Genomic DNA, 138,597 nt, shown 5'->3' with positions numbered 1-138,597 from the left:
AATATACCTATTTTATGCTAGGGGAAACAGCCTTTATTCAACTGTAAAAGTCAGGGGGGGAGGAGGAGGGGGGGGGGGGGCAAATCACTGTTTTGTAAATTTAAACCTATGTACTTATGAAACAAATTCACTTATTCAAATAAGTCTGTAATAGTTTGTATGGTTAGAGTATGGACTGATATTTATCACTTAGAATTAATTTGATTTTAAAGGCACATGGTCACTAGTATGGGAGTCACTAGGATTGATCCACATGCCAAATGTCATTGTGTAAGTCCAAAGTAATACAATAAAAGCCCCACATAAATATATACAATTATTATCTCTATATGATTGTAATAAATTAATCAGTTTTCATAGATTAGATACAAAAATTTAAAGTTTTCCTTTTGGTATTTTGTGAAAGCTTAATGGCACTTATTGCATGGTGTTACCAATACTTTGGTTAAATGCATACATGAAATATGAATCAAGTAACATGGCCAATATTTCTTGATAATTAAATAATTTCATTTACATATAGTCCAAGAGATGGCAGGGTTTTATTGCAATTTACCGTATCACCAAAAGAAACATCGCCATTATGAAGCATATTGTTTGTAGTTTCTAAAAACCCATTTCTTAAGCTACGCAGCCCGGGCAAAAGTACAAAAATCTAAGATGGCCGCCAATATGGCCGCCAGAAATTACAAAATACCATATAATTTTTGTTTCTTGATTTTTTACATACGGATTTTGTACAAAGTAGTTTCAATTGCACAATATCAGATAAAATATGGCTAATTTATGTTTCAATCATGCAAAAATGACAATTATATGGCAAACTTTTAAATTATCACTATCAATTTACCAAAAAAGTGGTAAAAAATGGCATTTTTTGACAATATGATGACTTTCGTTTTTCCGTATTTACACAATATAAACAAAAATGCATTTAAAGTGTGTGCACTTTATCAATTTAACATAGTTAGACAATTTAAGCATAAAAAATCATTTTCTGGGCATTTATGCCGTAAGAGTAGATCTTCAAAAGTGGGTGGGGTAAAATTATTGAAAAAAAATAAATCAAAATTACAATATTCCCAAAACATGCCTTTACATTATAATTTCAGTTTAATGATAGTAGATTGTGTTTTAATTGTATTTTATTTATCATTTGAACATTTCTTGATAAGTTAAGCTTAACAATTTATTACCTGATCATTTATTACAGATGAGTACAGCTTCAAAAGTGGGTGGGGTAAAATAACCGAGAGAGAAAGAGGAGAAAAAAGAAGAAAAAAGTTCAAATTATTAAGCTTCTAAAACTTGCCTTTACTTTTCAATTTTAGTGTATTTATCATGTAATTAGTCGTCGGTAGAAACCGGCGACTATATTTGTAATAGTTTAATATTATACCTATGGTAGGAGAAGGCATTAATTTCTGTAAATAAAAGCATAACAATTACTGAACAATTAAAGACTACAATTGTTTTCAGTAATCTCAAAAATTCAAACATACAATAATGTTGCTAAATGAAATGAAATATTCGAATACTGACATCGTAAAAAGCAACATTACAATATTTATAAAATGAATTAATGACGTATCCCTATGGACCAGTCATTGAATTTAGGGATGCTTTTATTTTTTTAAAGTGTCAAGCGTTGCTATTTTATGATAAATAAATCATGCATGATATTTGAAATGACACTTTTAAATTATCTGGTTGTTTGTATCTTATGAGACCTATTCTATTTTTTATCTTATTTATTATAAACAGTTTCTCCCAGAATCACGTGACTACATGTTGTATGTTAGTGTTATGAAATCTATTAATAGTAACAAATGACTGATAAGATAGACATACAGGTAACATGTGAATGGTTGGCAGCTGATAAAGTGCAAATCAAAGTAATTTTGTATGAAAAATCTCGGTATGACAGTAGGGGTCGGAATCGTATTGGATACACAGAGAAAACTAATAAACCATCTTTGTGTTGATAGTTTATCCCACTGAAAGGCAATTAAACATTAACTTTATCGTATGTAACGACAGGAATATTGATTTCAGCTGAATAATATATTTTTTCGATAGTGCATAAGAATAATTTGTTTATGCAGACACCACTTTTACAGTAGAATTGCATTGTTTTATGCAATAATTAAGCATACATATTTTCATAGTCAATTTGCAAATATTCGATGATCGGTAATAATTTGTTGGTAATTATCGGATGCTGAAGAAAACCATACGTACAACGCTATATGTATAAAGTAGAATTACAAATAGAATTATAGTCATATCACTTGCTTTACAAGCCTCGATGACAAGGTGTTAGATTTTAAGTTAGTTTCAAATTGAAGACTGTAGGTTCGATAAAGTGATTTTTTATGTTTTCTTTTATAATACTTTTTGTATTTTGCAAAACTTGACCGTTTATCAAAATTATGAAATAAAAAAAGTGCTAGAAATGAAACACACGATTTATCAACTTATGTTTCATAAAGTTAAAAGATATAATAAAAATCAATTTATGAAAACTACACACAGGATTTGTCCGAGATTCGAACTTGCGCCTACTACATGTAGGTTCCGACTTCGTCATACTTACCATTAGGCCATCGAGCAGTATTAATTTTTATAATTATACATGTAATTATACTTACAATAAAATCGTTAACATTAATCATAATAAGTTATGTAAGCAAACGAAACAGCTCCCGAAAATTATTGAGTCTCGGGTAAATATTGCCAAACAATACTTGCTTATTTAATAATGATAACAGTTTCTTGACAACATTGCTAAGCAAGTTTGATTCAAATATGATGTTTTATTATAACATAAGATAAATTTTTTTGGCATAAAACTCTCATCAAGGAAGATATAATTGTGGCAAGTAAATGAAAACGTGTTTATGAATAAACATTACTCAACTTATTGTTCCTCTTTTCTTTATACTCGAACCATTAAACTGATATTTTCTTTTATTTATGATAATGCAATCATATTTCTATCCGGCGACTTGATGCTTTAGCATCAAAATCTCTACTTGTTGAATTTTGTGATAAGAAATATAAAGATTGTATTACATTAAAAGAAGAAAGAAACATCAAGTCATCGCAATTTAAAATTATCACAAAAAATGAATGGTACCGAAACACATTTTTGAGATTTTTGTTGCCTTTAGATATATCGTAGAATAAAATAATTTCATAGTTGTCTGTCTTTTATCAGTTGATTATAGAGCTCTTGACAAGTCATTGAAAGTAGTTACCTTACCATATATCTTAGAGTTTTAAAACTCTATAGGGAAAAATAGCACCTAAACCATTAAATATAATGTTTCATCAACTTGCTTTTATTGTTCTATAATATATGTTTAAACAATTATATGATGGCATTTTTTTATGTTTTGAAAACAAAAATATTGTATGGCATAAATACTTTTTTTGAAAAAGATTTTTTGATAATGTTCTTCCAGCAAAAAGTTGTAATATGGATATTCGATTTCATTACATTTTAATATAAACTTTAATTTTGGTTGATTGGTATCATTTAAAACTTTGACTACTATAATATCTAACATGAAAGAAAAGAGAAATGGTTATTTCATTGATTGAAAGGAGCATTTATTAATGAATGTTGTTGCAAATAACATACTGAATAAAATCACAGTCATAGAAAATTGCAATAGTGGATAGCGAAAGGTTTTTAAGTCTTTATCATATCAATTAAACTTAAAACACAATTTAAATACATATATTCATATAAGTATAGATGCATTAATACATTCTGCACAAAAAAACATCAATTTCAAATATTTAAAATAAAAGCAGAAATTTTATCCCCTCCCCTACAAAAAATTGAGAAAAATTATTATTTGTACAGGTTTCCAATTTCCCTTATTTAAATTTGGGGCCCATCCCTTTTGCATTTTTTCCCAAAAATTTGGGGCACTGAGGGTCTTTAAAGTAAATTTAATTTTATTCTTTCCGGGGTTTTTTTAAAAATTTAAAAAAAAAATTTTTTTAAAACATTATTTTCCGAGTGTACTTTTCAAAAATCAAGTAAACCTTGAATTTCCCTTTTCAAATTGAAAAATAGATGGCGTTTTTTTTCCCAAACGACTTTTTCTTTCATGGATTTTTTTTTAAAAAAATTAAAATTTTTTTTTTTAAAACTTGATTTGATTTTTTTGTCACCCGTTTAAAAAAAAAATGTTTTGGCCCCAAAGTCCCCCTGTTTTTCTTTTTAATGCGGTTAAAATACTCTTTCGGGTAAACAAGGTTTGCATTTTTAAAGGTCGATTAAAATTGTGGGCCCAAATACCCCACTTTTAAAAATGTACTGGCGAAAAAAGTCACATTGAGTTTTCCATATAAACCTCATTTTAAACATCCGAAGGTTTAAAAAATTAAAATTTTCCCTATTTCTTTCAAAAGGGCAAAAAAGGAAGTTTTTTGGGGCGGGGAAAGGGAAAATTTTGAAACCTACCCAGCCCATCCATGAACGGGTTCAATCAACAAAGAAATCAACTTTTTAAATTTTTTACTGTTTTTTGGGAATTTTTCTTTGGGGATTGTTTTTTCCCCTAAAAACCACTGAATTTATGCCAACTAGCATTTTTTTAAAGAATACTACTCAAAAACGTAAAAAAGAAAAATAGAAAGATACAAATATAAACTTTTAAAAACTCGTTCTTTTTAAATCCTTTTTTTGGAAATGATTTTTTTGCAAGTTTCTAAAAAACGTCCCCCAAAAGAAAATTAAGTATTTTAAAAAAAAATGTAATAAAATTTAAAATAGTGAAATTTAAAAATTTTAAAGCATCCTGGGACAATTCATAAAAACCTAATAAAGGGTATCTTCTTTGAAACCCTTTGCGTCACCCCATAAAAAACATTTTGGGGACCCAAGAAAAATAAGCGTGAAAACCAAAATTTATAAAATTATGTTGAATTTAATAACTAATTTTTTTAAAATTTTTTATAGCCCAAAATATCAAAAATAAAACCCAACAAAGGAAACCTTAAGTCAGGCAACACATTCCTTAATGGTGATAATTCAGTATCACGAAGGAATACTAGAAACTACCCAACCGGAAACAAAGTCCAAAAAAGAAGAAACCTAAAACTATGCAACACAGCAATGTTATTGTGCTGAACGATTTTCAAGGATAAAAAATATAACATCCCAGATTGATCAAATCTGTCAGGAGCTGATGCACCATTTTTTTGCCATCTTCACAGTCAGTTCTCTCAGAGTGACTCCCAAAGTACTGACATTTAAAACCTTATTTTTTGCTACACATAACATAGCTAGTGGGATCTGAAGGAAACAGCGACTATGTACTTATAGATGTAAATTACAACTAAATGCTGGTCGGTTGCTTTATGTGAAAAATTGTTGCTTTTAAATCGACTTTTGTACAGAATGTATTAGTTGCATACTTTCAAGATGTATGTATTTCTGTCAACAAGTATTGAGGTTTAAACATTTTTTTTAAAATATTTAAATTTTTTGTGGGAAATTACTTTCAAAAATTTTTTTCCCAAAAAATTTATTATATATGTTGCTTATTTTTAAATAAACAATACTTGTTATTTTGCCCCAAATTTAAAAAATAAGATGTTTTTAATATCAAAATTTCAAAACTACACTCTCAAAAAAATGCATTAAAAAGAAAATTAGGGTTTTTAAATTAATATATAAGTTTTTTTTGTTTTTTTAAATCACTTTTTTTTGTTTTGTAATTATAATAAAAATTTTTCCCTTTAAAAAGGCACTTTATCCCTTAAAAAACAAATAAATTAAATAAGGTTTTAAAAAGAAAAAAAAATGTTTTTTCCTAAAATAAAACAGCGATAAATCAAAAAAATTTTTGTAAAATGTACCCAAAATGTAAAAAAGTAGTTTTTTAAAATTCCCATAAAAAAATAAATTCATTTTACTTATTGGCCAAAATGTAACAGATAAAAAAGTTCTGGTGATTGGCCAGTGAGTAACGATATGGATAACATAAACCTATACCAAAAATTTATAAAAAAAGGTTTAGAAAAAGGAAGATAAAAGCTTGTCTGAGGCATAATGGGCCCTTTAAGAAAAACATAACCAATTTGTACAGGGTTTGCAAACATGTATCAAAATTAATGAAATTACATTTTTTTGGTAGAAAGAACGTAATAAAACCTGTTTCTGCCCATAAGGGTATGTTGTATAAGCATCGTGATGTCTTCAGGTTTAAGTTAATTTTATCCCACACACTTTTTTAGTGCTACTTTCTGAAACACATCCTCGCGACAATTTAAATTAAAGAAACACTTACATCTATTTTATGTTACAAAGATGAAACAAAAAGTTTACAAAAATACTAGCATTTTGTTTTCCTACATTTTTTGTGTGAATTTTCATAATGATAAATAAAACATTTAAATGAAGTTTTCTTTTTTAGTTTATTAAAGAATTTATTATACTGAAATTTGAAAATACTTGTAATTGCAATACAGGCCTGTTTTTTTAAAACATAAAATAAACATCTTTTTGAGAACAAACCCATACAAGATTTGATACGTTTTTTCTCCATACACTATAGATAAACACAGTATAAATACATAACATTCATTATAACTGGCGTTTTTTTAGTGAGGACCATATTAACTTGACCAAAACAATAGGGAGTAAAGCTTTCCAAACTTTCTTATTAAAAAATATTCAGTAAGAATTTCGTAGATCTCACAAAAATATCTGCAATATGACTATACTAGGTTTCATCGTTAACAATAATTTATTTATAATTATTGTCAGAAAAAAATGGCAAAACATGACTTTAAAAACATTAAAAAAAGTAAAGCATGTTCAATTAGCACTTTAATTTTTAAAAGTGTGTTTGTTGGACCCATTTTTTTTTAAACTCAAACCCCTTTTGGTATACTTTCTTTTGAAATTTTTTTTTAAAGCCAAAACAAAATAAGCTAAAACTAAAAAAAAACGTACCAATTTTTCCTACTTTTTTTCAAAAATAATAAAAAGGCAACAAAATAAAAAAACTTTTTTTTTTTTTTTTACCTTTAAATTTTTGTTTAATTTGGGATTACAAAAAATTTGTATAACATGATTTTTTTTTCTTTTTAAAAATTAAAAAAAAATTTTAATTTTTAATTTAAAACCACAAATTTTAAATTTTAATATGTTATTTTTGCACAAAATTTTAAAAAAAAGGGAAAATTTAAAGGAGCTTTTTAAATTTTAAGGGGCTTTTTTTGGGGTTATTTTCCCCACCCATTTTTGAAGCTGACTTTTCGGGTTATAATTGCTCGGGTTATGTTTTTTAATGCTTAATTTAAAACCACAAAGGTTTAAAGAAAAAAAAACATAAAAATAAAAACAATTTCCTAATTAAAACTGAAATTAAAAAGTAAAGGCCAAGTTTTTGAGAACATTGTAATTTTAAATTTTTTTTTTCGGTGATATTACCCCAAACCCCATTTTGTGAAGAATCTACTCTTACGGCAATAAAATGGCCACAGAAAATGATTTTTTTATCGCCTTAACTTCGTCTAAACTAATGTATAAATTTGATAAAGTACACAACACTTTAAAATGCATTTTTGTTTAGGTAATTGGTGTAATACGGAAAAAAAAAGTCAATCCATATTGTCAATAAATTGCCATTTTTTTAAAAACCAACTTTTTTTGGTAAATTGATAGTAATCATTTTAAAAGTTTGCCATATAATTGTCATTTTTGCTTGATTGAACCATAAAATTAGCCATATTTTAAAATCTGAATATTGTGCAATTGAAAACTACTTTGTACAAAATTTCCGCTTGTAAAAAATCAAGAAAAAAAAAAATTATATGGTAATTTTGTAATTTCTGGCGGCCATATTGGCGGCCATCTTGGATTTTTTGTGACTTTTGCCCGGGGGCAAGTTGCGTAACTTAAAAATGGGTTTCTTGGAAAACTAACAAACAATAGCTTATAATGGCAATGAGTTTTTCTTTTGGTGGAATACGGTAAAATTGCAATAAAACCCCCGCCATCTCTTTGGAAAAATATGTAAGGTGTTATAGAGAGAAAATTTAGTACTTGGGTACAAACTTGATTTAAAAAAATAATTCTGAAATACTAATTTCTGGCATTGCATCAAAAGTTAATATATAATAACAACATGTGTTTTGTGAGTAAACAGTAAAAATAATCAAATTCCAAGGAAAATACTGTTACCCAAGGGCATTTGCAACCCCAGTGTTATTTATTTTACCCTTACCCAAACAAATACCGTAAATCGTTTGAAAAATTCAAATAAGTGTAACTGTAACAAAATTGAACCAAGAGTAACAATAACTCAGTTATTCTTACCTTGCATCAGTTGAGAAAAAACATAACACATGACCAGATTTTTATACTGTTAAAAAGTTACCCTTTAATAGTACAAATTTCTAAGTCATGTGGTACACTTGCTTTACAGTAAATATAACTCCCAGAAGCCTATGGGAAATTAACTTTACAAAACATAGTGAGGGGTAATAATATACATGTATTATGTGCACAATATCACTTAGCTTTTATTGATAGCTTTTATTGATTGTAATTAACAGTTCCATTGCTTTAAAGGATTATTTATCATTTTTATACACACAAAAAAATGAAAAGAATAATCATATTTTTTTATTTCCCTACCAGAATTCTAGGAGCCATAAAATTTTGCCCCCTTTTGTCTTTTCAAGGTTTCCCAAAAAGCCCTTTTTAATTTTTCCCTTTCATTTTTCGTTTTTGTACATTTTTTGGGGGGGGGGGGGGGGGGATTTTCCCATCCCCCAAATTTGGTTTGGCAGAAAGGGGCCCACGGGAAATAAAAGGTCACGGGGCCCAAAAAAAAAGTTTTTGGGCACTTGTTTAAAAAGGGCCTTTTTTTTTGGAAAAATTCTTAAAATTTTTGGACAATGGCAACCCTTTAGCAATAAGTTTTTTTTTTTATACAGGTGAATTTTCAAAATGAAGTAAAGGCCAAAAAAAACTGTCCACCCCCCCTTTTAAATGAGAAATTTTTATTTTTAATTTGGACAAATTTTGGAAAAAGAAAAAAACCGTTTACTGATTTTTGAATTTCCCGGGAAAATAGGGTAGAATTTCTAAAAAAAATTGAAAGGTAAAAAAAAAAATGTTTTATATTTTTTTCAAACCTTTTTAACTGTACAATTTTGAGTCAATTTATATGGACATATGTTTATTATTATTATAACTTTTCTTATAAAAATAGCTATAGATACAATATTGTTTACAGGTATACTCAAATTTGTTGACACGGTAATGTTTTTAGGGGCCGGAAATTCGGACATAAGCCCAGTAATATGCAGTTGTTTTTTGTTTATCTTCGTTAAAATTTTTAAGGCTAATTCACAATTTACCTGCAAACTTTCGGAATAAACTGTATTTTTATTCATGTTTATATATATAATTAATTATTATATATCTACCTATATATCTTACAATGACATTTTATCATTTTCAGCTACATGTGTGTATATTGTTTTATTTCTGATAACAAATAACTTTGATGAAATAAGATGTTAAGTGTTGCCAAGATATTTGATATAATGCCTCAGAAATGAATACATTTTTTTTCTCAATTTTTTAGAAAAGGTCAAAACATAAATTTAAACAAAAATACCCGGTGTAAACGAAAAAAACCAAAAAATAAGGGTTTGCACCCCGGGGTCTGATCAAAAATTCTGCTGTTTTTAACAACCCTTTTACAAGTAGAAAAAGAAAACCCGAACGCAGGGACCCTGATCAGACGGGCGCAGGATGCCATCTGGTCTGGACCAAAGCGGGTTAAAAACCACTATTTGGTTTTGCGTGACACACCCTCAAATAAGGTTTTTAAAAATTAATCTTATCCCCTTTAAAAAAGTAGGCTGAAGGGAAAAATTTTTAAAAAAATTAAAAATGAAAAAAAGAGTATTTTTTTCCATCCCAAAATAATTAAATTAAAAAACCCCGTTTTCATTTTTTAAAAAAATAACAGGGGCCCCAGATGAATCCCCAAAGGTTTTTTTTTGGAAACACATGTATAACGGGGCCCAAATAATAAAAAAGGTTTTTAAGAAATAAAAATAAACCCATTTCAGGGGCATAATGGGCCTATAATGGTATTTTTACAGTTATTTATTTTTGTGAAAATGCTCAAATTTGTTCTATAACAGGAGCTGTCAGACAGGGTGTGCAGTGATATACATGCATTATGTGGGGGTATTCCATTTTCTGTAAGAGTGGTTGGAGATTTGTTAAAAAATGGCTTCACGCCAGAAAAACTTCTCTCGGGACTTCAGCGCGAGCCACAGTCAGTCCCAATGGATATGTTCCTGCAAAAGTCTTTTCAGATGCTGGAATCAACGCCCTCAATGAATGAATTAAAAAACCTTCTTGTCAGATTTTCAGTTTTCCAAACTGCAAGGTTCAATATAAGTGCTGCAGTTGCAGTAGGCTTCAATACATCAAGAGACGAAGAATTTCGAAGACCTTTAAGTCTCTCGTCATTTAGTGGAATGACAATTAGAGATGAAACAGTGAAAAATGAAATGGAACTGAAGTTACAGCAGTTGAAGTGTCATTTTTTACTAGAAATTGATGATGCCCAATCTTCATTGGGAAGAAAAAGAACATCCGGTGAAAAGTTATTCTCCTTGCATCCATTGGTTGCTAACTACGTAATGTCACTTTGTAAAGAAGATGAAAACCTCAGGATGGAAAGAGAATCGGCAAGATCACAGTTTTTACAGTATTATGGTACTGTCGTAGAGACATTAGGTAAACGTTGCGATAGCGACCCTCTCATATCCAGAAACATGATAGAGGCAAGTATGATACATATTAAGCAATTTTTCACAATAATTCGTGACGAGAAAACTCTGTTAACCCAGTATTTACCACAGAAAGATCCAAACAAACATAAAAGATCTGCTAAAGTTGCTGTTCAGAGAAGGCACATTTGGAAAATTGCTGAATGGGCGATTTCATCATCTGAAAGGAAATTGTTTGCAAGAAGACAGGCTGAACTTGAGCATGACCGAAAAAATTTGTTCAGTTATATATACTGGAGGTCTCTGGAAGCAGAAAGTCTGTTAATACAGGATCGGATTCAACTGACTCTTGAACTGTTGGATAATGTAACCTCTGAGCTTGGAATCGTCACTGATGACACTGTGTGCTCAAAAGTGGATGGATGGATTAAAGTTCCAGATGAAGAAATGATTACATGGGCAACATTTTATACGGTAAAGGGAAGACTTTACTTTAAGAAAAGTAGAAACAATAACGAGAAAGTCTTGCAGGAACGAGCAATGAATATATTAACACTGGCAGAAAATCTTTTGGAAGGAAAGATAAATCATGCAAAGGCGAGGATCTCAAAAAATACTTTCAAATTGATCTTGCAGATGTCAAAAATTTGAAAGGTTGTGTATATTTCTTGATGAAGGAGTACAACAAATCACAAAATTGTCACGAAACTGCATACAATCTTGTATTGAAGTTAACTGGGAACCAGCTCCATAAGAACCTAACGGAGTACCGTAGCAATGTAGCTTCCTGTTTACATCAGTCAGCACTGGATGCTAACGACCCAATTCAGAGGGATGTACTGTTCCAGAAGGCTTTACAATATTATGATATGTCAGGTACATTATACTGTAAAATCATTTTTATTTGTGGAGCACGGATTTTCGTGGTTTTCTGGGTTAGGTCAATCCACTAATTTGAGATGGGACAAAATTTTATCAAAACTTACTTAATTCTATATATAACAAAGCTTTTTTAAATTATACCTAAAATATATGTTCACTATCAAAATGTGATGTCATCTCAAATATTAATTTTAAGCTGTGTCCCTTTATCCACTTAGCTTTTATTATCAAGCATTGAGAAAAATTGTGTGCTGTCCAGGGACAGGTCTTGTTAAATGTTTGCCATTACTTTTACATAGTTTTAAGATTTTACTTTCCTTTCGTCAGTATGGCATGTCGTTTGAATGAAAAAATAAATGTGCAATTTTGAACACCGTAGGTGGTAAATAAAAGAATGCTAATCTTTGTTTCTTAAATTAAAAGATATATATTTACATAACATAATTTTTGCAGTACGAAACAATAAGCAAATCAAATGTGAAATGATGCCAAGTCAGGCAGGAACTTTGCGGAACAGGGCTGAGATCTATTATAAACAGGACCGGCTAGAGAATGCTTTAGAAGATGGGAAACATGTACTGAAAATTGTCCGCAGTTTGTACGTAGCTCCACATATAGAGATAACTCTGGCCATTGAAAGACTAGCACACTACCACTTTAAACTAGGGAAGAAGAAACAGAAGGATTTGGATGGTAAATAATTTTGTTTCAAATTGTGCTTATTTCCTAAGCATTCTTCCTATCAAAATATAAACAATTTGCTTCATTTTTTGTCTGTTGATCAGATGTTTTTTTCCCCCTTATTATGTTATTGTGCATAATTGTTTAAATATCAAACTGTTTAAGTATTTGATGTTCAGAAATTCCCACACAACACTTTTCTAGAATAATAAGTTTGAAACTATTTTAGTGTAAAGACAGTTGGCTGTTTAAATGTCATTTTGATGTGAGCCTTGATTTTATTTAGAATTACATCTTTAATGGGTTTTTTTTTAAGTTATTTATATATATTTACACAAAAACATTTGTTTATAGAAGAAGGCCAGACTCATCTCGAGAAGGCTATGGAATTTTACGATGAGGTATTGATGCATATTACAAATGGTGGATTACCTTTAGAAAATAATGATGCCAGGACTTACAGACATGTCAGAGGTAAAAACTATAGTCCTTCTGTATGGCCACCTTGATTACTATGATGATCAGTGATTAAGTTTGCTAAATAAATGTAACGACTTCTATCTTGAATTTATCATATTGTCCATATCTTATAAGATGTTTTGGACAACACTATTTTGACATTGTTGGGCTCTTTTGACATCATAGGCTTATTTTGTCATCATAGGATTATTTTGACATTGTTGGATTATTTTGACATTGTTTGGCTTTTTTGACATCGTAGGAGAATTTTACATTGTAGGGCTCTGAAATTAAATAAGTATTTTGACATTGTGAGTTTACTTTGACATTGGTGGGCTTTTTGACCTGACATATTTTATGGACTTGTAGGATTATTTTGCCATCTCAGAATTGTTTTGAAGTGTTGAATTATTTTGACATAGTAGAAATCTTTTGACATTGTAGGGCCAATTTGACAATTTTGGGCTCTTTTGACATCATATAATTATTTTTACATTGTATGATTATTTTGACATTATAGGGTTATGTTGACAGTGTAGGGCTCTTTTGACTTTGTAGAATAATTTGATATTGTAAGATTATTTTGACACTTTTGGGTTCTTTTGACATCTTAGGGTTATTTTAGGGCTCTTTTGACATTATTTTGACAGCATTACATGTTATTTTCAGAAAATCACATGAAAGTGATGAGGTTACTGAGGTATGAAGGGCGATTAGTGGAAAATAGACTTCGGCAGTACCAGGTATTGATTTTGTAGATGCTTTTTAGATAACATGAATTTTCTCCCTTGGCTTCCATTATATGAGCCATTTCAAAATGAAGTATGTTTGAGATTAAATGTATTGTAACAAAAGCTCTTACATAATTACATATTTTAGATTACATTTTTGGAAATGGAGGCTATTTATTAATTTCTTTTTTTGTGAACTTATAAATATACTTGTTGATAATGATAGAAAGTTATTTTAAGACATACATGCCGTAATTTTTAGACTCATTTCCGGGACACTTTTCTTTTGGAAGTGGGGCATTGATCAGCAAACGTATTTTTTTAAAATTTACATAGTGGCATGCAACCTATATTACCCGTATTTACAACTTGCAAATTTAGTGACACCATAAACAAAAGATAGAGTGTCAATAAATATTAACAGTTTTTCTATCTTTTTTAAGAATTTAGGCATCATTGTTCAATCAGTCACAGAATGGAATAAAGCTCTGTTAAGTAATGGCAATTAGCCATGTCGTTTACCTGAAACATTCGCTGAATCTTGTAGATTTCATCACCTCATATTAAGCGGTAATTTTCACGTTCGTTTGACCACTAATAACTGCCTCCAGGCGGATTAAATTTATACTGGCCAGTTGTTAATTACAGTGTATGACACCTTCGCTCAGGAAGCCACAGGGGGTAACAATTAATCTTTTAATTGATCAAAATGTAAAATTTCTTGCTTCAAAGTAGATTATTTTAGATTTTTTTTTTACCGGGACATAAATCATATCCGGGACAGACACCTTATTTCCGGGACTGTCCCGAACATCCGGGACGTTATGGCATGTATGTTTAAGAGCAATTATTTCTACTATATGTATAGTAATAATGATATTTGACAGGTTATATGATCCAATATAAAAAGTTTAGTTATATAGCCTGTCAGAGTCAATTCAGTGGTTATATAGTGAAACTCTAAACAACACAAAATATTTGTGGTTCTGATTTATTCATACATATGAAATTGAATTTTCTATTTTCAGGGTTTTGAAGAGGGAAAATACAATAAAAAAATTCACCATAATCTTCAGCATGATCTAGACTTTGACCCTGCAGAATTTCTCAAAAAAGCCATTGCAGAGGGTGCAAAATTTGTACCCCACAAAATGGACGATTCTGATGATGAATCAAGTGAATCAAGCTGCAGTGAAGCTAGCCATGTAAGTAGCAGTAGTAGCAGCAAGAGAAGTTCTGAACGTGCACAAAGTCCAAATAGAATGATGGACGTTGATCAAGTCATTGCACTAAAAAGACAAGATAGTGGTTTAGAGGAAGCTGAGATGAGTGATGAAGAGGTAGAAGACCCACAAAAAGAGCTAACTGATATGGAAGTGGATAAAAGAGGTGTGAAACCATCAAAAGTAGATAATGATCATGATGCTGCTAGTAAAAGGGAAAGTTTCGGTAAAAGATCCTCAGGGCATGTTAGTAGTGAATTACCAGGTGTTCCTGAAGTAGATGAAGGTACAGGAGAAATACAAATGATTGAATTACGAGAACCATCCTTGTCCAGATCTTTTGATTCGGGTAGGGAGTCCTGCACCAGTTCATTATCTGCATCAAGCTTTGATTCCCACAGAAAGTCTTCATTAAGTTATGAAGATTCACGGAGAGTGTCAAGGTTGTCATCAAGTTTTGAAATGCGAAAACGTCTTGATACATGGTCGAGCACAGGATCTGAGGATTGCGTGTTTTCTGGGGGGCCAAAAAAGCGGGAAAGATTTTCACACTCAGGGTCACAGGATAGTGTTACATTTCAAATAGACAGGATGCTTTGTCTTAGTGATGAAGAGAAAGATGATGGTAATATTGCTTGTACATATACAATTCTGTTATTCTATAAACTATAAACAATCAGTATTTCCTAAAATGTTATCAGAATTCATTGTTTAAAAAAAATTTAGGACAGGCATTGCTGCTAATAATAAAGATGAATACATTAATTTTTTTTACATGGATTTTTTATAACATGTAAAAACAAGAAAAAAAAACCATCAGATATTTTAAAGTTAAGTTCTTTTTGCTAAGAAACAAATGCAAATGCTGTGGCATGAAAACAGTTAAATATATGAAAACAGATGCTTTTATACAATCATTAGTTACAATTATTCTACAATTTCCAATAAGGACAATTATTGACACATTTAAACACATGCCATTGGTGATTATATTAATCCCAAACCTTTGAAAAAGGCCTGATTAAAAGTCTCATGACTGAAAAAAGAGAGCCACTTTGGGTCTTCTAGTCAGTTTAAACTTGAAAGATACTTTTTGACATAAACAGTGTGATTGTCAGTTAAACCAGTTGTCTGTCTGCAATAAAAACATAATTTCTACATTCATTTACGTAACGCCATACCCTCACCTCTACACAAATTTACATACCATCATACCCTTGCCTCTACACGAATTTACATACCATCATACTCTCACCTCTACACAAATTTACATACCATCATACTCTCACCTCTACACAAATTTACATATCATTATACTCTCACCTCTACACAAATTTACATACCATCATACTCTCACCTCTACACATATTTACATATCATCATACTCTCACCTCTACACAAATTTACATATCATTTTACTCTCGCCTCTACACAAATTTACATACCATCATACTCTCACCTCTACACAAATTTGCATACCATCATACTCTCACCTCTACACACATTTACATATCATCATTACTCTCGCCTCTACACTAATTTATATATCATTATACCCATCGCCTCTACACCAATTTACTTACCATCATACTCTCACCTCTACACAAATTTACATACAGTAAAGACTGTCTTAGTGACACCCTAATATAGGGACGTTCTGTCTTTAGTGACCATAGTTAGATGCGCCGAACAGTATTTACTATATAAATGGTCTGTATGTAGCGACTCCCTGTCTAGTCTGTACAACGACCATGATTAAGTCACCCGTTACGGTATTTGCGCTGTTAAAAGCGACTTTTTTCAAGGGAAGCAGGGCTTGAGCTAGAGGGCGACTCGGGGAAGAAGAAACGCTTTCGGGTCTCAGCGACTTCGCCCTAAAACACAAACTTCAAATAGATTTGAAGTCGCCCGATTTTTTTAATGATCTGTCATACTTATTTACGCCGCTAGGTCTGTTAACAATGTGTTTTACCTCTCATTACAACCAATTACCGTTAATCCGCTAGTTTAAGAACGCGTGTCAACATCAAACCAAAGTCTAATACACGCCGCAAGGGAAGAGTTCACTATGTATATCTTTTCTCATTATGTATTCATGCGATTGACGAATCAGAACGCGCATTGTATCTACGGCAGTTTTGCATTGAACCAATTGGCGAGAGGCTAATACACTGTGGCTGTTTTGTTGACAATTACACAAAATGGCGACAGATTCAATCAGTTTTTGCCGATTGAGTGATTAAAGACACCTGCATATATATAATTGCTGCGGTGTTTTGGGCGAGTAAAGATAAAACAATGCCCAACGTCTTAAAGGTGTGGCTATGTTCGAAACCTCAATTGTTTTAAAATTGTTTTCGGAGCACTTATCTGTAGAAATTATGTGAAGATTTGTATCTAATGTTTTATTAATACATTGAACTCAGTAAAAAGTAAACAGGCTGATTATACAAAATTAAATGTCTCTAACATCTCATTAGTAAAATTGAAATTAAACATTTTTTTACAAACAATTTAAATTCAATAATGTTAACTTTTAAATGCTTTTAATCTACATTATACTCTCGCCTTCTACAAAATTTACATACCATCATACCCTTGCCTCTACACTAATACATACCATCATTAGCTCATCTCTACAATATTTACATATCATCATGTAACTCTCACCTCTACACAAATTTACATACCATCATACTCTCACCACTTACAAAAATTTACTATCATTGTACCCATCGCCTCTACACAAATTTATATACCATCATACTCTCGCCTTTACATAAATTTACATACCATCATACTCTCACCTCTACACAAATTTACATACCATCATTCTCTCACCTCTACACATATTTACATATCATCATTACTCTCGCCTCTACACAAATTTACATACCATCATACTCTCACCTCTACACATATTAACATATCATTATACTCTCACCTCTACACAAATTTACATATCATTATACTCTCGCCTCTACACAAATTTACATATCATCATTACTCTCACCTCTACACAAATTTACATAGCATCATACTCTCACCTCTACACAAATTTACATACCATCATACTCTCACCTCTACACTAATTTACATATCATCATTACTCTCGCCTCTAAACCAACAAATTTACATACCATCATACCCTCACCTCTACACAAATTTACATATCATCATTACTCTCACCTCTACAACAAATTTTTTATACCATCATACCCTCGCCTCTACACAAATTTACATACCATCATACTCTCACCTCTACACAAATTTACATACCATCATACTCTCGCCTCTACATAAATTTACATACCATCATACTCTCGCCTCTACATAAATTTACATACCATCATACTCTCATCTCTACACATATTTACATATCATCATGTAACTCTCACCTCTACACAAATTTACATATCATCATTACTCTCGCCTCTACACAAATATACATACCATCATACTCTCACCTCTACACATATTTACATATAATTATACTCTCACCTCTACACAAATTTACATATCATTATACTCTCGCCTCTACACAAATTTACATATCATCATATTCTCACCTCTACACAAATTTACATATCATCATTACTCTCGCCTCTACACAAATTTACATACCATCATACCCTCGCCTCTACACAAATTTACATATCATCATACCTCTCGCCTCTACACAAATTTACATACCATCATACCCTTGCCTCTACACAAATTTACATACCATCATACCCTTGCCTCTACACAAATTTACATACCATCATTACTCTCCCTCTACATAAATTTTACATACCATCATACTCTCACCTCTACACATATTTTACATATCATCATTACTCTCGCCTCTACACAAATTTACATACCATCATACTCTCACCTCTACACATATTTACATATCATTATACTCTCACCTCTACACAAATTACATATCATTATACTCTCGCCTCTACACAAATTTACATATCATCATACTCTCACTCTAACACAAAATTTACATACCATCATGCTCTACACCTCTACACAAATTTACATACCATTATACCTCTCACCTCTACACAAATTTACATATCATCATTACTCTCGCCTCTACAACAAATTTACATACCATCATACCTTCGCCTCTCACACAAATTTACATACCATCATACCCTCGCCTCTAACAAATTTACATACCATCATACTCTCCCCTCTACATAAATTTACATACCATCATACTCTCGCCTCTACACATATTTACATATAATTATACTCTCACCTCTACACAAATTTACATATCATTATACTCTCGCCTCTACACAAATTTACATACCATCATACCTTCACCTCTACACAAATTTACATACCATCATACTCTCACCTCTACACATATTTACATATCAATCATGTAACTCTCACCTCTACACAAAATTTACATATCATCATTACTCTCGCCTCTACATCAAATATACATACCATCATACTCTCACCTCTACACATATTTACATATTAATTATTACTCTCACCTCTACACAAATTTACATATCATTATTACTTCTCGCCTCTACACAAATTAACATATCATCATAATACTCTCACCTCTACACAAATTTACATACCATCATACTCTCACCTCTACAAAAATTTACATACCATCAATACTCTCACCTCTACACAAAATTTACATATCATCATTACTCTCGCCTCTACAACAAACTTTACATACCATCATAATACCCTCGCCTCTACACAAATTTACCTACCATTATACTATGCCTCTACACGAATTTGCATATCATCATACTATGCCTCTACACGAATTTGCATATCATCATATTATGCCTCTACACAAATTTGCATACCATCATATTATGCCTCTACACAAATTTACATACCATCATACTCTCACCTCTACACAAATTTACATACCATCATACTCTCGCCTCTACACAAATTTACATACCATCATACTCTCACCTCTACACATATTTACATATCATTATACTCTCACCTCTACACAAATTTACATATCATCATACCCTCACCTCTACACAAATTTACATACCATCATACTCTCCCCTCTACATAAATTTACATACCATCATACTCTCACCTCTACACATATTTACATATCATCATTACTCTCGCCTCTACACAAATTTACATACCATCATACTCTCACCTCTACACAAATTTACATATCATTATACTCTCGCCTCTACACAAATTTACATATCATCATATTCTCACCTCTACACAAATTTACATATCATCATTACTCTCGCCTCTACACAAATTTACATACCATCATACCCTCACCTCTACACAAATTTACATACCATCATACTCTCCCCTCTACATAAATTTACATACCATCATACTCACGCCTCTACATAAATTTACATACCATCATACTCTCACCTCTACACAAATTTACATATCATCATTACTCTCGCCTCTACACAAATTTACATACCATCATACTCTCACCTCTACACAAATTTACATATCATTATACTCTCACCTCTACACAAATTTACATATCATTATACTCTCGCCTCTACACAAATTTACATATCATCATACTCTCACCTCTACACAAATTTACATACCATCATACTCTCACCTCTACACAAATTTACATACCATCATACTCTCACCTCTACACAAATTTACATATCATCATTACTCTCGCCTCTACACAAATTTACATACCATCATACCCTCCCCTCTACACAAATTTACATATCATCATGTTACTCTCACCTCTACACAAATTTACTTACCATCATACTCTCACCACTACACAAATTTACATATCATTATACCCATTGCCTCTACACAAATTTACATACCATCATACTCTCGCCTCTACATAAATTTACATACCATCATACTCTCACCTTTACACAAATTTACATACCATCATTCTCTCACCTCTACACATATTTACATATCATCATGTAACTCTCACCTCTACACAAATTTACATATCATCATTCCCCATACTCTGCACAAATTTACGTACATGTACCATCATACTTTTGCTTCTACACTAATTTATATACTATCATACCCTCACCTAAATCATAAATGGAATATGGAAACCGCTATGTATCTGCTGATGTTTTTAGAGAATTTAATTTTACATTTGTTTAATGTGCCAACAGCAGAATTAAATTTAAAAAAAGACTTTATAGTAAAAGGCAACAAACAATATTGTACCTTCTGTATTACTTGGTAATAAGTACATTTTCAATTTACAAAACTTCCCATAAAAAGAAATTGGTATTTTATCCAAATAATTTATCTATTTTATAAGAGGGTCAGCTGATTTTACAGCAAAAATTGGGACCCTGTCTTATAAGGAATCAAACTTGTCAGCAAATACTGTAATTTACACACTGCAATAGTTCCTACATATTAGTTTATAATAATAAGTTGTTAACAGAATATGTTGATGTTTTGTTATATCCCCGAAACGAAGTTTAGGGGGGGTATATAGGAGTCACCCGGTGGTTGGTTTGGTCCGGTCCAAACGTCGTTGCATTATCCCTTGTCCGTAGAAATTTAAAGAAAAAGGGGTTGGGAATTCATACATTCATAAATAGTCATCACATTAAATGAAGGCTGAGAAAAACCCATAAAATTTTTTGACTAATTAAGTTATTCCCCTTTTTTATTTTTTTGTCCAGTGCATTTTTGAAAATATTTAGTTGAATTTCAATAAAATTTCTAAAAGGGTCAGGGAAAATGAGGGGACTTCAGTGTACAGTTAATAACTCCATCTTGATTGTAGTATTGCAATTTTTCCCTTTTCCCCTTTGGGCCCGGGGCATAACTTTAAAAAAAGTTTAGAATTCAATGAACTTCATACAATGTTAAAACGTTGAGGGAATGCAGCGCTTAAAAAGTTAACTCTTTCGATTTATTACGAGTAATTCAAAAAATTTACAATGGGCAACCATATTTTTTTAAGGAAAAGCAACTAAATCAAGGGGCAAACTCTGTGGTATTTTCTGATCTTTGCAATCTAAATCGTACTGTATATCTGTATGTGTTTTCCTGTATTAGTTTATTTTTATATACTATAATTCATCTTACAGGGCACCGAGTTGCAGTGCAGTTTGATTTTGATACTAACCGAATTTTGCATGACTAGAGTTGCATCAAAAATCATTTATGCTCATTTTTCTATGACAGTCACACTTTATCCTTGCATAACATGGCTACTTTCTTTAAAAGACACTTACAAAAAAATAGTTGCCTTGACTGTGACCTACAAAAAAATAGTTGCCTTGACTGTGACCTCTCACACCCTAAACGAGCGCGTTACCCCTGCCCCACGGAAAAATTATTCGAAATATGCCTGAATAAAATCAAATAATTCTAAATTTAAAATTTCCATTTCGGGTTTGTAATCTTTATAAATTTCGAGGTATTTTGTTCACGATAAACCTGTAAAATAATTTAGCGAAAATATTCTCGCCAAAACAGTCCGTCATGTATATAATCTACTGCTCGACTAGTCTGGAGTTCCTTCCCCTTATACTACGTTATACTGCTTTCTGCAGTAAATGTTGGCAGGGAACCAGACTACTGCTCGATTTGTGTACTACGCTCTGAAGTATTCGATAATCGACATCGCTAAGAATAACATTTTCATTGATTAAATTATTTCTTTCTTTTACATTGCTAGTTTTAAGCTGTTTTGAGAACTACTTGTTGTTATGTTTGTCGTGAAATTTTGTGCCAGAGATTGAATGCCAACATTGTATTTCCTGATCTGCGATCAGAAAATACAAAAACCACAACTATCTTTAATTGCACACAACCATAACTCTATTTCAATTCTTTTACAAGATATTCTGTTACTTCTAACTTCCTCATTTCTGAAGCAGTCTTGCGGGGGTATTAATTACATTTAGTGATAGTTCTAGTTAGAATAGTTGTCATGAAATTATTGCACATATATCATTAGCTTTCTGCCACTACTCTATTTTGTTCTCTATTCTTTTTTTAAGATGATGAGTGTGGAGTGAAATCAAATAAAAGGAAGAAAACAGAGGACAATTAGATGTTGACCACTCAAAGATTTTTGTACAGAATAATAACAGGAAAATATAATAATGGATTTCAAGGAAATTGTTTTTCTTAATGATAAATGAATAGGTGTTGATTGATCCAGATAAAGTTGTGGAATTGCTTATGGTGTTTAGACTCTGTAAAAAGCACTGGTACATGTATCTGTTATGTTATGTCTAGTTATGACTTTAACACTTGTTATTTTTTTGTGTAATATATGTTTAGAATTGTCATTGAACATTTCAGATAAATATGTTTTAGTTATGTATATTGGAAGCTTTCTGAATCTCCTTATTTTTTTTTTAAGAATTTTAATATTCGTAGTATGTTTTTTATTGTAATATACATGTCTAATTGTGTATCTTAACAAATCTTTTAACTACAAAGAAATGGATCCACCAATAGTTTTGAAAATGCTAAGTTGATAAAAACATGATACACGTATGTGAATAGGTGGCAATACTGGGATTTTCCATTCCAGAAATTTTTCTGTCTCATGTCAGATCTCAGCCTGCTCAATATAAGCTTTTTATAGAAATACATGTACTCTGGAACTTGCTAAACTTTTAAAGTTATAACTTGGTAATATACATGTATATCAATGATAAGGGCAATGGGTTGATCAAGCCAATATGAGTGCACAGTGAAGCTTCAACACTAATAGATTGTACCACAGGATAAGATGGGAAAAACCCACATTGGCAGATAGGATGGGAAAAAACCCACATTTGCAGATAAGATGGGGAAAAACCCACATTTGCAGTTCCAGATATCATAAGTATCTTGAAATAATAAGTGTACTGGTATGTCTGGTTAATGAACATACTTTGTGATTAATATTATGGATTTTATTTTATCTCGGATTATATTTTTGTGACAGAACTAATCACAACAAGACCAAGTTAAAGCTATATGGCTCCAGATGAGTAAAATATTAATTTTATAACTTTTTAAATATTGTTAAATGTATGAAAAAAATCACAGTTCACACAACGCTCCAAATGTTATGATAAAAAAAATATGTATATAGGGCTAAGTTTATTTCTGTGTTTTACAGTATCTTACAAGTAATTTACACAATTTTATTTTATCAACTTGTATAATTGGTATTATATTTACTGTTATTGTTGATTAATGTGCCATAATATTTTTTTTTATATATTTACAAGTCCTGTATTAGTGCTATTCTATTTTTGCAAAGAAAAGTTGTGGGGTAATCTTAGATATTAACATTTCAATTTACTTTGATATTTTTCATTCATAATTCTGTAAATGTCCTTTAAATGAATACACTAGGCAGTCATAGGGAAAAAACTTTTATTCTTATGGAAAATAAAATGATGGTTTCCTAACTTGACCCACGTGGGTCAGGTTAGAGCGTTAAGATTTCACAATAGTTGTCACAGTGAATTCTGGAAATGTTCAAGAACAGACATGTCAAATGAATGATATAGATTTGTTTCAATAATACAATATCCTAAATATCTGTTATTGTAACTTTCATGGTTTGTTCAAGTCACTTGAATAGTATTAAAATTACTTGGTGATTTTGTTGGTGTCTAAATTTCCTTCAACATTTAAAGATATATTTACGCTTCAAACTCAAAATATATAGAATTTATACATAAATTTATGCTGGGACTTAAACAAAAGTCATTTTAGGGTGATTTGAGTACATAAGGTGATTTTGATATATTTGTCATTAATTAGCCCGAGTATCCCTTTAAGCACTTTGTAGTACTTATTCCACATTAAATGTTTACAAGTTTTTTCAGGTAAATTTATATTTTTGACAGCTAGTCTCCTACAATCACTTTTCACATTTGTTTTACGCTAAGTCATTTCAATCATCAAATTATATATTTTTTTCTCACTTTTAAATGAATTGCGGTTTCCATTTCTTTGCTCACAATTTTTTATCTATGCAGAAAAGGACTTGAATGATCCCTTTTAACTATTTGAACTCAATTTGAGCCGCGTCACGACAAAACCAACGTAATGCGTTTGTGACCAGCATGTATCCAGACCAGCATGCGCATCCGCCGTTCTGATCAGGATCCATGCTGTTCGCTTACAGTTTCTTTACTTATAATAGGGTTGTTAGCGAACAGCATGGATTCTGATCAGACTGCGCAGGCTGGTCTGGATCCATGCTGGTCGCAAACGTATTACGTTGGTTTTGTCGTGATGCGGCTCATTTGTTTGAAACATTTCCAGGTAAAAGTTAGATGTATTTGTTATCAAACATAGATAGTATACTGAAAATCAAACTAGTTACAACATATGTTAGATACTGAGCAATGACAAGATGGTTTACATCTTAGATAATAGATTACCAGTATTTTATTTGTTGTAGATGAGGATTTGTTATCGGAGATGTTTTTTTATCACATAAACCGCGGCGCAGGAGTGTAATAAAGCCATTTAATAAAAACGATATTACACTGGACGATATTACACTAGTGTAATAACACTTTGACGTCACGTCATTTGCACTATATACATAGCGTAAAAGCGCGCTAATGTTAGCGTTACACTATAGGCGAGTCAAAGAAAAATGACTCTTGTTAACAGTTTACTGTTCTTATTTTATATATGTGATAAATAGAATATTATATTCGTGTAGATTCAATACTAAATTTATTGAACTCGTTGAATAAAACAATATTATGCTCGCCAGAGGCTCGCATAATATCATGATTTTATTAAACTCGTTCAATAAATTTAGTATTAAATCTACACTCATTCAATATCCTCTATATGTTTCATTTTTTTAGTCATTTTGTGTGTGTTTAAACTGTAGAACATAGTAGTAGCAACTTTATATTGAATATTTTTCATAAATATTACATTCCATTTAAATATGAAATTTTTTGTATTGCTATGGCCAGTTATCATGCATTTTGGTCAAACTTTTACACTTATAGCTTAAAACTTGTCTTATGTCATTTAAGAAAGTCTCAAACAACGTCATAATACATTAAAAATCAATTCATATTAAATCAAAAATCATATTAATAGATATTATAATTGATCTCTGATCACCCTATTTTTTACATATAGTTAGACTTACAACTACATTTATATTGATTTAGTTCCAGACAAAGCAGCATTTTAACTCTGATCTCGTTAATTGTTGTTCAATATAAGATTTTTTTATGTCTTTATTATATATATTGTTCTTTACTTGATGATTGTCATAATGTTTTTGAAGGATAATGCTTTTGCTATGTACAATTAATAATGTTTTTCAAGGGTAATGCTTTTGCTATGTGTACAATTAATAATGTTTTTGAAGGGTAATGCTTTTGCTATGTACAATTAATAATGTTTTTGTATTGCAAAGTTGTTGCTATTTGTAATGAATAATGTTTTTTTAGGGCAAAGTTGTTGATATTTGCAATGAAAAATGTTTTTGTAGGGCTTGCAAAGTTGTTGCTCTGTATAATGAGTAATGTTTTGGTAGGGCAGGCAAAGTTGTTGCTATTTGTAATGAATAATATTTTCATAGAGCCAAATTGTTGCTATGTATAATGCATTATGTTTTTGACTCGCTTTTGCATGTGTTCATGTTTCATTGATAAATATATAATGTATATTCAATGTTATATAGTTTTAAGATAACACAACAAAAATATATCATACTCAATATATCATACTCAATCTCTGACTTGAGAAGTAGGTATGTACATGCTCAATCTCTGACTTTGGTAGTAGGTATGTACATACTCAATCTCTGACTTGGGTTGTAGGTATGTACATACTCAATCTCTGACTTAGGAAGTAGGTATGTACATACTCAATCTCTGACTTAGGTAGTAGGTATGTACATACTCAATCTCTGACTTAGGTAGTAGGTATGTACATGCTCAATCTCTGACTTAGGTAGTAGGTATGTACATACTCAATCTCTGACTTGGGTAGTAGGTATGTACATACTCAATCTCTGACTTGGGTAGTAGGCATGTACATGCCTGTTGTAGAATAGTCAGTATCTCTTTGATCTGAACCATTATCATGGCTTATTTGTTTATCTCAATTTTTCGTTGTCCCGACTTTGAATGTACTGGCGACTTAGAAATAAACATGGTTTACTGTATAAGAAAAAGATAGATTTTCTTAATTTAATTGAGCTTTATATGGTATATGTAACATAGGACAAAATTTGTTTAAAGGGAATTTGTCCATAATGGAAAGTCTGTGAGACCATAAATTATCATTTTGATTATACATATTTATGCCCCCGCCATGTAATGGCCGGGGCATATAGTGTTACCCTGTTCCGTCATTCCGTCCTTGCGTCATTCTGTCATTCCGTCATCATCAGTTTCCGTTCATTATCTTAAGAACGGTTGCACACATTCAACTCAAATTTGACATATGGATATGTCATGAGAAAATACAGGTCAAGTTCGAATTTGGTGATGGTTCGATGATTTTTGGCAGAGTTATGCCCCTTTTACTTTGAAAATAATATGAAATTTCAGTTTCCGTTCATTATCTCCCCAACGGTACAACACATTCAACTCAAACTTGACATATGGATATGTCATGAGAAAATACAGGTCAAGTTCGAATTTGGTCATTGTTTGATGATTTTTGGCAGAGTTATGCCCCTTTTACTTTGAAAATAATATGAAATTTTCAGTTTCCGTTCATTATCTCCCCAAAGGTACAACACATTCAACTCAAACTTGACTGAGGATGTCATGAAAAAAAATACAGGTCAAGTTGGAATTTGGTCATGGTTCGATGATTTTTGGCAGAGTTATGCCCCTTTTACTTTGAAAACAATATGAAATTTTCAGTTTCCGTTCATTATCTCCCCAAAGGTACAACACATTGAGCTCAAACTTGACATATGGATGCGTCAAAGGAATGGGCAGGTCAAGTTCAAATTTGGTCATGGTTCAATGATTTTTGGCAGAGTTATGCCCCTTTTACTGTGAAAGTAATATGAAATTTTCAGTTTCCGTTTATTATCTCCCCAATGGTACAACACATTCAACTCAAATTTGACATATGGATATGATTTTGGAATGCCCAGGCCAAGTTCGAATTTGGTCATGGTTCAATGATTTTTGGCAGAGTAATGCCCCTTTCACTTTGAAAATAATATGAAATTTACAGTTTCTGTTCATTATCTACCCAACAGTGTTACATATTCAACTTAAATTTGACATATGGATATGTCAAAGGAATGGGCAGGTCAAGTTGGAATTTGGTCATGGCTTGATGATTTTTTGGCAGAGTTATGTCCCTTTCACTTTGAAAATAATATAGATACATCTTAGGAATAAGCAGTTTAAGTTTGAATTTGGTCGTGGTTCAATGATTTTAGACAAACTTATCTTTCCTGAATGTTGGAAAAATTTTGAACTTTCAGTTTCAGCACTCATACTTTTAGCCATTATTTTGGCTACAAATATGCAATATGCTATTTTTAAAAGGTTAAGACTGAATAATTTCAGTGCCTTGAACATTGTATGAAAATGGTTTGTGTTAACATTGAAAAGTTTTAAGTGCTTTGAACTTAAAATGAAAAAAATAATTAATGCACCATCTGAAATTTTGGCTGCATGCGAGGGCATCCGTGGCATGATGACACATTTCTAGTTTTAGGTAGTCTTACTGAAATGCTTTCCCACCAAAATGTTCTAACATCAGTTAATACTGTAGCAAAGTGGTACATTATGGGAACGTTATTTTTTCAAAATCTTGGGCCATAGATTATTGACAATCACTTATCATTTATTGCAAGGTACTAAATTCCAGTAATAAGTGGTAAGAATTATTGAATATTAAAATCATGAAAATTTATGTTCCGTAAAAGTCCGATTTATTATGATATTGGCTGATTTAAAAATTTTTTGGTGGCAAAGCATTACAGTAAGACTACCTGACAACAAATCAGGAAAGAATTTCATATGAATGTTGTTTTTAAGTGTAAAGTAGGTTCATGTACATGATCCCATATAACTTATCTACAAGTAAGAGATATTAGTTTTTAGCTCGACTTTTCTATGAAAAGGGGAGCTATCCTACTCGCCCCGGCGTCGGCGTCGGCGTCACACCTTGGTTAAGTTTTTCGTACCACCCCACTTTATTTCAGAAGTATTACAAGTATGGCTTTGAAACTTACCATACTTGTTCACCATCATAACCTCCATCTACAGACAAGAGTACATAACTCTGTCAAGGTTTTTGACAGAATTATGGCCCTTTTTTGACTTAGAAAGTGTATTGAGCTTGGTTAAGTTTTTTGTACCACCTCACTTTATTTCAAAACCATTGGAGGTATTGCTTTGAAACTGACCATACTTGTTTACCATCACGACCTTCATCAACAGACAAGAGGACATAACTCTGTCAAGGTTTTTGACAGAATTATGCCCCTTTTTGACTTAGAAAATACATTGAATATGGGTAAAATCCACTTATTGCCTTAACCTTTGAGATATTGCTTTGAAACTTTTAATGCTATTTCACATCATTACCCCCATCTGTACGCAAGAGAAGGTAACTCTGTCAAAGATTTGTTTTAAAAATTAAGGCCTTTTATCGACTTAGAATCTTGGTTAAGTTTTTAGTACCAGTCCACTTTTTGACTGAACTGTTTGAGATATTAATTTGAAAGTTGGAATACTTGTTTACAATCATGATTCCCAAACATGTCCAGGAGAAGGTAATTCTGTCAAAGATTTTATTTGAATTATGGCCCTTAACTGTCAATGTTTTGTATTATAGGCAAGCACTAAAAAACTTAAAAAATCTAAAAAAATTCATTCCTATCCACTTGTTCACTTTACCATAAATTATGTCATATAAATTTATTTAAGGCTCAACTCAGTTTTTTTTTCTTTCTTACCAGCCCTCTTTTGACTTAAACATTTCAAACTTTGCTGCAGTGTTCAAGGGTATCACACAATTCAGTAAAATAATTCTTCACTAAATATCTTAATGCTCATGGCCATTGTTCACTTTAAAAATACAGAGATTCTTGTATTGCCTTTTACTGTAAAAACTTTTTTTATTGGCAAGCAATAAAAAAGTCGAGCGCGCTGTCTTACGGACAGCTCTTGTTTTTTTTAGTTATAAACCTTCATACTAAATCTGAGCACTCTGTCAACATTTTTTCTTCAAGAAATCTTTTATAAAAAATATCCAAATGATAAAATTCTATTGTTTCTATCAATATTTAAATCAAATGAGCTGCCTCACGACAAAACCAACATAATGGGTTTGCGACCAGCATGGATCCAGACCAGCCTGCGTGTCCGCTCAGTCTGATCAGGATCCATGCTGTTCGCTATCAGTTTCTCTATTTGTAATAGGGTTTGTAAGCGAACAGCATGGATCCTGGTCGCAAACCAACTATGTTGGTTTTGTCATGATGCAGCTCATTTAAATTATTTATGAAAAATGTGTCCATTGTGGACCAATCCTCATTTTTACCCTGTTATTAATGCATTAGGGGCTATTTATAGAAGTCTTGTCACATAAAAAGTACAGGTAGAAAAGATTTTTAGCAACATCGGCTAAATTTATTTGCTTATGGATAATGATTTGAACTTCTCACTTTGAAGCCCTATTAGTTAATTGTATCCATGATTAGTATATTCTGTGTCTGAGCATAATTTACCATTCCATATTTGTAATTTCATTGAATATTATATACATGTACAATGTTGGCTTCTTGATTTTTATAGCATAAAAATGCATATTTTTATTATTGATTCTTGTTATTTGTTTACAAAAATTTATGCAATGTGTTTAACATGACTTGTGCCATAATTGTTTTTGTAATTTTTGTTTTGTTTTTACAGTATATACATTCTAAAATGCAGTTATATTTTTATGTTGTCAAAATTTTATATGATGTTAGAAGTATGTATGAATTTATGCCACTATCAACTGATTATATGATGCTAGAGTAGTGACTGACTGAGGTCTTAAAAACATAATAGAAACATTTTCAATATGAGATGTCATGTTCTTTTTTGGGTAGTTGTTTTTGGATGATAGAGAAAAAAAAGAATAATTGATAAAACTGCTAATTCTATTTTCAAAATAAATAAGGCTTTGGCATAGTGTTCATGGGGTTAAAATTAAGTATTTTAATTAAATTGCTTATGGTAATAATGAAAGGTGAGTTTGTATTTTGAAAGATTATTTATTTATATAGATTAATAATTTTTAGTTCTCACTCAAAGAACTATTTCCTAAGGGAGGGGGGAGCAGGTTCATGTGAAGTCCTACACTTCATTATGCCATGTTTAACATGAAATGAGTGAAATAAAGAATTGAGAATTGCAAAGCTACTATAGTTTACACCCCTCAGTCATTATGTTTATTGTATTTTTTATGGAACACCATGAATAATATTTTTCAAAATTGTACATATTTTTGTAAGTTTGTTCTCTGAATAATTTTAGTTGTATCAACTACATTGTTGTGGACATGGATTTGGATTATTGTTCTGGGGCCCATTGCCTCTCAAATAGTTGATATTTTGGATCAGGCCTTTAGATATAGTTCGATGCACATGATGTGAGTGTAAATTTATAAAGTTTGATGCACATCATGTCATGTCAGTGTAAATTTATGTAGTTTGATACACATTATTTGAGTGTAAATTTACATTGTTTGATGCACATTATTTGAGTGTAAATTTACATAGTTAAATGCACATCACATCATGCCAGTGTGAATTTATATAGTTTGATTCACATAATGTAGGTGTAAATTTATATAGTTTGATGCACATCATGTTACAAATTGTATGTCATTGTGAATTTACATATTTTGATGCTCTTGATGTCAGGGGGCGTCCGAGGCCGAGGAATCGAGGCTGTTAATTTCAAACCACTTGCCTGTCACCGCTTCGGGTTTGAATCCCACCAAGGAGTTTGGATTCTTTCATGCGAAAAAGCTGTCCAGCTAACTTACTGAATGTCAGGGGTTCTACTCTGGTGCCCATTTGTGCCTGAAATAATGCACAAGAGGGCACCTGAGGTCTTCCATTACTAGTAAATCTGGAAAGTTGTCATATGACCTTTATAATGTTGATGCGACATTAAACCTGACACCATCCTTCCAAAAAAAAAAAAAGACATCAGACTTGGTCAGAATGTTTTTCTCAATGCCATCATTGACAAGTTTGCATATACATTGTATGTCATCTGGAGTCAGAAACTAGTTCAGTATTTCCAGTCAAAGTACAATGTTGTTAACACTATAAATATCACAGTTTTGATTGGATCATCATTAAACTTTGTCAGAATATTTTTTTTTATAATGTTTAGACTACATGGATCAGCTTTGGTAAAAAATTTTGTCTTGAGGTCAAATGAAAGAAACACTTGTTATCATTATAAGAGATCATTTGAGTTTTCAGGTCAAAAACTAGGTCACCAGGTCAAATTAATGAAAACCACAAGAAACTGGCTTTTGAATAGGTCTTCATCAAATTTGTCAGAATGTTTCCCTCATTGATATCATTGAAACAATTAGGCTTAATGCAACTCAAATATAGGTTTGAAGTGTAATGGAATGTATAGTCTAAGATAATTACATGCATTAATGACTGGTGTTAATAGAATGTTGACAAATTGACATTAAAGTATTAATATTTCAAAGTTACTTTTAATCTGAACTACAATGGTTATGTTGTTAAAAATAAACTTCTGTTTAAAATAACAATTGGAATTATGTTTACATGTACATGAAATATATATAATTTGTATATTCACTAAGTGTAACATGAAAAATAAAATACAAGTAAATATACAAAAAATTGTTGTTGAATTTATTTTCATTTCCAGATGGAATCAAGCAACATAAAAAATAAAAAGATATTTATGTTTCCTTCTGAAAGATTGCACCCTATAAAGGTAAGTACTGATACCTGCCTGTAATAAAGTGAAGTCTAGAGAGCTTGCGTTGACCCTGTGCTATAGTTCCAGGAGTTTGAGTCAGTGTTTGATAATGATGCAGAAAATAGTGCAAAAACAAAAATGACTGAGCAAAAAGAGACCTTAGTTGAATCTTATTCAGATTGCATTTACAAGATACCACTGAATACAGTGTTAATTAAGGCATCTCCAAAACTGTTCATCCAGAAGTAAACACAGTGACTGCATGTGCTTCCAGAGAATCCAGATACACTATGATACAAAGTAGTTCCATGGAGCTATTTGCAAATGTGACTCATTGAAATAGCTTTCAAAGTCAAATTAAAAAAACTGACAGAAAATTTCACTCCTAAACTTTTACATAAAGGATGCACCACTTGCTAAATCCAAATTTTTAAGCCCCTGCCATTAAAGTGGCTGGGGTGATGGATACCTGTATAATGTAAGTTTGTTGGGGGGTGCATGTGTGCATGCATGTGTTTGAAAAAGTCTGATCCATAACTTCTGGATCCATGATTGGATTCCAAAATTAACTGGATGCATAATAGGATAAACTGGTAGACTTGATCACCATTAGAAGACGATGTTTCATGTATAAGACTCAGGTGCCTTGTTCAAAGGTCAAGGTCACAGCAATGGATCTTAGTGTCTTAAGAGCATTTGGAATTTTGTTTCAGGTCCATAACTTCTACATAATATGGGATTAAAAAGATAAATGGTACATATGATCAATGAATTAGATAATGTGTTGTGTGCATTTAGACCCATGTTAACACCTTCAAGGTTAAGGTTGAACATGGAAGTCAAAGGCCAAATCCTGTCAGGCTTTTAATTGTCATTTCTTGATGAATTGTCAGAATATTTTGTATTAGTTTTCATCATTAGGACAGTAGTAAGTAAGATCCCTGTTCCCACAATCATGCAAGCTCAAAATATGCAGGAATTAAATATCTTACACCATTAGTTTAAGGGAATTGACAATTGGTTTGAAATCAATGGCCAAATATTCATAAACTTAATTGATATGATCTGAAATAGGTATGAATGAAAAATAAATTTATAATTTATTTAGCTGGCCAATAAGTAGTCCAACCAATTGTACTGCTTGATACGCCATATTTCGCCTGGGCAATATCTCGCCTCTTAAAGCAAGATATAATTATATATATACCGGACACAGCCCTTGAATGATAAAATCTTGCCTTTTACCCAAAGGAATGAACTTTAAAAGAAAGGATGTAACTCAATACAGGATTGGAGCAGTACCTATAGACGCTTACAGAAATCATGATATTAAAAAAGACAAATATGTTTTTTTTGCAGATTATTGCATTTTTCATTTATTGTTGTATATAAATTGGTGTGAAAAGATGAATTAGACGTTTTAAAGTTCATTCCATAAGGTGAAAAGGAAAGATTTTAGCATTTTATCATTCAAGCGTCTTGTCCGGTATGTACCGGAATACAGTATTTAGTGTGGTGCTCCAATCCGTTTTTATTTGTTTGGGTCGTCAGACCAAACAAATAATGGTAGCGAAATTTCAGACTCTGATGCTGTTAATTGCAAATGCCGAAAGTAGTCCGCTTTTTTGAAGCAGTTACTTCCCTTTATATGACATTGTACACTTACACCGAAAAATTAAGGGGAGATCACTGCATAAAGATTGTCAAATGACAGGCGCAATTATTTTCAAGCCTTCTCGGGGGGAGAAAAAATAGTTCCCAATTGGCTGAAGATTTCTAATATTGTGTTATTCTTTACAGATAAACATGCTTATATAAAGCTCCATGATTATTTACGTCTGAGTGTTAAACAACAGGTTTACCGTGAGATTAGTTTAAGGGTTATAAATTAACCCTAATTTAGAATAATGTGGTTTTCTTCAGGCTGTTATCTTAAAACTTCCCCGTGGTCGAGGGGTTACAAGCTCGGTTAGGAAGTGAGATTCTGGAGTTCAAATCCCAATTAAGGCAACTCTTTTTCTTTTTTTTCTTTTTTCATTTGCCAAATAAAAAATGAATTAAATATCAGTGTTGCAAGTAGCCTTATATCCAATTTTCTACAGTTATAACACTGGAAACAGCATTGGTGACACTATACAAAAACAAATTGGTTTATAATCTCACAACCTTCACCTTTCTGACATTCTGAGACCCAAACAAATTCAGCGCCTCCTGTGCTTTGATTTAGTCTCACCAATCCCGATTGTCAGGGTATCGCATTGTTACATGGCCAGTGATTGGCTGAAAAAAAAGTGCAGGGAAAACTGTATGATTCAATTTATACATGAGGTGATTGACAAACTCACAGCAGCGGTTACTTCCCCTGATCAGTACAGTTAAAGTAGCAAAGCATGACGTAACCGCTGTGAGGAGTTTGGGTGATTGAATGAAAATGGGGTATTTTTTAGTATAAAAACTAATTTAAAAAGTAACACTACATTGTTTTCTGAAGAAAATGAAATATTTCATGAGTCTCTTTGATAATTTTGACTTGGATATTTGTATTTATAAAAAGTGCATGTCAGTCCTGTGATCAGCAGAAAATTTCAATGAAATCCTCTTTGAAGTCATTTTGCAAAAAATTTGGTTGGCTACCCCTATATAACAGAAACATTTTTATGTGTCAGGCATTTCATTCTGCTAGAAAAATTACCTCTTTAACATGAAAACTCAATTTCAAGGTAGGACTAGGGACCATTTCATATATGTAAGTCTATGGAAATATCAATATGTGTGTCTGACCTATCTCCGAGTTTTAAGTTACGGTATGGGGACGGTTAGCATAACGGTATTTGACCAATCAGAAAAGCAAAAATTCGTCATCGAAATATTTGGTTGAATAATTTCTTTTCTTTAACTAAATTTATCATTTATGGTAAGGACAAGTGAATTTTATCCTGATATTGACTTATATAAGAGAAGATGTGAACAAACTCAACTCAAGCGGTTTAGTCCTTTTGAAGAATGTTTTTGTCATACATTTTCGCGACTTCCAAAAAATTTGACATTCTTTTATTTTAGATATTGGCAATTAATAAAGCAACGCTTTATCTTATTGCAGTTTATTTATAGTTTGGCAATTATTAAATTTTTATTGTATAAACGTATTGTTCTGGCTTCCAAGTTCCATAACTTTATCACAGACGCTTGGGGTTTGTAGTCCAATAGATTAGACGTTACAGGCTTGTTATAGTTTTATTTTGGTCAAGCCTGACGTCTAATAGTTATTGGTCAAAAACGTGTAGCATTTTGAAAAATTAAAAAAATGTCTGTTGACTTGCCTTTCAAGCTTTATTCAAAAGCTTATCTTCTGTTCTTTCAATTGCATGGTCTATCATTAACAAAAAGTTTCAAACAATGTACTTATTAATTAAAAATAAAATATAAATATCAATCTATTTCGCTCATCAGCCATACTGGTTAAGTAAAGCGTTTTACAGATTGATTCCATTTTTTTGAACGGAAAATATTTTCGAACACACTGACGGTGCATGGGCAATTATTTCGTTGAAAAAAATATTCCGTTAGAAACTTCTGGAGTCATTTAAACGCTTGCATTTGAATTAGCCAATCAGATTTCGCGCACTGTATGGGCGGCCATTTGTATATCTGCTGTACATGGAATTTAATTAAATGAGAGGATTAAATCATGACTTTTCGGTGTGACAGTTCAATTATTTTGTTGAAAGGTATTTAATTTTTAGTTTTGTTCATAAATAGTTCAAAATTTATGTAAATACACGCTGTTTTAATTGTTAAAATGCATTAGATCTAAATCGATGTCTAATGTCAATTTTTTTGCTACACGATTTTGCAAAGATCTGTTAAGACCTAACGTAACATGGAAAATGAAAAATGTAAAATAACAGATTAATGAATGATAAATATGAAATAGGTTACGTATAGGTCTTATAATTAGGACGTGTTGGAGAGAAACATATTATTTTTCTAGAAATATGATATTTTATGTCTGGCATTTTCCACAGACGCTTGGGGTTTGGAGCTCAAAACGCCTTTAAAATCCAAATAAAATGCATATTTGTCAATCCCAGCACATGTACTGATCATATATATCAAAAAATCTTAATATATGCCGTTTTGAAAAAAATCATATTTCAACATCTCAGGGCTCACGCTGTCGGTCGCCATAGTCGCCATTTGCGATTATTTTATAAGATTGGCGATTATTTTTGCATTTTGGCTACAAAATCTGGCGATTATTTTTACTTCCAACAGTGTTTATATAAGGTGTAAAAATCGATAATGAATGCAGTAGACCCAATTAACACCAGCGGGGTGGATTTAATTGAGTGTCAACTTTTTACCGGTCACGTGCTGCTAACTATATTGCCCGAGGTGAAAAAATACATGCGAGATGTATAATTGTATAAGTACTTGAAAGATATTGTCCAGCATTTATAATAGCCATCAAATATCCGTCAATTAGCCACAAAAAAATCGTTTTAAAATTGATAAACTGGATATTGACTTACCCAAAATTTACCGTGAATTGCAGTAATTGCAAATTTTGATTTTTTTTTGTTTTAAGCTACTTGACTAAATTGCCAGTGAAAAACAATGGTAAAATATTTAAAAAGTATTAACTTCCAAACAACTATTTGAACAACAACCAAAATTGTGAATATTTCTTCAGAAAACAGGAAAAATCCGATTGTCACATATTTTCGCGACACCGATAATTTTGATATTTATTTAAAGGTGAAATAAGCTATGTTCTGTTTAAAAATCTTTACTACTATGGCAGAAAATTTGTATTACATTGGTGATGATGATATTTTTCAGTAAATTATTCAGAAAAAAGGCTGCATTCTGTGAATGAGTTTGCAAACTTGTGTTATTTCTATAGGCTAATATGACCTAGATCTACTCCAGTTCTGTGTGAAATGTGGAAATTGACAGTGGTTATAGCTGACAAAATTTGATTAGAACAAAAAAGTTGTCTGATAACAGCATTATGTAAAGTTATAATGAATCTTTAATATTATTGTCATACAGTTTTGAGTTATACTAATTATAACGTTTTTATTCTGTTCTATAATAACAATTAAAGTTGTGGTTCTATTTAAAAAAAAAAAAAGGTAGTTATCAATATACACAAATGTATCAGTTTATTTGAGAATCCTTATAAAACTAAAATAAATTATATATGTAATGTTTATTTAATCAACTGTTTATGTTGTTAATCGCTAATTCGTGAATAGTCCGCTGAACTTTTGGCTATTATTTTTTTAAGTTGAAATTATTGGCTATTATTTTATTTGAGCCAGCGTGAGCCCTGACATTTATAATAATACACAAGATAAAAATGTTCGCCGGAAAAAATCCGCACCCCTACCGTCATAATCACCATGTATTTTAATCCATTTCCAATATTTTCACATAATCCTTTGGTCCATCGACACAGAAGATATAATTCTTCACGATGATGGTCAATTTTAAACTTCAACGGTAATATAAACAACGCAACAGCCGAAATAAACATCAATATTCTCGCTGTTTTTTTTCAACGACAAAAACTTACGATAAATTCAATGGACCAGACGGCTATGAACGAAGCTATCCGATTATGTGGTTCCCAAACTTAAAAGCGCTGTGCATTTTGCACACGGCAAAGCTGGGGCCACATAATCGGATAGCTTCGTTCATAGCCGTCTGGTCCATTGAATTTATCGAAAGTTTTTGTCGTTGAAAAAAAAAGGCGAGAATATTGATGTTTATTTCGGCTGTTGCGTTGTTTATATTACAGTTGAAGTTTAAAATTGACCATCATCGTGAAGAATTATATCTTCTGTGTCGATGGACCAAAGGATTATGTGAAAATATTGGAAATGGATTAAAATACATGGTGATTATGACCGTAGGGGTGCGGATTTTTTCCGGCGAACATTTTTATCTTGTGTATTATTATAGATGTTGAAATATTTTTTTTTTTCAAAACGGCATATCTCAAGTTTTTTTGATATATATGATCAGTACATGTGCTGGGATTGACAAATATGCATTTTATTTGGATTTTAAAGGCGTTTTGAGCTCCAAACCCCAAGTGTCTGTGAACTTTATATGCCACTTTTATTTTTGACGTGCGACGTCAACCCTAATTGCAAAGGCTACCAGAATTATGGCAGTTCGTTGGCAGTACATAAATTCCTATTAAAATCATCCTTATTTATCAAATTTGGGTCAAATGAAAATACCATTTGATAAACAAATTGAATTTGAACCAATTCATGTTTTTCTTTAAATTGAAACTTCAATTATTTATGACTAATATGACATTGTGTACCCAACTAGATGGTAATGTAACGATTCGCCACACTAACGATTCGCCACATAACGATTCGACACAGAGTAATAACGATTCGCCACAGTTAAATAACAATTCGCCACGTGTTCAAATACAAACTTGTTCACACCTGTTTTCAAATTGTTGATGGAAAACTATTTTATATTATATATTTCATTTGTTAACTACATAAACAAATTACACTGAATAAAGCGTTTATTGAATAAAAAACACACGAAAACCAGATATTTTATTAACAAAATTACATAACACATTTTATAACTTCGTTATTGATATAAACTGGAAAAATATACTTACAACTTTTATAGAATAAAAACACATGAAAATAAATATTTTATTACCAAAATTACATCACACATTGTAGATGAGAAAAACTTCGTTATTCCAGGTACGTATATTAACATACGTACCTGGTTATTCATATAAACTGGAAAATCATACGAAAACAGCTTTTATTGAATAAAGACACATGAATATTTTATTACCAAAATTACATTACAAATTGTAGATAAGTTAAACTTCGTTATTTATATAACTGGCAAATTAAAAGAAAACAGCTTTAATTGAATAAATGACAATAAATATATTATATTACCAAAATTACATTACACATTTTAGAAAAGTTATTTATATAAGTAACATATTTTATTACAAAATTTACATACATAAGCTTAATTGCCGCATTGTTTTGAAATATGCTCACATTGTCAGATAATTAAAGGATTATTTCGGCGTCAATTAAATATTTCTACAATTTTAGGTGATTGGTTTGTTAAAATAAAAGGTCTGACAAATCTTTTAGATATGCGTTCTTTAATCAATTATCGTAAATCAATTTTCGTAATGATCACATGTTTATGCAATATCTTTTTTTAAATATTTGACATATATAAAAATGAATGTTAATGATATTGTGATGTTCTTTGTTCCTTTATTTGCAGCTGTCTGTTCTCCGTAAGAATGTCATCAGTTAAAACTTTTTATGTTCTTCTTATTATTTTTTTTCTTTGCTTTTGTCATGTGACCACAGAATTATTATATTTGTAATTATTGTATGTAACGAGATACTGTAAATGTATAAGTTACCGAAATAAACTATTTCTTCTCTTCTTCTTATATTAATTGACATTTATGTTTATGATTAATCAACATATAATTACTTTCTTGTAAATGTACTCCTGTAATAATGTTGATTTAATAAATTGAAAATCCGCGATGGGGGCTTAAAGTTCATGTTACTTGTATTAATAAACATTATTAAATTATTGTCATTGTCAAATTATTAAAACAAAACGAAAAAGTTTGTTGATAACTAAAAAAATCATTGTTAGATCTATAATCATACTGTGGCGAATCGTTATTTAACTGTGGCGAATCGTTATTACTCTGTGTCGAATCGTTATGTGGCGAATCGTTAGTGTGGCGAATCGTTACTAATTCAACTAGATCTAGGGAAATATGTAGAGATTGTTTACCAATATGGAGTCTGCTGTCAAATGAAATCTCGCTGGACAAGTTTTTTGGAATTCTAGCATCTATTTTTAGCAATGGACCATACACTATTTTAATACCCCCGCACAACAAAGTTGTAAGGGGGGTATACTGGAATCAGCTTGTCCGTCCGGCTGTCCAGCCGTCCGTCGGTTTTTTCTTGTCCGCCCAATAACTTAAGATTCCTTTGACCCTTAGTCTTCATATTTGGCATGGAGGTTAGTCATGATTAGTAGATGACCCCTATTGATTTTGAGGTCACTAGGTCAAAGGTCAAGGTCACAGTGGCCTTGACTTTAAAAAGCTTGTCCGCCCAATAACTTAAGATTCCTTTGACCTACAGTCGTCATATTTGGCGTGGAGGTTAGTCTTGATTAGTAGATGACCCCTATAGATTTTGAGGTCACCAGGTCAAAGGTCAAGGTCACAGGGGCCTTGACTTCAAAAAGCTTGTCCGCCCAATAACTTAAGATTCCTTTGACCCACAGTCTTCATATTTGGCATGGAGATAAGTCATGATTAGTAGATGACCCCTATTGATTTTGAGGTCACCAGGTCAAAGGTCAAGGTCACAGGGGCCTTGACTTCAAAAAGCTTGTCTGCCCAATAACTTAAGATTCCTTTGACCCATAGTCTTCATATTTGCCATTGAGGTTAGTCATGATTAGTAGATGACCCCTATTGATTTTGAGGTCACCAGGTCAAAGGTCAAGGTCACAGGGGCCTTAACTTCAAAAAGCTTGTCCGCCCAATAACTTAAGATTCCTTTGACCCACAGTCTTCATATTTGGCATGGAGGTTAGTCATGATTAGTAGATGACCCCTATTGATTTTGAGGTCACCAGGTCAAAGGTCAAGGTCACAGGGGCCTTGACTTCAAAAAGCTTGTCCGCCCAATAACTTAAGATTCCTTTGACCTACAGTCTTCATATTTGGCATTGAGGTTAGTCATGATTAGTAGATGACCCCAATTGACTTTTGAGGTCACCAGGTCAAAGGTCAAGGTCACAGGGGCCTTGACTTCAAAAAGCTTGTCCGCCCAATAACTTAAGATTCCTTTGACCCACAGTCTTCATATTTGGCATGGAGGCTAGTCATGATAAGTAGATGACCCCTATTGATTTTGAGGTCACCAGGTCAAAGGTCAAGGTCACAGGGGCCTTGACTTCAAAAAGCTTGTCCGCCCAATAACTTAAGATTCCTTTGACCCATAGTCTTCATATTTGGTATTGAGGTTAGTCATGATTAGTAGATGACCCCTATTGACTTTGAGGTCACCAGGTCAAAGGTCAAGATCACAGGGGCCTTTACTTCAAAAAGCTTGTCCGCCCTATAACTTAAGATTCCTTTGACCGACAGTCTTCATATTTGGCATGGAGGCTAGTCATGATAAGTAGATGACCCCTATTGACTTTGAGGTCACCAGGTCAAAGGTCAAGGTCACAGGGGCCTTGACTTCAAAAAGCTTGTCCGCCCAATAACTTAAGATTCCTTTGACCCACAGTTTTCATATTTGGAATGGAGGTTAGTCATGATTAGTAGATGACCCCTATTGATTTTGAGGTCACCAGGTCAAAGGTCAAGGTCACAGGGACTTTGACTTCAAAAAGTTTGTCTGCCCAATAACTTTAGATTCCTTTGACCCACAGTCTTCATATTTGGCATGGATGTTGATCATGATTAGTAGATGACCCCTTTTGATTTTGAGGTCACTGGATCAAAGGTCAAGGTCATAGGGACTTTGACTTCAAAAAGTTTGTCCACCCATTAACTTAAGATTCCTTTGACCCACAGTCTTCATATTTGGCATGGATGTTGATCATGACTATAAGGTGTCCCCTATTGATTTTGAGGTCACTGGGTCAAAGGTCAAGGTCACAGGGACCTTGACAAAAAAAAGCTTTTCTTCTCAATTGCTAAAGAATATCCTGCCCGCAATGTATTGATTTTGACAATTTCACATTTGAAGCATGTAGAATACATAACTTAGCAATGCACTGGCTTAGTAACCTCAGATTTGGCAGGGAGGTTGTCCTTGAGCTCTAAATGGCCACTGTTGATTCTGACAAAGTGGTATGCGGGGGTATTCAGGCCATGATAGTGGCAGTTCTAGTTAGTATTGTACTATTTTATGGAGCTAAATATATAAGATGGAGAAGAGACTGTGAAGTCACTGTAACAGTATTTGATTTAACTGACAGTTAAAATTAGTATCGGCAGAATTGTATTCAGTGATTTTTCTACTTATATAACAGACTCCGAAAAAAGGCCTCTTCCCAATTGAAATTTTCTTTAAAATCATGCAGTTTTCCCAAAAATCTGAACTTAAACCAGATTTTTTACTTCCCAAATCAGCAATTTTAGCGATAATTTTTCCCAAAATCAAGAGGCTAAGGCCTCTTCCCAATTAAGTGAGAAAAATCACAGGTATTCCCACAAGTAATCTTATGTCGCGAGATTTTGGGAGATTTGATGCATCATGGGTTAAAGTAGCCAAAATTCTGCCATATGAATTCCCGGAGGTACATCACAAAAAAAAGACTAAACATTTTTTACTTATAAATATAATATCAAAAGCAATAGTTATTTATTATTAAACGTAAAAAACACACTTTTCCACACAAATATTTCTCCGATGAAAATCCATGTCGGCAATGTAAGCAATAATTCACAGATATCACTGAAGTTTAATGATAGCGTAAAAATCGGAGACTAGCAGGAAAGCCAGATTTTCACCGAAGCGTGTAAAGGATTGTAGGTCTGAATGGGACTCTCGTCTATTTTTCGGAGTTTCCTATCCGTTGTTTATATATCTGTGACTATTTTAAATAAATACAAAAAGAAAATCATGCATCATCACTGAAAACAATGTGAATCCAACATGTTTTTGGTACAACATATGTTATTGAATAAATACACCATTATTCATAATGGCAAAGCCATGTTTTCAATTAAAAATAGCATTTGGGTCACGTATCCAAACCAAAAATCTCGCAAGTCACATGATGATTAGGGCAGCAATGGCAGCAAATTTTATGAAATGTAAATGCTTTGATAAACTTTGAGGCAAAAAAGAAAAAAAGACTGAAGTGTACAAAATATTTAATTAACCAGGTTTTCCGAAGGAAAAAACTGGTTATTAGATTGAGGTATGTCGGCGGGCGGATGGGCGGGCGTAAACAATTTCTTCTGTGCGCAACTCCTTCTACATTTCTCAACGGATTTTGACCAAACTTTCACAGAAGCTTTGTCATCAAGTGCCCTGGCGCATATTGTCTGGGTTTTGCGATTGGATAATATTTGACCTAATTATGGCCCTTTGTTTTTTTTCCTTATATAGAATTTATAGTGAACAATTTCTTCTTTGCACAACTCCTCCTACATTTCTCAACGGATTTTGACCAAACTTTCACAGAAGCTTTGTCATCAAGTGCCCTGGCGCAAATTGTCAGGGTTTTGCGATTGGATAATATTTGACCTAATTATGGCCCTTTGTTTTTTTTTCCTTATAAAGAATATATAGTGAAGTTATAAGATTGAGGTATGTCGGCGGGCGGGTGGGCGAGGGGGCGTAAACAATTTCTTCTGTGCGCAACTCCTTCTACATTTCTCAACGGATTTTGACCAAACTTTCACAGAAACTTTGTCATCAAGTGCCCTGGCGCATATTGTCTGGGTTTTGCGATTGGATAATATTTGACCTAATTATGGCCCTTTGTTTTTTTTCCTTATATAGAATTTATAGTGAACAATTTCTTCTTTGCACAACTCCTCCTACATTTCTCAACGGATTTTGACCAAACTTTCACAGAAGCTTTGTCATCAAGTGCCCTGGCGCAAATTGTCAGGGTTTTGCGATTGGATAATATTTGACCTAATTATGGCCCTTTGTTTTTTTTCCTTATAAAGAATATATAGTGAACAATTTCTTCTTTGCACAACTCCTCCTACATTTCTCAACGGATTTTGACCAAACTTTCACAGAAGCTTTGTCATCAAGTGCCCTGGCGCAAATTGTCAGGGTTTTGCGATTGGATAATATTTGACCTAATTATGGCCCTTTGTTTTTTTTTCCTTATAAAGAATATATATTGAACAATTTCTTCTGTGCGCAACTCCTCCTACATTTCTCCACGGATTTTGACCAAACTTTCACAGAACCTTTGTCACCAATTACCCTGGGGCATATTGTCGGGGTTTTGTGATTGGATAATATTTGACCTAATTATTGCCCTTTGTTTTTTTTCCTTATATATAGAATATATAGTGAACAATTTCTTCTGTGCTGAACTCCCTCTACAATTCTCAACGGATTTTGTTCAAACTTTCACAGAAGCTTTGTCATCAAGTGCCCTGGTGCATATTGTCAGGGTTTTGTGATTGGATAATATTTGACCTAATTATGGTCCTTTGTTTTTTTTCCTTATATACAGAATAATAGTGAACAATTTCTATTGTGCGCAACTTCTCCTACATTTCTCAACGGATTTTGACCAAACTTTCACAGAAGCTTTGTTATCAAGTGCCCTGGCGCATATTGTCGGGGTTTTGTGATTGGATAATATTTGACCTAATTATGGCCCTTTGATTTTTTTTCCTTATACAGAATTATCAATAAATAGTGAACAAATTCTTCTGTGCTGAACTGGTCCTACATTTTTCAACGGATTTTGTTCAAACTTTCACAGAAGCTTTGTCATCAAGTGCCCTGGCACATTTTGTCAGAGTTTTGTGATTGGATAATTTTTGACCTTTTATGGCCCTTTGTTTTTTTTCCTTATACAGAATATATAGTGAACACTACTCAGTGGCAATTCCTCCTACATTATTCATGTTTTACATTGCACATAGTTACATTGTTTGTTGCTTGTATTTGTATTTCAAATACAACATATTTATCTACAATGGTGATAATTGAAAACCTGGTTTCATGGCATTGCCATGTTTCTTGTTAATTGATTGAATAACGGCATGATAAAATTATTATGATATAAATATGTCACAGTTCTGGTTGACTTGCGATATGGGATTGGCTTCAGCGAACAGGTTTAGCACTACTGTAAAACCTGTTCGCTGAAGTCATTAAGATATATTTTTGAGTAGATTATTTGTACCTCATTTTAAAAGTGAGTTTTTGTTTTGTAGAATGAAAAATGAGTATTGATTACACAGAAATCTGTGAGAATACAAAGTTGGCGAGGGAGAATGCCTTGTTTGGTAGTTATGACACCTCACTCGTATATTATCAGGGAGTGATTCAACAGATTCAAAAGCTACTTGTGACAGTGAAAGATGCTTCTAAAAAAAATAGATGGCAACAGGTATTTCCCATTTCCTTATGACCCTTTAGCAAGGTATTAAATCACATGCAACTTGTTATGTGCCACCTGTCTTCCTTTTAGCTTGACTTTTTGAAGAAGGGCATTGGCATAACACTTGGGTAAAAGTTTTGCATGTAATATAATATCTCATCCATCACTTATGATAAATGTATTTTTAACTTCACACACTTATTTGAGAGCACTATCCAAGGTCCAACTCTAGTATGGATTTTGACAGAATTATGGCCCTTTTTAACTTTGAAAATTCCGTGTTGAAGTGTTGCATGTAACAATTTATTCTTCAAAACAACTATTGGTATTCACTTAAAATTTTATACATATTTGCAGAATCATAATTGAAGGTCACAGACTCGATGTCCACGGCTCATACCTCTCTAGTGGATTTTGACTGACAGGGGCCATGTAAAAACTGATATATAATATATATGTACTGAATTTGTAGTTAAAGTTTTTGGAGCAACACTTCATATCAACATGAAACCTAATACATGTTTTTCAGATTATAATATCTAATTTGAAAATGGTTTAAATCTTGTATGAAAATAGTATGTGTTCATTAGATACAAAACATAAATGGTCTTTTAATTTGTTTCTAGGTAAGGTCAGAGATTAATATTGAGTATGAACAGGTGAAGGACATACAGAAGACTCTAGCCAGTTTTAAGTCGGACAGTAGTAGATCAGCTTACTCTCACAATGACTATGGTTCACCATTTGATGACTATTCCAGACATGAAGAGCCTACCCGTGACCCTGATGTCTGGCCACCACCCACTCCTGTAGAAAATAGGTATAATTGTTACATTTATGCTATGCAGAAAAGTGACTGAAACATTTTATTTTCTGAAAGTGAAAAAAATAATTTAAGAAGTGGTTCTAACATGTCATATTTTTGTAACCATTTTTTAAATATATTACAGTATGTATAGATATATATAGATTGGAGGAATTTTATTCTGTGCACAACTCCTATACACATGTATTTCAAGAGACCTGTCGTCATTGTTCTGAAAAACATAATCTAAAAATGCCATCATGTATAACATAAATAGTTTCACATCTGCAGCTGAAAGAGAAATACAATTATGTAAACAACCATTCTTTTGTTTTCAAACACTAAATAAAAAATCTCTACAAGAAAATATTTGATGGATTTAATTGAGTCGTATACATATATGAGCCGCGTCACAACAAAACCATCGTAATGCGTTTGTGACCAGCATGGATCCAGACCAGCCTGCGCATCTGTGCAGTCTGATCAGGATCCATGCTGTTTGCTATCAGTTTCTCTACATGTAATAGTGTTTGTAAGGGAACAGCATGGATCCTGATCAGACTGCGCGGATGCGCAGGCTGGTCTGGATCCATGCTGGTTGCAAAACGCATTACGTTGGTTTTGTCGTGACGCGGCTCATATATGTAATTACAGGTGTGATATATGTTTGTAATCACCACCAGAAACCCATACAGTCAACACATGCTAGAAAACTGTTACAAATGTTCTTATTTAATAGCATAGTGCAACTGATACACAATTACTCCCATTCCAGAAGAAACAATTGGTTCTTTAACATACAATATTTAAAGCACCATTGTATGGAACATCTGTTTTCAAAGTCTCATCCAAGGTCTATTAGTTATTAGAATTACTTGAACAATTAATTAAAAAAATTTGCAGACCATCACCGAACATACGAGGGGGTGTACAGCGGCCAGCACCAAAAAGAAATGAACCAAGTAATAGATACAGGTCAAAGCCAAGTAGTAGTAACACACCTGATGACAGACGAGGCAGGTATGGAGGTGGAAGTCGTCCCAGTGATAGAGGCAGGGATAACAGGGGGAAGGATAAGAAAAAGGTAGGTCAAAGTTTCAACACATTTAGTATTGTGTCCTTCGTCACTTATATTTAACCTGCAAATTTAATTTTAATAATTAATCTGATATATCAAGAGAATAAATGGATAGAGATTTTTATGGACAAGCTTGTCATGAGGAAGCTATCCAGCTTCCTTAAGGCTCTGTGTTATTTCCGGGTACTAAATGATGTACAATGAATCTTTTGTCTTTCTATACTAGTAAAAAAGCATATATATTTCCCCTTTTTAACAAGAAAATCCTCTCAAACTATTTTTTTTGGCCTCATTATATCTGCCAAAAGCAAAAGACCTTTCAACAATAAAATTTGCTTTTAGCAAAATTAATTACAGTTTACTGAAAATTTTAACAAAATGAGTATTGTCACTATTGTATGTATGTGCAGCAAAAGTTGCATGGGATTCACCTTACAAGGGAAAACAGGGTACAGTTCCCCCAAAATAGAGAGGGAGAGAGTCCTGATCATAATGATATGTAGCTATCAATATGTTATACTTCTAGTAATGACTTGTACTAAATAAAACCTTTTTGTGAACTTTGAAAATTCTTGGTAAAGATTTTCAATTTGCAGGAAGTTATTTACAACTGCTCAAGGTATTCATTTAAACTAGATGATTGTAACTGCAGGGAACTATCTAAAACCAATAACTTATCTTTTACTAAATTATACCTTAAGTAGTTAAGATTGCCAACTACGAGTTACTTGCTCCCCACTGCTGTGGGTTTGAATCCCCTCAGAGACTTGGGACTCTTTCATGTAAGAAACCCAGCTAGCTTATGGTCGGTCAGTGGTTTTATTAGCTCGACTTTTCTATGAAAAGGGGAGCTATCCTACTCGCCCCGGCGTCGGCGTCGGCGTTAGCGTTAGCGTTGGCGTCACACCTTGGTTAAGTTTTTCGTACCACCCCACTTTATTTCAGAAGTATTACAAGTATGGCTTTGAAACTTACCATACTTGTTCACCATCATAACCTCCATCTACAGACAAGAGTACATAACTCTGTCAAGGTTTTTGACAGAATTATGGCCCTTTTTTGACTTAGAAAGTGTATTGAGCTTGGTTAAGTTTTTTGTACCACCTCACTTTATTTCAAAACCATTGGAGTATTGCTTTGAAACTGACCATACTTGTTTTACCATCACGACCTTCATCAACAGACAAGAGGACATAACTCTGTCAAGGTTTTTGACAGAATTATGGCCCTTTTTTGACTTAGAAAGTGTATTGAGCTTGGTTAAGTTTTTCGTACCACCCCACTTTATTTCAGAAGTATTACAAGTATGGCTTTGAAACTTACCATACTTGTTCACCATCATAACCTCCATCTACAGACAAGAGTACATAACTCTGTCAAGGTTTTTGACAGAATTATGGCCCTTTTTTGACTTAGAAAGTGTATTGAGCTTGGTTAAGTTTTTTGTACCACCTCACTTTATTTCAAAACCATTGGAGGTATTGCTTTGAAACTGACCATACTTGTTTACCATCAAGACCTTCATCAACAGACAAGAGGACATAACTCTGTCAAGGTTTTTGACAGAATTATGCCCCTTTTTGACTTAGAAAATACATTGAATATGGGTAAAATCCACTTATTGCCTTAACCCTTTGAGATATTGCTTTGAAACTTTTAATGCTATTTCACATCATTACCCCCATCTGTACGCAAGAGAAGGTAACTCTGTCAAGGATTTGTTTTAAAAATTAAGGCCTTTTATCGACTTAGAATCTTGGTTAAGTTTTTAGTACCAGTCCACTTTTTGACTGAACTGTTTGAGATATTAATTTGAAAGTTGGAATACTTGTTTACAATCATGATTCCCAAACATGTCCAGGAGAAGGTAATTCTGTCAAAGATTTTATTTGAATTATGGCCCTTAACTGTCAATGTTTTGTAATTCAGTAAAATAATTCTTCACTAAATATCTTAATGCTCATGGCCATTGTTCACTTTAAAAATACAGAGATTCTTGTATTGCCTTTTACTGCAAAAACTTTTTTTATTGGCAAGCAATAAAAAAGTCGAGCGCGCTGTCTTACGGACAGCTCTTGTTCAGGTGCCTTATTGTGCCTGAAATACTGCATGAAAGGCACCTGAGGTCCTCTTCCACTTCCAAGCTCTTGATTTATGATAAAGCAATGAGAATAGACAAACTCTGCAAGGTCACTGTTGTATCTGAAACATATGGAAATTAACCTTTAACCTGCTGAAAGTTATTTATAGCCTTTACCACCAGTATAGAGCCAGGCTTATTATCTTTTTAGATTTATCTTCATTTCCTTAAAATTGATAATGAACAGTCCTGATATTGACAGTGGACAAGTCCATTAAAGAATTTCAGCAGGTTAAGGAATAAACTAAATTTGTGTTGTATTACAGGAGGAAGGTGATGAGAAAAAGTTTGATCCATCTGGACATGACAAAGATCTGGTAGAGAATCTAGAGAGAGATATTGTACAGAAAAATCCTAATGTTCATTGGTAAGTTAACCATGTGATTTTCTGTGGGCTTGTCTAGTCAACACCATAAACTCAGTCATTTTCTAAAGTTGTGTATTTCACGGGAGGAAAATAATTGTGTTTGATTCAGAGGCATATCATTTGGATTTGTTAATAATACACCTTTTTAAAAGAAAGAAAACTTATTTGAGGATTGTAACAGACAAAAAATAAGTGTTGACAGATGTGAAAACATTCAAAAAGCAGCTAGGAAAATGGAAAACTTGGAAGCTGGCTCAGGAACGCCGGGTTGTTAACTTCGGGTTGATGGCTGTCATTACTTTTTAATTTTTCATAAAGCATACGGCAGTTATTGCTCGTAGGATACTTTAATATGCCCAAATGTCATCAAGAGCAGTTTTGCATGTGGAAGGAATGTATTTGTCAGACTGTAAAAATGAAACAAAAAATAGAGACAAAATTTGGTGATTGGAATTTGAATGAATAGTTTTCTTCTTTTTTTTTAACAATTTCAACTTTGCATTTTCTTTAAACAGCCTAACATTGTCAGAACTGTCAGCAAAAATAAAATTGAGGTACCACATGGGAAAAATCTTAAAAGAGTAGTTTCGTCATTGAAAAGTGTGAAATTATATTTTGATAATTTTCACTGTGAAATTATCAAATATAATTTTCACGGATAAATCAGTAATCCACTGAAAAGCATAAAATAAACAGCCATCATCCTTTTTTTTTTTTACAAATAAAGTTTTATTTTCTTGAAATCAAACAAAACAAAAATATTAGTTATTAGTTCTTAAACTCAATAAGGCATGTTTATGCCACCCAGTTAACCCTTAACTTGCTTGATATGTGAAATAGATTTGCTGAGCTTTGAATTTGGAACAGTCCATTTCAAAATCAAAAATAGGAAAATTGAATTTCCAGCAGTATAGCATCAGCATTCCGGTGAGACTTCACCGGTGTTGTCAGACTGGAGCAATGTGGTCAGACTTCACAAGTCCAAGGACTCCATCAAAGAAATTCAGCGGGTTAAGGGTTATATATGCTACAATGTATCAAATAAATAGAGGATATTGAATGTGTGTAAGTTCAATACTGAAGTTATTGTACGAGTTGAATAAAATTATATTATGCGAGCCTCTGGTGAGCATAATATTATTTTATTCAATGATTGCAATAAATTCAGTAATGAAATATTCTATTTATCACATACCCAAAATAAAGATTGTTTAAAGTGAAGTAAGAGTAATTTTTCATTGAGGCGCCTAAACTTTAACGCTAACATTGAGCACGTCTTTACACTATGTTTGTATAACGCTAATGTCACATCAAAATATATGCACGGCCATGCAATACCATATTTACTGAGTCGCACAATAATGACCTGCACAGGTGTGTGATAAATACAATTATGATGAAGAGATTAGAGTTCTGTTATTAATGTTATACAGGGATGATATAGCAGATCTAGTGGAAGCCAAGAAACTGTTACAGGAAGCTGTTGTGTTGCCACTTATCATTCCAGATTTCTTCAAGGGTATACGTAGACCCTGGAAGGTAGGAATTTCAGTTCCTTCTGTGAACTCCTTTCTAATCATAAAATTGTAATTTAATCTCATATTTAAACTTTTAAAGATATTTACTTGGAGATGTTTTGTAAATAATTTTAGTTTCTTGGCTAGTTCCCTTGTTTTTGATACTTTTATAGATAATGAAAGCATGTGATTGTTTTAAAATTTTCTTTCAGGCATCCTAATTGGTAATTTTGTAATTTTGCTGATTAGGTATATTGTTATTTTGTTATGATGAAAATATATCAACTTTTGTTTTAATTGAATTATGGTTGTCATTTCAATGATAAAGTCAGCAGGTACTCATTTACTACAAACATTTTAACTTTAAATTTTGATGACAATTTCAGTTCCCAACTGTTTAAGATATTTTATATATTTAATATTTACAAAGACAAAGTTGAATGTTTTGTGTAGATTTAAGATAAATAATAGAAATAAAGTTGACTTTATTTCAGTGGTCTCTTGTTCAGACAATATAATCTTGAATTTACAAACTCTTTCACTGTGCTCAACCACAAGTTTCAGTTTTGTATATGCTAATGAATATTCTAGGGTGTATGTATGATAGGGCCACCTGGCACAGGAAAGACAATGCTAGCTAAAGGAGTCGCCACTGAGTGTGGAACTACTTTCTTCAATTGTTCTGCCGCAAGTCTAACATCAAAATATCGTGGTGAATCTGAAAAACTGGTCCGTCTGCTGTTTGAAATGGTAAGAAAGTGCATGAGTGGCACTTAAAGCAGCAGAAGCACTGATCATAATCAGGGTGAATAGTGATGTAGTTTTATGTTGGTGAAATTTTGATAATGTAAGTGCTGTCCAAAAATTTATGATGATTTATTTTCCAATTTCTTATATTGAGTAAAATATACAAAAGGGGGGGGGAGGGTTCAATTAAGTAATAGATTTACAGTACTGGTCTCTATCACAAAAGCTGAATACTTTTTCAAGATTTCACCAAGCACATTCGATACCCTAGAATAACTATTTATCATGAACCACAAAAGTTGCAGCCCTTTGTTTGTCTCTCGTCACCAGGGGGTGTTGATGGTAGGCCCACCAGGCACTGGGAAGACACTGTGAAAGGGTTTGCGACAAATGGGGGCAATTTTCTTAAATACATAGCTCTCTCACCAAAAAATTGGCAGGAAAAACCCGAAAAATTTGCCTTTTTACTCTTTGAAAAAGGTTATCGTTTTGAAGTTCAGTAGTTATTTTATGTTTTGTTTCACATTAAACCATGTTTATTTATTTTTTCCATTAATTGCCTCACATATCAGTTTTAAATTATATTTTCATCCGTCAGTGTTTATGTCTGTGAAAACTTTAAGCCATAAATTTTAAATATAGCCTTCCGTACTTGGACAAGCATTCCTTTTGAAAAAAGCTTAAATATGTATAAGAAATTTATCAGGCCTTCTTATGAATTTATTTTCGGGGCCCAATGTTTCAATATTGGGGAAAACCAGGGGAAGGGGGCACCAAAAGGGGAACGAAAAATTTACAACATAGGACAGTAAATGTTTTCAAGGTCACCTGTAGGGCCAAAATTTAGAAAAATTACCCGGGGGTTATGAGTTAGGGATATTTTTTAAAAAAATTATTAGGGGTTTATTTTAAAAATGAAGAAATTTTAAAAAAAATTTTATTATCATCATTATAAAAAATGTTTTTCTATTGCCCATTGTTAAGAAACAAATAATAACATTCAGGTAACAAATAACACAATCAAAATGTTTGTTTCTAAACAAAATGTTCTTAATATGTATAAAAATGTTACCCTACCCCACCCCCATTAAACACTAATTTTACCATTTCCCCAACTAAAATGCCATATTCAAAATATTCCTAAAATTTACCATAATGAGGGACTGTTTTCAAAGTTTGCCTAAATTTTCTTAAAGGTATATTGGTTGATCATGCGAAATATAAAATACTTTTACCGTGTAGTTTTTATTTTATTAAATTTTGAAAATATATGGTATCATATTTACTATAAATTTTGGCGTTATTTAGCAACTATAAATACCTACAATAATTATTTTATTTAAATCAAACCCTTTTTCCTTCCATAAGAGATCAGAGAGATACATAAAAAATGTTAAAAAGAAAAAAAAGAAAGAAAAAAAGTTTCCCCTTCTGGGGCTTGAACCCACGCCCCTCAATTTCAGTGAAGTTTGCAAGCGATTCTAGCCTATTTGAATACTCTTCAAAGTGGAGATAATGCATTACCCATGGTCTACCTTAAAAAATTTCACCAGAACTTTGTTACTTTTGGACAAATTTAAGATCGGGACATTTGAGCCGCGTCACAACAAAACCAACATAATGGGTTTGCGACCAGCATGAATCCAGACCAGCCTGCACATCCACGCAGTCTGATCAGGATCCATGCTGTTCGCTTACAAACTCTAAAACAAGTAGAGAAACTAATAGCGAACAGCATGGATCCTCATCAGACTGCAGGGATGTGCAGGCTGGTCTGGATCCATGCTTGTCGCAAACCCACTATGTTGGTTTTGTCAAGACATGGCTCATTTGTGTTTTTCAGGCACATTTTGTTTCACTTATTCTATTTGTTTTAAGATGAAGTGAATAAATAAGTTTGAATGTTGAAGTGAAGATTTTATCTGAAAATTTTAATATTCAAAGATTTTATGATGATGAGGATACAAAGTGTTAGATTTATATTCTTATAGTTATAAAAAATTTTACAGGTTATATGACCCTATATAAATGGTTCTTTTTATATATAACCCAAGCATTTAGGCAAGGGATATATTGCAAGTTACTGTTTATATATGGCCATATATCCTGTTAAGGATCTTTAAAATGAAGAAGTTGTAATAGTGCTAAATTTCTTTGTTTAATTAATTCATAAATGAATTGCATCCGTGTTTATGGATTATATAAACGTCACAATTATCCATTGAAAAACAACGTAACAAAATTGCAGTATTATGATGGCAAATGTACTCTCCTTTGTTATGGTATCATGGCATCACAATCTTCATATTTAATAATAATTTTGCAAAAAATTACTGAAATTTTGTTACATTTTAACATGAAGTGTACAAATATTTATGCACATTTTACTTATGAAAAAGTTTATTTTTTTTACGATATTCCATTATTTATGATAAACTATTTATTCTTTTCATCTGCATTCAAATATAGTTGGCTACTTTGAAATTATATTTTATTGTAAAATTATCAAAATATTACATCATTTTCAACTGAAGAGAAGTAGCCATATCCATATCATACACCACATCATACAGTTTGACTTTATTAAGAACTTACCTGTTGGAAAGAAGTGAATGATTTTGGCAGTTGGCCAATTTTAAATATTCTAGTCTATTGGTGTTCTGCACTCTTCTGCATTTGACAAACTAATATAAAGAAAGAAAGAAATCACAGTTAATTTTGTTAGTTTAGTTTGCAGTGTTTGTTATGTCCATGCAGGTTTTTTTTCTTTCACTGGAACTAAGTATTTGTTTGTCCATCCTTCTGATCTTTTATCATTCTCTCTTAGATTTGTTGTAGTAGATCTACCACTGTTCTGTTCACTATTTATGAACTGATATTTGGAAGCTTTGGTTTGGCCACACATATCATAAAACTCTTATTTCTTTTGAATGGCTTTCATGTTGTTAAATAGATTCTTAAAATTTTTCTTAGTAAGGCAATGTATTAAAGCTTTGTCAAAGTGACTCAAGGAGCATCCAATGAGCTAAATGATGGGATTTTTAGGGGGGGGGGGGGGGGGCATCATTTAACCCTCCAAAATATCTTTTATTTTCACTTCAAATCATATCGCTTCCTATAAATTTTGTTTATGTAGAGTTTATGCTAGAATTTCTATAATTTATACAGTTCATTATTTAATATTTTAATTGGATGTGTTGTTTGTAATTTTACGTTTAGTTAATACTTAATAATCAGGACTATTTAATTTATTACAAATTATCTCATCTTTTGTTGTAATTAAAAGAATGAATTGTGAATTTTAAATAAAAGTTCAATATATATTGCATTTATAAAATCATTTTCACAAGCACTTTCACATTACTACATATGTTATACCTATTAATATATTTTTATGAAATTTGTAAACAGTAAAATTATGTTGTTTTTATGTTTTGGTTGATTCTCGAAAGAGCTGTAACATAAAATATCTCTGTTATTCAACACACATGACTTTATAGTATGCATGCAGAATACAATTTTATCGTGCTATTTTAAGTAACATTTTTAACCATTATAAAATATTCTAGAATGAAATATTATGCAGCTATTTTAAGTAACAGTTTTAACCATTCATTTTCAGCATTGATACAATAATTTTGTAAGCTACAAACAGTAGATATATAGTTTTATACACTTAAATGTCCAGTTAAATACTTAAAATGATGCTGTAATGTTAAAAAATGTGTGAATTCCTAAAAATACTCGAATTCCTGGTAAACTCAGTAAGGGTGCACTGCACTTGTGAACTTTCTTCTAAGATAGTACACTGTTTTAAATGTATTCAATATTTCAGGCGAGATTTTATGCTCCCAGTACAATCTTTATTGATGAGATAGACTCTATCTGCTCTAAACGAGGCTCCGGGTCGGAACATGAGGCAAGCAGACGTGTAAAATCAGAACTACTTATACAAATGGATGGTAATTGTTCTTTTCATGTAGAAGAGTTTATGTATGAATTAGGTTTACATGTCATTTAATTGTTTTAAAAATTATTAACAATGTGTCAGTTAGGCTGTTGTTATTTCCCATAAGTTAAATGTTTAATTTCTGTTTCGGATAAACCTAAATATAGTTGGTAAGATTGTTTTTATCACTATTGATGTTGAACTTTCAGGATTGCGATGACTTTGTAATGTTTTGTGATAATTGAAGTGCATAGGACTGGAGTCCAGTTGCTTTTGAAATAATGCATAAAGAGGATCTATATTTGTAAATTTGTCCTCATTTAAAACTGAAAAAAAACAACAACAACAACTTTATGACCTTAAACGTTTCTGTATATGAAAGTAACAAGAGTTAGATTTTATCTGTAATTATAGTGTTGATAAATTAAATGTGAACCATAGTTATTGTATAATGTAACAGGTGTGGCAGGAGTGTGTGGTGGCGAAGATTCATCCAAGATTGTCATGGTATTGGCGGCCACTAACTTCCCGTGGGACTTAGATGAGGCTTTACGTAGACGTCTGGAGAAGAGAATCTATATACCTCTACCTACAGGTAATGACCTGCCCTGGATGACTTGTTAAAGTTGATGACTTGTAACTCAATGCCTACAGTTTGATACTCTATTATAGTAATACAGTTTATGATAGAAGGCTTTCCAGCCATTTGATTGTTTCACATATTGTCAATCTATTGGTTTTAAGGTAGTCTTACTGAAATGCTTTCCAGCCGAAAAAAATCTAACATCGGTCAATATTGTACCATTACATTATTTTCTAGAACATAGTTTTTCAAAATCTTGTGCATAAGATTATTTAAAATCACTCATCCTTTATCGCTATGTACTTAATTCCAGTTATTAATGGTTAAAAATTGTTGAATACTGAAGATTGTGAAAAATAATGTTCCGGAAATGACAGATTTATTATGATATTGGCCGATTGTTAGAATTCTTTTGGCAGAAAAGCATTACAGTAAGACTACCTAAATGTAAGAAAATGGAGCCATTCTATGCAGTTTGACTTTACTCTGTACTAAAGGTTGCTAGATATTAGGTTACATGTAGTTTGAAATAAACATTTTTTACTAACCATTAAAGGATCTCCACTGAGGTTTTTTTTTGAAAATATGGGACTGAAAATATTTTTTCCAGATAAATGTACCATTTGATGAAGGTTTAGACCACTAATCTTTGTGCAAAATTTCAGATCATTCGCACACTTCGTTTTTCCAGAATTATTATTCAAATTGAAAAAATTGACCCAAAATGAAAAGCGTTCAAACACTTTTCACTCAAAGTGGGCTAAGAAAAGCATATAAATACGATTTTCAATTTATTTCAAAGGATATTTCTTAAATATCTTTGCATATATTTCTGTTTAAAGTGCCCCAGCTCATTTATGTAAGAAATTCAAATGTTATGTTTTAAGGCTTTTAAACCTCAGTGGAGTCCCATTAACTGTTTCTAGTAGTTAGAGTCCATCCGAGGGTAAAAAACCAGAATCGTTCAGATAATTGTACATGCAAACCACTTAAAAGTAACTGGCAGGGAGAGTTTGTTACACAGATTTGGAGGAGAAAAAATGATTACTGCCTGTTGGGATACATACTTAAACTTTAATCATAAAAAAGAAATGAAAAATGTGCTCTGTACTGATGATGTTTATTTCTTCAACTTTGAACAATCTGCTTAATTTAATTTTATGTTACTGTAATATCTGTTTAAGCTCTTCAATATATAATAAATTTTGTATATATTTTTTAACTTGGCGTTATATTAACGTAAGAAGAAAGTGAAGAGCTATCCTACTTACATGTATATAGCTATGGTGGCTTCAGCCACATTTGTGTCGCTACTTGGTTAAGTTTTTATACCATCCAACTTTGGCACAGGATTTATAATCCAGCCACATTGCACACATTTGATAATGACAGACATAATACAGTGATAATAATAATAATAATAATAACAAAATAATACAGTTGGACAATGAACTGTAGGAATATAAAAGTCAATGATTTTGAACCTTTATGGGTTATAATTAGATGTTATGACTTAAAGGCAAACTAGATAAATAAAGGAATAATGTTGTGTTTCAGTTGAAGGAAGGGTGGAGTTGTTGAAGATTAATTTGAAGGAGGTACCGCTGGCTCCTGATGTAAATCTCATGGAAGTTGCCAAGGTTTTAGAGGGTTACTCTGGAGCAGATATAACCAATGTGTGCAGGTAATAGTGAAACCTATTTAATGATCTGACCAAGTATTATTTTTTAGCTGATATCAATGAAGAGCGAATTAAAGTTTGCATGAGCATGTCTGCAGGAATTAGCTGTTTATTATTGAAATGTCTTCACATAGTACCATGTCTGTTTTCGACGATATCTGCATGACCAAATTGTCAAGTTTTATAGGAAACAGAAAACAATTTCTGTAATGTTGTCATAGAGCAGTCAGAATGAATGAAATGTTGTTTTTATACAAATATCAAAAGTAATATCATTAGAATAGAAATATACATACACATTGTAGTCCAGTGTCTAAATTGTCAGATTTTAAGGATCTTGTATCTATATAAGTGTCTTAACCCATTTGCAATAGAAAAACTGTAAGAATAACAGAGAATTGCTATTGTAGGTGTTTCAGACAGTTAAATACTATATATATTGCCTGATCAGAAAAATACACTAGAAATGTATATTAATAGTAATTATTTAATCAAAAGGAGGAGATACCCATGTAACATAAGTATAATGGAGGTTCAAAACAATAAACAAATAAAAGAGACAGAGGTGTATTTCTTGTAGCATGTAAGTTGGGCATGCTTTGCTATCATCCATGTTCTTTTTGTGATTAGGCTTATAACCTTATAAGCCATTACCATGAAAGATTGAGGCATACTGGCTCAGACTACACCAGACTTAATGGTTTTTAACATATATGTATGTGTATTTTATTTCTAGTTTTAATTATATAAATTATATGATCATTCATTTAGTCTGATGTGATCAAATATTTCAGAGATGCTGCTATGATGTCTTTCCGTCGTAGAATCAAGGGTCTAACACCAGATGAGATCAAGCGTATTCCAAAAGAAGAATTGAACATGCCTACATCTATGGAAGATTTCCTAGAGGCCAAGAAAAAAGTGAACAAAAGTGTCTCACAAGATGATCTGAAAAAATACGAGGAGTGGATGAAAGAATTTGGCTCTGTTTAATTGTCAATTATCAGATAACACTCACTTATGTGAATGTATTAACTATTATTGTTGGACTTAAGTCAGGGTTATTTTGTGTCCTGACTAAATCACTTGAATTTTTGTATACAAACTGTTATTTCACATATGTTGCCAATTCATATCTCTTTTTATAATAGATGGAAAATGTAGAAGAAGAACACTTAAATTGTACTTTGTTAGCTTGAAAGCATAGTGCTTACTTTGACTTATTTTTTCTCTGTTACCCTCTTAGCACTGTCATTAACGACACTTTCGTTTGTTTATCTTAACACATTATTCTCTAAACTCCTGTGATGACCTGAATCACATGTAGCATAAACTGAGCGGAACCCTTAATATTAAAATTGAACTCCTCCAAATTTGAGAAAGGCAAAGTTCATTATACAAATTTAGGGGTGTCCTGGTTAAGAACATTATGTGACCCTGAACACCTTTATTCAGCATTGTATTATAATCAGTTTTCTCAGCCTTTATTACTACAGGGTCAAATATTTGATGAGCTATAAACATGTATGTGTACTGCTGTTTTTTAAGTCAAATCTGCTGAACATAGAAATATAACTTTAGTCTGTTGTGTGATTTTGTTTCGGGTTTTGACTCTTGCTAGTAAATTTGATTCTTTTATATTCGGAAGGTAATCAGATTGGTATGGTCTTTGTTGTTTCTTTTCATCTGGCTACTTCTTCAACAGTGAAATAGAAAAAATTCCATATTTCCAACATGTACTGAATTATGTTGAATTTTCTTATTTTGCACTGGCAAAGTCGTACATGTTGTTGTAACACACACTGCTTTTTAGAGCTGAATTTCTGTGATACAATGTATTTATTTCTGTTTAGAATTACATCTATTTTTGTAAATGTATCAAGATCTAAGTTATTTATCTCCAATTCAACATTAACTTATTTCTGATTTAGTTTGTTAAATGCATTGAAAATAAATATTTAGCATCGATTGTTGATATTGTTGTTTGTTTTTATGCTCCCACTTGTTAAGGGTGAGTTTACTGTGACTGTCTTTTCTTGTCCAGTCAATAAGATGTGAAGGAATAAGCATGTATATGATTTTGAGGTCCAAGGTCATCATGGCATTGACCACTAAAATCTTATCTGACCAATAACTAGAGAATACTTTTCCTATGATTTATTATGCAGGATGGTCATTACTAGTAGAGACTCCTATTGACTGACCTCCTTGCGTCAAAAATTCTGGTCACTGGCCTTGACCACTAAAAGTTTGTCAAAATACAACTAAGCAGTTTTAAGATTTGATTTGGAGGTTGATTACGTCACTCACAGTTGCCTCGACCATTATAAGCTTATCTGACCAGAAACTAGAGAACGCTTTGGCCTTCAGTCCTATAGACTTATCATGACACCTACTGATATGAGGTCACAGTGGCTTAGTGTAAAATCCTTGTCGTTTCAATCACTTGAGAAGATGAACTTGGTGGGGATATTGAGGTTAATGGGTTATGGTCACAGTGATACATGAAATATTTGTAAAATCAAGAACAAGTGTTGTTTACGCCTAGCGCTCCGCGGAGTGAAAATACGACATGGCACAAATTGGCCACCATGTCATTCAGAACTATACGAAAAGCATCAAGCTATGAACAAAAGTCGAATGCTTAAAAGTTATTGTATTTGCAGTAAAAAGTCATTTAATGTGAAGTTAAAACATTAAAGTCGTTATACTTTGGCTTGGAAAAATGCTATATTCCTCTATTTGTGTCAAAAGTTGACAGCCTTTTACCCATAGTCTGTTGTTTTACCCATGCATCAAGTATTGGCCAAGGTCAGCCGGTACATCTGATCTGATCATAATCTGCACTGTTTCCTATTTAGTTGGTAAATATTTTGAAATTTTCCCTAGAAATGATGAATTGTTTTGACCAGATTGAATTATTGACAAGTCCATATAAGATTTTAGCATGGTAAAGGGTAAAATATTCAGTGGATAATAGGACTTGAAACAACATGATATAAAAATTGAGCCGTGTCATGACAAAACCAACATAGTGCGTTTGCGACCAGCATGGATCCTGATCAGACTGCGCGGATGTTATATGCAGCTCATAAAGGTTTTGAGACACGTGAGCACGTGAATTTCATCAGATACTTCAGTACAACACCGTAAATTACTAACTCGTGTTCATCACATTCCAATTTGGTGGTGTTTACAATACAAAAAATAGTAATATTTATTCCTCGAGGCGAGCATACTCAGTGCGTGACTTCATATAAAAGTAAAAATTACTGAACTGTATATATATAGTAATAAATACTATGATAAAAATCAAAATGTTAAATCGTATGTAAGTTGAGGTAAAATTATATGTATTAAACTTACGAGCTATTATTTATAAAATACAAACGTGTATAATGCATCAGTGACGATTCGACTGTTTTATGAGGCAAACAATCGCTTCAATTAAGGAAATATACGAAATCCTGTACTTGTGAAGTGGTGCGGATGTAAAAACAATCTATTAAGTTATAGTTTAAACATTATATACATTTCAATGTTATTTTCATCTCTTGATTTTTGGATTTAAGATGATTTTACAGTCGATATTGGTTTTGTTTGTTGTCTATTTGATCTGGTACATAGCGTTCAGGAGGTCGGACCTACCCCCAGGCCCACCAAAACTGCCACTCATCGGCAATGGATGGTGGTTTATTCTACAAAAGATTAGGAAAGTTCGAGTCCCAGTGGCACTGTGCGAGATTGCTAAGAAATACGGTGACGTAATTCATTTCCAAGTGGGTAACAAAAACATTGTGTTTCTGCAAGGTTTTGATGTAATCGATGAAGCGTTTGTTAATAAAGAAGACGACTTTAGCTCAAGGCCAATTCGTGAACCGATAGATAATCAAAAAGTAGAAAATGGTATAGTTTTTCCCAAAAGGGAAAAGGCCCCCATACTGTTCCCCCAGGGTTTCCCTTTAAAAATTTTTCTCAACAGCGAAATACCCCGCGGTAGAGGAAAAAAACCCTTTGTAGAAGTTGATGTGCTACAAAATTTTCGGGAAATCTGAAAAAAGGGGCCTTGTTTGATGTGAGGGCCCGATGTTTGTCCATGATGATAAACAAATTTATCAATAAAACCCGTAATGTTCAACAAAAAGGTAAGTAATGTATGAATCAACAACGCTAAAAATATGTGGTGATTTTTGGGAAAGCTTTTGTGCGTCGATTGGGGGGCCCGCCCACAACAGGACAAAGCGGTTTTAAACGGGGCCCCTTGTCGGGGCTTTTTTGTCTTGTTTGTCCTTTCCGTAACGATGACGGGCCAAAAAGGCCCGGGGTTGTCGTGCGGCGTTGCTGTCCCTGATGTCACCATTGAATGTTCGCCTCGGTTTGCAAATTAGCAGCTGGATTGGCTTATAAGTCAAGCGACAGGGCGACATCACGACAACGCGCCGTTTGGCGTGCTATGCTAGCGACAAGACGATAACGCAACAACGCGCCGTTTGGCGTTTTGTTGTGTTGTCGCTAGCGACAAGGCAAAAAGGCTATAACGATATAGGTTGTGTTGACGCTATCGATAACGCAACGCACAATATACCAAATCAGCCACCATAGCTAAATGACCCTTCTGTTTTATCCTACATAATTCTTACCGTCTGGAACAGACAGAGAAGTCACATTATCTCCTGGCTACGGTGGCTGATTTGGTACGCTTTTGTGCATCGTGTTGGCGCTAGCGACAACAGGACAAAGCGTCGTATTGTCCTGTCGCTAACGATGTACGCCAAACGGCGCGATGTCACATTGTCGCTCGGTTCAAATCGAAGGTTTGGCTTATATGCCAAGCGACAGGGCGACATCGCGACAACGCACCGCACGACAACGCGCCGCTAGAGACAGACCAGGACCTCCCTTGACAAAAACAAAAAATAATTTTTTTTTTCAAGTGCCAAATTGGGGTTTTCCCCGTTTTTTGGGAAAAATAATTTTTTTGCCCCAGCCCAAACCCGGGGAAAAAAAATTTCGAAAACCCAAAAAGGAAACCCTTGGGAATTTTTTCCGTTTTTTTTTTGCCCCTTTTGATTTAATTAAAAAACCCAAAAAAAAACGTTTTAAACCCAAAAAACCCAAATTAGTTTTTTAAAACGTTTTTTTACCCATTTTAAAAACAAACAAAAAAAAATTTTAAAAAATTTTTTAAGGGAAGTTTTTTAGGAATTTTTAAATGGTTTAAACCTTCTTTTTTTTAAATTTTATGAAAAAAAAAGGGCAAATTTTTAATAAATTTTTTGTTTTTTAAAACCCCGGAACAAAACCTTTGGTTTAAAATACCTTTTTCCCCTTTTTTACGTTTCTTAATTTTTTTCAAAATTATAAAACTTACAGATAACATATACAAAAAGGGACATAAGATAACATAGTATATGTTTACACGCGGTTATTGTAGAAGATCCGAGCAAAATTTTTAGGATATGGACAGAATTAACTATGACCCTAGCTCTCACATATAATAATTCCACTTACACAGCAGTATTCGAGCTCACAGTTTGGTTTAAAAGCAAATGGTTAAACCCTTGGGCCCTTTAGACTTGACATTGGGGGCCCTAAAATTACAGAAATAGAACCATTTTTATTTTGGGCATTTTAGGGTTTTATTTAAAGCAGACGCAAAACTACAAAATCTTATCCCAAAAATGGGGGAAAAATGTTTTCAAAACTGGTTTTTACATTAACCCCCCAGCCCAAAATTTTACCAGAATTTATAAAAGAAAAAGGCCCAAAGACGGAAAAGGTTTTTTTTATCAAGTGATTTTTTTTACCCGTTTTTTAAAAAATCCCTGGGATATCTAATATTTAAAATTTAATGTTGGGGATAATTTTTTTCTTCTATTGTTTAAAAATTTTTAATGTTGTAGATTTTTAATTTATTTTGTTTGTTTCAGTTTTTACAATTTTATTCCAAATTTACGCAAATTTCAGGCCCTTATCCTCTCCCTTTACCAGTTATATTCAAAAAGTCTTTTTCCCCCTTAAGTCCTTGCCCGATATGAAATTTGGCTTTCAGCATGCAGGGTTGTTGTTTTCCCAAAAATAGATAACAGCCATCCTTAAAATTTTACAACCTCTTTGCCCGGGGGAAAAAAAAAAATAAGTAAACCCCATTATCTTTTTAAAAAATGGCATTTCTTATTTTTTGGTTTTCCCCTTTTTCTTTTTAAGATGAAAACGAAAAAAGGGAAACTTTTTGATTGCTGGGGAAAAAGGATAAGAGATCACGTGATGGGGGGAAATAGGGAAATCAAAAACAACGTTCAACGGGAAAAAAGCCCCGAACTTAAAAGGGGCTTATATAAAGGAAAAAAAATAAAAAATTTGATATTGGAATTTTTCACTGGTAAATTAATAGATTTTTTAAAACAATAATTTTTCTTGAAAAAAAAAAAATATTTCTCATATAAACTTTGAAAGTCCCCTGAAATTAACAGGAAATGACCCCGACAAATTAAGTAAAATTTGGTTCCTTGGGCACTTTTCCAAAAAATTTTTATACGTTATTTATTAAAAAAAATCATTTTCATTCTTTTCTGTACGGGAAACATTTGGGAAAATTTCGTCGATTCCGCAAATAAATTGTCCGGAAAATGGGAAAAAAAACTGCGATTGAAAAAATTTTTAAAAGGGAAAACCTTTTGGTCTCATTTTAATTTCATTTTATCTGGTTATTTTTAATATTTTTGTGGGTTCTAAACTAATTTTTGCAAAACGCTTTTTTTTTTTTAAGAAAACGGTTTCCTTTTGCCCTTTACTTTTTTTACAAATTTTAAAACCTGGAAAAAATGGTTTTGCCGAGGGAAAATATAATTTTAATAAAATACTATTTAAAATTTTTTACCAAAAAAATATAAAAATTTATTAAATTTATTTTAAACCCAAAGGGTTTTTTCGTTCAATTATTTTCAAAGGAAAAGGTTTTTCAGGTGATAAAAGGGCTTGTTTTTGCTGGGTCTGAAACATCAGCCCGGGAACTTTAAACTGGTGGTTCTGATATGGGAGGGAAAAATCCTGGGCCCCAAATCCAAAATTTTCAACGTGAAATTACAGAGGTTTGTCTTAATTAATGCCACTTTTTATACATAGTGAATATTTGGACAAACATTTAACATGGATGTCAAATAATATTCACATTTTTATTGTATTATTTAAGAAACCCCTGTTTTCATAAATTTAAAGTATCCCATACTTTTAATGGAACATCTATATGAGCGAACGCTATACAATATTGTACATGTATATTCTTTGTTTTCCCTTTTTTCAGAAATGTGGTGACGGTACAATACGTTTCACGGCTAAGGGAACTCTACCATTTCTAGAATCAACATTGATGGAAATACAGCGAATGTCTAATACTGGTGAGCTGTAAAGAATAATTTACTGTATTTCTACAACTTTTGTGTCATTACATAGGAGTCAATACATATCAATGACTTTTTTCTATACATCTTGATTTCATCTAAAATCTAAATGCTGCTTCGAGGGTGTTTCAATAAGCTTATACCTTCCAACACAATCGTACTAAAATAAATTCAAATAAACTACACTGAATATTCAAGAACGATTGTGTTGATATCGATTTATCGATAATTTTAAATATTTGAATGACATAAGCCTATGCTTAACTAAGTAAAATTCTAAGGTAAACTGTAAGTAATTATGTATTTAAATGTGTTATGTAAGATATATAATCAGAAATGTTGACAACAACAATGATCAAATTAGGGGCATATGGATTTATTTTGGTCGGAGTTATGTTTTCTTTCTCACTGTTTCATTAAAATATTTGAATTGTTAATTTAAAGCGGAAGCGACCCTGCCACATGCGGCGGACAAAGAAACAAGCCTACGAGGATATAGAATTCCAGAAGGTTCCATAGTACTGGCTAATATATTGTCATCAAACAAGGACAGTAAACACTGGGAGAAACCTGATTTGTTTATACCAGACAGATTTTTGCAGGACAAAGCATTGAAGAACCCCGCCTTTATACCGCTAGGATTGGGTAAATCATATCTTTCTGTACATAAAATATACTCGTAGGCTCTTTTGTTCATGGAATTAATTACATTTTATAACCATTTAATATTTGTCCTATAATCCATGCGAAGTCAGATGTGTAAGTCATGAAATTTGAACTTGCTTATTGTAAAGGCTAAGTCACTAGATATAATACAAAATAATTTAAAACCTATTTCACGAAACTATGGACTCTTAGTCATGTACATACATCTGTTTATTTATTTTTTGTTAAAGTTTAAATATCATGAATTTAAGGAAGTATAATTACGTACTGGATCGTCATAAATTCATTATTTCGTGTTTGTTTCATATAGGACGACGTAGATGTACTGGTGAAAGTTTGGCTAGAAAGCAAATTTTTCTAATTTTCACCAACTTTCTGCAAAGATTCACTTTCCAAAGAGAAGACGAGAACGTACAACATACGTTTGGGTGTATAGAAGATCAGATAACAGCCACACCACTGCCGTATAATACAAGAGTAGTTCAAAGACAGTGACCCTATATATACTTTCATATTCTTGTTTGCTTGTCACTTGGGACCTACCACCATATATGATTGCCATTAAAGCAGCATGCCTCCAGATTCGTGCTAATTTTCATGAAAATTTTGAAAATGTATTTAAAAGTAAAATAATGTGTGAAGTGAACAAAGAAAGTAATTTACACACTGCAAATCATGTACAATCAATGTAAATTACTAAAAAATGGTCGAAATATGCGAAAACAGCCCTCACTACGTTAGTCACGCAGTAGAAATATGGTGATAAAAATTCAAAGTTAGTCACTTATATTAAAAGCTATAGCATGTTGAAATGTGAAAAAGTAGGAAAATGCCTCTGTCGTGCTTAACAGTATACCATCAACCCCACCGACTGTTATTCTCATTAATATGCACAAATATACTGTTACAAAATATAATGTAGTACAAATAACACACCTTATTTTTAAATGGGATCTTTTTGTTTAATATCACATTCATTCTTAGACAAACACAAGTAAATTCCTTACAGTATCTATACTAATATCTATTTATATGTAATTATAATAAAGGCAACCAATAAGTTAACAATTATTTACATGTATGTGTAATACCTATTATCACTTAATGACATAATTATAAGAAACCAATGTACAACTCAATCGGAACACCCATAACAGCCTCGGATTAAATACATCTACAACGTGCTTTTTTATCTCAATGATTATGTTTGAAACCGGTATTGAATTTTCATGAACTATGTTTGATTTCTTTAAGAAATGATTGTGCTTGATTTGCTTTGTGTTTCTCAAATATTTTGGAAAATGTTGACAAAATAGATATTGGCTTGTAGACATTTTGGATTTTCTTTATCGACACCTTTGGATATGGGAAGAACGTTAGGCCCTTTAAGAGAGCCAGGGACTATAGTACATTCATTATCTATACAGTTGTTATTCATAAAATTCCTAAAATTTCATAACAGCTATGTATGTTCATTTGGACTAATGCCTTCCAAATTTGCACTATAATTTATCAATAATTCTTAACTTCAAACGGTGTAATTGGTTCACTAACAAAAAATTATTGACATTTAGTTTATTGCCAATAGATTCCTTGAGGTTTAGGAAATAAATTTGATTCCATAAAGTTTAGCGTTGTTTTATTAATTATGTAATGTATGTGACTGACGATATAATCATTAGGCACATATAATATATTTGACCTTGGATCGCTTAATTATCATTATTTTAACATCACCAACTTAGAAAGTATTGCAATGCTCAGATCTATAGTACCTTAATTTAAATTTTAAGATACTTCAACCAAACCCCAAAATATTTTACTTTTGTTTATCTATAAGAAAAAAAAATATAAGGAAGCTACCCGTTGTAATGCGCCAGTTCTAATTCCTAAACTTGTATAACATACTTAAATAGCTATTTTTTCCTAACTTTTTTTTTTTGAAAACAAGAAAACGTCAATTGTTTTAATATAACTGTTTCAAATTTTACTTTTTTAGGAATTTAGACCTGGAGCTAGCTCATTTGAATTCAAATTAAGCCAACGGTTAGTAGACCGACACGAAGGAGAACTGAAACCTACTATATATGAACGTATCTAGGTGATGCATGTAATGCCAACAAATAATAAATGGTTATATTTTACGGAAACGTATACATGTACATGTTTATAAATCGTGTAATTTAATTTTTATCTTTCCTTTTTTTATTATCTCTTAATCAGTTTAAACTGATCTTAATTTCAGATTACTATTTTAAGAATGGTATAAATTGTGTTTATCATGAAATCAACCACATTTTTAATTTCTTTAAATTTGACCACATCAACAGAAATAAACCCCAAAGAACAAAAAAACAACAACACAACAACAACAAACAAAACACACACGCTTAAATATTTCTTTTCCATGTGTTAAACAGCTTATATAAACCATGCTACTTTGAGCTAACGGCATGAGATGTATATTCTGTATATATTATATAACTTTATAAACACCACAGATTAATGTTTGGAAATAAGTAAAAAACAAGAGAAAATGGATAAAAACACCTTGAAATAAAAAGATTTTCTATGATATCACCTATTGCACAAGTTTGCGTACATGGCACAGTTATAATTATCACTTGACTTCAGTTAGACAAATATTTCATATGGGTGACGCAACACGACTGTTAAATTTAAAAAAAAATTTCTCCCTAAATTTACATTTGATTATCATATTGTTTCACCTTCTCCGTCCTTGCTCTTATGAAATTATCCTCTTCCACTGCTTATGAATATCATCTGATTATTAAAACATGTACAACTTAAGAACTTGTCGTTAACAGTTACTGTTCTCCATTTATCTTTTGTTTCCCATTTCATTATCCCCCATGTTTCACATTTCCAATTTTGTTTCACATTTAATTTTCACCTTTGTTTCATATTTTCACTATTTATAATTTTAAATTTAATTACCCCCCATGTTGCACATTTTCACTTTTGTTTCACAATTGATTGTCACCTTTGTTTCACATTTCAATTATTATTTCAAATTCAATTACCCCCCATGTTGCACATTTTCACTTTTGTTTCACAATTGATTGTCACCTTTGTTTCACATTTCCATTATTATTTCAAATTTAATTATCCCCCATGTTTCACATTTTCACTTTTGTTTCACATTTAATCGTCACCTTTGTTCCACATTTCCACTATTATTTCAAATTCAATTATCTCCTTTGTTTCACATTTTGCTCTAAGAATTTAAGTGTACGGTTCCAAGAATCTTCCTGGGCATGTGCATGCGGTTCGGTCCACCCACCGTTCATTATATCCGCGTCTGTAAATATACAGTTTATCTAATATAGAAACAATCTTTATCCATCTAAATGTAAAGAAATTCTGCATTTCCCAAATAAAAAAGCCCTTACGGAAATATTTATTGAAAATAAACAAAAAGTTGTGACCATACAAGATAATTAAGAGAGTTATATAGCAATCATGAGGATATGTCCATATGAGCCGCGTCACGACAAAACCAGCATGTCTGATCAGGATCCATGCTGTTCGCTATCAGTTTCTCTACTAAACTGTCTTGTAATAGGGTTTGTAAGCGAACAGCATCGATCCTGATCAGACTGCGCGGATTATGATTTTTTTTTAAGTAAAATGATCTATTTGGTATAACTTATAGTACAGATTATGAATGCAAATTTTAATTGACGCTATACAAGAAATAGAACACACCACCGAACCCCATTCAGCAAGTATTCTCGGCCCATTAAATGTTTATGCTAACTTATCGGTCCATATACTAGAAACACAAGGAGGCACTGTCGATATTATGATACATATAAATATAAACATAATTCATATGCTTTTCTTTTGAAACACTTTTGTACCAAATTGAACTGTATATTGTACAAATCTGCTTAAACATAAGCATGAACTAATACATTATACATGTTTAGTAATTATATAGATTCTAATATATATATATTTGCCTACCACGATATTGTTTTGGAACAGCCTCAGAAGTTGCCATTCTTTTTCTACCCGGATTTGTCGCCCGAGCATGAGGGGAGAACGGTGGCTCTATTAAATGACCGGCTCCGGGGTACCTATACACTTCAACCAGGTGCTTAAACTCATTTGGACAAAGCTCATAGAAATATGTTTGTGTTTTAGGGTCAATTTGTTTGTCGTCTTCACCAGCTATAACGAGAATCTTCGCACCATGTCTCCAAGCCTTAAAACATTCAAAACAATTTTAAAAAATACAAAATCTCAACGCCAAGGTATGGACTAATCTATTACCAAACTTTCATAAGAGACTTTACAAACAGACATACATAGCAACTCATATAAAGATATAGTTAATATTATATGGATGGACTTGTTTATCGTGAAGAATAAAAACAAGATTTAAAGTGGATTGGTCTACAATGGACATATTTTTTATGATAATTTCTAATATTGATAAAACTAGAGAAATATATCATTTGGATATTCTTATGAAATGTTACTTAAAGAAAAACATGTTGTTAAAGTTCTAAGTGGTTTAGTATAAACATTTACATGATGAATAATAATATTTTGCCCTAGAACATTTAATTATATGCTATAAAACGATATAAAATACCCCATTATGTCTCTCACACTTGCCAACAACATCCGTATATATTTCTCCATGTCTGATTATAAATACTACCAACGTAATTATTTTTTTGTATTACAGACTAATTCACTTTAAATAAATTTTATCTTCCAATTATTCATTTACTTATTTGTCTATATACTCATTACCCTATGATGTCATAGACAAAAGACAACATAACACCTTCTAAAGTTTAAATCAAATAGAATAACCAGTACTGGGAGCAAAGTGCACGTATATAGAGGATAAAATCAATTATCGTATGAAAGGTAGTATTTCATATAAAACTAACTCCGCAAAATATCAACTGTTATTATCATTTGAAATAGCAATAATGTTATGTTTTAAAAACTTACTTCAACAGGAAACTTCTTCTCTTCTAAATAAAATCCATCTTTTACAACTAACCCTTCATCTGTTAAATACGCCCTATTATTGTCAGGCCTAGTCCAGAAAAAAAATATCGAAACAGTTCACTTTTGATTATACAATTTTTATCCATTTTCTATGAAACACTGACAACTTCCCAGCATTTCTGATTAGAGGAGAACATAAGGACCTCTCCAAGCAGACGAAAACTATTTATGGACATATCCAAGTAGGCAGGACTCTCTTAGCAGGCGGACACTATTTTAGGACCACTCCGATAAGGCCAGTACTATTTAAAGACCTTTCCGAGAAGACGAACCATATTTCGTTTACCTGCGCATAGCACCACAAATGCTTACTAAAGATCATCGCTTAATCTGCAGAATATCATCTTTTTTCAAGACAATGGTCAGATGCCATCATAATTATAATTTGGTCAGATCGGTCAATCGAAACCAAATAGTGGTGAACTTCAACTAAAGGAATATTTGTATGCAGTATCTATTAATGTACATGTACTGCATTTAAATTACTTAATTAAACAGATTTAAAACAGTACATACAGTAACATAATACATGAACGGATACGAATGTTAAAAAGTCGCTTACATTTGTATAATCTCTTTTCTTAATTTCTTAATAATCATCTACCAACGAAATTATCTAATATTATTCTGTCGTATTGTTACATTGTTTACGCTATGTAACGAAAATGAAATACGCAAGCATTTTAGAAATGTTGAGTAAAGCAAAACTAAGAAAATGACATTTTTTCCAAATGACATAATCGTATAAAACTTAGCATTCGCCATTAACTAAAATAAATCTTAAGTATTTTTCATATTGATAGCTGCTATTTTTACATGTCTACATGAGAAAACGTACCATGACGGATAGAGTTCATTGAACCATACTTTGACAGGAGTCACAGACAGCCCATTTATATTGACAACAGCTTTGATCTACAACATATAACAGCAGTAATTTGAGTTTCGACTCATGCAAGACAAACTTTATGATATAAGAAGGATTTATAATCGACATGAAAGAGTATGTCATTTGCACATGATTTAACATTTGTTCTCAATGAAGTATACATCATCCATTTTTCAAAATGTTTGCACGATAAATCGTGAGCGTGAATACGTCACTATTTACATGAATGTGTATTAAATTGACACAATTTGCATGAATGTGCATGTAATTGTTTCTTCAGTAAGACACAATTTACGTGAATGGGCATGTAATCGTTTCTTCATCAGACACAATTTACATGAATGTGCATGTAACTGTTTCTTCCATATGTCACTATATAAATGAATGTGCGTGTAATTATTTCTTCTATATGACATACTTTACATGAATAGGCATGTAACTGTTTCTTCCATATGACACTATTTGCATGAATGTGCGTGTACTTTTTTCCCATGGGCCCTTGTTACTAATGGGTTAAAATTGTTTTTTCCCAAGTTCTTTTAATAAATTGCTGTAATTGTTTTGCATTTGTTTACTTCACAGAATAGAAGTTTTTTGTTTTTTTCCTATGTCCTCTTTTTTCAGAAGGGCATGTAATTTTCCCTTCCATATCAAAAACCTTTGCTTAACTTTAAATTTGCAAAATTTTAAAAATTTTATTTGTTTCCAAAATTTTTATAAAGTACTAAAAATTTTAATATAAGCCTTAAAAAAAAACCTTATGTAAAAAATAAATTTTTGACATAGCTTACTTCGGAAAAAAATATTTTGGGATTTTCCGCAAAACAAAATTTTTCAGTTTTCATATAAAAACGAAAAAAAACGAAAACGAAATTTTTCAGCCAAAAAAATAGTCATAAAGAATATTTTGTTCCCCCGCAAAACCGGTTAAATAAACTTTTACTTAAAACTTTGAAAAAAGCGAACGATTGATTTTCTTTTTTGATCGGTGGCACCGTGAAACTATAAAGGTTTTGTTTTTTCCGAAAAACCCCCCTTTGCGAGTTCGGTTGGAACACAAAATTTAAATGAAAATCATTTGAACCATAAAAAATTTAGTACCTACATTTAAAAGAAGAATGGTAAAGGGTATAATGTTAACCCTACTTGTGGTATAAGAAAAGCTAGAGTTTAACGCCAGCATCCCACCGTAACATAAACCCGACAGCACCCAGTCTGTTAGTACCACATGAATCTTGTTCCATCAACCACTCATATGCCTTTCCTGTAAAATTGAGGTATGTCTGATAAAACTATGAAAATTTATTTATAAATAAAATTTGTTTCCGAAAGGTTTAAAAACACTCTTTTATTTTTATAAAAGCCAAACAAAACAAAGTTTAAAAGCAATGATACAAATTCGTACATTTATAGAGTATTGTCAAATATTTTAATGAACGTGTTTGATTAAATGTTAACTAGTTTTAAAATGAAAGAAAACAAATTTTTTTACCTTAACGTAAACGAGGTCTACGTCAAGTTTGTCCTCAAAGCCAGGTTTTGCTTCTCAACGTGCATATAAGATAACGCCATAAGTAACGTAACCATGTGACGCCAACAACGCCGCACGTGTCTCAATGATACTGACCAATCCACCAAACATGTCTACCAAACTAGGAAACGGACCTTTACCTACATTTTTCATAATTAAAACATTTTTATAGTTTTCTTAACACGTGCATTACTTGTGCAACGATTAGGAAATAAATACATTTTGGACATGCCCAAAAAAGGTCAATTAGTCCAGATGAAATTAAACATTAGTTAGGAAATACTGTATGTGTAGAAATATTCGGCTGTTTCAAATTTTCGCGAATTTATATTTAGCGCGAATATTTCTACAAGAATAATTTCTCAATAGTCTTTTTTTCCCCGCTGTATAGAACTGACGCAGGGGTTTTAAAATGTTTTAAAATAATACTTTTATTAAAAAATTTTAAAATGAGAATTTTTAAATTTTTTTTTAAAATTTTTTTAACCCATTTAAAAAATGGGTTAATGGTTTTTTGTGTTTTGGGTTTGTTTGAAAAACCCCAATTATCTATCAAATGCCAAGATTATAAACCCCGCCCTTTTGTGGCCTTTCCCAATAATTTTTTGTTTTTAGTAACAAAAATTTTGTATAAAAAAAAGAAAATTTTTAACCTTTTTGGAAAAAAACTGCCCCCTTTAAATTTTCCCTTTTAATTTGTATTCGTTTCCCCCTGTTTTTGTTTTCCCTTCCCCAACTTGTGCGCTGTTTGGGGATTACCGGGCACCCTTTGGGTTTCCTCGTGAGCGCCCGAATAAACTTTTTCGAATTTCATTTGTTGGCGTCTTTTTGACTCTAGCGACTGATTTGGGGGAAAATTAAAACTTTTAAGACCCAAAAAAAAAACCCTTTGGGTTTTCAACTCCTGAAATAACAATGGTTTTAAATTTGCAGGGAAACCATCCCAGGATTACTTTAAAATTTTATGTTAAAAAGTGAATCAAAACGAAAAAAGAGGAAAAATATAACTGGGCGGGTTCTTACCCCCAAAATTTCCCCTTTGGGGGGTAAAAAGGCATTTTCCATCCTTGAACGTTTGTATTAGACGGGGCCCAAAAATTTTACCAATTTTTTAAATATGAAAAATATCTTTTTTGAATTGAGTTTTAAAAAAAAGCTTTGAAAAAATTTTTTAGGGTTACTGGCCCTACAAAAAAATTCAGTAAACGAAATTAAAAAATAAATCGAACGTTTTTTATATCTTTTTCTTTCAAAAATTTTTAAATTAAAAATTAAATTTTTTCGGCGTTGTAGGGGTACGCTTTTGCCCACCTAAGTCAAAAAATTTTATTGTTTCTTTATTTGGGTTTTCGGGACATTTAACACTTAAAAGGGTCAAAAAGGGCCCAAAACCAAAATGTTTTGGGGCAAACCTGGCCTGTTCCCAAAAGTCATAGCAAAACCGGGAATCATTAGCACACCCACCTGTTTTGAGCAAATGATTACCCATTTGGGTTAAAACCCCTTTAAATGGCCCTAGATCTTACGCGGGGAAAAACTGGCTGAAATTCTTTTTCCCTCAAGCAACCCCTCAGCCGCGGGGGGCTAAAAAAATTTTATACATAAATTTTAAAAAAAACTCTAATAAACATTTTAATTTTTAAAAAATACATGTTATTGTGTAGTAAGACTTTTTATAGGGGTTTTATCAATTTAACAAAAAATTTTATAATTATATAAAAGAACAGTATAAAAAAATTTACTTTTTTTTCTTTTAAATTTTTAAAAATTTAACCCAAACCAAATTAAATTTGTAGAAAAGTTATCTTTTTTCCCTTGTTTCGTTTAAAAACACGGGGGGTTCAAAATTTTTTCCATTTTCAACAACTTTTTTCAGCGCCGTAACCACCTGACCGGGCTCAGACACGTAAAATGTTTGGGCATTTTTTAATCGACATCCCAAAAGGGGGCGCCAAATTACAGGGTTCATGGGGGCCCGGGTCGGGGCCTCAAAACTTTCTCTAGTTAAAGCTTTTATATTTTTCGGAAGTACTTCAAAAGTTTAGGATTCTTTTGGGTTAACTTTTACCCCCTTCTCTATTTAAAATTTACCTAAAATTTTTACTTTTAAATTTAAATTAAAATTTTTTTAAACCATTACATAAAATGTTTTTTCCCTTAAAACTTTTATTATAAAAAAATAACATTTTAGTCCATTTACTGTTACTGTTAAAACTTTCAAAACTTTTTTTAAAAAAATTTTTTTTTTCAGTTAAAATAGAAAAAGGGTTTTAATTATCGTTGTAGTAATATTTTAAAATGGGCAGAAAGTAAAGTCGTTTTTGTTTTTTAATGCTTTTAAAACGTGAAATATAATTTTTTTTAATAATGAAAGGTCTGGGAAATAAAACTTGGGTAAAATCCTGAAACCTAAAATCCCCCCACACCCGAAAATATAATAGTAGAAAAAGACAAAAATAAAGCTTATTGGGGGGCTTTAAATTTTGGGGGGTGTTTTTTTGTTTAAACAAAAAAAGGTAATTTAATAGGGTTATAATAAAAACCCAAATCCCAGGGGGGTGCATGACCCCCCCTAACCCCCTTTGGATCCGCGCATTACATGGGGATGTGGATTGGACAGTTCAGTGAACTTCTACATATGATGCACTTTGACATTAACACATTTTGATCAGTCATTCAACCATGATTTCATTTTAGTTAGTCGATAAGACGTCAAACGACTTTTATTCAGTCGCACATGTACAATTTTCATTTTTCTCTTCTTTTTTTAAACATTAAAGCTTTGAAAATATGGATATAAAACCGGTGTAAACCCGGAATAGTACAATATGTAATCGATACCAAGTAAAAAACACAGCATATTATCTAGATCTGTATATGTTATAAATTCAAAATTTATATTGTACATACATAACAATTATAACAACTTATCCAAAGTCAAATAATGATAAAACAAACAAACTTAAAACGCTCATTGCATCCTAAGATATAATCCGTAAATAAAATACAGTGACCTATATTTTTTTACGACACACACGTAAAATCATCAAAATAATTAAGACCTACTTGCATTCTAAAATTTAACCCGTGTCAAGTTTCCTCTATCTATAACGTGCCCTATATTTTTCAATAGACACACATATAATCATGTAAACAAAGATATGAAAAAATCCAAACACCTTTAAACCCAGTTATTTTACAATGTATATACTCACTGTTTTTATCTGTTTTGCATGTTTTGTATCTCACTAGCATAAAATCACTGGTATGGTAAAAACTAAAAAGTAAACGATATTTCACATAGTGATGGTAACTGTTTCCGGTATCATGTTAAGGATATTGACCTCATGGATCATTTTATGACGCTGATACCATAGGCACTTGATGGCAAAAAAATATTTATCTACTACACGTTGTGACCGACTATCCGCCGTGAAAATTATAAAAATTTATTATTCATACCTCGCACACTTCAAATCAATACCTCGCACACTTCAAATCAATAAAAAATCAACCGACAAAACACTTAGTTTCTCCATCGCAGCGGCGGATAAAAATGGCCGTTCGCTGTTGTCGGTAAGTTCATTTTATGTTTTAATGTTTTATGGAAAACATCTAGTGAGGCTGGATCCCACATATGTACTCTTCTAACTTATTTTTACACGCAAACACTATGTAATTCATTGCCATTTATGAAAACACGTCTGTACAGTTTGACGAGGGGGACGCCACTTTTGCCTTATTGTGGTTAAAATACGAACATATCTGTGCAAAACGACCCCTAACTACACCGGCATCACATCGTATGGATGACACACAAAATAACTATAAAAATATAACCAATGACTTTTGGAAATTGTCATTGTCTGTTTATAAAGAATTGACAATAAGAAAAGATTACAACGTTGATGACGATTCGATTGCTTTGCCTATTTTGAAGGTTAAACTTCACATAACGCACTTTTCAATTGACATCAGAGAAACGTGTTTATTTAGTGTTTAAGACAATTTAATTACACATATTTAATTTAGATTGAAAATTCCTTACGCTGGCGGTATTGATATTATAATAGAATAGTCCACGTTCAACTTTGAACTTAAAAATATCTTAAGTTCCAGGTTCAACAATGTTTTTGTCATACAAACATATAAAAGAGATACACCTACAGATTAACAGAATATGCTTCTTGAATACGAAGAGCAATCTCAGTTTTGAACGTGACTATGCTGTGTGGAACTGCAATGGATTAACTAAGTATAAAATGGACGATAAAGAGTTCTGTAACCTGATTGAAAGTTACGATGTCATTTTCTTGCTAGAGACGTGGACTAACCAGGATAGTATAGTAGATTTCGATGGTTACAAATCTCACAATTTTTATCGCAAATTCCAGCATAAAAAGGCACGTAGATGTAGTGGTGGTATAGTGTTGTACTGTCGAGAATCAATTACAAAAGGCATAACAGTAGTTCGTAATCACTTTGACACAGTCATTTGGATTAAACTAGACAAAGACTTTTTTAGGATAGAAAGTGATATTTTTATTTGTGCAACATACATATGGGGACAAGATTCACCGGCGTATAATTTTGTCAATAGCAATCTATTTGAAATTATTGAAAGCGATATACATTATTATCAGACTTTAGGAACTGTACTGATTGCGGGAGATATGAATAGTAGAGTTGGTAGAAAAGCAGACTATATTTTATACGATAGAATAAATTCAGTCATGGATAGACAGGATTATGTTCCGGACATTCCAATCGAACGGTCGACAATGGACACTCATCATAACTCTAACGGTATCCAGCTTCTAGACATGTGCAAAGCCACGGATTTACGGATTTGTAACGGGCGTTTCAAGGACACAGAATCGTATACATTCTGCGGATACAATGGGAGCTCCGTTATAGACTATTTATTATGTAAGCAAGATGATTACAGATTAATCCAGACATTTCACATATCTGATTTCAACATGTTCTCAGATCATGCAATCATTTGCTTCAGTATTGCCATAAACAGTTATGATACATCATGTGTTGAACAAAGTACATCAAACTTAATTAGATGGGACCCAGATAAGCGTGAAGCCTATAGACGAGGTCTAATATCTAAATTGCCCCAGTTTAATCATGTTTTGGGCACATTAGAAACTGTAAACCAGTCTACAATAGATAATGCTGTGGGGGAATTTGTTAATCTAATAAACTGTGTGGCGAAGCCAATATTCTCAAAGGAAATAAAAAACTGTCCTTCAAAACCGAAGCAATTTGCAAGTAAAGCCGTTATAAAACCCGCGGAATGGTTTGATGTAACGTGCAGAGAATCAAAACGGGATTATATTGAAGCATTACGTTGTTTTAATGAATTTAAAACTGATGAAAACAGGATTAATCTTATGTGTAAAAAACGTTTGTATAAAAAGATTGTGAAATCAAAACGTAATAAATATAAACATGTCAAAATGAAAGAAATCGAGGATTTAAAAAGGAAAAAACCAAAGGACTTTTGGAAATACTTTTCAAAGAAAAAAGATATGAAAGGGGGTAGTATATCTGTTGAACAATTTCATGAGTACTTCAAGAATCTTTCACAAGAAATAAATATTACTTTTGATGAAAACAGCGAGCAATTTTGTAGTGAAAACCTGACTGCGGACAACCCTATATTTGAGGAGCTGGATGTTGTTATTACAAGCTCTGAAGTATATCGAGCGATCAAAGGTCTTAAGCGTGGAAAGGCGGCATCGAGTGATGAAATTATAAATGAATATTTAATTGAAGGGAGTGATATTCTCACGTCACACTTGGTTGACTTATTTAACAAGATATTCTCCAGTGGCTATTTTCCTTCTGCCTGGATGGATGGGATAATAATACCGCTTTTCAAGAAAGGCGACGAAAATGACGTGAATAACTATAGGGGAATTACATTAATCAGTGTTCTAGCAAAATTGTTTACTTCTATTCTAAATGCTAGATAATCTCAGTGGTGTTTTACGCATGATGTTATTTCAGACTCACAATTTGGATTTAAAAAGGGGTTTTCCACTACAGATGCGATTTTCTGTTTAAATAGTATAATAGAAAGTAGTTTTAATAATGGGAAAAGACTTTATGCTACATTTATAGATATGAAAAAGTGTTTTGACAGCGTTTACAGAAATGCTTTATGGTTTAAAATGTATAAACTTGGAATAAATGGTAAAATGCTACGGATTATAAGATCAATGTATGAATACGTGAGATGCCGTGTCAGGCACTGTAACCAATATTCGGATTTCATGGACTTAATCGTTGGTCTAAAACAAGGAGAAATCTGTTCACCTCTTTTTGGCTTGCAGCCGTGGCTGCAAGCCATTTCATGTGGAAAACTTGTTCCGGTTAGGTGGTTTCCTGCTTACATCTGTTGGTGCATGATTGAACGGAAAACCAGATGCAATCGTGCCAATCGCAACTTTTCGGCCTTTTCCGTCACTCTTCGGATTAATGATAATAGCCGATGTAGTTCCGATTGCAATCGTGACAATACGGGCGATTCCATCATACTGCGGAATCAGACGAAGTAATATTACGGAAATCTAAGCTATTTTAGTTACTACGGTAATCCCAGTTTGTTTATATAAATAGGATTTCTATTTTTACTCGATTTATCGGTTTAAACCGTAATAAATTATATACGAAATTGTTCCGTTTCAATTGTTTTTCAAGACGCAATAGTTAGTTTCTTTTATAATTGTTTTTTTTGTCTGTATTAGTTTACAAATCACGCATGATCGAGTTATATTTAGATCTACTGAATGCAATTCAACTTTTTGGTGAGGTAATCTAAAAATAGCCCATGCATATCATTAACCTTGCCACGTGCTGATATACGTATTTGTGATCGTGTGTAGGGGAACACGGTGTTCAACAACTGTAGGAACTATACTGTTCAATAACTGTAAGAACACAATGTAGATTACGTGGGTGGCTGAGAGAGAACACGTTAATACGGGTGTTCACTTCAACTGTTCACCAAATTACACAGACACTACGACACAGTCGTAATGGGCAGCTTCACTAAGTTTGGGCAACAAAAGATGCAATTCACGCGCTATATTTTCCACTTTTATTCCAGAAACAACACATAGTCTAAGGAGTATATAGTGTATCTAACGTATATAGCGTATATAGCGTATACAGCGTATACAGCGGTTATCTGAAAGTTAAACAGTTATACTTCCATTAATAACAATTAAACAACATACAAAGAATGCATACATACTTACAAATAAACAAGTCACATATATAATTCATCCTTAACAAATACTGTGGGAATCCTGCTGCTAGTAATGTTAACAAATCAATTAATTGATAGAATTACAGATTATTTACTTTTACATCAAATTTTTAACTAGGATACAGTTTTAACTATCTTAACATAAAATTGTTAATGTATTTACCTTAACAATAATAAATGTAATTATTTTAGAACAAAAATTATGTAAACAATAATTTTCCCGAACGAAGGCAAATAAAAAACAAAAATAAACTTACTGAACAATGGTATCTGTGCCCGAAACTTAATAAATAGAAATTCACAAGATTTGTACTTCACATTCCGAAATCTTATTTTCAACTGCGCCTTGGAAAGGCGGCAAATCTTGCATTTGCATATAATTATTATTTCTAGGGACAGTTTTGACCAACCAAAATGCAGGAATCGCCCTCTAAGAAAATAAAAGTAAAATTTGATTTTCTAAATATGGGGATCATTAATTACTAGGGAACGCTTAGTCTTGGCAGGGACCAGAGCGCACTAAAATAACACTGCGCTGGACAGTTGGCATGATTTATTGAAATCAAAACAATTATCTAAACATTTTAAACCGGTCTCTGATAATTAAAACCAGCACCAACATTCGGAGTCTGGAACACCGGCCCTCAATGAACTTTTTTACATAAGTTCATTCTTATATATTAAGGGAAGACGAAGAATTCAATACTCGTTTTGTAATAATCAAAACATTCACAAGTTCTAGAATTTTTTACTAATCTAGATTATGTTACACATATATACACTTTTCAAGCTTTTCAGTTTCTTGCGGATTAACTCCCCTTGACGCAATGTCAGCAGGGTTACTCTTTGAGGGTACATGCCTCCAGTCATGTGGTGACGTCACCTCATGAATTATTGATAGTCTATTTGCAACGAAAGTCTTAAACCTTTTCGTTTCATTTCTTATGTAACCTAACACAATCATAGAGTCCGTCCAAAAGTACCTTTCAGTAATTTTGACATCAAGCTCCTCTATGACAATCTGATACAGTTTTACAGCAACTACAGCTGCTGCAAGTTCGAGTCTTGGTATCGAAATAGCCTTTATAGGTGCTAACCTAGACTTACCTATAATTAGACTGCACTTACTGTGCCCCTTCGCGTCATACACTTTTAAGTACACGCTCGATCCATAGGCATACTCAGATGAATCACTAAACATATGTAGTTCAGCTTTCAAGGTCGACCTGTCGAGCTCACCTGGTATTATACATCTATCTATACTTACCTTCGATAGTGCTGGTAGGGCTGGCTAGCCACTGCAACCATTTTTCAGCATCCGCATCTGGAATTTGTTCGTCCCAGCCTAGGTTTGTTCTACAAGCACGTTGTAGAATCAATTTTGGTGTTAATGTCACTGGTGCAACAAGCCCAAGCGGATCATACAATGAACTGGCAACCGACAAGATATTACGTCTTGTCGTACCTTTGTCACGGAGATTTACATCAAAACACAAAATGATCATACTTAACATGCCACTGTAACCCAAGTGTTCGCTCACATGACGATTCGTTGTCAAGGTCTATTTTTTCCATTGACTGAGCTCGATCCGCTTCCGGGATCGAATTCATGACATGTTCACAATTAGAGAGCCACTTTGTCAGTCTGAAGCCCCCTAAAGAAAGAAGTTTCTTTCATTTCTGCGGCAAGTCTAATTCCCGAACTTGAGTCTAATACTGACTTAAGAAGGTCATCAACGTAGAAATTACGTTCAACCGTACTTACCGCTTCTTGACTGAATTTATCAGTATTTTCATTTGCCGTGCGCTTTAAACAGAAAGCCGCACAACTTGGTGACGAAGTTGCACCAAACAAGTGGACGTTCATACGATACTCCTTTGGTTCCTCGTTCAAGTTACCTTGAGGCCACCAAAGGAATCTTAAAGAATCCCTATCATGCTCACATACTCTTACCTGGTGGAACATGGCTTCTATGTCCGCAACCAATGCTACTGGGGCCTGCCGGAATCGCATAAGTACGCCAGTAATACTGTTAGTTAGGTCGGGACCTTGTAACAGATTGTCATTCAATGATGTGCCTCGATACTTAGCAGCACAGTCAAAGACAACTCTTACCTTACCCGGCTTCTTTGGGTTCACAACTGGATGATGAGGTAGATACCAAATACGTCCGGGTTCGAATCCCGTTCTGGTATCTAATAAGGAAGCATAACCCTTATCAATATACCCATTCACCGTTTCTTTATACATATCAAATAACTTATTATCTCTTTGAAGTTTTCGCTTCAAATGAGATAATCTTACAGTAGCCATCTTCATGTTATTTGGAAGACTTACGTCTGGGTTTCTCCACGGGAGTCCCAATTTGTAATGACCGTTTTCCTTTACTACTGTACCTTTCATTACTGAAAGTGCACGACGGTCTTCCTGTGACATCCCTGTGCCACAGCTCTTGACATCTGGGAAGTCAGTTGCCCATAACTTATCGATTTGCAACTGCCTACTAGATGCAAACTGAAAATTGATACTACCTTGATCATTTGACGATCCATTACATGTGGGTCCTATGATACTCCAGCCTAATATTGACCTAATTGCATAGGGCTCACCTTTATTCCCCCTTCGCTGCTCTTCTACCCAGAATGCGTCTGGAGTGTCGCTTCCCACAAGCAACTCAACTTTGTTTACATCAATTTTCGGTAAATTGATACCATTAAGGTGTTTCCACTTACCTGTCACAGACTGGTCTGGCAACGACTGCAAGGATATAGGCAGGGTTTTTACAGACCATACCTTTTGAAGGTCAATGACCTGACCCCCATTTAATGCACTTACCTGTAGTTTAACTTCTTTGCCATTTATATTTTGACCAGACTTGTTCACTGTAGTTAACGTGAACTTACAAGGTTTACTTTCAACCCCAAGCCTTTTTACAAGGCTATCGCTACAAAGCGTTACATCGCTCCCTTCATCAAGGAGAGCATACGTTTCTACTTGCATAGTTTTCGTTCCGACGACGACAGGAACTATGCGTAAACTTACCTTGTTTTGTTTACACCTCGATTCGGAAGCCGCAACATATTTATCCTCAACATTTGTAAATTTGTTGATTTTACTAGAATCTCGGTGAAACATTGTATTATGTTTCCCGGTACAACCTGAAACCTCACAAAAAACTATTTTGCCTACAATTTTCGGCAACATGTTTGAAATACAAACAGTTTTCACACATTTCATGCTCTCTGATAACTCTCAGCTTTGAATCAATATCAATGGAGCGAAACTCTGCGCATGCCCTTAATTTATGGGCCTTTTTACAATAAATACATGATAATCGTCCCCTAGCGGATTTCTCTAAGGGAGATTTACCTGAATTTCTCTTATCAGAGCCTGTGGACAGTGTAACTACTTTATTACGCTGAGGAGGGTTTATGTGGGAATTTCTTTGCGAATTCATTGTTTGTTTTGACTCATTCGCAAGGTCATGACCATACATTGTATTGGCTACAATTGACCGTTCCCTCACAAAGGTTAGAAGATGGTTAAAACTTGGTTCGAGCCCCTGCTCTATCAGGCTACTTGCACGTTCGACCCACTGGGACCGAATGTGAAGTGGAAGTCTCCTAACTATTTTGCGTAGGTTTTCCGTATTATTCACATCGGACATAAAACCTAGCTGTGTCAAGGTCATATGACATTTCTCCATATGGAGTGACAGGTTCATTAGTCCCTTTACGTCATTACTTTTTATGGCACTGCCATTTACTAAACTATCTACATGGGACCGGGCCACTAAATGTGGTTTACCGTACCTAGATTTAAGGATTTCTGTAGCCCTTAAATAGCCTTCGTCCGGAGACAAAATTACACAATCTTCGATACAATATTTTGCTTCACCCTGACACAATTGAATTAAATAATTTAATTTTAATCTATTGTCACTTACCCTTGCCTCGATATTGGTTTCGAAATTGCTGATGAATTTACAATAATCAGCAGGATTCCCACTAAATTTAATCAACTCCGGTTTAGGTAAACCATAAACGTTTTGAGAATAAATTTGTCTTGATGGTATATTATCACAAAGATTTTCACTAGTTGCATTGTCAGGTAAGTCCTTCACGCAATTTTCAACTCGAACATCGGTTGCTGGCTCGTCGGGTAAGGATAGCACTCCTCTGTCATCGGAATCTTCTTCTTCAATCTCAGCAAGTTTCTAGCTCGTGCCGGGCCGACTGCAGTTCGAGCTCCGGCGAGCCTCTTCGCTTCTGCGCTCTGTTTCTTGTTTTTCTTTCAGCTGGCGGAGGCGCAGTTCTGCCCTCCGCTTGCGTGAGGCTGTAGAGCTACACGTTACAACGGAATTTGCACAACTCGTGTATTCTTGATTCAAATCACTGATTTGAGATATTATATCCCGGTACTGCTTGTGTATTTCCTCGTACCGTTTGTCATTTATTGACGTCGCAAGACTCTCATGTACACTAACAATTTCCTCCCAGCAGTTACATAGGTCTTTCTGCAACTGCTGGAAGTCGGAATCGCCTGCCGCCATCTTAATTCTAATTGCCTTTGATACTCGTTGGAAGCTTGACACATGCTTCTTCATATTGACTTCAGCTTCGTTACTGGTTACGTCACTTGCCATCTTTTGATGATACGGAATATATGTTTACAAATATAATCCAAATAAATACTGTTTAATCCAATTAACTTTCACCTTTTCGTTAATAGATTATGTTCAATAACTGTAGGGGAACACGGTGTTCAACAACTGTAGGAACTATACTGTTCAATAACTGTAAGAACACAATGTAGATTACGTGGGTGGCTGAGAGAGAACACGTTAATACGGGTGTTCACTTCAACTGTTCACCAAATTACACAGACACTACGACACAGTCGTAATGGGCAGCTTCACTAAGTTTGGGCAACAAAAGATGCAATTCACGCGCTATATTTTCCACTTTTATTCCAGAAACAACACATAGTCTAAGGAGTATATAGTGTATCTAACGTATATAGCGTATATAGCGTATACAGCGTATACAGCGGTTATCTGAAAGTTAAACAGTTATACTTCCATTAATAACAATTAAACAACATACAAAGAATGCATACATACTTACAAATAAACAAGTCACATATATAATTCATCCTTAACAAATACTGTGGGAATCCTGCTGCTAGTAATGTTAACAAATCAATTAATTGATAGAATTACAGATTATTTACTTTTACATCAAATTTTTAACTAGGATACAGTTTTAACTATCTTAACATAAAATTGTTAATGTATTTACCTTAACAATAATAAATGTAATTATTTTAGAACAAAAATTATGTAAACAATAATTTTCCCGAACGAAGGCAAAATAAAAAACAAAAATAAACTTACTGAACAATGGTATCTGTGCCCGAAACTTAAAAAATAGAAATTCACAAGATTTGTACTTCACATTCCGAAATCTTATTTTCAACTGCCCTTGGAAAGGCGGCAAATCTTGCATTTGCATATAATTATTATTTCTAGGGACAGTTTTGACCAACCAAAATGCAGGAATCGCCCTCTAAGAAAATAAAAGTAAAATTTGATTTTCTAAATATGGGGATCATTAATTACTAGGGAACGCTTAGTCTTGGCAGGGACCAGAGCGCACTAAAATAACATTGCGCTGGACAGTTGGCATGATTTATTGAAATCAAAACAATTATCTAAACATTTTAAACCGGTCTCTGATAATTAAAACCAGCACCAACATTCGGAGTCTGGAACATCGTGTAACATATAGTTTATATGTAGTTGATACGAGCTTATTAATTGGTACCACGTAACGAAGTAATTTAGTGCATTTACTTGTCTATAAAGCAAACGAATGATTTCTCTGCGGAAAAGGGGAAATGAAATGTGCACACTTGTTAGTTTTATACAATAGAGAATAGATTTCAAATCGTTTTGACAAAAAATATTCGTTTTTCAAAAAAAAAAAAAAAAAAAAAAACTAAATTAATAAACCCTTTATGATATACAAATACCGTAATTCAAAAAAATTGTGATAATAAATTGAGAAAAAAAAAAAAACAACACAATTTTAAAGGGTGTGGATGAAGGCACAACACTGTGCAAGCCTTTCCTTTTAAAAGGAAACTTTATCTGGTCTATGTTTATTGAAGACCTAGAATTATTCCTAGGATCTAGACCAGGAAGTGGTCTTAATTATGGCGATATAACACTAATCCTTTTCCTATATGCAGACGATATGGTGCTATTATCGGATAACATCGAGGATCTTCAACTGAGTTTAAATGACTTAAACACATATTGTAATCGATGGGGTTTGAAAGTAAACACGGAAAAATCCAAAGTGATGGTATTTCGAAAGAGTGGAAGATTACATGATGATGAGAAATGGACATACGATGGAAGTACATTAGAAACAGTCGATAACTTTAACTATCTAGGTGTCGTATTTGGTTCAAATGGTGGATTCAATCTTAATTCCCAAATGTTAGTGGGTAAAGCGCTTAAAGCAATGAATACATTATTAGTTAATACGAAAGAGTTCGAGTTTTCCCCAAAAACTATGTGTAGTTTATTCGATTCGTTTGTAACCTCGATTTTAAATTATTCAGCTGAGGTGTGGGGTTTTACCAAATGTAAAGAGATGGAGCGTATACACTTGAAGTTCTGCAAACGAGTATTAAATGTTAAGATATCCACAAGCAATGCTGGTGTATATGGTGAATTAGGACGATTCCCGCTGTATATCAATCGCTACATTAAAGTGCTTAAATTTTGGTTTAAAGTGTTAAAAACTAGTAATTGTGTTTTAAAAACGGTGTATTCAATTATGCTGGAAAACGTACAAAAGAATAAAACTAATTGGTTGTCAAATGTAAAATCAATGTTATATACGTTTGGTTATGGGTATGTTTGGGAAAACCCTTTAAATTGTAATGAAGTCACATTTATTATACAATTTAAACAGCGTTTGTTAGACTGTTTCACTCAAGAATGGAAAAGTAGCTTAGAGAACAACAGAGTGTTAACTGTATATAAGCATATTAAACATGACTTCAAATACGAGAGTTACCTGAGTTCTGTTAAAAACAAATTATTTAGACAACTTATTACAAAATTTAGATTATCCGCTCACAAATTACGCATCGAAACAGGAAGGTATGGACAAAATAGAATTGAAAGAACTGAAAGACGTTGTGAAATATGTAATTCTTCTGATATTGAAGATGAGTTCCATTTTGTTATTATGTGTCCCAAGTATAAATGGATTAGGAAACGTTATATTGACAATTATTATTTTGAACGACCTAGCATGTTTAAATTTCTTAAATTAATGTCAGTCACAAACATAGATGTTTTAAACAAATTAGCATGCTATCTTAATTGTGCTTTAAAAATCAGAGCCAACGAACTGCTATAATTTAATGTTTGTATTACCTCCACTAGTGACATTTGTTAAAAAAACAACAACATTAAATACGTTATATTCAGAAATTGCCAGAGTTACTGTGGCGATTTGTACTGTTTCTGTTACACATAAAATGTTATTCAGAAAGTTTATTTATCTCTCTCTGTACTCATGCTGTAATTGATTTGACTTTTGTATTATATGTATTGTATTTATATAGACGAGGAGCGTAGAGCTCAAGTCTACAATAAAGATTTTGTTCTGTTCTGTTATAATTAATTTCTTTTAATAGGTACATAAAATATGAAAAAATATGAATGTTAAATAATAATCATATTGAGAACACCAATTTATATTAATTTCATCTTTACAGCGGAGGTGTTAATTAAGGAACAGTTTTCTATCTTTAACTTTTTGTAAACACCTGCGGATTTTTCAGATGTATTTATAAATAATTTTCCTCTGAAATCACCCAAATAAATAAAGAAAACCAAATTCACGTGTAGAAAATACGTTCGGTGACCTCTTAGTTTTTTCGCTTGTATCATATTCCAACATCATGCTAAGTTTAAATAAAGTTTCCTTTTAAAAGGAAAGGCTTGCACAGTTGTGCCTTCATCCCAACCCTTTAAAATTGTTCCTTTTTGTGGGGTTTCAATTTATTATTACATTTTTTTTTTGAATTACGGTATTTGTATATCATAAAGGGTTTATTTAGTTGTTGTTTTTTTTTTTTGGAAAACCGAATATTTTTTTGTCAAAACGATTTAGATCTATTCTCTATTGTATAAAACTAATAAAGAAAATGATCAATCGTAAAAATATTAACGTGATACTGAAGGAAAACAAGTGTGCACATCTCATTTCCCCTTTTTCGCAGCGAAATCACTCCCTTGCTTTATAGACAAGTAAATGCACTAAAATACTTCGTTACGTGATACCAATTAATAAGCATGTATCAACTATGATACATAGATCAGCACGTGGCAAGGTTAATGATATGCATGGGCTATTTTTAGATTACCTCACCAAGAAGTTGAATTGCGTTCAGTAGATCTAAATATAACTCGATCATGAGTGATTTGGTAAGCAGGACCACCCTTTGAAGACGGAATAATACTACAGTCACCATTCTCTATTGTATAAAACTAATACAGACAAAAAAACAATTATAAAAGAAACTAACTTTTGCGTCTTGAAAAACAAATGAAACGGAACAATTTCGTTTATAATTTATTACGGTTTAAACCGATAAATCAAGTAAAAATAGAAATCCTATTTATATACACAAACTGGGATTACCGAAGTAACTAAAATAGCTTAGATTTCCGTAATATTACTCCGCAGTATGACGTAATCGCCCGAATTGTCACGATTGCAATCGGAACTACATCGGCTATTATCATTAATCCGAAGACTGACGGAAAAGGCCGAAAAGTTGCGATTGGCACGATTGCAGCTGGTTTCCCGTTCAATCATGCACCAACAGATGTAAGCAGGAAACCACCTAACCGGAACAAGTTTTCCAGATGAAATGGCTTGCAGCCGTGGCTGCAAGCCAAAAAAATATATTTTGAACATCTATGTGATTGTAATACTGTATGTTTGTTACGTCGCTTTTCATTGGATAATTGTGACGTTTATGAAGTTTTGTATACACGGCTGCTGTCAATATAATTATGTAGAAATCTCACGTTTACCCCTTAAAAATGTTTGCTGTGTAATAAATTCTTTATAAATATTTGTGACATAATTATATGGCCGTATATAAACGATTGTTTTCAATATAACCGTTTATCTAGGGTCATTTAACATGTAAAAAGTATTTATAAAATGAAATTTATACAAACCATAACATTTGTTATAATCTTACAAGTACATGTATGTGAAATCAGAAAATATACAAATTACAAATAAAAGAAATAATAGTATTGTTGCGTTCTGTGCGGATGGCTTTTATATAACTTTCGTTGACTATAACTATATTCTATTAACTAAGGCCGCTTCGCTATGTAATCTGTTTAGGTACTTTGGATTAATAAAAATCTGATGTATAACAATTTAGGCTCGAAACCTTGTTATTTCGCTTACTAGTATGCAATAAGTATAAAAATTTACACCACAGGCACAGATATATGCTGTATCATAGGCATTGTTGATGTCTACTTTAAATTATGCTCGACATGTGCTGACAGAAAACGACCATGAAATTGACAAAAGTTAAGTGCCTAAAACTTTGCATATCAAACCACTACAGAATAGAAATTAGTTAAAATAAAAAGATGCATATTTTTAGTAAATTTAAAACAACAATTAAAGTCAATGTTCTATAGCACTAGAGTGTTCCCTGTTTCAAAGAGTTTTTTTTCGGAAGACATTTAAAAACTTTATGGATACACGTAACAGGCCCTTATGTACATTTATTGTAATCAGTTTTGTTCTTACTGTTTTTATTCTTTTCTAGAAAGTACATCTACAGAAGGATACATTTATAATAAACGCATGCCACTCAAACTAATTCACCTTTCACAGAAGGTTATAATTTCGTATTGTATTTATAAAAAAAGATATGTTAGTCCTGAACCATTTCAATGAAAAGGGATAGTCCTCTTTGAAGTCATTTTTGCAACGAGCACGTAAACTCAATTTTAAGGTAGGATTAGGGACCATTTCTCATAATATAAGACTATGGGACAATCAATAAAAGAGTCTGACCAGTATCAGAAATATGGCACATCATTTCCAGCAGCTTGAAATATAGTACCCGACGCGTATTTGGGATATAATATAATTTAAATCTAAAGCACTATTTCATGCATATATATATACAAATTTTGATAGTTTACATTTAACACATGTCTTTGTACATTATTTCGTTTATTAAGGCCCAATAGCCTAAAATAAAATAATGAAAACCATTTCTGTATTATTTCGCGCTTTTTCAATTTATAAAAATATTGGGACAGTCTTTTTATATTTTATAAATGTAGATTATAGATATAGATTTACATTTTAGCCAAAACATTTTTCAAGTACAGCTGATGGTCAATCAATGATACTTTACAGGGACATAACAAAAAGCTGTTGTGGTTTAATCGTTCTTCTCGAGTTATCTCGCTTATTATTTCTAAATTAATCATTTTTTTTAGATTTAAGTTAAATTTTAAGTTAATGATCGTTAAATTATGACTACAAACTGGTTGATCGAATGCTGCTTGTGATGCTGGATTGTTTTCCTCAGCTCTCTACTCTCTAGCTAGTGTACGAAAGATTCGTTGATTCTTTAAAAGTATCCTCTCGAGCTCGTGCCTTAAATATAATCCACAATGTGGCTACTGAGGTCTCCAGTAAAAACAAAAAAAAAAAAAAAACAAAAAAAAAAAAAAAAAACAGCCTGCTTTTATTGGAACAATTTAGAACAATGTATTAGCTATATTACACCAAATAATGCTTGATTATTAGCGTTTTCTACATTGTGCTCACATTAATTACTGTTTTGTTTCGTTCATTACACCATGCATTTTGAATTATTTGGATGAATAAACATATTGTTTGAATTATACCATTAATCTTTGGCATTCAGACTCTGATAATTTACTTTCTACATTCAAATCACGAGGTTCACAAACAAAAAATCATTGACATTTAGATTTCTTGTCGTTTAGGGAAATTTGATTCCATAAAGTTATTAATTACATAATGTATTTGACTGACGAAATAATCATTTAGCACATCTAATTTATTTGTGTGACCTCCTTAGATGGTTTAATTATTATCATATTATTAACATTATCAACTTTGAGAGTATTACAATACTCAGTTCTATATAGTACCTTAATTCAAGATACCCCCCCCCCCTTAAAAAAAAAAAACAAAAAAAAAAACACTTTTACTTTTGTTTATCTAAACAAACAACTTTTACTTTTGTTTAGATAATCATAAGGGAGCTAACCCAGTACGTTTATGGATGTTTTTGCCTTTAGTGTAATATTCGTACACATCTCTAGGATACATGCCATTGCAATATATTTTATGGTGGCATATTTCTGCCACAAGATAACCTGATAATTAACTAGTTAATTAAGAGGTTAACTAGTTACGTAACTAGTTAACCTCTTAATTAACTAGTTAATTATCAGGTTAACTAGTTACGTAACTAGTTAATTTTTTCAATAAAGAAAAGATCATAACGGGAAAAAAATGCATGTTAGTGCCTGCAAACTGCCATCCCTTATTGTCAGCTTAATATTAAGAGGTTAACTAGTTACGAAAATACCTAACTAGTTAACCTAATACTTAACTAGTTAATTATCAGGTTAACTAGTTACGTAACTAGTTAACCTGATAAATAACTAGTTAGTTAAGAGGTTAACTAGTTACGTAAAAACGTAACTAGTTAACCTCTTAATTAACTAGTTATTTATCAGGTTAACTAGTTAGGTATTTGCGTAACTAGTTAACCTCTTAACTAACTAGTTATTTATCAGGTTAACTAGTTACGTTTTTATGTAACTAGTTAACCTCTTAATTAACTAGTTATTTATCAGGTTAACTAGTTAGGTATTTGCGTAACTAGTTAACCTGATAATTAACTAGTTAATTAAGAGGTTAACTAGTTACGTAACTAGTTAACCTCTTAATTTTAAGATGATGATATAATAAAAGGATGGCAGTTGCAGGCACTAACATGCATTTATTTCCCGTTATGATCTTTTCTTTATTGAAAAAATTAACTAGTTACGTAACTAGTTAACCTCTTAATTAACTAGTTTGTTATCAGGTTATCTGGTGGCAGAAATATGCCACCATAATATTTAGTTGCAAAGTGTTCCGATGTTTTTAGTTTGTTAATGCAAAATAGAATTCAATATTGTACTTTTACGGCAGTTTGAGGTTTATATTTTACAAATTAAACAGTTTTAGGTTTATGTTTTACATATTGGACGGGTTGGGGCTTATATTTTACATATTGGTCAGTTTGAGGCTTACAATTTACATATTAAACAGTTTTAGGATTATTTTTTACTTATTGGTCAGTGTGAGGCTTATATTTTACATATTGGTCAGTCTGAGGCTTATATTTTAAGGCTTATTTTTTACATATTGGACAGTTTGAGGCTTATATTTTATATATTGTACAGTTTTAGGCTTTAATCATACGAGCAAACATCGTTGTAATGTGCCAGTTTTAATTCCTAGTCATGTTAATATACTTAAATAAGCTTATTTTTACTAACACTTTTTGGGGAAAAAACGACATTTTAAGGATTTTTGACCTCAGTGGAGCTAGCTTATTTAATTTAAATTTAAATTTAGCCATCAGTTAGTAGACGGCAGAAGGAGAACTGAAACATACCTGATGCATGTAATGCCAAGAAATATTAAATGGTTATAATTATAACACAGAAACTTCTACATAAACCATAAACCCCAAATGAACAACAACAAATAAAAACAACAACAACAAAAAACACGCTTCTTTTCCATGTGTTAAACAGCTTTTATAAACCATGCTACTTTGAGCTAACGGCATGAGTTGTATATTCTGTATATATTATTTTTTCAACTTTATAAACACCACAGAGTAATGTTTGGAAATAAGTAAAAACAAGAGAAAATGAATAAATACAATTTGAGATAAAAAGATTTACTATGATATCACCTATTGCACAAGTTCTCGCACATGGCACGATTAAAATATCACTTGACACTTATTTCATATCGGTGACGCGACACGACAGTTAAATTTACTCTCTGAATATACATTTGATTACTAAATTGTTCCACGTTTTCCACCCTTGCTAACATGAAATTACCCCCCTTCAACTGATAATGAATATTTTCTGATTATTAAAATATGTACAACTTAGGAACTTATTGTTCACAGTAACTGTTTATTTTAATATGTTGTATCCATTTATCTTTTGTTTTCCATTTTATTATCTCCCATGTTTCACATTTCACTTTTGTTTCACATCTAATTGTCAGCTTTGTTTCACATTTTCACTATTATTTCAAATTCAATTATTCCCAATGTTTCACATCATATTTAATTGTCACTATTGTTCCACTTTTCCACTATTATTTCAACTTTAATCATCACCTTTGTTTCACATTTTGCTCTAAGAATTTAAGTGTACGATTCCAAGAATCTTCCTGAGCACGTGCATGCGGAGCGGTCCACCCACCATTCATTATATCAGCGTCTGCAAATATACAGTTTATCATATATAGAAACTATCTCTATCCATCAAATGTAAAGATATTCTGCACTATAAAAAAAAACAAAAAAACTTTCGGAAATAATTATTGATAATAGTTCAAGTTAAAACGAATATGATGATGATAAATATGTCTAAAATAATTTCATCATCCCGATCATCCTAGTGGATTTCGCCAGGTTTCATACTGCCAGCTTCTTAATGTTTAATAAGCTCTTAATTAATTTAAAATATATATTTCCAAATTCAAACCAGGTCATATTCAGTACATAAATTCTTCAGTGTTTTTTTTTAAGTAAAATTATATATTTGGCATAACTTATAGCACAGATTTTGAATGCAAATTTTAATTGACGCTATACAAGAAATAGAACACACCACCGAGCCCCATTCAGCAATTAACCTCGGCCCATTAAATGTTTATGCTAACGTTTCGGTATCGCAAGGATGCTTTCGGTGATTAGTTAGTCTGTCTAGATTAGTTTGTCGATATACACATCAATGTATACATAATTCATTTGCTTTTCTTTTGGAACACTTTTGTATCAAATTGATATTGTACATATCTGCTAAAACATAACCATGAACACATACATTATACATGTATAATAATTATATTATATATATGTTTGCCTACCACGATATTGTTCTGGAACAGATAAAGAAGTTGCCATTCTTTTTCTACCCGGATTTGTCGTCCGAGCATGAGGGGAGAAAGGTGGCTCTATTAAATGACCGGCTCCGGGGTACCTATACACTTCAACCAGGTGCTTAAACTCATTTGGACAAAGCTCATAGAAATATGTTTGTGTTTTAGGATCAATTTGTTTGTCGTCTTCACCGGCTATAACGAGAATCTTCGCTCCATGTCTCCAAGCCTTAAAACATTTGAAACATTTTTTAAAAATACGAAATATCAACGCCAAGTTATTAACTAATCTATTACCAAACTTTCATAAGAGACTTTGCAAACATACATACATAGCAACTCGTATAAGAATATAGTTAATATTATGGATGGACTTATATATCGTGAAGAATAATAAATAGATTTAAAGTGGATTGGTCTACAATGGACATATTTTTTATGATAATTTCTAATATTGATTAATAGCAATAGCATAGCATCATTTGAATATTCTTATAAAATATGTCTTGAATAAAAATATGTTGTTTAAGTTCTAAGTGATTTAATATCATGCACATTTACATGAATAATAATAATATTTTGTCCCAGAACATTTTAATATCTGATTGATTTAAATATATAAAATAGCCTATCATGTACCCCACACTTGCCAACAACATCCATATATAATTCTTTCGTCTGATACTTAATACATGTACTACCAACGTTATGTAATTATTTTTGTGTATTACAGTCCTTCCAATATAGACCATTTCACTTTAATTAAATTTTTATTTTCAAATTCTTCATTTACTTATATGTCTGTACATTCATTACGTTAGGACGTCATGCACAAAAGACTATAACATCTTGTAAAGTTTAAACCTATCATTTTCGCCAAAATAGAATAACGGAAAGGATTTCTAGAGCACTGGGAGCCAGGTTCACATACGTATATAGATGATAATATACAGTTATTTCATATGCAATTTGGGAACAGTCAAACTGTTGGCCCGAGGTGGAGGGGGTAGTGTTTTGAACTGTTGCCAAAGGCCGTAGGCCGAGGGCAACAGTTCAAAACACTATCCCCGACACCGAGGGCTGTTTGACTGTTCCCAAATCACATGTGAAATAACTGTTTTATTACCTAATCAATTACATGTATTTCATTTAAAATATCACCTGTTATTATCAATTGAAATAGCAATAATGTTATGTTTTAAAAACTTACTTCAATAGGAAACTTCTTCTCTTCTAAATGAAATACATCTTTTACAACTAACCCTTCATCTGTCAAATACGCCCTATTATTGTCAGGCCTAGTCCAGAAAAAAAGAATATATCAGTAATACAGTTCAATTTCGATCATACAATTTTTATTCATTTTTCATGAATGGAGTTCAGCACATTGTCTCTTTTTGGGTCACTTGAAAACATCCCAGCATTACTGATTAGAGGAGGCCATAAAGACCTCTCCAAGCAGACGAGATCTATTTAAGGACATATCCAAGTAGGCGTGCCCTATTCAATGACTCCTCTTAACAGGCGACACTATTTTAGGACCACTTCGAGTATGCCAGCACTATTTAAGGCATTTTTCGAGCAGTCGTGCAATTTTTAAGGACCTCTTCAAGACCTCGCCAAGCAGGCTTGCACTAATTAAGGACCTATCCTTGTAGGCAATCCCAATCTAAGGACTCTTCTTAGCAGGCGGACACTATTTTAGGATAACCCCGAAAAGATCAGCACTATATAAGGAGTTTTCCGAGAAGACGAATCCCATTTCGTTTACCTGCGCGTAACACCACCAATGTAACTGTTAGCTTATCTATCAAAGATCATCACTCAATCCGGAGAATCATCTTTTGTCAAGACAATGGTCAGATGCCATCGTAATGTGATTTGATTTGGTTATACCGGTTAATCGAAACCAAATAGTGGTCAACTCCAACTAAAGGAATATTTGTACGCAGTAACTTTCCATGTAAAGCATTGAAATTACTAAAACAAACTTTTAAAAAGTACTAGTACACTGTAGTTACATAATGAATGAATGATTAAACCTATCAAACAAAACTGTGAGACGTTTTTATGTTATTGCATTACAAACATTACAACTTTGCCATTCCATTCGCGCGGTGCATCATTTCTTGCAAAGTCGCTTACATTAGTACAATCTCTGTTCTTAGTAATCATGCACCTACGACATCATGTTACAAAATATATATCAGTTTGTCGTAGCACAATTGTTACATTGTTTACACTATGTAACGAAATGAAATACGCAAGCATTTTAGAAATGTTCAGTAAAGCAAAAGTAAGAAAATGACATTTTTCCAAATGACATAATCGTAATACTTAGCATAGACCTTTAAATATGCATTTTAACTAAAATAAATCTTATATATTTTTCATATTGATATATGTTATTTCTACATGTCTATATGAGAAAACGTACCATGAGGGATCGAGTTCGTTAAACCATACTTTTACAGGAGTCACAGACAGCCCATTTATATTGACAACAGCTTTGATCTACAACACATAACAAGCGGTAATTTGAGTTTCGTAACATGCAAAACATACTTTATGACATAAGAATGATTCATAATCCACATGAAAGAGTATGTATTTTGTACATGATTTAACATTTGTTCTTAATGAAGTACACAATACTCATTTGTTCAAAATGTTTTCACGATAAATTGTGAGCGTGAATATGTCACTATTTACATGAATGTGCGTGTAATTGTTTCTTCTATATGACACTATATGCATTTACATGAATGTGCATGTAATGGCTTTTTTCTATATGGCACTATTAACATGAATGTGCATGTAAATGTTTTTTCTATATGGCACTATTTACAAGAATGTGCGTGTAATTGATTTTTCTATATGACACTATTTACAGGAATGTACGTGCAATTGTTTTTTTTCTCTATATGACACTATATTCATGAATGTGCATGTAATTGTTTATTCAATATGTTACTATTTACATGAATGTACGTGCAATTGTTTCTTCCATATGACACTATTTACATGAAAGCGCGAGTACTTCTTTCTTCCATAGGTCACTTTTTACATGAATCTGCATGTAATTGTTTCTTCTATATGGCACTATTTACAAGAGTGTGCATGCAATTGTTTCTTCAGTATGACACTATTTACAAGAATGTACGTGCAATTGTTTTTTTTTTCTATATGACACTATATTCATGAATGTGCATGTAATTGTTTATTCAATATGTTACTATTTACATGAATGTACGTGCAATTGTTTCTTCCATATGACACTATTTACATGAAAGCGCGAGTACTTCTTTCTTCCATAGGTCACTTATTACATGAATCTGCATGTAATTGTTTCTTCTATATGGCACTATATTTATAAGAGTGTGCGTGCAATTGTTTCTTCAGTATGACACAATTTACATAATTGTTTCTGCATTATGTTACTATATTCATGAATGAGCAAGTATTTGTTTCTTCCATATGTCACTACATGTATTAACATGAATGTGCGTGTATTTGTTTCTGCATTATGTTACTATGTACATGAATGAGCAAGTATTTGTTTCCTACATATGTCACTACATGTATTTACATGAATGTACATGTAATTCTTCCTTCCATATACATTAAAGCCATTTTCATAATAACCTAATTAGCAACCTTATAATGACCTTACTAAATATTATAATATAAGCCTTAACATTAACGCACCTATGTCATTTATGACAATAGACTTACTTACTTCGGAATTAAACATATTTTGGGTTTTTTCCCCCAGCTAATCCGGCTGTACAAACAAACTTTTACAGTTAAAGCTTCGAAAATAAGCGCAACAGTTTGACTAATATTTTGTGACCGGTAGTGCACCGTGAAGCTATAACAGGAAAGTTTGTTTGTACGGTCCATGGATAAGCTTAGGGGGCAGGGGACCTAAAAATGAAAAAAAATTGTATTTCAGTGTGACCAGAAACACAATTCCAAATATTTCAAAATCTGTTTCACAGGCACAGCATTATTCAAATGAATATATGGACATACCATTGAAGGGAAAATAATATTTGGCATGCTTGCCCTTCAAAAAAAGCTGACAGCAATTTATAATTTTTTACCCCCACCCAGCCAAAATCACACCTAAAATTATACCCAATATGGGCAATCTTCATTGAAGGTTGCAGGCATACTCCAGAATCCGACCCGAATTCCTTTAAAACATATTCAGTAACCACGCAGTGCAAAGCTATGGCATTGGTCAGAAATGACCAAAAAGTGGTCCTGTCATACGTTTAGATTTTTCACAAAAATTTTTAATCTGAAATTTCTTACTTGTTTGGCGCCAACTGTCCCAAAGCTTTGATTTTTAAACATTTTTCACCTCCATTCGGAAGAGTCAGAAAAAATAACATTACAAAGCTAAAACCAAAATGCTTTGTTTCGGTAAAAAACCCAAAAAATACTTCTTCATTTCCTAACACAAACAAGAAAGAATTAAACAAGGACAGAGAAATATCAGAAGTTAGTCAGTACCTTCAAAACCATGTCTGATTTATTAAAAAGGTGTAAAAATTTGACCGGGGCCATCATTCGAATATGTCCCCTGGCCCCTTAGAAAAGCCCACATTTGCCGAGTTCCGGATTACAACTATTGCTTAGGAACACATTTACAATGAAAATTATTCAGCACATCAAAAATCATATACATGTATCTACATTTTAAAGAAGAAGATAAAGTAGGATGTTACCGTACTTGTGGTATAAGATAAGCTAGAGTTAACGCCAGCATCCCACCGTAACATAAACCGACAGCACCAAGTCTGTTTGTGTCAACATAATCTTGTTCCATCAACCACTCATATGCTTCCTGTAAAATTGAGGTATGTCTTATAAAACTATGAATTTATTTATAAATATAAATTTGTTACGAAAGGTTAAAACACTCTTTTATTTTTGTAAAAGCCAAACAAAACAAAGTTAAAGCAATGATACAAATTCGTACATTTAGAAGTATTGTCATATTTTATGAACGTGTTGATTAAATGTTAACTAGTTTTAAAATGAAAGAAAACAAAATTTTTACCTTCACGTAAACGAGGTCTACGTCAAGTTTGTCTTCAAAGCCAGGTTTGCTTCTCACGTGCATATAAGATAACGCCATAGTAACGTAACCATGTGACGCCAACAACGCCGCACGTGTCTCAATGATACTGACCAATCCACCGAACATGTCTACCAAACTAGGAAACGGACCTTTCCCTACATTTTTCATAATTAAAACATTTTTATAGTTTTCTTACCACGTGCATTACTCGTGCAACGGTTAGGAAATAAACACATTTTGTACATGCTGTGCTGGTAAAATTCTATAATAAAGGTCAATTAGTCCAGATAAAATTAAACATTAGTTCGGAAATAGTGCATTCAATAACTTATTTCTGTTGTATAGAACATATCATACTTTGTGATTAAAGATGAAATAAATTATTAACCTTCTGGTATAAAGACTGTTCCCTTAAATTTTCCTGTAAGTTGTATTCGTTTGACCCCTGGATTTTTGTATAACCTTTCAACTTTTGTCGCTGCTATGGGATTACCAGACAACATTGGTTCCTCGTGAGCGTCCGAATAAACTTTGATATCGAATTTCATTGGTGAGCTGACGTCTTTTTTGACAAGTCTAGCTGACTGATTTGGTGCGGATAAACATTTAAGACTCCAAAACAAACCCATTGGTTCGATTCCTGTAATAACAATGGTTTTGAATGTTGCTATATGTCACCGGCTACATTAAATTTATGCTTACAAGTGAATCTAAAACGGCTGATTCTTACGTCACATTGACACCATTGAGGTCAAAAGGCGACTTCCCAGGCTTGAACGTTTGTTTTAGACAGCGACAGAAAGCTGGGCAGATTTAAATGATGATAAATATCGCTCTTTTGAGATATTAAACAAACTTAAGCTTTAAAATATTTTATGGTACTGACCCATACATAAAGATTCAGAGAAACGAATAAACAATGAATCGCACGTTTATAACATTTCTTTCAACTTCACAACTCATTTCATTCGAGAAGTTGCGCTTGACCACCGGAGCGACAGATACAAATTTTGTTTTTGCTTAATTTTACGGCACACTAACACAGTAATTAAAGGCCATATGGCGCCGAAATAGGAAAAGCGATTTTCGCTAACCTCGGGTGTTACAAACGTCAAAGCAACATCGGGATCATAGCCAACTCACCTGCTGGTGCTAGAAGTAGGACTTTATTTGTTAAAACCCATTTTGTCTCCTCTTACGCAGGGATAAACGGAGGCTGCAATTCTATTGCCTCAAGCAACCCTTCAACCGCAATGAGCTCAAATGTATTGTGTATGAAATACATACGGCTAGAATAGATGTTCTTATCTAATTAAAATAAATTTTAAATTATTTATGATATCAGTAACAAAGTTACAACAAGTTTTACTTTTCTTGTCTTCTTACCTTTAAAATAACCGCCTATTGAATTTGTAGTAAAGTTATCTATTTCACCCTTGCTGTCAGCTTGATAAACACAGCGGGATTCGAACTTCATTCCATTTTCAACAACTTCTGCAACGACCGTGACCACCTGGCCAGCAGTCAGACCACGTATATGTATTGCGACTTTTTCATCGACCATACCGACAGGGGGCGCCACAGATATACACGGTTCATCGGCCCTGGTCGAGCCGGTCGAACATTCTCTAGTTGAAGCATTTATATGTTTCTGAAGTACTTCTAAACGTTTCAGGGACTTCATTACGGTGTAACTATTCTAGCTTGCTCTCCTACTACATTACCTGAAAGGTTTTACATTTTATTTACATGAAAGTTTTTAACATTACAGGAATATTTATACCTGGAACGATATATTGATATAAAATAACCATGTGTCTCAATTACTGTTACTGTTCAATACATTCATATCTATTTATAAAAAGCGTTTGTATTTCAGTTACAATAGTAAAATGGTTAAATATCGGTGTAGATCACATAGTTATATAAGGCACGTATTGAGATCGATTTTGAATAAACGTGAAATATGAAGTGTTAAGGAAATGCAGGTCTGGGCGTAGCACTTGGAGTAAAATCCTGAAATCCTGAATCCACGCCACAATGTAAATATTAAGTCATGTAGAAAGACGAAATAAAACTTATTGTTGTCGTGAATTGTGCGTGTATTTTGCTAACAAAACAAGGTAATTTGATAGGGGTTCTACATACCAGCCAAATCCCACGGGGTGCATGACCCCCCCTAACCCCCTTTGGATCGGCGCATTACATGGGGATGTGGATTCAACAGTTAAGTGAATTCTACATACGATGAACTATGACATTAACACATTTTGATCAGTCATTCAACCATGACTTTTATATTAGTAAGTCGATAACGCATCAAACGATTTTTTTTCAGTCGAACATTTTTCAGTTTTCTTTTTTTTAAACATTAAAGCTTTGAAAATATGGATAAAAACCGGTGTAAACCCGGAATAGTACGATATGAAATCGATACTAAGTAAAAAAAACCACAGCATATTTATCTCTGTAAAGATCTAGATCTATATTATAAATTGTGCACAGTCAAAATCCACATGTACATACATAACAATCATACTAGCTAAATTATATAACAACTTATCCAAAGTCAAATAATGATACAACAAAAAACTTAACACACACCTTGCATCCTAAGATATAATCCGTAAATAAAATACAGTGACCTACATTTTTACCTGATTTCTATTTACGACGCACACGTAAAATCATCAAAATAATTAAGGCCTACTTGCATTCTAAAATTTAACCCGTGTTAAGTTTCCTCTTTCTATAACGTGCCCTATATTTTTAAATAAGTCAATTCACGAGACACACATATAATCATGTAAACAAAGATATGAAAAAATCCAAACACCTTTAAACCCAGTACAATGTAAATTTATGTACTCACTGTTTATATATGTTTTGCATGTTTTGTATCTCACCAGCATAAAATCACTGAAGGGTAAAAACTAAAAAGTAAACGATACTTCACATAATGATGGTAACTGTTTCCGGTATGTTAAATTTAGATCATGTTAATGATATTGACCTCAGTTCATTTTATAACGCTAATACCATAGATGGCCAAAGTATGGTGGCTGATTTATGCCATTTCGCTTTCTTGCCCCGCGACCCCGCCAAGCGAAAAGTCGAGAATTAACAAGTTAAAATGGCGGGGACGTGGAGCTAAAACACGCTTATTAGCGGGGGCGCGTGGCGAAAAGTCGGATTTAATTGTAAAACCGCGGGACCACGAAGCGAAATATTTATTGTTATAGGCCGCTAATTAGCGTGCTGTTGTCCACACGCCCGCCAAATTATTCTTAAAAACCTCGACTTTTCGCTCCGCGACCCCGCTAATTAGCGTGTTGTCGCTCCGCGCCCCCGCCGTTTTTGTAGTTAAAATCTCGTGTTTTCGCCCCGCACCCCGCTAATTAGCGTGTTTCACTCCGCGCCCCCGCCGTTTTATACATTTATTAAACCTCGTTTGGCGCCCCCGATAATTAGCGTGTTTTCGCTCCGCGCCCCCGCCGTTTTATTTCTTAAATCTCGCCCCGCGCCCCCGCGCGGCGAAGTTTTATTTATTAAACTTCGCCCCGCGCCCTCGCTAATTAGCGTGTTTTCGCTGCGCGCCCCCGCCATTTTAACTTGTTAATTTTCGACTTTTCGCTTGGCGGGGTCGCGGGGCGAAAACACGAATGGCACAAATCAGCCACCATATAAAAGAGATATTCCTACAGATTAACAGAATATGCTTCTCGAATACGAAGAGCAATCTCAGTTTTGAATGTGACTGCGTTAAATTATCATATTGAGAACACCAATTTATATTTCATCTTTACATCGGAGGTGTTAATTGAAGAAAAGTTTTCTATCTATTACTTTTTGTAAACATCTGCGCGTGATGTAGCTTTTTTCTTCTTTTTCTTAAACTGTGACATTTATCGAAGAAAAAATGGATAAAATAATTTAAAGTACCTCTATTGAAATTGAAAAATTGGAAAAATTAACCGAAAAATCTTATGGAATGTAATGTGTTGTTGGTTTTTTTCGGTGGTGCATCAAGGTCAGATGTCTTGACTCCTAGTTTCCGCCGGGCATTGGTTCTTCTTAAGTCCGAGCTGTTCTGCAGGATATATAAATATAACGATATAGGGCACTATATTTATTTTTTACTTTACTGCACATTTTAACTCGAATGGTGCATTACTCCACAAGAACGAACTCAAGCACATACAAAATACGTGAGAAATTAAACAAAAAAGTTTGTTGAATGTGGACCATTCTATAATAACACCAGGCAAATGAGTATTCAATTGAAGGATAATTTAAACGGAACTCATACATCTATTTGTATATATAATTAACACGTTTTTTCTGTGGTAAAAGTAACAAAAAGGCTCTACTCGAGTGAAAAGTGCGTTACGTCATATGTCAAGTTAAACCCTTAAATTGAAATAATGGTATCGGGGCCCACCTAGCAGCGTTGCAATCGAATCCACTGCCGTCTGCGTTGTAATAGTTGTTTATCAATTCTTTTATAAACAGACAATGGCAATTTCAAAAAGTTCCAAAATATCGTTGTTTTGTGTAAGTATTATTTATACGATGTTATGTCGGTGTGTTTAGGGGTCGTTTTTCGCAAATTTTTACGTGTTTTAATAAAAATTAGGCAAAAGTGGCGCCCCTCGGCATACTCTACAGAAGTGTTAGTATAAATGGCAAATAGTCACATCGTTTACGTGTAGTGAGTTGTAAGAGTACATATGTGGGCTCGAGTCTCACTAGGTGTTTTTCGTGAAACATTATAGCACAAAACAAAATTTGTCATTAACTTACCGACAACAAAAAAAAAGGCCATTTTATATCTCCGCTGCTAAGGCCCACCGCTTCTGCGAAAGCTATGGCCAGTGGGCGAGAAAAACAAAAATAAATAGAATGAGTTAAAAATAAGCCAGGCTATTTTCAGTCCACACCTTTTTTTACTTTTATGATTAGGACTTATGCCAGTGGCAAGGTCAAGGTAACATAAAGGAATACTGCATGCTTTGAAACAACAACCATAGCTTCCTGCTACTCAAAACAATTTGAGATGTATTAATATACTACAGGTTTCCGATTAATGTGCCCTTTTAAATGACCAGGGTCTTTGACAGTAATATCAGTTCGTTAGTTCGTTATAATTGTTTTCATTATGCCAAACAGTTTTGCTGCTATTATCCCAATACGAATACTTCATGATTACAACATACGACGCCGTGTTTTCATGTTCAATCAACTGTACTCAATTAGTAAGCAATGGAAAACATGACCGAATTGAAAGGTTGTAATATCAAACCACTACAAAATGAATATTAGTCATCACATAAAAAGATGTATATTTGTGACAACAATTATAGTTTGTTTTTGTATTTAGTTAATGTTGTGCAGCACTAGGATATTCCCTGATTCAAAGTATTCCTGGTGGAAGAAAGTTAAAATCTCTATGGATACGCGTAACAGGCCCTAATGTACATTTATTGAAGTCAGTTTTCTTTCTTACTGGTTTTATTCTTTTCTAGTGAGTACATCTACAAAAGATTGCCTATTTACCTTTTCACAGTATTAAGAATGACACATCATTTCCAACAGGACGTGTATTTGGGGACAACATTATTTTAATTTAAAACAGTACAATGTATTTCAAAGATATATAAATAAATCTAGGTTGATACAACAGTTTACATTTTACAAATATCTTTGTACAAATTTTATTGTATTAACCCTTTACCTCATATATACGCGAAACAACGCATTTTCGACCCCCCCCCCTTTTTTTAGGCCTCAAATAGTGAAAAAATGTCCTATTTGGGCCCAAAACACATGTTTTCGTTTGAGAAATGTTGCTTAAAAAATGAGCACTTTTTCGGCGCCGCCCCCCATCCAGAAGATACATCAGGGGGTTGCCAGAAGGGGAATGTGCCCCCTCTTCTGTTAGGGGGGTTTGAAGGGGGGCGGAGTCCCCCTCATCGCCAAGAAAATTTTGGACTTGTGAGAGGCTAAAAATTACCCCAGGTCGATCATAATGAAACGTGTAACCAACGCTGAAAAGCCTTTGACTCTATCACTTTGAAATAAATTTTGATGGAAAAAATCGAGGCAAAATAGTGATTTTTGGCAATTTTGAGATGTCCCCTCGTTGCCATGGTAACAGGAAATTTAAGACTGAGCATGTCGTTACAAAGGCAATGGTCCAGTCAACATTTGTGCCAAGTTTGATTAGTATTGAAGCATTTTTATAGTTTCATAGCAGTTTGAACTTGTAACAGGAGGCTTTTCAGTGAAAACGGCCATTTTTCACAATATGCTCATGGGGGAAAGGGTTAAAACTGAGGCCCAATAGCCTTAAATCATAAAATTTGAATACCGTAACAGTATTCCTAGAAATTATTTCGCGCTTTTTAAATATATTAAAAAAATATTAGGGCAGTTTATTTTGTATTTTAGGCAGATTTATATTTTAGCCCAAACATTTTTTTCAATAACAATTGATTGTGAATCACCAATAAAGCAGCGCCCATCTGTTTTTTTAAAGGGAAATAACTAAAAGCTATTGTGGTTTAATTGTTATTCCTGAGTTTTCTCGCTTGCTATTTCTGAATTAATAAACTTTTAAGTTGACATTATTCTTTTCAAAATGATTTAAGATTCAAGTTAAATATAAACAATCGTTAACTTATAAACTGGTTGATCGAATGCCGCTAGTGATGCTGAATTGTTTTCATCATCTCTCTAGCCAGTGTGCGAAAAGTCCGTTGTTCTTTAAAGTGGTGTGTAAAATAATCCACGTTGTGGTTCCCGAGGTCTGTATATTAAAATACACTTTTTAAAAAAATCTCCGTACTTGTTTGGACATTTTGAATTTGAACATTGACTAATTTTGTAAGTCCTCCTCGGTCAAGTTTCGCGAAAACGATAAAAAAGTATCGGCACTAGATTTCTTTATAAAAGTTACAATAGCTTACTAAATTACAGTTATACAAAATACCATTAGGCACAATCAGACGAGAGGTTTTTAAAGCAGACTAGACTGAAATGACAATTTCTATGAGGACATTACTTCATGTCATTATCTCGCTTTTCCTGAATTATATCCCATTTATTTGATATTTTTCAACTTTTTCAACTGCATCACTAGCAGCATTCGATCAATCAGTTTATAAGTTAACGATTATTTATATTTAACTTGAATCTTAAATACTTTTGAAAAGGATAATGTCAACTTAAAAGATTTAAAGAAAGTCTTTAAGACTGTTTTACATGTTCTTGACCAAAACAAAACAAAACAAATGAAAATAAAGCTCCGAACGTTGTTTTGCGTTTCCGTAAAAGTAATTAAATTATTTGCAAAATCATTTTTTTGATAATTTAGAATGAATGGTATTTTATAAAAAAGCAACTTACATTACAAGCTATTGGAAAGTAATGTCAATATAGATCAGTGTTTGTTGTGTTCCTTATTTAATCTTTCATGCTGTAAAAATATTATAATAATTCAACATTTATACTGCGACTAATACAAATTCATAAAAATGATGATAAATACATTGCTCTTTCAACGCCTGGTGACTGTAACAGCATAGCATGTAACTCCGTGATATTTTAAACAACAAATCTTCTTCAGTAAATGCGTCTATGACGTCATATACTTTCTTTCAACCTGCTTAGAATTGTGAACTTTTGTAATGCACTTTATCAATGTCATTGTTATTGAGAAGTTTGTCCTCTATCTGGAGGGAGAAGTTCTTGTTCCTTTTTTCTATACAAGCTCTGCAATATCTTTCACCTAATACGTCACAATGCTGACGTTTCAGAACTGCGCGTCTTCCGGTGCTGCTCGTGGTATAACACGTGGGTGACGTGGCATTACGTGACAGCCATGTTTGTGAGTACACATCATTCGCATACTGTTTCCGACATTCCCTGCACGTGAAACATTGGTTATAGACGTTTGGAAAAAACAACTCGTCACGTGCAAATCGTTCTCGCGGACCTTCTCGTTTCTGTTGGTCTATTATGTATTTCTTTTCATTTAGATTTACAGAGTCTGGAATTTCATCCTTGACCCGTTCGGATGTCTCTATAGGGGGAAGAATCACGGTATTTTCGTGTACAAGCCGGCTGTACCATCTGTGAAATTTAGGTCGATAAAGTCCTACAACTTCTTCACTTGGCGAGTTGTTGCCCTTCTTTTTGAAGGGCAGGAAGTTATTTCCAAGACTTGGAATTTTCCATAAATTTCTCTGCAAATTAAACTTGTCGTTATGCTTTTTATTGTATTCGTACAAATTCTTAAATTTCCGGCATCTTACGTTTTGCATAGTGTCACTTCGCGGTGAACTATTTTTACTGTCTGGTATAACTTGAGTCCAAATTTCATTTTCATACGCGCGATTCACGGGAAGAGTGCTACCAAGTTGAACCACTGTTGGAAGTAGTTCTTTTTTATCCTCAGATTTTCTCACAACATCTGATCGTGAACGTACAGTCAAACCTAAAATTGAATAAGAGATTATGAGATGTATTTGATATAAAGATATATATAATGTCTGTCAGTTATTTTGTCGCGAAAACAACATAGAGAAAGAAACGTATGTACTGTAGTGTTGTAATTATGTAAATTTTCTGTGTCATGGAAGATAGTAGAAAATAGAAGAATTTAGAATTATTATGTATTGTTTTCTTTTTATTAATATTTGTAAATACACTGAAATTATCTAGTCTAATTGCTTTGTCTAGAGAAAAAGTGAAACTGCAGTTTTGCTCAATGATATAAATGTGACTTTATAGCATATAATAAAATGTTTTAAAACAAAATATTATTATTTATCATAAAGCTATTCGTACTAAAAGACGTCGTACTCCCCCGTCAACATTTTGTTTTAAAAATGTTTCATAAGAATATCCAAATGATACATTTCTATTGTTTATCAATATTTGAAATACTTTTGGAAACTGTACCGATTGTATACCAATCCACTTTAACCTTTACCATGCTGGTGGCGACTTATTCTACCTATGCGCCCAGAGCAGACCATGATCAGTCCGCACATTAGTGCAGTGTGAGCATGGTATGTTCGGTATTCAGTCAGAATATATTCTGAAAATTGCCCTTTAACTGAAATAATCTTTTGTTACAAATTGAATGATAAATATAAACGCCTACATTAAATGCTTTGCATTATTCAAACACACATTACTCTTTATCTTAAATAATTTTCTTTAATCTTATTATAAATGTAACAAGAGAAACCATACTCATTTTTCGTGACTTCTTTGTACAAGTTAGTGGCAACTATTGATCATAAAGTTGATTCTATCTCATGTTGATTTTACTCCCTGAAAGAAATACAAAAACAAAACACTTGACATATTAGCTGATAAAATGTCCCAGTCTAAACTATAAAATGGCCGGTGATATTTTAAATAGGTAAACACAATTCTTTCGTCTCCGTTTTTTCCCAAAAATGATCTTGACAAAATATTTTTGAAGTGATTGAAATCATTTAAAGAGTCGTTATATTAGTTAGATCAAACACTTCACATTATAGTAAAAGAGAAATGACCTCGGGTGTTGGTGCCAATGTGAAGACAAATGTTTAATTAAAATTTTGTAACAGATAGTCTATAGTTTTTTATTGACGAATTCCTCAACCTTGGACCGCTAATAATGTGTACTTAGATACATACACTCAAATCATAAAACCACATACCTGAGTAGAATTATTTTCATATAATTGAACATAAAAATGTGTTCACTACAAAGATATCATATCCTTAGTCAAATAAACAACGCCTTAAAACAAACGATAAACATAATTCTAAGTTGAATGAAATAAAGATAATTTTAATTTATACCTAATACTTATGAATCTGTCGTAACCCTGCCCCGACCCCTTATCAATAATAAGCACCCGTTATCAATACTATCTTACACAGAAAACGGGCTGACCAACTATAATAAAATATAATGTTTTAATAAACAGAAACGACTATCACAGATCATACAAGTTTACAAATTGTCTAATTTGTTCTTGTTTTTATAATCAAATTAGAAATAAAGCATGCATACATACATAAAACTAAATATAATCCTTCATATTTTAAACCGATACACTGACAGCTTTATAATAAAAGAAACTAAATTCAAAAAGTTAAAGACTTGATTAAAAGTAAACGTCGGTAAAGATAAAATATTTAAACTGGTAAATGGAACATTAAATACCAAAATGCATTGTACTGTTTTATAATAATATGACGTGCACGGTTCTGATCTATGACCTATGAAGTGAACCGCTTTCTCTAATCGAGATGATCTTTTTTTCATTCGTGACAATTGTTTGAGCGACTTTAAAAAGGATAACGTTAATCTAACAAAAAGGTTTAAACCATGTTACACAATTTACCTGTTTTCTTAATACATTAATCCGTTCATTTTAGTAATCATTAGCACAAAGACCGTTTCAAATATCGTCCATGTGTTTTGCAATCACGCCATTTCTAAAATGTTAAATCGAAGTAATATTTATTTATATAAAACGTTCATACACCCGGCATGAAACACTAAACTTGCACCCGTCTGATTTCTATGCTAATATTTACCGAACCTGTACACATTCCAAAATTGAATTTATTTAACATCTAGCAATGTGATTCAATTTCAATTTATACTGATCAAGGTATTTTAAGCCCTTTACATTTTATCTAGAGTCCCTGCTTATTTACGAATTAATTCCTATTTCAACGACCACAGCAAAGCCGTTACACGGTAATTTTAAATTATTTATAAATATTTCAAACTTAAGAGTATTTCAGTATCGATTCAGTTTTTTCCCTTCCAATCAAGGTAACATTTGAGTCCCTTTTAGCAGCTATTGTGGCACATTAAAAACATTTACTTCACGGAAGTCAGTATTGATTAAGTAATCTAACAAGTCAATAATAAGACCCTAAATTAAACAACCGATGTTTTTTGCTTTTGACGGAATAATTACCCTATCAATATTTGGTCATTAATTTGACAAATTCCTTTTCACGAGCGTCATATAAAAGCTTTAGTCAGATTACAATTGATAAACAGTTGTCGACTTTCCTCAATATTTACATTTTAATTCAAATATCGTAGGTCTTTTTAAATTGTTGCGTATTTACATTCGATACTCGGTAACCTTGAAACTGTTCGATATATTAAAAGGATTAAAGCTGTCATTTCAATAATACACTCATGCATTAAAGTAATGTTCTCTCGCCGATCTTTTATAAATTTAAATTTTGATAAATGGGAACGCTGACGTCTTTAAAAGAAATACAAAGAAAATAAATCACTTTTCATAATTATATCTTTTTATAAAGAGTTTTTTAAATTTATTTTTTTATTGCAACATACTTAAATGATATAGAATACATGCATGGCATACATAATTCTTTGTAGATATTCATAATTAATGCAATAAACTGGAGAACAATTCTATAAGATACTTGAAAAGTTAAATGACATTATATCACTGTAAGCCAATTTAACGCTATATTGAAAAGAAGTAAAGTGCCCGAGTAATCAGAAGTAAAGTGCCCGAGTAATCAGAAGTAAAGTGCCCGAGTAATCAGAAGTAAAGTGCCCGAGTAAACAGAAGGAAAGTGCCCGAGTAAACAGTAACTATCAGTTTGTAGATTATAGATGATCAAAAGTTGCTGTCATTTATGATACATAAGATTGTACGAAATGAAACTATAAAACTTTAGAGTTGGGTCGAAATTATAGTGTACTGGCAACAAATGACTCATCTTATTAAACAAATTACCACGGTAAATTTTTTCTGTGCCAAAATTTCGGAAAACTATCAGTATCAAAGCTCCTTTCAGTATGTTTGTAAAGCAAAATGATAAGTTTTCAATCTCACGTGGTGTAAAACAATTTATCTTTAATGAAAAAGAGCAAATTCTATGACCTATGCTTAAGATTTGTTCAAACATTTCAATGATAACGAATAATTAGTTAAATTAAACAAACGTCCAGAATATTTATACAAGTATTCAAATTAAATTTGAAAATATAGTTCTAGATCTTCATGATCAATAAACATTGGAAACGTGGCTGGAGAAATTATCTCTCCTTGATATAATCCAAATCGACGATAATAACTACCTGATTAACAGAGTTGTACATGCTTCGTTTTATTCTTAGTGATTTACCATTCTATCTAAGTTTTGACTTTGTTAGTTTTGACTTTGTTAATTGCAGATTGAAATGATTCACTGAAGAAATAAATTATGTTTAATGATAATTTTTCATAAAATAAATTGTATATATATGAATGTTCAGAATATATGTGAAGATATACGTGTATGTTGAAATTGTGATTACCATTTCTTTTAAATGTTATATTTTCCCTTTCTATGTAATGGTTTTATACAACAGGTTGTCCGGATTTGGCAATAATTTAAGTCATGAATATGGAATATTTAAGTTCAATGTGTCAAAAAGAACATCACTCGCTTCTGTAAAATATTTGTAACAAAGATCATCTATTTCTTTTTTAAGCATAGAAATTGCCTATCTTACTTCCTTTCAGTAATCAATCCATAAAATTCAGTAAGAACAGGGTTAAAAGCATCTGCTAAAATCTGCTATTTCATTAAAATAAATATTTATCTCAGAAAACATATTTACCTTGCCTCAAGTTGCGCTAAATCTTATCGATCAGACGCGATGTGTGACATCACATTTCATTAATATATCAGACAGTCTTGTGCTGTCAACACAGAACGATATAATTTCAATTTATATACTGTATAATTAAATGATTTATATAAGTTACACAAAATATCAAAATTTAAAGCTACATGTTTGCTGAATTCAGTAACATTACAAATGTTGAAATTGTTAAATATCTCTCCCAGGTTGCTTTTTCAAGGGAGGTAAGTTTGCACATATCTTTTATTTATTTTGAATAAGAGTTTTTTCCCTTGCCGATAGAGGCGTATCATTCCAATTACATCGGACACACATAAAATTCACATAGTATAAAACCATGTTTTTAGGTCAGACACGCACATTGATATTTCCATAGACTTACATTATAAGAAATGGTCCCTAATCCTACCTTAAAATTGAGTTTTCATGCTAAAGAGGTGATTTTTCTAGCAGAATGAAATGCCTGACACATAAAAATGGTCCTGTTATATAGTGGTAGCCAACCAAATCTTTTGCAAAATGACTTCAAAGAGGATTACTCCCCATTTCATTGAAATTTTCTGCTGATCACAGGACTGACATACACTTTTAATAAATGCAAATATCCAAGTCAAAATTATCACAGAGACTCATGAAATATTTCGTTTTCTTCAGAAAACAGTATAGTGTTACTTTTTAATTTAGTTTTTACACTTAATAAATGTTCAAGCAGTTCAATAAATGTCAGAGATAGTAAAACATTTATCGAACTTCAAGCAAATAAATGTGTCATGTATATTTTTCACAACTGAAATACTCTCTTTTTAATAGTGTCATTTCTAACGTATACAACAATACTACCGCTGGTATCCTTAGCATTCAACTGGGAAAAAATCACCTTTTATGAGCCTGTATTGATGCTATGGTGACATCTCGATCTTTTGCAAGTTGTAAATCCTCCACCCTTTGCTAGTTATGCTGACACTTAAAACTACTTTCTTAATTTCAGGAGTGGGGCTAGTTAGACTACCGACATAGCGTTTAAATCTAAACTTGATTTATTTAACCCTAAATGCAGTGGTGACATGACCAGTCAAAATACTGCAAAAGTCAGTGTAAGTGGACCAGACAGAACTGCACTTTCCATTGAATCATGCACACGGTGGTGGGGTTGGTAGTTTTTCACTCCGGATCACGGCAGTAAGCCAAAATGAAATTAGCAGAGCACAGTTCGGCCACCACTTCGTTGGTGGGCAGTATGTCAAGCAGTTTATCAGTACCAGTTACCTCCAATTTCGCAAGGAACTGATAACTTCTGTACATGCCAGAGCAGAGGTACTGTTTGAATGACTTCATGATCAATTACAACGAATCATACAAACATTTCAGTTACATATTTTTTTTTGTCGTATTCTCGAGGATCTCCTTTTTTGCCGTATAATTTTGTTATTTTCAGGACTTCAGAATACCCAACGTGGGTGATCACGTGCCATTTTATCATGTTATCATTGGGTTACCGCTGATGGTGTTTGGTAATTTTCCGTTATATCTTTCAATATTAGATAAAAACATATACCTGCAAATAGCATGTTCCAGATACATATTTGGCGATTTCAATGATATGTAACTTTCTTGTGTTGCTCTTTTACCTTTTTACACTTATACTTGTAGAAAATTATTCCTTGCGGTAATACTTCGATGAAAATACGTGTCACATTTTTGCAAGTATATCGTACATATTCCATATTCAGAGAGCTGAAGTGGATACATAAATGTGTAGATATCTTTGTATGGATCACCTTAAACTTTTAAATTTTTAAAGTTTTCCTTGAGGGCTTATTGTTACGTGTTGAACAGTTACAGCAACCTAACATAACCTCGTAACGTGTCATTAATAATGGTTTTGATAAACTGTCCAGTTATATTTCAATGCACGTGATTTTATAGCTTAAGTACAGCTATGAAGATGATCAAAAATGAAATAAATGAAAGGCAGTTGTAAAATACAGTATTATCTACGCTCTTGCGCATTGCTTTGTTTTTTCACTACCGTCCTGCAGCAACGGAAGTGTTTCAATTAGATACTTAGGGAGCGTATGTATTCCCTTCATCAAATTACATTTAAACAAGTTATAAACAAAAAAATTAGATTAAATCAAGTTTAAATGGATCTTATCCAAAGGCTTTTTGTAAAAAATATACCAGGAAGGTGATTTTATTTCGTCTTGATGTAAAAATTTATTCATTTATGACACACGAGCTAACAGAGTAGTGGTTTTTAGAGTTGTTTTTTTGTTTGTTACTGTTATTTTTTTAGATAGAAAATGCACTGGAAAACTAACTATTGGCATCACGTTTTTATTTGCTTGGCAAAGATTACACGTAAGTAATCTTTTTTATTGCTCCTTATATAAAAAAAATTATATTTCTTTTTCAGGCAAACTCATAAATTAAGAATAGTAACCGTTCAATAATTTAAACTAATTTTGATGTCTACTTTCGATTTTGAAAAATTAATTTCCGACTTTGCTTCTATCCTATGTTTGTTATATGTTTTGTTATTCTATATATCTTAATGAAAATAAAACTAATTATTTTTATCTGGAAAAGAAAATGAACAAATCAATTGTGCAATATGGAATAAAAGGTTAAACTCCATCTGATGTAAAACATGAAGAATTCGGTCAAATAATTCAACAAGCAAACCAATTTGCATTATAAAAATTTTGATATGCCTCAAGTCCTCAGGCGCAAATTAAACATTTAGCCCAAAATTCAAAATACCTGAGCAACCCCCTGATTTCATCGACTCTCAGTCTTATCCGACCTTGTTTCAGTCCATCCAACATTTTTGTTATGATAATGTAATGGTAATGATTAAATTTCCGTTTTCCGTGACTACAAAACACCATATTCATGACTACGTCGATCATGTTTCATAATATCTTTATGAGTACAGTTACGAGAAATAACGCCCTCAAAAAGGAGCGAAAGGACTACATATAAGATACAAGTATCTTATTAAATCAGTATCACCGGCTAAGATACGAACAGGCACCGGCTTCTAAATTTATGTTTCTCGTCCATCATAGATTGAAAAGGAAATAGAGACCATCAAAATTATAGTTACGTATGCCTAAGACATAATGTTAAATTTTAATGAGTATTTTTTGTAAGAAGAAAAGAAAAGTCGACCAGCCGTCGACTTCTTTCACGCTAGTGAATGTGTGACGACTGAAAACCCACACCTGTATAGTGCTAAAGACAGCTCAGTGTTACCATTGGTATTATGTTACATATTGAAATCATAAAATGAAAATTGAAACAGTTTGTCACGACTTTTTCAATGCGTATGTAAGAAAAATCCTTTTTCCTTCTTACATACTAGAATGTCGGTTTAAGGCTTGAGTACATTTTATAAATGTTTTATTTCAAGTTGGATCATAATCTCTTACGAGCTTTTACAAAAAAACGACTGCATACAATATAATCTATATAAATCATCTATCGTAAAACAGCTTCAAAAAGATAATAGCACAATATATCTGTAATCAAAGTAAACTTATCACACATTGAAAATATTTAAAACGTCCAATATTTTCTTTATTTCTTCACAAATGTTCGTGTCTGAAATTAACATAAAGTGAAAACAGGCCATTCATTTTTTTACATATCATTTAAATGACAACAAAAACATTTCAGCATTCAATCCTTTATGCAAAATGGCTGAAAAGATAATATACATACAAGAAATAAAAAATAACAAATCTTTAATGAAAATCATGAAAATATTATTTCGTCTTGTTGTAAAAATTTATTCATTTATGACACACGAGCTAACAGAGTAGTGGTTTTTAGAGTTGTTTTTTTGTTTGTTACTGTTATTTTTTTTAGATAGAAAATGCACTGGAAAACTAACTATTGGCATCACGTTTTTATTTGCTTGGCAAAGATTTCACGTAAGTTATCTTTTTTATTGCTCCTTATATATATTTCTTTTTCAGGCAAACTCGTAAATTAAGAATAGTAACCGTTCAATAATTTAAACTAATTTTGATGTCTACTTTCGATTTTGAAAAATTAATTTCCGACTTTGCTTCTATCCTATGTTTGTTATATGTTTTGTTATTCTATATATCTTAATGAAAATAAAACTTATTATTTTTATCTGGAAAAGAAAATGAACAAATGAAATGTGCAATATGGAATAAAAGGTTAAACTCCATCTGATGTAAAATATGAAGAATTCGTTCAAATAATTCAACAAGCAAACCAATTTGCATTATAAAAATTTTGATATGCATCAAGTCCTCGGGCGCAAAATTAAACATTGAGCCCAAAATTAAAAATACCTGAGCAACCCCCTGATTTCATCGACTCTCAGTCTTATCCGACCTTGTTTCAGTCCATACAAAATTTTTGTTATGATAATGTAATGGTAATGATTAAATTTCCGTTTTCCGTGACTACAAAACACCATATTCATGACTACGTCGATAATATTTCATAATATCTTTAAGAGTACAGTTACGAGAAATAACGCCCTCAAAAAGGAGCGAAAGGACTACGTATAATATACAAGTATCTGAATCAATATCACCGGCTTCTAAAAGAGCGCTTCAAATGTATGTTTCTCGTCTATCATAGATTGAAAAGGAAATAAGGACCACCAAAACTATGGTTAAGTATGCCTTAGACATAATGTTAAATTTTTAATGGGTATTTTTTTGAAAGAAGAAAAGAAAAGTTGACCAGCCGTCGACTTCTTTCACGCTACGACTGAAAACCCACACCTGTCCAGTGCTAAAGACAGCTCAGTGTTACCATTGATATTATGTTACATATTGAAATCATAAAATAAAAAGTGAAAATATTTGTCACAATTTTTTTTTCAATGCGTTTGTAGCGAAAATCACTTTTCCTTATTACATTCTAGTATATCGGATTAAGTGTTGAGTTCATTTCATAAATGTTTTATTTCAAGTTGGCAAGATTAAGAACAAATATAATAAAAGCTTTAACGAGCTTTTAAAAACGACTGCACATAACTTAATCTATATAAATCATCAATCGTAAAACAGCTTCAAAAGATAAGAGCACAATATAACTGTAAATCATTGTAAACATATCACACATTGGAAATATTTAAAACATGCAATATTTTCGTTTTTTCTTCACAAATGGTGTCTTAAATAAACATAAAGTGAAAACACGCTATTCAATTTTTAAAATATTATTTAAATGACAACAACAAATTTCAACATTCAATCGTTTATGCAAAGTGACTGAAAAGATAATATACATACAAGAAATAATAAATAACAAATCTTTACTGAAAATTATGAAAACATTAAAACAATAAATGAAAAAAAAACATATTAACTTAAGAATATTTTTTTTAAAAATCATGACAAGCTCTCGTGAAAGTATTGTATGAACAGAGAAAATAACCACATTACATTGACGGGTCGTGAAATGAATTGTCTCAATGTAACATAAGACACTTGATTACATTTTTACATACATAAACGTATGACTTGATGACTTATGTTTAAAACACGATCATAGTAAAACTAAGCGTCAAGCATCTGACAGTGCTTCTAGAGAAATACCTAAAAAGTACCACATTCAAGACAGACACAATTATTGATTTGTATTTGTTTAGAAACGTTCACAAAGAAAAGAAAAACACATAAAATTTACGCTCTTTAAGTACATTGCAGTACATCAATTTCAATGTTTTAATTCATAAGTTTTAAATGAAAGATCACTGCGTGAAGATTGTAACATTAGTACAAAACCAGCCAATTAATTGACTCAATGTCATTGCAGCTGAGCATTCTTAATAGTTATTAGCTAAGCAAAAACAGTGAGCAAGGCTAAATCAATTTGATGATATGTTTATTGTCATGTTCGGAGGCTTACATTTGGAACTAGTTGCATTTAACACTACCGGAGAGCGGTTTTAAGATATTGGTTTTGCGTTTTGCAATCGCACAGGAAAATAATGCTTCCCTGGGTAGCGCAAAATTATTTGTGAATGCAGCAAGTCTCGCACAAAATAGGCATGCACATCAGTTTATAGCAGCTGAACTTAAATAAGCAATTAAGAGAGAATCTTGAATTAATCAGAGAACATGTTGGTTCTGAAATGAGTCTTGAAATTAAAAGTAAAAGTAAGAAAGCGGAAACACCTAGTTCTTATTTTGAATTTGGAGCTATCATTTTCACTGTCATTCTGCACATCACTTTTGTATTTCAAGTTCTGTACTTAATATATATAAGAATATAATCAAAATTATAAATTGTAAATGACCATTGACTTCGAACATCGAGTCTAATAGTTATCTGTCTACAACCGCTGATTAAGAAATCATGTGAGATAAGTAGTCAGTCACTTGCGAAGAGATTGGGTATTATCTATTATCGGTAAGTTATCCAGGAAAGACTGTTATATAGAACGACCACAGAGATAGGTCATTGGTCAAAATGTGTAAAAATCATACATACTTAAAAATCAATACATACATAAAATCAAGCATACAAAAAGTACATTTAAGGAAAAAGTAATTTTCTTTTTTATGTATTACAGCATACATTGTGCGAAGGACAATGAGATTTTTACGGTATTTTTGACATCATCAAGCAATACGAAATGAGCAATAAAAATGGACATCGATGACGATGATTTTTTGACACTTTTGGAAACCAATTTTATTGGAAGAGAATCCGACTTGCAAGCAATTTCTAAAGCATGGAATTATCAAAGAATATTCGGGATATTTGGGATAAGGTCAGTCGGAAAGTCGAGACTAGTGCAGGAATTTTTGTCTCGTTACATAACAGATGTCATCATTCTGCAAGTAGACTTAAAACAATTCGCAAATATTAGTGCATTGTATTCCTACTTGTGCATTCAATTAGGTATTAGAACAGAGTACAATGCCCACGAATCTGACCGATGGGTTCAGCATATTGTTAAAGAGCTGATGCATAGAAATGGCGAAAACTTTGTAATTGTTTTTGATAACACTGAAGATTTCCAAGAGGTAACCAGTACAGCGGCACGAGATATGTTTCTGTCTTTAAGTTGGAATATAATCAAAAGATGCATCAATGTTAAGGTTATTATCACATCAACAACAAATGTGAAGTTTACAGAGAAGACATTCTTCAGTTATACATTGGAACCTTTAAGCCTTATTGATTCGAGTACCTTGCTACGGTAAACTGGTTTCCTCTGTAAAAGACTTATGCTTATATTCTATAAATCTTATAAGTCTCCAGGTATATCATTATGTATCTTTTGTTGGACTTACCTTAATAATTCAAAAACAATATGAATGATAGCAAACTTTTAGGTGTTTACCTTTTGTCACAACTTAATTTTAGTTTACAGTTTTGAACCGGTAATTTACTTACAAGTTCAGCGATGTTTCATTGAAAATACACATATAAGTAATTGTATCTTTATTTTACAATTTACTTAGTATTTTCAAAACAGCTTTCGATGGCTATTGATTTCAATCGAGATTAACTTTAATAAGGGCATCAAAGTGATTATGGATATCTATGATTGTCTTACCAAAGGTTGCCTTTGGCTTAGTGTTTTGATAAGATATAACAATATAAATATATTTAAAAGTCAAATAAAATTGATTCGTGTTGTTGTTGAATGAATTGCAGGTCTGTAGCTCCGGGAATAAATTTTGGCGAGTACGAAGACGCTATTGTAACTCTAAGTGATGGATTGCCACTACTCATCTTGATGATAGGCTCAGAACTTAAGAACAACGACGAAATGACGCCTTGTCACATGGTGCAGTGTCTACAAACAAGCCGTCTAAAAACATTAAGTGACACATTATATCCAAAAGAAGACCGTATTGGTAAGAAACAAAGAAAAAAAAACTTTATATTTTTATCAAACGTTACAAACAAAAATGTCATGATTAGTATCTTGATTCAGAGATCGACATCCGACCTTTAATGTTTCTATTACATGCTTGAACTTTAAACGAAATGTGTTGTTGAATATTCATTAACCTTTGAAATCATTGGTTCCACGTTTGGCCATAAACACATTTGCGAATGTTTCAGAATATTTAGGATTTCACATTTTTCATTTGCATGTAACATCAATGAACAATGTCAATCAAACTGATTTGGCCTTTTGGGCCTTCTTTAGGGGCTCTTTTTTCTCTACTTTTTTTTGCAAAAAAAATATATATATAAAATACTGCTTAAATCGTTTAGGGATGGAAAAACTCGTGAGATCCGTGACATTTTGTATTTCTATACCGGAATGTTATGTACAGAGAGAATTAAATCAAGCTACTTTTAGCTTCTTCCAAAAGATATTGCAATTCAGATTGTTTTTTTTTTAATAGGAAAAGTGTTCAAGTGCTGTGAAGCAGAAGTAATAATTTTCCAGTTTTTTTATCTCTTTTTTGTATTGTTGTTGAGATTATTTTTGTCTTTCGAAATTGTTGTTTAAAGTACATTAAGAGTAAAGGAGCCGGTTATATAGTGCATGGCAAATGTAACGTTTTTTTTTTTTTTTTTTAAAGATTTTACCCAATCAATATGAGATTGCAATTTATTTTACAAAACGTTTTCAACATTTATCTCCAAACTCTGAATTATATAATTGTAGTTTGAACAAAAAGACTTGAGTAGATATATAATAATTGAATAAATGACACATTGAATATTTCATTTTAACATATAGATTTTTTGTGTGTTTTGCAGCTGATGTATACAAGGATTTCATAGATCGATTGTCTTTGAAGTACAGAGAATGTCTCATCGTTTTAGATTATATTCCAGGATCATTTAATGCCGATCAGTGCAAACAGATAATTGGTAAAACTTTCTTAATTAAACATATATAATTGATTACTCCCATTGAGTTGAAGCAAAATATACATTTCTTTATCAAATAGCACTATACTGGCATATTCATACAGTGCTATTTCTATATTTGGTGTTTTTGTACACTTGAACACTGTTTCTTCATATAAATCGTTGCCCTCCAGAATACCGTTTTGTAAAGACTATATTAGATCTGCATTTAATTGAATACAAAAAGCTTTTATCCGATTGTTTACTGAACGACTTATTAAATAATTTTCCATCGATTTTTTCCACATCTAAATATATTTAATTTTCTTTTGAATTCAAAATATAATTTTCGATGCAAAAATTGGTTTACAACAATGGTTTAATTGTTGAATTCTGCTTAAGTCTGTGCTAGGGGGCGTGGACGGTAGTTTGCACGTTCAAATACCGTCCATGAACAGGCTCAATCAAACCGAGCCTGCAACATTTTCAATTTTGCCGTGTTGGGCTTTCTTTAGGGATTCTGTATTTCTCTATTTATCTCTGATTACAGATGTTGATACAGAGGCAATGGTTAAATTCAAGACAATAAAACCATTACTAGATCGTCATGTTCTAGACCGTGATTCTGCAACCCGACGATTTAACATACAAGGAATTTTGAGAGAATGTCTGAAGTCATATTATACGGTCAAAGATCTTCCAGGTTATTTAACTGGACTAGATTTTACAATTACAGTATAATTATGAATCATTTTTACTACTAGTTAAACAATGCTGGCTAGCATCGGTTTCGTTAAAATTCATTTTTCTAAATTGAAGATATTGGAGTCAGTGATGTTCAAAAATTCTTGCTGGTTTTAGTTAAGACAATCAACTTGTACTCACGTGTGTTTAGACGATAGCTTTCTTACCAAATCTGTTATCAACATTTCATAGCTTGCAATATTTGAGGGTAGATGGAGGTACTCTTTGTTTGAGTGTTTTTCTTCAACATGTTCCAAACTTTTTAAGATAGTAATGCATTCCTTCCTCAATTCATGTCGTTACAATGTGTTTTCCCCATCCTTTTGTGTTTTTAGAAGTCAGGGCTAGATACAGTAAAATATTTACAGCTGTAATGGTAAACATATCAAGTCGACTCGGTACGTCTGAATATACCGAAGCAGTAGCAGAGTTTACAATAGAATATCCGAACTTACAGAAACTTCTGACAGATGTTAAGTACACTACGCAAGACACATATCACTTCTTTATAAAGGTCGCCACTGACTGTACAGCACTTGTGAATAACTTTATGGCAGGTAATATAGCGAATTTGTGTAGCTCAAAACATTCTATTTATTTTCCTTTTTGTGGAACTTTAGAAATTTAAGTAATACCAATCATTGGGTGGTATTGATTGTATTTTATTTACAAGTTCACTTCAACATTTATTGAAATAAATTAACCCATTATGTTTTTGTTTTGTTCTTGCTAATGTATACATTTTTAATGTTTGCGCATTTTTCGTAGCAGCTTCATTACCCTGACCTACATATGTATGTTTTTTTGCAATTTCTTAGTCATTTTGTTGCTGTTGAATAGACATGTTTGCATCACAGCGACCAATTAGAAGACACATATTTGGTAAAATCATTCAGCAAAAATTTACTTGAACGCAAAGGTTCGATATTCATAAAATCGTCTCTCGTTGAAGGTGATGGGGAAGTATTTTATCAAGGGTGTATGGAGATTGCAGATATGTACGGTAAAGATAAAGACAGGGCCAACATTCATATTGCCGTTGGAAGTTTTTATACAAACATCAAGGTAAATTACATCTCTCAATTTACTTTTGGTGTTAAGTCTGTATTACCATATAAAGGTTTATAATATATAATATATCTATAAATGTCTTGAAATGACTTTCTCCAACGTGATAAGACGTAACTATTTCTTAAAAAGTATCAAGTCAATATAAAAGTCTATTCATCGTATTTTTTCCTCAAAAAAGATGTTCAAATTAAATTCACCGGTTTGGTTTTTCATATAAAAAAAATTCTGGAAATCGGTCAAAGGACGCGATGGTCTGGCTTTCTGGAGAGCAGCATGAATATAAATGAAAGTCAATGTAGTGTATTTTCTTTTACGTTTTTAAATGTATTTATAATTAGATTGTTTGTCTGTACTAAATAGTACAATATTTATATATTTATTTGCAACAGATATATGAGGAAATCATATAAAACTTCTGTATCCACTTTATATTGATTTGAAAAACTTTGAATAGATTTAATATTCAAGACATTGACATTATTCGATATGTTATCTAATAAACATTTACGATAGCTCTTCAAGTCATTAAATACAAAATACATCATATTTATATGTTTAATTTTGTTTTCATAAAATTGTAATGTTGTTATAGGGATCAGGAACCGAGAAAGAAGTAAACACTTATAAAAATTCCCTTTATTGTCTAGTTTTCCTTTCTTTCTGGTTTTGTTAAACTCGTTTGTTTTATGTTGCTAGCCAATATATCAGTCTTGTCAAGCATTTAAAGCAGCTATTTTATATCACAATTAAATTATGAAAAGAAAGGGTCTTATGATTACATAAAGTAATATTTCATAAAACAACTCTCTTCACTTTGCTTATAAATAAAGAGTTATTATTTTATCACGATTCGTTTCCAAAATTATTTGAATATTTCTTTAGCTTTTCGCCAATTATCTTGCTTTCAATTATAATTGATTCTATAAACTCATTTGTTGACACAGGGCTCAGAGATAATTGCAATAATCTATGAAATACTTATTCACGAGAAATTTTATTTGTTGATAAATTCATTTTCCTATAAATTTGTTTACAGCCCATGTCAAACGAATATATTTAAACGAGTTGAGTTTATAGTATCAATTAAACCGTGGTTTTCAATACCGAGATCCTATATTTTTAATGTTGAACATTCTGTATCAGTCAATATATGACTTTGATTGTAACAGATATTGGGAATGACATACCCCATGTATACCCATAACATTTTAGGTTAAACAGATGGAGGTTGAGGATGCATTACTTTTAGAACTAAATAGCTGAATTACTCACGTTTTTCGTATTAAGTTTTTTTCCCACTATAGATTAAAACGTTAGGTTATAGCTTGCATAGGAAAACGTGAAATTTAATTGCATCACTTCATAAAAGGAATCTTTTTAACCTTAGGAAAGGAAGTGTTTAAGCTTATCGGTTATAATCTCCTGAACTGCTTTTCCACAAAAGAAAAACTCAGGATCTTAATGTTTGTTTAATGTGCTTAAATACAAGACTAAGATTTAAGAATATGGACTCATTGTTGAAATGTTTTACGTATTATATATTATATACGTATGTAGTTTTGTTCACATACGTGCACATTGGTTTACACAGTGTCATTTAGAACAAGGAGCAGACAATTATAACTCTGCAATAGATGCATTTGAGAAGCACGGAAAATCACTGCAGCTAGCAACAGCCTATCAGGGGAAAGGATGGAATTTACTGATGCAGGGAAAAAATTTAGAGGCCATTAAGTAAGTTAACGTCTTAAACTTAAACATAATTTTCTAAACAAATCCCACCGATTTACATAGTTTTCGACAAAATTTCATTTTATGGCATTTAATTTGATTGCCTGCAGTTTGAATAAATTTTATTGTTTATTTGTACACGTTAAAAATTGTGTCATTGACATGTTTAGGGTTCTGAAGACTGCATTAGACATGGCGAATTCGTCCGGAACAGAATACCAGTTAATAGCTCTGCTGGCGTTGAACAGTCTTGGTGTTACCAATGTAGTCTTAGGTATAAGTAATTTTCAGTATACAAATACTTGTGGCCCTAAAGCTAGAACGTAAAGATGATTTATGCAATCTAAATATGTTTTCTGTTTGTATCTACAGTTGTTAACTCATTGCTTTATAAATATAATTTTACCAATAAAGATTGATTCAAAGTATGATTAATGCAACCACAGATATGCCAGCTTTATTTAATTTTGATAAGTGAAAGTTTTATGTCAATGATATTAGCACATTAGCACACAGAAATTAAAGTTTGACACAAGTGAATCTCTGAAAACACAATAGTAAAATTTGTGCAAATATATCAATCAATGGAGTGCAAGGAAAGCATACTAACCCTATTTTCTTAATTTTTCATAAAAGAAAGTAAAGGCACTGTCACACTAGACTGCGCCTTCACAGTGTTTGCACGGCGTTGTTAAATTTAACAAAGCGCCGCGAGATAGCAATAAAAAGTGCGATTTTTTTTATGACATGGAGACTTCGCGGCGTCCTCACGGCAACCAAGGTGATGCTACGGAGCTTCCACGGCGTTTTGATCGACGATTGTCTGCATTTAGACAGCGCTTCTACCGGTTCTTTGCGCTTCCACTGCGCTTTTACGGCGCTCACACGGCGCTCTCGTGTCCCTCACACTGCGCTGAAATAGTAAAGCTCCGTAAAAGCGAAGTGCACACGCAGTATAAGCGCGATAGAGACGCCACACAATCTCCGTACAAGCGCCGTGAATAACCACCGCTTTTACTCATCGTTCCTGGTGCTGCTGTGCGTTGTAGGAGATGCTACGGCGTCCTTACTGCGATTCCACTGCGCTCTTATCAGTACGCCGAGTGACGGCGTTTGTTTTGAGCATGCTCAAAATGTGCGCCATTGCGGTCGGCGTTCTATGCGATGCCACTGCGATGCTACGGCGTTGCTGCGGCGATGTTTGCGATCTTACTGCGCAAAACCTCGGCGTTCTAAACGCCGACCTAGTGTGACAGGGGTTTTAATATTTAAATGTTTAAAATAAAGCAAGCCAACACTTTGTATAAAGCTGACCTAGATGTTTTGGGAAGTTTAAGTTATTGCTTATTTCAGGACGCTTTGATGAAGCGGAAAAGTATCACTTTGGAGCGCTTAAGGGACGGAAAAAGATCCAGGGAAAAACCCATCCTTTAGTTGGTGCTTGTTTGAACGATATTGGCATTATGTATTATCAAAAAGGAGATTGGCATAAAGCGCTTAAATACTATGAAGCTGGTCTTGATATAAAGAGAAAGAACCAAACACCTGTGCGTTCGCTTGTAAATTCGCTGAGTAACACGGCCAATATGTACAGTGAAACAGGGGACTCGACAAAAGCTATCCAGCTGCTAAACGAAGCATTGGCGATACTCAATAAGGAAAAGTTGTCTCCAAGGGCATCATTCGCTTTGATTTATGACACGTTAGGCAAAGTTAATCGGCAAGATGAAAACCTCACAGCTGCAGAGGATATGTTCCAGAAAGCTTTAGATATCAGAGAAGAAATCAGCATTGAACACGTAACGTATCTTGAGAGTTTGGTACACTTAGCAAGCATTCACAAGCTTCAAAAACGTTATAAATCTTGTATCCAAGTCTCTAACAAAGCTCTACGGATAAAGGAAACGATAGAAAAAGCCATGCCACAAAATCCGTTTGCCAAAGAATGTTTGGAATGCTTAGCTGAAGTTTACAAATTACTGGGTTCAGATGACAAATATATTGAAACACTTGAAAAACTCGAATCAGAACTGATTCGTCTTGAAAGAGTTTACATGGAACATGGGAATGGGCGAGATCTGCTAAAAGTTAGAAAGAAAATGCAAATAATTAAAGAAAGACTTGAAAGCATTTCTTTCTAAATGTTTTAAGTCCATATTACAAGTATATATGTTTTCTTCATCATTGTGTTATGTCTGATTCCACAAATGGATAAAGGTCAATTCAAATCAATGATTGATACATGGCTTTATCTTTTGTTACGCACTGCAACATTTTTATAGCTGAAATGTAACTCATTTTCCTTAATATTCATTCATATTAAATATTGCAAGAAAATTACTTGCATGTAAACAACATGTTCTTTAAGGTTTCCATATTATCATTTCAAGTACCCATTTTATCAAAATGATATAATGAATCAGTTTGAAATATACATTTTTAATCGTAACTATATGAATGTGTGTATTATACATGTAATATTACAATTTACTCGCAGTTATAACTTAAAAATGTTTTGTAAGATTTAAAAAAACTCACATTCCAGAGAAACTTACAGTTTGTTTTAAAGCACAATGATTACTTTTCATTACTCATTGTGTACAGAAATATTTTTTAGATATAAGTGATGAGGATTCATGTGCGTTATGAAACCAATGCGACTCACCAGTAATTTAAGGATTGCTGGGAGCACAGATTAAAACCCAGTCAGTGGCAAGCCATTGTTTCCTTGAGCAAGAAAGTATGTCACTCTATAGTCTGATATTTTCATACGCAGCTGAACTAAAATCAATTTTGTTTGAAATAAAATACTGTATATCTTATACAACACCAAAGTCTTTCGTTTTTTGCAAAACTAGTTTCCCAGGGTATACTCTAAAATATTATTGATTGCATTACAATTATAGTTTAGTATGCTAGCCTTTGTTGAGTACTGGTGTTATGCTTAACAAGTCTCAACTCTATACTCTAAAATATTGCTGATTGCATTACAATTATATTTGAATATGCAAACCCTTGCTGTCTACAAGTATTTTACTAAACCAGTCTCCACTCTAAAGGAAGTTTGGTTTATTGTGGGTGTTTATGTTATGAGATACAATAGCAATGGAATTAAATTACAATGAAATTTAAGTATGCAAACCTTTATTGTGTACCAATGTTTTGCTAAACTACTCTACACTCTATACTCTAAAATATTGCTGATTGCATTACAATTATATTTCAGTATGCAAACCTTTGGTGTGTACCAGTGTTTTGGTAAACTTGTCTCCATGGCATCCTCTATTGCTGATTGTATCACAATCATGTTCACGTATGCAAACTGTTGTGTTGTTATACTAATGGCTGAAGTGATTACAGATTTGAAACCAATGTGAATACTGATGGCTGAAAATAACAAAGGGCAATAACTGAAAAATAATGCAGGGTATGTTATCATTCTTGCTGCACCCCTCCTCAGTAAAATCTATCCACCTGTGAAGTTTCAAGTTGATACCTCAAATACTTTTTGAGATAAGCTCCGGACAAAATGGTATGAAAAAGAACAAAGGGCAGTAACTCAAAAATTATATAGGGAAGAGTTATCATTCTTGCACACAGCATTCCTCCTCAATAAGATATATCCACCTATGACATTTCATGTTGACATCTCAAACACTTTTGAGTTATGCTCCACTCAGGTGAAAAATTAAGTATGAAAAATAACAATGGGCAATAACTAAAAAACTATGAGAGATGAAGTTATCATTCTTGTGCACTCCACACCTCCTGAGTGAAATCTATGCACCTATGAAGTTTTATCTTGATATCTCAAGGGCTTTTTGAATTATGCTATGGACAAAAATTAAGTTTGAAAAATAACAAAGGGCAATAACTCAAAAATTATGCAGGGTAGAGTTATCATTCTTGTGCACTGCACTCCTCCTTAATGAGACCCATCCACCTATGAAGTTTCAAGTTGATACCTCAAATACTTTTTGAGATAAGCTCCGGACAAAATAGTATGAAAAAGAACAAAGCGCAATAACTCAAAAATTATATAGCGAAGAGTTATCATTCTTGCACACAGCATTTCTCCTCAATAAGATCTATCCACCTATGACATTTCATGTTGATATCTCAAACACTTTTTGAGTTATGCTCCACTCAGGTAAAAAATCAAGTATGAAAAATAACAAAGGGCAAAAACTCAAAAATTATGAAAGGTAGAGTTATCATTCTTGTGCACTGCACACCTCCTGAGTGAGATCTATGCATCTATGAAGTTTCATGTTGATATCTCAAGGGCTGTTTGAGTTATGCTCTGGACAAAAATCAATTTTGAAAAATAACAAGGGGCAATAACTCAAAAATTATGCAGGGTAGAGTTATCATTCTTGTGCACTGCACTCCTCCTCAATGAGGTCTATCCACCTATGAAGTCTCAAGTTGATACAAGTACCTCAAATAATTTTTGAGATATGCTCCGACAAAAATGTCGGACGGAAGGACGGACGGACGGAAGGTCTGAAGGACGGACGGACGGACGAACGGACGGAGACTATTTCTATATCCCCCGCTGCCTTTTCGGCGGGGGATAAAAATTGTCAATGACTTGACAATTTCATAATCCACTCGAAGCAGACGAAGCGTATTTGTTATACTGTGTTGCATGATTTGTTATGTTAAAAGTTCTAAATTAAGTTTTGTTTATTGTGGGTGTTTATGTTATGAGATACAATAGCAATTAAATTATTTATGTCATTGCATACCAGCAATGTTCTATCAATGACTAATATTTCTTCTTTTTTAGAAAATCTTAAATCTAATGGTTGAGAATACTAGTACCTTGTCTTTAATAACACTGTGTATTTTCCCGCCACACGCATGGTTGTTATACCACGGAGCACACAGATTGAATGCAAGAAGCCTTTTATGTTACGGTAAAACAATAAAAGTTTAAATTTGTAAGTCTCCATTCTTTTGTCTTCCATTTATGTCTATCTAGTTAGATTGCAAAAAATATTGATTATAGAACCTATCATTACTCCTCCATCGTCCCGTGAATCTAAAAATGTTCAGACTACGGACATTTCGTATATAGAGTATATTGAATAAATGTAGGTTCATTACCGAATTTATTGAACAAGTGGAATAAAATTATATTATTCGAGCCTTTGGCGAGCAAAATATTATTTTATTCAACGAGTTCAATAAATTCAGTAATTTATCACATATCCCTTACAAAAAGACTGTTTAAAGTTTTCATTGGCGCGCTAACATTCAGCGCGTCTGTGTAACGCAAATGACGTCACGTCAAAATATATGCACGACCGTGCAATATCATTTTACGGAGTCGCAAGAACGGCTCGGGTATGTGACAAATATATTTCAATTTACAATAAAAGGATTCATTCAAGCTCTTACAAATAAAAAAAACTGACTAACTATATTACTGTGCTAGTGTGCAAGAGATATTTTGACTTTTACTGTATTTGTGATCAGATTCAATTTGCCGAACACTGATATTTGATATATTTCAGGTTAAATTTCCAGACTGCAACCTTTGAGTGTTTTTGATAACGATAGTTTTGGAAGGGCATGCATTTTAACGGAATTACATGGGACATATACATAGTATTCCACTGAAAATTTAACTAATTTTATTCGTTATTATCAGGATACTTTTGTGACTAAAACATGTAGTAAAACAAATTATAATCTGATATATTAATCTATTGTTTATATACCATGTATTAATTGGAAATGCAAGGCTTTTGTCAAAACTATTCTGCATTGATATGTAACTTTTTTTCTTCCTATACACGCCCGTTTAACTCACAACGAGTGAAAAATGTCCATCGGTAAAAATGTTGTGAGCAACTTCCGTTCCTCGTTGTGAGCACCCATCTTTGACGTATGACACGATAAACAAGGTGAGTTTTTCATAATTTTTAAAGATTACAGACATTCATGTAAAAGTATCGAAATGCAGTTAGCTAGCGATGTGTTTTCCGAGTATGCACATGTAAAGATATTGCGTGTTGGTGGACAATTTGATGGAAATACCGTGCGACGCAGTCACTCGGGGTAGCAGGAAAACTGGAGACAACTTCTCTTTGGACCTAATTTAACATTGAAAACGTCGATTCTGGTGACGTTTTGTGCATTCTAACCTTAAACAGATGCCCACAAGTCTTCAGCGTAAATTATTATCTGAAAGTCTTCATAGAAACGAGGATATATACCCTTTTTTTGCTTTTATCCTCGTTGTGAGCACCAATAACCTCGTAAGGCTCGTTGTGAGCGAGACAAGCGCAGTGCGTGTATGGTTTTAATATGTAATTCAGATGGTGAAAATATAATTTTCAATCTACCACAGCAATTAAAACGTTTTTGCACAGCAGCATTTCTTTGCAAGACGTTGTGCATACACCAAAGGAAGGCATATTAGTTTTGAACTGTCCGTCTGTCAGTCCGTCAATTTGTCCGAAAACTAAACATTGGCCATAACTTCCGTATTAGTAAACGAATTTGATTCATATTTGAACACAACATCCCGAAGAACAGGACCTTCCTACGGACCTGTATTTTTTCACCTTGGCCCCTGAATGGCCTTTACCTTGAAGGTCAAATTGTCCAAAAACAATTAAGATTTGGCATATTGTTTAGGCACAACACATCTTTGGACAAGGCCTTTCAGCTATCCTATATTCTTTTGACCTTGACCCCTGAATGACCTTCACCTTGAAGGTCAAAATGTCCAAAACTAAAAAATTGGTCAAAACTTCCTTATTAGCATACGGATTCTACTCATATTTTGAAACAACAAACAGACAAGACCTTCAAACTGATCTGTATTTTTTTACTTTGTACCCTGAATGACCTAGAACATCCAAAAACTTTAACATTGGTCATAACTTCTTTATAAGTAAGTGGAGTTAATTCATATTTGGACACAATGCCCTTTGGACAAGACTTCCAACTGACCTATATTTATTTCACCTTGACCTTGAATGACCTTCACATTGAAGATCTTATTGTCCAAAATCAAATAATCTATCTGGTCCATAAATCAAAGGACAAAACGCCACTTCGGGGGCATTGTCAACTTACCGTGATAGTTCTTGTTTTTCATAACTTGGTCAGTCTTCAGCTCAGGATAAACATATGTATGTGTGTATCCCACAGATTGTGAAATTGTTGAAATATTCATAAACTCCCCGTGATGTTCACTCGTGCCACACTAGAGTATACGAAATAAAATAGCTAATTTACCTCCACTGATTAGTTCTTCTGTTAATCTGATGACTTGTGAATATGAAAAAATATTATTTTCAAAAAAGAAAAAGAAGAACTATTGCAAAGAAAAACTATTGTACAAAAACGTTTTGATTGCTTTTGGTAGATTGAAAATTGTATTCTTGCCATTTGAATTTCATATTAAAACCAGACAAGGACTGCGCTTGTCTTGCTCACAAACGAGGTTATGGTGCTCACAACGAGGATTGAAGCAAAACAGGGTATATCCTCGTTTCTATGAAGGCTTTCAGATTATAATTTACGCTGAAGACTTGTGGGCATCTGTTTTAGGTTAGAATGCACAAAACGTCACCAGAATCGACGTTTTCAATGTTAAATTAGGTCCAAAGAGAAGTTGCCTCCAGTTTTCCTGCTACCCCGAGTGACTGCGTCGCACGGTATTTCCATCAAATTGTCAACTAACAGGCAATATCTTTACATGTGCATACTCGGAAAACACATCGCTAGCTAACTGCATTTCGATATTTTTACATAAATGTCTGTAATCTTTAAAAATTATGAAAAACTCACCTTGTTTATCGTGTCACACGTCAAAGATGGGTGCTCACAACGAGGAACGGAAGTTTCTCACAACATTTTAACCGATGGACATTTTTCACTCGTTGTGAGTTAAACGGGCGTGCTATACAGATAAATTATCTGTCAGTTACTTTATAAAAGAAGATACTCTACTATTTAACCAGTTTTAGCAGTTTTAGTCTTTTAAACTTGAATTATTATTCGTCTTTTAAGTATTGAATAGCAAATAAATCTTGTTCACCAGATAAATACCTTTTATTTATGTTATCAACGTTAAATCTAGCTTGTTAGTCAGATAATGAACATGATATGCGTTTAATTGTTGGCAGAAATATACCACCATTCATAATGTACATTGGCTTTTCAAATGATGTTATAACAATTGAATGTTATGAATAAAAGTATGTAAGGAAAACGTTTAAAACTCTAGAAAAGGGGATGCCCTCGGAAGCAAGGAATACAACAAAATTACATAAAAATGGGAGTCTCGGTCAGTAACGCCTTTTACGCCCCCTAATACTAACTTAGCGGTATTAAATCTTAAAATAAATCCATTTTATGCAAGACATAAAAATAAAGATACCAACTTTGTAATCAAAATGTAAATCATGTGTAATGGCTTTTATCTAAACGTACGTGGGTTGTTTTTTTTTGTATCAAGAAACCCGGAAGTTGATTAAATGTCTTTTTTCGCCATCTTCAATTCATCTACTGTACACGACTTTACAATAAAGGATTTTAAGGAATGTTTGCTAAATTTCTAAAATAGATAGTGTCTTAATAAATCATGCACAAGAAAACTGATATATTACATCAGATAATCATAACGGGAGAATGATATTTATTTGCTGAAAATAGATTTTAAGTAAGTAAATGTATTTTGCATTTTCCTGTTGAGCTTTTTTTATTTTAAGAAGACAAACATCCTGCTTTTTCATTTCTTTGATATTGATGAACATTTAACCCTTTCCCCCATGAGCATATTGTGAAAAATGGCCGTTTTCACTGAAAAGCCTCCTGTTACAAGTTCAAACTGCTATGAAACTATGAAAAATGCTTCAATACTAATCAAACTTGGCACAAATGTTGACTGGACCATTGCCTTTGTAACTACATGCTCAGTCTTTAATTTCCTGTTACCATGGCAACGAGGGGACATCTCAAAATTGCCAAAAATCACTATTTTGCCTCGATTTTTTCCATCAAAATTTATTTCAAAGTGCTGCAACTGTTCAAGGGATTGAGATAGAGTCAAAGGCTTTTCAGCGTTGGTTAAACGTTACATTATGATCGACCTGGGGTAATTTTTACCCTCTCACAAGTCCAAAATTTTCTTGGCGATGAGGGGGACTCCGCCCCCCTTCAAACCCCCCTATCAGAAGGGGGCACATCCCCCTTCTGGCAACCCCCTGATGTATCTTTTGTATGGGGGGTGGCGCCGAAAAAGTGCTCAATTTTTTAAGCAACATTTCTCAAACGAAAACTTATGTTTGGGGTCCAAATAGGACATTTTTTCACTATTTGAGGCCTTAAAAAGGGGGGGGGGGTCGAAAGTGCGTTGTTTCGCGTATATATGTGGTAAAGGGTTAACAAAAAATGATGAAAAACTTTAGAATCACCTAAAAACTAGTTTTTCCATGTTAACATGTCGTATTTCACCTAATTTTGGTGAAAAATTGATGTTTTGTAACATTTATAATTTTTTAGTTAACCCTTCCCCCCATGAGCATATTGTGAAAAATGGCCGTTTTCACTGAAAAGCCTCCTGTTACAAGTTCAAACTGCTATGAAACTATGAAAAATGCTTCAATACTAATCAAACTTGGCACAAATGTTGACTGGACCATTGCCTTTGTAACTACATGCTCAGTCTTTAATTTCCTGTTACCATGGCAACGAGGGGACATCTCAAAATTGCCAAAAATCACTATTTTGCCTCGATTTTTTCCATCAAAATTTATTTCAAAGTGCTGCAACTGTTCAAGGGATTGAGATAGAGTCAAAGGCTTTTCAGCGTTGGTTAAACGTTACATTATGATCGACCTGGGGTAATTTTTACCCTCTCACAAGTCCAAAATTTTCTTGGCGATGAGGGGGACTCCGCCCCCCTTCAAACCCCCCTATCAGAAGGGGGCACATCCCCCTTCTGGCAACCCCCTGATGTATCTTTTGTATGGGGGGTGGCGCCGAAAAAGTGCTCAATTTTTTAAGCAACATTTCTCAAACGAAAACTTATGTTTGGGGTCCAAATAGGACATTTTTTCACTATTTGAGGCCTTAAAAAGGGGGGGGGGTCGAAAGTGCGTTGTTTCGCGTATATATGTGGTAAAGGGTTAACAAAAAATGATGAAAAACTTTGGAATCACCTAAAAACTAGTTTTTCCATGTTAACATGTCGTATTTCACCTAATTTTGGTGAAAAATTGATGTTTTGTAACATTTATAATTTTTTAGTTAACCCTTCCCCCCATGAGCATATTGTGAAAAATGGCCGTTTTCACTGAAAAGCCTCCTGTTACAAGTTCAAACTGCTATGAAACTATGAAAAATGCTTCAATACTAATCAAACTTGGCACAAATGTTGACTGGACCATTGCCTTTGTAACTACATGCTCAGTCTTTAATTTCCTGTTACCATGGCAACGAGGGGACATCTCAAAATTGCCAAAAATCACTATTTTGCCTCGATTTTTTCCATCAAAATTTATTTCAAAGTGCTGCAACTGTTCAAGGGATTGAGATAGAGTCAAAGGCTTTTCAGCGTTGGTTAAACGTTACATTATGATCGACCTGGGGTAATTTTTACCCTCTCACAAGTCCAAAATTTTCTTGGCGATGAGGGGGACTCCGCCCCCCTTCAAACCCCCCTATCATAAGGGGGCACATCCCCCTTCTGGCAACCGCCTGATGTATCTTTTGTATGGGGGGTGGCGCCGAAAAAGTGCTCAATTTTTTAAGCAACATTTCTCAAACGAAAACTTATGTTTGGGGTCCAAATAGGACATTTTTTCACTATTTGAGGCCTTAAAAGGGGGGGGGGGTCGAAAGTGCGTTGTTTCGCGTATATATGTGGTAAAGGGTTAACAAAAAATGATGAAAAACTTTGGAATCACCTAAAAACTAGTTTTTCCATGTTAACATGTCGTATTTCACCTAATTTTGGTGAAAAATTGATGTTTTGTAACATTTATAATTTTTTAGTTAACCCTTCCCCCATGAGCATATTGTGAAAAATGGCCGTTTTCACTGAAAAGCCTCCTGTTACAAGTTCAAACTGCTATGAAACTATGAAAAATGCTTCAATACTAATCAAACTTGGCACAAATGTTGACTGGACCATTGCCTTTGTAACTACATGCTCAGTCTTTAATTTCCTGTTACCATGGCAACGAGGGGACATCTCAAAATTGCCAAAAATCACTATTTTGCCTCGATTTTTTCCATCAAAATTTATTTCAAAGTGCTGCAACTGTTCAAGGGATTGAGATAGAGTCAAAGGCTTTTCAGCGTTGGTTAAACGTTACATTATGATCGACCTGGGGTAATTTTTACCCTCTCACAAGTCCAAAATTTTCTTGGCGATGAGGGGGACTCCGCCCCCCTTCAAACCCCCCTATCAGAAGGGGGCACATCCCCATTCTGGCAACCCCCTGATGTATCTTTTGTATGGGGGGTGGCGCCGAAAAAGTGCTCAATTTTTTAAGCAACATTTCTCAAACGAAAACTTATGTTTGGGGTCCAAATAGGACATTTTTTCACTATTTGAGGCCTTAAAAAGGGGGGGGGGTCGAAAGTGCGTTGTTTCGCGTATATATGTGGTAAAGGGTTAACAAAAAATGATGAAAAACTTTGGAATCACCTAAAAACTAGTTTTTCCATGTTAACATGTCGTATTTCACCTAATTTTGGTGAAAAATTGATGTTTTGTAACATTTATAATTTTTTAGTTAACCCTTCCCCCCATGAGCATATTGTGAAAAATGGCCGTTTTCACTGAAAAGCCTCCTGTTACAAGTTCAAACTGCTATGAAACTATGAAAAATGCTTCAATACTAATCAAACTTGGCACAAATGTTGACTGGACCATTGCCTTTGTAACTACATGCTCAGTCTTTAATTTCCTGTTACCATGGCAACGAGGGGACATCTCAAAATTGCCAAAAATCACTATTTTGCCTCGATTTTTTCCATCAAAATTTATTTCAAAGTGCTGCAACTGTTCAAGGGATTGAGATAGAGTCAAAGGCTTTTCAGCGTTGGTTAAACGTTACATTATGATCGACCTGGGGTAATTTTTACCCTCTCACAAGTCCAAAATTTTCTTGGCGATGAGGGGGACTCCGCCCCCCTTCAAACCCCCCTATCAGAAGGGGGCACATCCCCCTTCTGGCAACCGCCTGATGTATCTTTTGTATGGGGGGTGGCGCCGAAAAAGTGCTCAATTTTTTAAGCAACATTTCTCAAACGAAAACTTATGTTTGGGGTCCAAATAGGACATTTTTTCACTATTTGAGGCCTTAAAAAGGGGGGGGGGTCGAAAGTGCGTTGTTTCGCGTATATATGTGGTAAAGGGTTAACAAAAAATGATGAAAAACTTTGGAATCACCTAAAAACTAGTTTTTCCATGTTAACATGTCGTATTTCACCTAATTTTGGTGAAAAATTGATGTTTTGTAACATTTATAATTTTTTAGTTAACCCTTCCCCCATGAGCATATTGTGAAAAATGGCCGTTTTCACTGAAAAGCCTC

The 138,597-nt window shown here is 32.9% G+C and overlaps 7 protein-coding genes across 17 annotated transcripts; 5 read left to right on the top strand and 2 right to left on the bottom strand.

Moving 5' to 3' along the window:
• The first annotated feature begins 10,154 nt into the window (after positions 1–10,154).
• Positions 10,155–11,442, top strand: LOC132736445 (uncharacterized). Its single transcript, XM_060723586.1, has one exon. It carries the CDS (start codon positions 10,342–10,344, stop codon positions 11,440–11,442), a length of 1,101 nt encoding a protein of 366 aa, XP_060579569.1. The 5' UTR covers positions 10,155–10,341.
• Positions 11,316–31,942, top strand: LOC132736444 (uncharacterized). Its single transcript, XM_060723585.1, has 6 exons — positions 11,316–11,667; positions 12,127–12,366; positions 12,709–12,828; positions 13,483–13,556; positions 14,573–15,392; positions 22,771–31,942. The coding sequence occupies exons 1-6, from the start codon at positions 11,463–11,465 to the stop codon at positions 22,821–22,823; spliced, it is 1,512 nt and encodes a 503-aa protein (XP_060579568.1). The 5' UTR covers positions 11,316–11,462; the 3' UTR covers positions 22,824–31,942.
• A 3,581-nt stretch (positions 31,943–35,523) lies between these two features.
• LOC132736443 (katanin p60 ATPase-containing subunit A1-like) lies at positions 35,524–60,712 on the top strand. Its single transcript, XM_060723584.1, has 11 exons — positions 35,524–35,623; positions 45,710–45,885; positions 46,503–46,696; positions 47,585–47,765; positions 50,166–50,266; positions 51,700–51,805; positions 52,375–52,533; positions 56,366–56,492; positions 56,940–57,074; positions 58,620–58,746; positions 59,538–60,712. The coding sequence occupies exons 2-11, from the start codon at positions 45,718–45,720 to the stop codon at positions 59,734–59,736; spliced, it is 1,497 nt and encodes a 498-aa protein (XP_060579567.1). The 5' UTR covers positions 35,524–35,623; positions 45,710–45,717; the 3' UTR covers positions 59,737–60,712.
• A 5,065-nt stretch (positions 60,713–65,777) lies between these two features.
• Positions 65,778–68,490, top strand: LOC132736447 (cytochrome P450 2U1-like). Its single transcript, XM_060723588.1, has 4 exons — positions 65,778–65,834; positions 66,047–66,140; positions 66,588–66,788; positions 67,120–68,490. Exons 1-4 carry the CDS (start codon positions 65,778–65,780, stop codon positions 67,302–67,304), a joined length of 537 nt encoding a protein of 178 aa, XP_060579571.1. The 3' UTR covers positions 67,305–68,490.
• An 867-nt stretch (positions 68,491–69,357) lies between these two features.
• On the bottom strand, positions 69,358–103,950 carry LOC132736442 (bile acid-CoA:amino acid N-acyltransferase-like). 4 transcript variants are annotated; one of them, XM_060723581.1, is made up of 9 exons: positions 103,835–103,950; positions 102,349–102,686; positions 101,351–101,602; positions 100,942–101,117; positions 100,612–100,725; positions 98,308–98,384; positions 97,081–97,168; positions 95,859–96,099; positions 69,358–70,131 (listed from the first exon to the last, which is right to left on the bottom strand). In XM_060723581.1, exons 2-9 carry the CDS (start codon positions 102,644–102,646, stop codon positions 70,022–70,024), a joined length of 1,356 nt encoding a protein of 451 aa, XP_060579564.1. In that variant the 5' UTR covers positions 102,647–102,686; positions 103,835–103,950; the 3' UTR covers positions 69,358–70,021. The 4 variants fall into 4 exon arrangements, with proteins under 4 accessions (XP_060579564.1, XP_060579565.1, XP_060579562.1 ...); XM_060723582.1 differs by lacking the exons at positions 95,859–96,099; positions 97,081–97,168; positions 98,308–98,384 and adding exons at positions 70,800–71,040; positions 71,805–71,892; positions 72,703–72,779 and having other exon boundaries at positions 103,567–103,878; XM_060723579.1 differs by having other exon boundaries at positions 103,567–103,873.
• A 4,659-nt stretch (positions 103,951–108,609) lies between these two features.
• Positions 108,610–116,492, bottom strand: LOC132736441 (uncharacterized). Of its 7 annotated transcripts, none has more exons than XM_060723575.1 (3): positions 116,420–116,492; positions 110,224–110,304; positions 108,610–109,459 (listed from the first exon to the last, which is right to left on the bottom strand). In XM_060723575.1, the coding sequence occupies exons 2-3, from the start codon at positions 110,225–110,227 to the stop codon at positions 108,630–108,632; spliced, it is 834 nt and encodes a 277-aa protein (XP_060579558.1). In that variant the 5' UTR covers positions 110,228–110,304; positions 116,420–116,492; the 3' UTR covers positions 108,610–108,629. The 7 variants fall into 7 exon arrangements, with proteins under 7 accessions (XP_060579558.1, XP_060579560.1, XP_060579561.1 ...); XM_060723577.1 differs by lacking the exon at positions 116,420–116,492 and adding an exon at positions 111,960–111,990; XM_060723578.1 differs by lacking the exon at positions 116,420–116,492 and adding an exon at positions 111,663–111,831.
• LOC132736440 (uncharacterized) lies at positions 115,741–129,363 on the top strand. 2 transcript variants are annotated; one of them, XM_060723569.1, is made up of 11 exons: positions 115,741–116,017; positions 117,530–117,594; positions 120,228–120,860; positions 121,322–121,524; positions 122,387–122,500; positions 123,030–123,182; positions 123,559–123,780; positions 124,176–124,288; positions 125,886–126,028; positions 126,196–126,299; positions 127,379–129,363. In XM_060723569.1, the coding sequence occupies exons 3-11, from the start codon at positions 120,304–120,306 to the stop codon at positions 128,164–128,166; spliced, it is 2,397 nt and encodes a 798-aa protein (XP_060579552.1). In that variant the 5' UTR covers positions 115,741–116,017; positions 117,530–117,594; positions 120,228–120,303; the 3' UTR covers positions 128,167–129,363. The 2 variants fall into 2 exon arrangements, with proteins under 2 accessions (XP_060579552.1, XP_060579554.1); XM_060723571.1 differs by lacking the exon at positions 117,530–117,594.
• Positions 129,364–138,597: the final 9,234 nt, after the last annotated feature.

This window comes from Ruditapes philippinarum, unplaced genomic scaffold (genome assembly GCF_026571515.1).
Source record: "Ruditapes philippinarum isolate M1 unplaced genomic scaffold, ASM2657151v2 ctg4309_1_1_1_1, whole genome shotgun sequence".
NCBI classification, from domain to species: Eukaryota; Metazoa; Mollusca; class Bivalvia; order Venerida; family Veneridae; genus Ruditapes; species Ruditapes philippinarum.
The sequence above is the reverse complement of the archived record's forward strand: the minus strand, read 5'-3'. Positions and strand labels throughout refer to the sequence as shown.

What these genes read in the sequence shown, in the direction of transcription:
- LOC132736440 (XM_060723571.1), top strand. Translation starts at nt 120,304, where the DNA reads ATGGACATCGATGACGATGATTTTTTGACACTTTTGGAAACCAATTTT. An exon ending in GATTCGAGTACCTTGCTACG is followed by an intron (nt 120,861 to 121,321) that starts GTAAACTGGTTT and finishes AATGAATTGCAG; the next exon opens with GTCTGTAGCTCCGGGAATAA. An exon ending in AAAAATTTAGAGGCCATTAA is followed by an intron (nt 126,029 to 126,195) that starts GTAAGTTAACGT and finishes TGACATGTTTAG; the next exon opens with GGTTCTGAAGACTGCATTAG.
- LOC132736444 (XM_060723585.1), top strand. Translation starts at nt 11,463, where the DNA reads ATGAAGGAGTACAACAAATCACAAAATTGTCACGAAACTGCATACAAT. An exon ending in ACAATATTATGATATGTCAG is followed by an intron (nt 11,668 to 12,126) that starts GTACATTATACT and finishes TAATTTTTGCAG; the next exon opens with TACGAAACAATAAGCAAATC. An exon ending in TGATGAAGAGAAAGATGATG is followed by an intron (nt 15,393 to 22,770) that starts GTAATATTGCTT and finishes TCTTTTTTTAAG; the next exon opens with ATGATGAGTGTGGAGTGAAA.
- LOC132736443 (XM_060723584.1), top strand. Translation starts at nt 45,718, where the DNA reads ATGAGTATTGATTACACAGAAATCTGTGAGAATACAAAGTTGGCGAGG. An exon ending in TCCGTCTGCTGTTTGAAATG is followed by an intron (nt 52,534 to 56,365) that starts GTAAGAAAGTGC and finishes TCAATATTTCAG; the next exon opens with GCGAGATTTTATGCTCCCAG. An exon ending in ACTACTTATACAAATGGATG is followed by an intron (nt 56,493 to 56,939) that starts GTAATTGTTCTT and finishes ATAATGTAACAG; the next exon opens with GTGTGGCAGGAGTGTGTGGT.
- LOC132736442 (XM_060723581.1), bottom strand. Translation starts at nt 102,646, where the DNA reads ATGAAGTCCCTGAAACGTTTAGAAGTACTTCAGAAACATATAAATGCT. An exon ending in TAGACCTCGTTTACGTGAAG is followed by an intron (nt 100,726 to 100,941) that starts GTAAAAATTTTG and finishes TCAATTTTACAG; the next exon opens with GAAGCATATGAGTGGTTGAT. An exon ending in TGTTCCAGAACAATATCGTG is followed by an intron (nt 70,132 to 95,858) that starts GTAGGCAAACAT and finishes GTATATTTACAG; the next exon opens with ACGCGGATATAATGAACGGT.
- LOC132736447 (XM_060723588.1), top strand. Translation starts at nt 65,778, where the DNA reads ATGGGAGGGAAAAATCCTGGGCCCCAAATCCAAAATTTTCAACGTGAA. An exon ending in TTCAACGTGAAATTACAGAG is followed by an intron (nt 65,835 to 66,046) that starts GTTTGTCTTAAT and finishes CCCTTTTTTCAG; the next exon opens with AAATGTGGTGACGGTACAAT. An exon ending in CTTTATACCGCTAGGATTGG is followed by an intron (nt 66,789 to 67,119) that starts GTAAATCATATC and finishes TGTTTCATATAG; the next exon opens with GACGACGTAGATGTACTGGT.
- LOC132736445 (XM_060723586.1), top strand. Translation starts at nt 10,342, where the DNA reads ATGGATATGTTCCTGCAAAAGTCTTTTCAGATGCTGGAATCAACGCCC.